Below are 112,121 nucleotides of genomic sequence, written 5' to 3'. Positions count from 1 at the left end.
ACATTGGAATAGATTTACATGTACAAATAATATTTTTTAAAAAAATTACAGAAATAATTTTTCCATAGCTATGGAATCTGACTTTGAGAATAATATCAGTGTTAAAAATATTGTAAGAGGATTTTATTTCCTTTAAAAATAATACTGAAAAAAATCACTTGCAGAAATAAAAACATTTGCTTGCACAATTTAGGCAAAAAAAAAAAGAGGAAATAACTGAGGTTTTTTTTCTGGCAAACAAAGTTTATTTCTTCTTTCATCTTGGCTTTCAAATACAGACAACGGGTTAAAATTAGTTTTGCATATAGAAGATGTAAATAAATGTGTGAAGTATAATAAACAAACAAAAGCATATCTGTGCATGTTGATGGGTGTAGAAACTCCCATCCCTTCATCAAGCCCTGTATATTTGAGAAGCTACCTTTCATGATCAATAATTTGTACTCTACTTAAAAAGATAGCTCCACTTCTGGTACAACCCTTACGTGCTTTTCTGTGCATTCTCACAAACACGCCTGCGTGTATCCATGCACATAGCCACAAATTACAATGCTTTTATGCATACAGAATCAAATGGTTCAAGGGAATTGGTGACAAGATGCAAGCCTTTCATATCTCTGCCATTATTTTGCTCATTTTAGTAATGAAAAGACATTGCTCTCTGAAGGCTGTTTGTCAGCAATGAATAGGCTGTCTCATTCCAGGTCACTGGACAACTATCTGCATCACAAATGCGCTTAGGAATAGAAGACTGGAAGGGACTATCCAGATCCTGATGGGCTGTTAAGTCCAGCTCTCCCCATCACAGTCAACCATGCATTAGAAATTTTGTCCAGAATAGCCTACAGTATGTGCTTTGTGCATACCTGGTCTACAAAACACCTATGAAACCCTATTACAGAACAAGGATTCTCTGGAAACAAAAACCTCACAAGGTATCACTAGGGAAGATGTAAAAAGTCTTGAAACTGCAAACTTCCCTTCCAAAGAAATTGCGTGCCTGAGAAATTGAGTAGCACTCTCCTTTATTTCCTTTACAAAACATTTGGCATGCACATAAATGACACAATTTAACTACCGTGATTTAAATACGCGGTGTTACACTGTGTTAGATCTCACCCTCATTAAAGTATCTCTCGCAGATAAATATCTATGAGAGAAAACCGGTATCATGATTGGCTTGTGTGACTCACACTGGTAAGACCGATGGAGTATGTAGTCATTGATGACTTGCAATACGACTGCTTTAACTCCTAAACCAGCACATACACAGAAGATGAAGGACCCAGGCTCATGAAGAGAGATGCTTCTTAAAGATGTCCTCAACCAGATTCACGTCCCCCTGCTTGTGCAGGTAACTTTGCCCTTGTATTCCAAGACAAACTGAGACCTGCCTGGTTTGCTTCAAGATGCTGAAACGAAAACCGTGACGGCTCAGGAACTGCTTCCAGGAAACACCAGCTCTGTAGGCAGTATAACTACATGAGACACCTCAAAGTAAGTTGTCCCTGTTTGTGAGTCACAGCCCTAAATGCTCTTTTCAGATACTGGTTGAGACCTCTTAGAGAAGAAAAGCCTGAAATACCTGTTCTGCAGATAAAAAGGTCTTTAGTCTCCAGCGTGGCCAATCCAGCAAATTCTACATGTAGTAATGTAAAACATATTTTAAACAAAAAATTAATTAGTGCTCCAGTAGACAGAAGCACTCAACATAAATTTATTCTGTCAAAGATTTCACCAACATGCATACATATTCTGATACATAAATTACACGAAAAGAAACACAACCCGAGTTTGAGACTTTTTGCAGTAGTTATCATTCAAATTAGATGTGTGCCTTTCACGCTAAACCCACTCGAGTCAAAGTCCACAGATCTAGAAGCTTTTTAGTTATTGTGCTATAACAAAATCTTGCCACATTCTAGGACTCTCAGCTAAAATGTAAATAAAAAATCAAATAGCAAACAAGAGATGCACGACTACATTTCCTGATTCATCAAGAATTAAAAATAAATGTTAGATAAAACTGCAGATCAATAATTTACTACACCGTTCCACTCTAAATGTGTTGGTTTTCTGGATGCAGAGGTCTAGTTGCACTTTATGTGTGTACTAAATGTGGAAAAAAATAGGTTAAACTGGAATTAAAGTATTAATGAAAAAACAAAACTGACTAAATTATAGAGGCACAAGCAGGTGATGGCACAGGAACAAACATTTTTGAGGTATATATTAGGCTATTGAGCTTTCTGGCTCTGAATTTATTGTACGGAAGTATGTATCAAATGAAGGCCGCTGACATAATCAATACTCTTGTGCTTCTCGTTTTTGTTCAGACGAGGTTTTAATAAAATTCACATGCAGTGTTATTAATATTTACCCATAACAATAATTACTTTTGTATTCTAAATCTTATTACTGTACACATTATAACTAATCCAAAGATGAAACAACAACATCTGCATGGCTTTAAAACAAAATATTATGTTTGACTTCAGGATCAGGGATTTTAAAAAAGGAACCTGATCAATCTAGGGAAGTCAGGGAGGAAGGAAGGAGTAAAAAACTTTTCCTTTGCTGTAGAGCTGTCAAAATGCTGGCTGAATATAGTAGCAGAATTAAATTGCAGTAACTCCCATAAATTCAGGAAAAAGGAATGCCCCATAAGATTGAAGCTAAACAACAGACTAAACTGCTTATGAGGCAAGTCTTATTTTAGTAATGATTTGATACTGTCAATAGACAATGAAAAAAATCAGCTGAGGCGGAAAGGAGTTGGATTTAGTCTGACTAATCTGTATGGCATCAGGAAGACTGCAGGATGAAATGTTAGTAGGAAATGAGTTAATGGAGAAGAAAGGAAGGACTGGATAAACCAACTGTAATAGCAATACACACCTGAGGAGAGATTAGAAGAAAAAGTAAACAGCAGTACTGAGCCAACGAGTATTAATATTTTCAGTAACTCATAGAGTTCCAGCCCTGTCAAGAACAAGTTCTGTTTAGGAAACCTTCTGTTTTCTTACTGAAAGAGTACAGCATTACATATTTTGAAGAGAAGCAAACCCAACCCTCTACCTGACTTACAATGGGTGACCTACGGATCACTTCATAGAATCACAGAATAGTTTGGGTTGGAAGGGACCTTAAAGATCATCCAGTTCCAACCCCCTGCCATGGGCAGGGACATTCCACCAGATCAGGCTCTCCAAAGCCCATCCAACCTGGCCTTGAACACCTCCAGGAATGGGACATCCACAACTTCCCTGGGCAACCTGTGCCAGTGCCTCACCACCCTCATGAAGAATTTCCAACAGGACGTGATGACAATTTGTACATCTTGCATTTCAGACTATTATTTTGCAACTAAGGTAATTTCACCGTACTCAAACTACAGCATCAAACGCAGCATCGCTACCACAGATAAAACTGAGCCAGATAAAACTAAATCAGTAATCTCTTGCAAAACCATCCTCACATGGGAAAAAACCACTTCTGAATTGCAAACGTTGTGCACTTTCCTTTCCCAACCCTTCATGCACGTCAGAGTTCAGGGGTTTCCCCACAGGTGCTGCACTCGATGGTCCCTGTGGGTCCCCTGCGACTCGGGACGCTCGATGATCAAGGAGGGAATGTGTCCCACACCTCCTCGACCACCCGGGTACCAGAAGATGACCATTCATTGATGAAAGGCCTGGCTAACCTTTAAGGAACCTCTGAACCCACCTCCTCGCGGGAGCTTTAGAGCCTCCAGCGGTTTAACCCCCGAGGTGCCGTAGCCCCGCGCCTCAGTCTCTCTCCCGCCCCGTGAGGGGGTCCCGGCCCCGCCCCCGCGCACGCGCGCTCCGCCCGCCCGGCAGGAGGAACCCGCGGGGCTGGGGGGGGGAGGGGGAGCGATTTCCCGGCAGGCCCCGCGCTGCTCCCCCCCCCCTCCCCTCCCCGCGCGGCCGCGGGTGGGCGGCGCGGCGGCTGTAATGGCGGCTGGCGGTGGCTCGGCGCTGCTCTGACACCCGGGCACCTCTCGGCGCGGCGCACCCCACCTCCCTCCCCACGCCCCGCGCCCGGCCCGCCCCCCCCCCCTCCTTCCCCCCTCCTCCCCGCCCCAGCCAGCTCCACTCACCCCCTCCCCGGCCCCCGCTTCAGGCCCCCGCCGCGGGACGAGGAGGAGGGCTCCCCGCAGACAATGGACGAGCACCCCGGTGTCGGTGGTGGGATGGCGGCCGCGCCGAGGCCGCAGCAGCCGCCGCCGCAAGCGGGCGGGAACGTGAGCCTCCAGTCGGCTGGGGGCTGCGCGGGGGCCGGGGCCGGCGGAGGAGGAGGGCAGCAGGCGCAGGGCCCCGCGGCCCCGGCGGGCCAGGAGGCGGCGGGCCCCGCCGAGCTGTCCCGGCCGCAGCACTACACCATCCCGGGGATCCTGCACTACATCCAGCACGAGTGGGCGCGCTTCGAGATGGAGCGCGCGCACTGGGAGGTGGAGCGGGCCGAACTGCAGGTATGCGGGGCCGGGGGGGAAAGGGGGGTGCCGGTGGGAGCCGGGTCGCCGCGGCGCGGGGACGGTACCTGGGCGAGGCCGGCGAAGGCGCGGCCCTTCACGGCCTGCGCCGGGCTCCTCTCCCTGGGGCAGCCATTTTGGTTTGTAGCAATGGCGCCCGCGCGCCCGGCCCGGCCCCGCGCGCCGCTGCCCTCGCGGTGGGGCTGCGCCAGCCGCCCTGACAGCTGCCGCCGCCCGGCCGCCCGCTTCGGGGACCCAGCGCCGCCCCCGGGCCCGGCCCCGCGCGGCTCCGGGACGGGGCGAGCCTGGGCGCCGTCCCCCGCTGTCCACTCGCTTTGGAGATTCCGCGGGTGAGGACCATGAGCAGTGAGGGGATGGTGGGTCTGCAGAATGTGGGTAAAAGTGCGAATTGCGTCCCGGGAACAAAAACTCGGGAACTCTTCAGCGCAGAGAGCAAGTGTGGGGAGTTCCGCTGTCGATCTCTTGCCGTTAATGTTTGCTTTCAGTAATAGAAAGGATGTCTCTACTAGTTACTTCTGTACGTGAGAATAAAACCATGCATGGAGTACTACGAGTTTATGTTCAGATTACAACGGGTTTCACATAGGAGTCATTATTCTTTTATAGGACAGAAATTTGTACGACAACAGGTAAAATCCTCCAAAATTGCTTCCAAACAGTTTTTTGTATGGGGTGAATATTTACTGTCTTGAAGCGGCATTCCTTCAAATTGCGCTCTAATTAAGGTTTTCAGTAGCGTGCTGCAGCAGCAGCCAACTTTGCATTTAGTTTTAGATTCCAGAACCAAGAACTGTACCTGAGCCTGGACAATTCTTTCAGGACTTAGCTCTATAATAAGCATGTAATCTGTACTACTTTTGTTACAACTATAATTAAGAAAGGATTTTTAAAAAAAGCACCAAGGGAAACAAATTAAGAAGTTTCACTGTTTCCTTCACTTACTGCAGGACTTGGAATCATAGAGTCATAGTATAGTTAGGGTTGGAAGGGACCTTAAAGATCATCTAGTTCCAACGCCCATCGAACCTGGCCTTGAACACCTCCAGGGATGGGGCAGCCACAGCTTCCCTTGGTTTGCCATTTTAAGCCTTGTGGAATGGCTGTTTTTTAAAATTCAGTTTGGTGGATATCAGTGGGCACTTTTTTAGCAGAGAAGAATTTTCTTAATGCCATCATTTAGCAAATAAAACTGTCTTGAAAAGTTTGTTCTGTATGCAGGCTTGTTACTTTAAAACTGAAGTACCGCATTCCGTACTCCAAAGTAAAGCTCAGTTTGAAGACTTTGAAAGCTCCATCTGACTGAAAAAGTGTGGCTATGAACTCACGTGGCCTGTGTCACTATGATGTTTTCTTGCCAAGCCTGCTGCTTTTGTTTGTACTTGCTGTTTATCATCCATGGCCATACTGTTTCAGCTGTTTATTTCTGAAGGTACTGTTTAAGTTCTGACCCTGCTTATTTATGTGTTGGTTCGCTTTACCTCCTGTGTGCGTCAGGTCATGGGACAGAGACAGCATAGTCACTGCACAGTGCATGTGTATGAGGGTGGGTTTTTTTATAATTTCAGAAGCCCAGGATAGAAAAAGGGGAGGGCATTACCTTTGGATTTTAAATGTCAGTGTGTACGGTGGCGAAGAGTGATGCAGGAGTGTGTTGAGAATATTTCTGGAAGAGAGGTGCTTACCAGGCCTATGTTGTTTTTGTTGTTCTACAGCTCAAGTTGTAGAGTTCCAGTATGTTTTGAGGCTAAAAAAGTCTTAATAATTTGGACCCCAAACAACAGTTCTATTCATTGAAACTGCCGTCTTATTAATCTGTGTGATGTTTCTAAGTTTCCTTTTAAAATTCAGTACTACAATGATAGCCTTTGTTTAGTGAGAGAATCTTTTCATTCTTTTGAGAAAGACAGTGATAAAGACACTCAAATTCTCCCTGTGTAAAAGAAGACGCATCAGATAAACCTCTTAGAAACTCTTAAGTAGAAGGTTGTATTTTGGTGTCTGTGAACTGTCCCCTTGAGACTATTTCACTTGGATACTGAAATGAAAACTGGACATGGTCTTTATATTATAAACTACATATTTGAGTCACACTGCTAGACAGGCTTTCATTTTTTTTCATAAATAGGTAAGAAGCGGCAGAAGTGCACTTAGGAGTCTTAAATGTCTGTATGCTTGTGATTCTCAGTCAGGAATCCTTCAGGAACCTCCTTGACCTGGTTCCTTCTACATGCAGGTAGTCTTTCCCTTCTTTCAATGTTACAGTAAACTCTCTAAACATTGTTTCTCAGTGCTGGTCCCTTCTAAGTTAACTTAACCGTATAAGTTCTAAGTTAACTGGATAATTTTGCAAATTATGCTTTCTAAGTAGTACGTGGAAAACCAAATGACTTAGCAATATGTCTGATCATATTTGGTTGTTCTGAATTTATGACTTTATTCTTCCAAAGAATAAGAAACTTTCCTATCTGCAGTATGAAATTAATGGGACTCCTAAGTGATTTCCCCACCCGCCCGCCTTTTTTTTTTCCTGGTTAGTTAAGTGATCAGAAGAATTGCTGGCCCGTGGTAAGAGTGCTCTCTGTGTATGGGGAGGCTGGTGCAGGGAGAGATGATCGGCAATGACAGTTCTGTTCTTTCTTGGATCTTCTAATGAACTTTTTGTTCTGTTGTTTTACCTGTCTACGGGACACATTTTTATAATTAATTTAAATTGCAAGATATTTGGTCATCTTGGGTTTTATACCACAGCCATAATGACTGACAAAGGATCTCAACTCTTTGGATTTGAAGAAGTCCTGTGCCGGTAGACATAAGTCTGCATTCACATCAGGCTTTGAATCTTAAATGTTAATAACTTTACACTATCTTTTCTAGCTGTCCAGGTGCATCGCTCTTCTGTCTGTGTGCACAGAGGAAACGGCATAATTGTTTGCCAAATCTGTGTGTGCATAAATCAGTGTCGAGTACAAAAATGTCAAATATCAGGAGCCTAGTCCTTGAACCATAGTGCACTTAATTTCCTTTCGCTTGTACTACTGGCTGCCACAGTAACTTTTTAGCACTTACTGCTGTGTGGAAAAGAAGTTGTCTGGCCTTGTGTAGCATATTGAGTGCTTGAAGGGAATAGGCTGGATCTGGTCTCTGTTCTGTGCACTAGGAGAATGAATTTTTCACTGTAATGGTGTTGTGTAATTTTAACTGTAACTTTGATCTGTCAATGTAATGACCTTGATGTTGGTAGCTGTTCTACTAAGATAAATTAAATCCATGTTTTCCAAGATGTTTATATGTTTTAGAGGAGTAACAGCAAGCCCATATTGTTGGCCGTTAGGTATTGGTTAGGAATAATTATTTCCTTTTAGGAGCTAAGTAGCTCTGCGTTCGTGAAAAAGAAACGTAGATGGAAAAAGCTTTTGGATGCAGTGTAGAAACTCATAGAGAATGAAGATGAAGTTGTGTCAAAAGGAGTATTACAGAAAAACTTGCAACGTTTGTGGGAAAGTCAATAGAGTTCCACTTTCTTTTGGGGCTTGCAGGCTGACAGCGCTTGGCTGGAGTGGATGTCTCAGTTGTACATTCTTTTTCATCAGGTTTTCTGAACTAGATAAAAATGAGATTGAGTACTTTCCAATACTTCAGAATTACAAAAGAACCTGTTGAGAAATAATTGCTACTTCCAAGTGTTTTAGTGTATAGGAAGAATAATTAACATAAATACTCAAAATATATAGAATTTCACTACTAACAGTATGCATCCTTTTAAGTAACTCAGATGTGCATAAAGGTTTATATGGTTGTTGGTCTGACTGCACGTAGCTGTTCTTATGTTCTCCTGACCGATAGGATAGCTTTGAAATGCTCTGTTTTGGTTGTCTGAAAATACCCTTAGTACTGTTTTGATACTAATTTGCTTAAATAAAAAATCCTGATTGATATCAGGGGCATTAATTGTGCTAGAACATGCAGAAGTTCCAGGTAGGAAAAGCAGATGCTGCAGTTGTGAAGTGTGTGGTGTATTGTAACCACATGCATTGTGTATTGATTGCATTCTAGACGGTTGAAATTGGAAAATATGCATAATTTACAAGCTGCTATTTCATTTGGTGTTAGTGGGTGTATCTCAGTATTTAATTTGAAATTAAGCTTGACTGACTGCTAAAGCCATCCTTAAAAAACCCAGCGGATACTTAATCAACACTGACTGAAAATAAGATGAAGTGGGTTGTAAAAAGGTGAACAACATTCATATTTGCAAAACTTATAAGGGCCAAGAGGTGTGTAGGTAATACGTGCATCTCAAACGTTCTGTTCATGCAGGGTGTTAAGATGCTTGCTGCAGCAGGGGTGAAGAAGTACCACTTCATACAAATGCATAATGCTTATTCACATAATAAATTGAGTATTTGTTACCTCTCTTTTATAATGAAACTTTTTTTTCAGTGTAAAATAGCATACATCTAGGAGTTAAAAACCAGAAACCTTTGTTCATTAGTCATTTTTCTAAGCTATTGGTCAAAACAGCTACACATTTTATGGAGTTCAGTCTGTTTTGCAATTTAAAGTACTAAATCAAGGGTTCTGTGTATATTGGGTAGAGGACAATTAGACATAATCAAGGATTTCCCTCCTGTGGCTTGCCATAAGCTGTTTAATCAACTGAGTTAGAGGCAGTTCTGATGGAACTTTAGGTGCCTCTTTACTGAAGTTTGAAAGTCTGTTCTTTTCTGTGTATATGGGAAAATCCTGCCGTCCTCCATAGGCTTCTTAATGAGACTTCCAAATTGAAAATGTGCAGAGCTGCTTCCTTTTTGTGGATGAATAACCTACACAGATAAGAACTGATTGTAAATTAAAAAGCAGCTGCTACATAGCAGAGTTTACCATAAAAGATACACACACAAAGTTAAAGTAAGGAGATGTCTTACATAGTTTAAGATAAATAGGAATGAGATTTTCTCCTTTGTAAAGAAAGTAGATACATGGTTAATATTTTGACTTCTTTTGCTATAAAGTTAGGGTACTGTCTGTGGCTCTAAAGGATTAGTGTTCATTTGGGGGGGGGGGGGGGGGGAAGTGTTTTCACTTTTCCATTTATGCCCATTCCTCCAATTTTATTTTTTTGAGCATTTTATTTAGGTCTTTAACGTTCCTATATAATGTCCTTGCAGTATTTACTTCGTAGAGGTAAAATGCAATAAAAGGATGTGGGACTTTGAGTTATAGAAAGATCCTTCAGAAGCTTACTAGAAAAAACCTGGGTGGGAAAGTAAGGCTTGGTATAGTAGTTGTTTAATTTTTTCTGGAATATTGTTCCTAAATAATTCCCCTCTATCAACACTCAGGATAAAAATGTTTGTACTGCGTAGTAATTACTCTTCCATAAACAATTCTTTAGAATAACTATCCTCTTACTTAGAAGCAGCAAACAGAACTCTTTTTATCAGTTACTCTGATAAGGTTTTCTTTTAGACACAGCTTAAATGTATGTGGCAGATAGGTTATTTAACACTTCTTAGTGAAGAATTTAGTGAAGAATTACTTTTTTTTAATACTGGACGTGTATTTTATCTCTTAGCTTCATTGTCATCACACCTATGCTTGTTTAATGGCTCTCTGAGAAACTTCACTTCAGGGAATTTTGGGGGGGGAGTGTAAAAATATCTTGTGGACACTGAAAGTAGGTTTTGAAATAGTGATGTATGTTCATCCTTTTGTCATCAAGCTGGGAGAAAGTGGTAATGATTCCTTTTTCCTAATTGAAAATTGGAAATAGGGAAGTTAGTTCGTCCACTGATTTAGCAAATCTTCTGGACAAAGGGATAACCTGCAAGAGCTTTGTTTGCTTATCTGATTGTTGTTTGTCACTCGAATGTTCTTGAATTATCCTAAGCAATGGCTCAGCAGGATATCTGGTTTAATGGTATCTTCTGTCTTCCTCTTTGCTACTCCAACAGTTATTAAGAGCTAATTATGAAGTTGGCTGTTCTTCAGGACTGGTCCTCAACCTGTAGCATGAATTTAAGCAGGTTTTTTTTAGCGCCACTATAGGATTTTTACAAAACCAACTGATTTAGAGGTAACCTGCTGTTAGCAATTAAGGGTAAAATAAATTTATCTGGGTTTTGGATAAACTCTGCTTAATGTCATTGAGAGATGGAGTGCATTCTTAGCCTTTTTGAAGGTTTTGTGCATGTTTTAAGTATATATATTTATGTTGAAAAAGCTTGCACATGTTGACTGTAACTTCCTGAAAAACTGTACTTTTCTCATTGGTGATTGAAGTGATCCTGAAATATGGAGCGTACCTGAGAAATTCCAGATGCCTGGAGTTCTTCCTGATTATCTCTTTGTTTTTGATGGGTCATTTGCTGTAAACCTTGCTCTATTTTCTTACCTTGCTTTCTCTTCACTCAGAATATGGTCACTCCTTAACTGTGAGCAAATTTGAGATTGATGATCCTATAGTACTTCTTCTAGATGGAAAAAAATTAACAGCACACCCCCCCCAGGCTTTACACCAGTGGACACATAGAGAATGCTTGATCCTAGTATTTAACTCAACACTGTGATTTATTTTTGTATTGAATTTTTTTTAATCTCAAAATACAATTTTCCAGGTGAAGACTACGATCTTTTTGTTGATACCGAGTTTACCAGCAGGCAGCTGCAGAACATTTGCTTCTTTTTCAGATACCATGGTATTTCAAAATAGAGAATAAGAACTGGTAACGTGTAGATGAGTTTAACTCTCCAACAAACTTGGCAGTTCAAGAGTTGTGAGACTGAAATTGCTTTCTTTGAGGATAAGGTGCTTTTAACTCCTGGACCCTGGGGTGTGGGAACAAAATCCTGGTATATACCTTGAGACCTTGGGAAAGGAAAAGATCCTGCTTGGATGAACAACACTCAGAAGTATTTAAGGAGAACATATAAAAATGTAAACGTATTTACATGACTTATTCATATTACCTATTTATATGACTAAGGTTTATACAGTTGAATTGGTAGAAGGCAGGACTACTGGCTGTGCTAACCCTGATGAAGTGGTGTAAATTAAAGAGGGCTGGCCCAGTTCTGTCAGGAAGCTAGATTAACATTTAGGAGGTGCAAAGTAAATATTCTTCCTTAATTTTGTGATGCCTTCCTTAAAACACTTTGCTTTATACACTTGTATTTTAGCTGTTGTACTTTTTCGGTTTTTCTAACTTTTATTTCATTAACTTGTGTTCAGTTTTGTTATTGTTGTCATTGCCTTAATGCTGCAGAGCTTTAGGCCTTGTAATACTGTATTCTTTTATGTATATATAGATGGCTGCTTATATTCTAGTTCTGACACTTGAGTAGTTTTTGCTTTCTTCTCCTTGGAAGTGTGTTACTGACCTGCAGCTGATGAACATTGACATGAGCGTCTGTTGCTAGGTCAGTTTAGGTCACTGTGTTCACAGTCTGCTGTGAATTATACTTTCCCCTTCTGCATTCCTAAATAATAAATAGATGTTCCTGATTCTGGAAAGGAAATGTACATTCTTGAGGATGTTTGCCATGCTGTGCTTTTCTGTCCCTTTCCACTCCATAGTAATAGTAAGGACCCACCACACTACAAAGTATACACCTTCACTCTGATTCCTGTGCTCTTGAACTACAACTACGAGTAATAATAAAGAAAATTATCTTAATATTCTTAGTTCTGTTTAGTATTCAGTGTCTAACAAATCTGTAATTGTGGCACTTAGTAATTAACTGTGTAACTTAACAATGTAACTCCGTCTTAATGGAATAATGCACCAGTGTAGTGATGCTGGCAGTGTACATATTTTAATCTTATCAAAGTCAAATACTGTGTTTTGGTGTTACCATCAGTGTATAATGAGTTTTACTGGTGGTAGTGGTGTCTTTCTTGGAAAGAGAACTTTTTTACTGGCTCAGATGTGTTCCAAAAATGCTCTGTAATTTAAAAGGCTGCACACAAATCTTTTGGATGGAAATGGACCCAGGAGTGTAGCTAATTTTTGGTTTTTAACAGGTGTCACTTGCAAGGTTCTTGTGTTTAAAAGAAATGTAGAAAATACAGATGATAGTGACAGAATGAGAAACTGCATATGAGGATGAACTTGTGCTGAAATAAATATGCTGATTTGCTTTTCCTCATGACTGCTGTGAGTTTCCTGTTAAAGAAATTCATAAAACCCCTGAATGATTTGTGGCTTTATAAGAGGGAGCTATAAATATAGAAATTGGGAAGTGATTTCTGTCTTGTGATCTGTGCAGAACTTGCAAGGTCAACATTGCAATATAATGTCCAATTCTTTAGTAGTAATTTTGAAAAGAATGCTGAAAACTTGACATGAAAGCAATTTGTGGGCTGCAAATCGCATCTTGGAGACTGATCCATGTAGAATTCAGTCTTGCTGGCTAATCAAAAAGAAGGCCAAGAGGTAGCTTTATTAGGTAACTTGCTGGGTTTTAAATGCATTCAGGTGCTTCTTAACTCAAAGTAGAAAGTTGTTTCGTTTAAGAGGTATGACAGAGCAGACTGGAACTTCACCTTAAAAAAAAAAAAAAAGAAAATTATCCCAATGAAAGAGTGTAGATAGTGTGACAGATGTGTGTGTGAAGTTGGGCAACTGCCTCTTTTTTTTTCGTAGAAGAGCGAAAGAATAACATTATGTTATTGTATAACATAATGTAAAGATCTTTGTACAATAAAAAAATATGAAATTATGAATAATTTGTACATGAAGACCCAGAAGAAATATAAATTGGTTTAAAATAAGCCATTTATTTAAATAGATTCAAAATAAACCACGTTACTCTGTAGTATAATCTACTGTTATTAAGTTTATAAGTTCTTTCCATAACTTTTCTTAAGGTATTGTACCTAAAAGAACCTGGGCCTTTGGAACAAGGCAACTAGGGAATCTATCTTTGTTGGTGGCTTGTTTTTTTAAATCTTAGCTCAGATATTTGATTCAGTACAAAGGTAACAATGAAATATGGCCTATCCAAATGTCAGATTGCTTTAACTGATCTTCTTTTCTTTTAAGTCAATTTTATTTGCATCATTCTTGGCTTGAAAACACACATTTTTTGGTGCCCCCACTCCAGGTGTCCTGTTAGGGAAGCTAGAAGACTGTTGTTTCCCCTCCTGGAAGACAGAGAACTTGCAGCTGTATTTTCAGTTGACTGCACTACTCTTCTATAAAACCGTCTCTAACACCTTGACTCTGAGTCACACATTAATCTCTCAACTATATGATTGACAATAAAAAGTGTCATATATTGCCTATATTCTCCAAGTTAAATTCCTGTAAAATGTGTGTGTGTGTATAACTAAAGACAGCCACACAAATGCATAGTTTGCTTATTTTTAGTATTGTCCCTTTTTTTAGTTCAGTTATGGAGAAAACTGCAGTATTAAGAAGGAATTTGATCAATGAGAAGAGTACTGTAGATTAATCTTGCATATTCACAATATTGAGTGGCTGTCTTCAATTAAAAGGAAGCCAGTGTTGTCTGTGTTGTAATAAGTGAAATGTACTCAGCATTGTTAGTTTGCTAAGAAAAGCTGCGATCTTTTCATTTATGGACTAAAATAATCAGATTACCAAGAGCCAGTGTCAGGGTGCAGTTCTTTAGTAGTTTGTGTTGTTAAGTATGTCTGTCCAGGGCTAGAAGCGGTTCTTGAAAAATTAAAATTGGAAGAAAATGTACAAGAACTTTTGCAGTGTAAATTCTAAGACAGTTGCAAAATGATCCTGACCTTTCTTTAGGAAGTTCTCTTAAAATTGTTCTGGTTGCACTGCATTTTTGTCTCTGTTTCACAATCAGTTTGTGCTGCGAGTTAGAACCATTACATAGTGTTGTATGTAAATTGCAGATGTGTTTATAGCACCTTTATACTATGGAATTGTTTGTATAGGAAGGGACCTTTAGAGGTCATCGAGTCCAACCCCCACTGCAGTGAGCAGGGACATCCTCACCTCAATCAAATTGCTCAGAGCCCTATCCAATGTGACCTTGAAAGTTTCCAGGAGTGGGACATTACCACCTCTCTGGGCAGCTTGTTCCAGTGTTTCACCAACCTCCCTGTAAAAATTTCTTCCTTGTATCTAGTCTAAATCTGCCCTCTTATAGTTTAAAACCATTACCCCTTGTCCTATCCCAACAGGCCCTGCTAAAAACTTTGTCCACATCTGTCTTGTAGGCTCCCTGTAAGTATTGGAAGGCCACAATAAAGTCTCACCAGAGCCTTCTCTTTTCCAGGCTGAACAATCCCAACTCTCTCAGCCTTTCTTTGTAGGTGAGGTTTTCTATTGCTCTGATCATTTTTCTGGCCCTCCTTTGGACCTGCTCCACCAGGTTGGTGTCTTCCTTGTGCTGAGGTCACCAGAACTGAGCGCTAGACTCACAGTGGGGTCTCACCTGAGCAAACTGGAGAGGCCGAATCACCTCCCTCAATCTGCTGGCTGTGCTTCTGATGTCACCGAGGAGACTGTTGGTCTTCTGGGCTGCAAGCGCAAATTGCCGGGTCATGTCCAGCTTCTCATCTACCAGTACCCCCAAGTCCTTCTTCACAGGGGTGCTCTATTATCTTAAGGAAACTGATTTGTTTGGGTGGATGCTCTCAAGCTCTGCTGTGCTAATCTTTTTTCTTTGTATATTCTTCTTGCTTTCTTTGGAAATGTGTGTAAGAAGCTTTCAGCAGCTATCCAGTTTGGACATTAAAGCTAACTTTGGTGTTCGTGCTGTTGTGAATATTGTGGCAGAGACCTGCTAGGTGGTTTGATAAAGAAAGACTGGGTGGACATGAATGTAGAATGTTTTCTGTGTTAAATTTTGGCAGTGACTAAACTACATATCGGTGAATTGAACAGCATAACTTGGGTTCTGACAGTTTTCTGTAGTTCGATTGAAAGTAACCGTATGTTGATATGTAAAACTACTTAACATCCTGGGTTAACTTTTATCTTTGAAAGGCACATGAACCCTAATATTCCTTTTTTGGTTTTTTTGAGAAACTGATGTGAAACTAAACTCCATAGCAAATCAGTTAAGAAAGTAGATATAGCATTCTTAGTTTTATTTTACATGCCTTGATCTTCGGAAAGTACATACTTTCTTGAGAAAGTATACATACGTTTTCAAACAGTCCTAATTGTAGATAGAATTTGTTTGTGTATATGTTAGATTTGTTTGCAGAGATTTCTTAAATTATTATTAGGTGCGTGACTGCCTCAGTCTTGGGAGCTTGTGTTCAAACATGTTTCATAGATTAATCAACCTGATAAAGGAATGCAGTTGAAGAATGCTGTCCAGACTCTTCATAGAGTAGTATATCTGAGTAGTAAGGGGCAAAAGCATTTCTCATGTTTTACTTGGCTATTTAGTTATCTTGAGTGATGGCATTCAATTTGATATTTGAATGGAAAGATTTTAATTTCTCAGTAGAATTATATTGATGTTGAAGATAGAATAACTTGGAAGTAAAAATGAGTGAGCATCTTTTGAGGTAAAGGGAACATTTATATCTGGTTAGATGGTCTAGTGCCTTCAGACATTCCTGTTAACGGTCAATTGATTAAAGAAATAATTATGGCTGTTTAATGGCTTTCAGCTAGAATTTGCTGGATCTTGGATCTGCTTAGATTGCCAGTGTTCTTGATCATTTGCATGGGAGGTGCAAAGGAAAATGTAAATTTGCTATTGGAGGAATCTTTAATGATGCTGAAATAAAATGCCTGCAGAAATTCAAGTGTGTGGGGAGAAGGAAAACTGGTGTATAGGGACAGTGGCTGATATCCTGACACATCAGCATGGATCATTTTATTAACTTTATTATCATCAACATACTGTAACAACAACCAGATTAACTTCACATTTCCTGCGGTTAATGTAATTATTCAGTCTTCTAGAACAGAATCTTCTTCCAGGAAGATGACAATTCCTTTAAAAAATCCTAGGCAGGAACTTACTTTCCTGAAGAATGGCCTCTGGGACTGAAATAGAAAAGAAAAATTCGTTTTTAAATTAAGCTGTGCTCAGTATTTTGTAAGTTTTTAATGGAAACAAAAATTTCGAAGCCTGTTGTATTAAAATGTTCTTTATGGAACAGTAGTGGTCAATGAATGATAAATTTGAAGTCACCTGTATTTGTTACTCAAAAAAATTACTTAGTTTTCAATTCTTAGTGTACATTTTAGTCTTTGTGGAGAATGCTTTTTGTGACAGTTTGAATCCATTGCTTTTAGTGGCTTCTAAGTGTTTTGAACTTGTAGTTTCAATTTACTGCTTTTTCTCCTGCTGCTGGCTTATGTGTACTGGATAGAAAACTATGGATATCTGGTTTATTTAGCTTCTGGACTAAGTAGAGGATGTCAGTCTTTAAAAACAAATCTGAGTTGTATGAGTTTTGTTATTGTAGTATTCCTAAATACTGCATTGGTTAGGAGAGTGGCTATAAAAATCCTAGCATAAGAAAAAATTATTCAATGAAACAATTCTAATAAGGAATACTGACAGAATGAAGATAGTCTTATACTGGCTTTATTTTGTGGCTTGGAAGTTTGACACAAGCATAGAATAGGAGGAAATTGAAGGCTGGATTTTCAGTAAGTTGTTCAAAGAAGCTGATGAGACTTGTCAGTATTTGGCCCTGTAGCATAAATACCCAAGCTTTTGAATTTGAATGACCGGGAGTGACGTTTCAGTGGTGGAAAAGAGGAAGCGCAGGTTCGGGGAAGGAGAGTTTTTCAAGCCTGATCTTTGCCATACCCATTGCAGGACTGAAGGGGACTTGTGGATGAGTAAATTCTCTTGTATCTGTCACTTGTATCATGAACATGCCAGTCTGCTCCTTCGAGCAAGCTGAGTTTTTGGTCTGCCATTCTTGTGCGATGGTCGCTTAAGGGTGTTGCTTTTCTAGTGGCTAGGGATTGCCTTTGAGAAGTGATCAGAAAGTGGTGATACGAGTCTTTCAAGAAAGTATCGGTTGAGGAGCAAGAAATGATGATCAGCTCAAATGGAAAAGATCTATAAAAGAGAACCTTCAGGAAACATCTTAACACCATTCCTCCTTTAAGTGCAGTAGCTATGACCTGATAGTTAACTGACTGCTTGAAGGGTTACACAGGGAATTATCATCTTTATTTGCTAATGTTCAAGTGTAAACTAGTATTAAGTAGTTGTTGAAATCTTTTTTCCTGCATCTGTAATCTGGACACGTTTTATGAAGTAAATGTTTTCTGTTAACATATGAGAGCTGATGTTACTAATTTTTCAAGTCTTCCAATTATTTTTTTATTCTGCAAGATCTTTAAAAGTGGCATCTTTGAAACGTGTATCATCCTGATATGACCAGTGAAGCCTTTCTCACTGCACAGCTTACTAGTGAGAGCTTCTTGCTTGAGACTTTGATTTACAAAGTTTTATTTTTTTATGGTAGTCAAGGTATCTTTCAGTCCTCAGTTGACAGTTTAAGGATTACTAGTAATTGTAATAATTGCATAGACATAACCAGTTTTGTGAGGATGTATTGAAACCCTTCCAAATGCTTAATGTTTTTACATTTATGATGGTTTAGATGTTTTCAATGAGATGAAGTTTTAGACTGTGTTTGTTGGAAACTGAAGGTGAAGGCTTCTCTTATGTTCACTTTGCCTTTTATGAATGGGAATTAGAACATTAGTAGCTACACAGGTGTGTCCACTCTTAAATTACTGTTATGAGTCAAATTTTCCACCTTCTCAGTATTTTTTGGTTTTCCAAAACAGTGTTCTCCTTCAACTTCAGCATAATAAGCATCTACAAATGAAGAATGTTAGTCTTTTTGTGTGATAATTATCTAGTGATTAAAACAAAATGCTTTTTAAAAAAACAAATCTTACTATTGTTTCGAGTTTTGCGATGTACCCTATTAGGATAAGTCACACGTCTGCGTATGGGGTGTATATATTCAAGCTGCTTTGGTGTATTGCATTTCTTTGAAAAATACTGCAGGCCTTTCCTTCCTTCCTTCTGTAAGTCTGAATGGACTTTAGAAAAACAATCCTCAGCATTGCATTGCAGCTGGCATTGCTTTACTTATATTTAAGGTTTTTTTAAACACACTTCCGGAGTCTGGGAGTTAACAACGTTTGCAACTGCAATGGAAAGAAAGTATACTTGCTTACTGAGTGTGTTCCTGTGTTGGTAAATCCATTAGAATTTGATTGTTTGAGTTGTACAAGAAAGTGTTAGTGTTTTGACAGGGTAAAGGGAGTCTTTTCATCAGTCTTACATGATTTACCATTCAGGTTTTATGCTGCTTTTTCCTTTAGTTTGTTTTGCTAGGTTTAAGGTGTTGGATGAGTATTTAAAATACTGCATATCATGACCTATTAATAAAACAAATGATTAAATTCTATATGTAGTTATTATATGACCTTTGAGTTGCATATGCAATTTTACCTGCCCCAAAACTGCAAAAACTTTGCTCCTTTTTCTTCAGTGGCTAAGAGAAATGTTTGATTAACCTAAAGATCAAGTCACGTCTTCTGTGCAATTGAGGTGATAAAATGCAGTTCTAAAGTTCTAATATGAATGCTGCTATTATGAGTACGCAGAGTAATAATTATTAAGTTTTAAGACCTTTCAAGCGTCTTTAAGAAGGGGGGAAAAAAATCCTCATTTTCTTACCAGAGTAAGAAATTTTGTTTAGTTTAGATGTATCAACTTTGTGAAATGCAGATTGTCAATAACTTTAAGTTATGTGGAAATTCTCTAGTAAACTCCTTTAAATCTGCTGTTGCACTTTGATAAAGTACTGTAATTTCATGCTAGGGATGTAGAGTGTCAGTGTAATCAGTGATTTACTTATTCCTGCTGTTGAAGGATAACTTCAGTTTGTTTGTCTTGGAGTTTGTTGGGTGCTTTGCACATGGTCAGACTTCCCATATAAAAGATAAAAACCTTTTTAGCTGTAAAATGTAGTGCGTTTGTCTGAAATGCAACACAGCATTAAAACAATATTCCGTTTACAAAGTCTAGAATATTAGATGTTAGAATTTTAATTTGTCCCCTTCTGTGTGTGCATTCTATAGTTATTTAACCTCAGACAATTTTTTTTTGTGGAATCCATGCTATTCAAGTAACTGTTCAGTAATTCTTTTTATGCTTGTATTCTGTCTTGCTTAGTTTCAGGCATTATTTTATGCATCCTTGCACAACCACAAAGTATCTGTCACTCTTAACTGCTTTTTAGAGCTCCTTGAATTCTCTTCCATAATAAAACTGGGCAAGTTCATGTGGTGGTGTCCTTATTTACAGCTGAGAGCCAGGGTGTAGAGGGAGACCAGAGTTATCAAGTGTCACTGAATTTTGTACAAAGGTAGTGGATCCCAGAGATCCATGAAAATGTCATGGTTATGAAAATGGACAGAGAAAGAATCTGCCCTGAAAAACCAAAACTCCTGGTTGAGCTTATTTAAAGAATCTGAAGCATAGCCCTGTTTGCGAAGGGAAATATTCTAATAGAATCTGTACACTACTGAATTCAACTGGAATTTTGTAAAACTATGGGAGGCCATATTTTTGCTTACAAAACTAGTTTTATATATGTTCTGTAAAGTAACGTGTTTTCTTCCTCTTAAGAAATGTTCTTGCTAATACACTTTCAACGATACATTTTGATTGAATTTTTAGTTCAAAAATGTTAGGGCTTGTCTCATATTTGACTTTCTTAGCCTCTCTGCTCTTGTTTTTGCAACGCTTGTGCTCTGGACATGCAGGTTATGATATCATGGTCAGTTTAGGCTGATCTGAGGCCATGTTGTAGCTGAAAGGAGCTGTTACTTCAGTATCCTGTTTGCTTCCCGTGTGCCAGCCTAAGTACTCCCATGGCTATGCAGAGTAGGATCAGGAAACTGATGTAATTCAGAGCTAAGTAAAACATAAATAAAATTATTTCCTCAGTAGACTTAACGTGTGGCAGCAGAAGCAGCTAAGTCAGCACAGCAGAGGGAACAGAAATAGGAGGAGGAGGAGGAGGATTATTCTGCTTAGTAACAGCCTGGAGACTTACAAATTGGTTTAAGACAATGGAAAGAATTCTGTCATAACTGGGAGGGATAGAAGGTGAGTACCAGTGTTCTCTGCCATTTTGTTTCCCAATTTTAGTGCCAGTCAGTCTTTAATCATCAGTATAGTTATAAATTATATTGAATCTAGCTCTCCTGAGAATTGTTTCAACGAAAGGAATATCTAAGGATTGAGCAAGTTGTATTATGTAGAGAGTGTGTCTTAAGTGTTTGTGTATGGAACCTAAGTTAGTACAACAGCCCCAAGGGAAACTGATCTGTTTACTTTATCTGATTTATCAAACCTGAGATTTACTGCTTTTCAAAAAAGTAGGTGTTGGGAAATTCTTTGTGAATTCTTAGGGCTTGTAGTCATGCAATACATCAAGTCATGATTCTGACACGCCTCATTTCTCAGTTAACGCTTAAGACGTTGATTAATGTAATTTATACAGCAAATCTGCAGTGATCTTATTCTTGATTTTGTACTGACGGTCTTGATGACTAAGTGTTCCTAAGTCTAAACTGATTTCCCACGTTTCTAAAGATCAAGCTCTTTAACTTCTGCATAGTTAACTGGTTAGGTTTTATAGCCATGTGACATTTACAATGGAGAGGAAAAAAAAATGCCGAAAATCAGTCAAATATGTATGCAAGCAATTACAGAAATTGATGCTAAAATAAATCTGCTAATATTGTCAAAAATGTCGAAACCCCAACTGCAAAGAGTGTTATGTGGTAACCTTTCTGTTCATCTTGTTAACCCTGTGAAGTTTGTTATAAATACTGTTGTATATGAAAGACTTCTTAGGGACTTCGTAGGGTATGTTTTTGGGGTTTTTTATTTTTATAAACATGATTTCTGTAGTATATTGATTTTCAAGATCACTTAACTCATTAACCTGTCTGGTTTAGAAGTGAGAGACCTAGGCAATCTCTAGAAAATACAGAGACTGGAATCTGCTTGGCCAAGTACTCCAGTATTTAGTTCTGGTTTTATTTTTGTAAAAAGTTTATGAGCATGCAGAAACTTTGAAGTGTGGTGTTGCACATATGTGCATGTAACATCACTTTTAAAAATACCTACTTTTATAACTGTTTTATGTGTACTTCTGTATTTATGTGTAAGGACACTTTTTGTTGTCTTGAAAAACTAGTGAAAATCGAGATAATAAGCTTGGCTTGTGAAATTGTCTGGTCATTAGGTACTAGGGGAGTGCAAATTATGTGTAATTGTAGTTTTCTCCAGGTTTTCTGTTAACTTGATACTGGAATTTAAGAAATACTGAAAGGCTGAGTCTAATCTAAGTGACATAATTGCAGTTGAGTGTAGTTGTGAGGTTTGCTCAACTGCCTCCATCCTTTCCCATTGAGAGCTCACTGTTTAAAATAGCTGGTTCTGCCTCTTGGTCTCTACCTTCTGCCTTGAAATATCTGCAATCATCACAAAGTGTATTTTTTATTTTTTCTCCATTACCATGGATGGTTTGATGCATTACTGTTTCTCCCCAAGTGGCAGTGGTTAGTTGAGAGTGCTTTCATGACTTTTAACTGAAATACTCATTAACTGCCTTTGTGTCACTTGGATTATACATTTTAATTGTTTAAAGTATTAGTTAGCTAATGTAAGGTAAAAGAATACATTTTAATCTGGTTTACTATTGAGCAGAAGGCCACAGGGTCTAAAATCATTGGTGATCTGTGAAGTTTTATGTAGTGGCAGCACTAAATCTTGAGAAAGGAGCAATGCAAGAATGTCATCCTCCTGGTTAGACTGTTTCAAGCTGTAATGACCGAGAGTAATGAAAATATGCAACCACTCCCTTTAAAAAAAAAATCTTCAAGGATAGATCAGGTAACAATTATAGGTCTAGTTTTTGTTTGGTTTTTTTTCTGTTGTGTCCCCTTTAGTAATGAAATTGTGTTGTTGATCTTAAGCTCTGTAGAGCAATGTGGTCCCTACTTTACTCTCCTCATTCAGTTTAAGAATTAAAGAAAATTTTATATTGAATCTTGCCTTGAATTAGCTATCAAATTAGGTCATAGTGAGGACAAATGAGTTTGTGATTTCTGGTAGTGATGGCCAACCCAGTGCTTTGTATTCACATCTGCAAATTCCCTTGTCTTCCCTAGCATTTCGCTTGTGAAATACAAGCCCTTTCACTTTGCAGTGAAGTTTTCCACTAGACCTCTTACACTAGTTGAGGTAGCTTGTATGTTCTATTGAATCTATTGTTGCCTACTTAATTAGGAGGCAAGAAGGAAGCTGCATTGCTTCTTTGTAAGTTTGGTGGGTAGTATGACTGATGCTTTTTAAAAAAATTGTAAATTCTGTATTTGAATTCATATATCCGTTTCTTAATCTGTTAATTAATACTTAATACTGGCATTAAAACCTAAATTGTTTAAAAGTACACTTTGTGCCTATTTTAATGTGACCTTGGGCTTAGAAGAAAATTTATACCAATTCATGCTACCAATGCTGTAATCACAAAGATGTATGCATTTATAAAATGTCTCAAACGATGGTTCTTTGTGCCTTCCTTTAGAGTTGTTATACTAACTTCATACCTTTATTTCAAGGCAAAACCCCCAGCACTTATGAACAGAAATATTCTAGAGCACAAATATTTCTGCTGTTAATGACTGAAATGGTTAATGCAAAACAGTTTCAGTTTTGGTTTGGGTTGGTTTTTTTGTTCTTTCTGAGCCAGATTTCATTATTTTGTTTTGGGAACAGAATGGAATAAAATCTGTTATTTTTTTGTGTGTGTGTTTTCAGGCTCGGATAGCGTTTTTACAAGGGGAAAGAAAGGGTCAAGAAAATTTGAAGAAAGATTTAGTGAGAAGAATAAAAATGTTAGAATATGCATTAAAACAAGAAAGGTAGGTATATAAGTTGTTCGGCTTTTATCTAACCTGGAAGACTTTACAGACTAAAAGGAGTTTTGTCATGTTATGTAAATTGTCTTTAGTAGATGATTCTACGGTTACTTTGTGTAAATTGTCTCTATGATTGGTCATCTTTACACTGTTTTCTGATAAACTTTAGTCTCCACTGTAATAAAAAAGGCATAATTTTCAGATTGTTTGGATGCATGTCTTAGATATAGAAAACTAAATTGGACACTTTCCCTTTTCCGAATAGTGGTATACTAAGTAAGAATAAGTGTTCCAAAAACGTTTATACCTTATTACTAACTTCTACGTGCTCTTCAGTGGTATTAAACTTGAAAGGATTGAAAATATTGTTCTCTTGATTCCCTACAATTATTTTGTATGTGTTGCATGATGAAAACTATATTTTGTGGCAGAACAGAGTCCTTTGAAAGTTACTATTACATTACGAAGTACTATTTTTCATGTGGTCAATGCTAGAATTTCCAGTCTCAGTAGTTGCATTTTCTGTAGCATTAATTTAAGACTTTGAAAATTTAATATTCCATTCAGTCCATGCAGGCTAATGTCCTTCAAAGAGACGTGTTCTTCTGTTCCATGGCTATTTAATTTGATGAGAATTAGTAATTTTGCAAAACCACTGTGAAAATATTTTCATGTGCCTATACTTCCAGTAATGGACTCCATTTAATTTTATCTTGCTTTTAAAAAGCAACTGAATCCAACAGTGTAAACATCTTGAGGTTCAGGCAACAAAATAGGTAGCCTTTATTTGTTTGTTTTTTTTTATTTAAGGGGAACATTTCTGCAAGAGTAAAATTAATATTTTGTAGCAAAGTATAGTGAGGCTTCGCCTGGACCCTTCTGATTGTTAAAGAGTGTGTCTAAATAAATTTTACATTATGTATTAGTACTATGAGTGAGTGACTAGTACAGAAATAACTTTGATTAGTTGGTTTCATATTCAAAGCTAATGTTTTGACAAAGCTACACACCATTGTGAGAAGTGTCCAGTATAAAGGTGTTTCAGAACACAGCATACGTCCATACAGAAAGCTGTATCCATACATGTGTTTTCTATTGAAGTATCAGTCAAAAAGGATTTATTTCTTCATTCAGCCCTGTTCTTTAAATGGAAAGTAACTCAAGGTTTCCAGTCAGTGTAAGACTGAAAGTTACATTGTTATATCCATTGTTATATACCAGTAAGGTGCCAGTCACTCTGGCTTCAAGGCAGATGAAAAGTGTGCTAAGTATTGCAATGTGTGTACTCTTCCTTTAAAGAACATTGAACATATCAAAGGACTAATATGCTGTTATGGCAGACCTATGTGTCTTAGATGTAATTAACTTTCTGAAGGTGAAGGAAAATGCCTTGGTTGTTTTGGCGATTTTTGCTGCAGATACACACCATAGAGCTGTGAGGATTGGTTATTTAATGGGGTAAGTCAGAGGTAGGTAGTTACAGCTGGAGTGTGAAGACATAAAATGCAGGATTTGAAGATGAATGGCATCAGTGAAACCTCATGCCTCCTTTTCTCTGAAATGCAGCTGCCATTATAGTTTAACTTCCCATGAAATTCCAAAATTTATCTGATTGGCAAAAAAATTTTACATCATTTGTACAGCAGAAGCATGCAGTTTGTTTTAGTTCTTGTGGCTAGTGGGTGCAAGCCAATGCTGCATGCTTCTGAAGAGGAAAAATCCTTGCTTAAGTCCCAGCCAGAGTTGTCATGAAGATTGCTAAAAATGGGAACTGAAACTCTAGGGTTGATTGGTGAATGTGTGGGAGGCAATGAGGAAGTTTTCTGTTGTTTTTTTTTTTCTGCAAGTGCCCAGTAGTTGGAGAATCTCTGATTGTGTAAGTATGATGGTTTGAGTAAGGAAATAGCCTCGCATGGGCAACAAACAGTAGGAACTAGAAGTCATTGTATGGCAAGAAAACGATTATATAATAGCCATCATGGAGACATGGTGGGATGACTTGCATAACTGGAGTGCTGCCATGGTTGGCTATAAACTCTTCAGGTGGGATAGGCAGTGAAGGAGAGGCGGTGGGGTGGCCCTCTGTGTTAGAGAGTGTTCTGATTGCCTTGAACTCAATGACGGTGTTGATAGAGTTGAGTGTCTACGGGTAAAAATAAGCGGAGCACCCAGTAGGGCAGATAGTGTGGTGGAAGCCTGCTATAGACCACCCAGCCAGGAAGAAGAGGCTGATGAGATATTCTACAAGCAACTCAGAGAAGCCTTGTGATCGCTAGCCCTTGTCCTTGTGAGAGATTTCAACTTACCAGATGTCTGCTGTAAGTATAATACAGCAGAAAGGAAAGAGTATAGGAGGTTCCTGGAGCATGTGGAAGTCTTCCTGATGCAGCTGGTGAGTGAGTTGACTAGGGAAGGTGCCCCATTGGACCTGATGTTTGTGAAAGGAGAAGGCCTTGTAGGAGGTGCGACGGTTGGAGGGCACCTGGGGCACAGTGACCATGAGATGATAGAATTCTCAGTTCTAGGAGAAGTAAGGAGGAAGGTGAACAGAACTGTCGCTTAGGACTTCTGGAGGTCAGACTTTGGACTGTTTAGAAGTCTGGTCTCAAGTTCCTTGAGAGGCAGTCCTAAAGGGTGAAGGAGCCCAAGAAGGTTGGATGCTCTTCAAGTAGGAAATTCTGGTGGCAGAAGAGCAGGCCCATCCATGTGTGCCAGAAAATGAGCTGGTGGGGAAGAAAACTGGTTTGGCTTAGCAGAGAGCTTTGGGTGGATCTTGGAAAAAAGAGGGAAGTATATATACTTTGGAAGAAGGGGCAGGCATCTCAGGAGGACTACAAGGATGAAGTGAGATCATGCAGAGAGAAAATCAGAAGGGCTAAAGCCCAGCTAGAACTTAAATAGCCCAATTCTGTGAAAGATAGTAAAAAATCTTTCTACAAATGTATTGGCAACAAAAAGAGGGTGAAGGACAATCATCCTTTAGTGGATGCAGGGGGAACAGTTGTGACAAAGGATGAGGGTAAGGCTGAGGTACTTTCATGCCTTCTTTGCCTCAGTCTTCAGCAGTAAGGTAGGATGTTCTCTGGGTACTCGGCCAGAAGGCAGGGAGGGAGAGCAGAACAAAGCACCAGTGATCCAAGAGGAAATGGTTAGAGACCTGCTCAGCCAATTAGACACTCAGAAGTCTACGGAGCCAGGGGGGATCCTGTGCTTAACCAAAAGGGTCATCAGGCACTGAAATAGGCTGCCCAGGGAGGTGATTGAGTCACTGTCCCTGGAGATATTTGAAAGATGGGTAGATGAAGGGCTAAGGGAGGTGGTTTAGTGGTAGACAGGTATGGTTGGACTTGATCTCAAAGGTCTTTTCCAGGCAGGCAATTCTGTGAAAGTAAGAGTAGGTGAACTGACTTGTCAGTAAACCTTCCAAGAATGATCTTATGAGTTTCTTTGTTGTTGCACTGAACTTCTTCTCTTGTTGCTAAATCCCTGATGCTGTCAAGAACTTTCATGCAGTGAATATCAAATTGTAGAGAGTCAGAAGTAAAATTTATTTCTTTATTCAGACAATGATAACTGTCAAGATTACTCAGAAACAGGATATGGAACATAATATTTGTGTGTAAGATTAGATTAAATGCAGTAGCAGTTACAAGATACAGATTGAATACTAGAAATATCTAAGTATGTGTGCAACAGGTGTGAAAATATCTTAGAGAAGTATAATGTTGTTTATTTTTTTAATCTCCTTAAATATTTTTGTAATATTTTTGTAATAAAATTTGGCCTTACTGTGTTATCAGATTTTTTTTGTTTGTAGCTAGTGGGTATTCCTTTGTGGTGCTTTGCAGACCCAGACAGACTGCTTTGCTCGTGTACTCTGAGCTGTTCTACTCCAAGCTTTGTTAGCATATTGCTTTGCTTAAATTAATAAAACTTGCTTAGCTCAAAAACCTGTGGCTGTATTTTGACTTCATGGGGTTTGAACTGAAGCGGGCTTATATCCTTGAAACTGAGTGGTGGGATGCAACAGCTAAATAGTACCAAGCAATTAAATCAACTTAGGTCATTCTTTCTCCTCCTTTTACTTTTTTACTCATGGAAACCTAGCTGTAGAAGAATAACAAATTAAACCTCGAAAAGATTCAAATGATGCCTTTTTTAGAATTCAATTACTATTTGGTGTGGGGAAGTAACAACGCTGACTTGCCAAAAGCACTGTACCTTTTCAGTGATTTTTAAGATACGGAATAATTACCCTTGTTTATGTGACAATATGGAGAGGAATGTGTCTACAAACATATAGTTCATTGAAATTTAGTAAGATTACTTTTGTACTCTAAAATTGAACATCAGATGTGATGTGAAAGACATCACTGATCTCATTACTTTCAGCAGTATTTTGCTTTATTTGTAATGGCTAGTCATTGCTGTAATCTTAGATCAAATACCTCATTATCTTCGCTAATGAACTATTAAAGTAGAATTTTAATTAATGTTTTGAAATTGTAGCTCCAAAATGGAACAACTGCTCCTAAATGATGTTTGCCATAGCTCTAAATTGAACAAATTTAGGTTGGCTTTTCAGTTACAAATGCTTTATTGGCTTCACTTATGAATTGAACAGAAACATTTTGGTTTTATGTAACATGACAATTTTTTTTTATCTGAAATGTACAGTATTTTAGGGCATATAAGTCATAGTATGTATGCTTTATCTGGAAAGCTTGGTGGAACACTGCCATATGACAATGTGGAACAAAGCTTTGTCTCAGTGTAAAGAGACCAACTAGGGTAGACAGCCTTATTAGTGCATGGATAAAATATGAACACATTTAACATAATTAAAAGAATTATGATTCTGTTTAATTGACAGTCAGATTCAGCTTACAGAAATATCTTCTCTTGGGGAACCTCACATTTTTCAGTTAAAATGTAATTGCTATGAAATGCAGGGCTTTAAAGGGTCAGTAGTGCCATCTACTGACAGTTTGTTATTGAGGCTGTCTGTAATTGCAGTTTTAGCAGAAACTTCTGTAATGTAAAGGAAAATCTATATAATCAAATGTCAGGCAGCATTTGATATTATCACTTAACTTCAGTCTGGAGAAACTTGCAGCAGTGGCTCAGCCATTTGAGAAGAAATTTTTTTGGAAATCCATAGGTTTGTCTAGTATGTGTTGCATTATGGATTTTTTCTTGTGAAGTTTCGTATTTTTAAGTAATTCTTAAAATTAGTGGCAGCTAAATATGGTTCAGTGATTGTTAAAACTTTTGGTCTAATGTTTAATTTAGAATTATGAAGACAGCTGTATTTTAAAGAGGCTTCTTCAAATGTGACTACTAAACTATTTGTAGAGATCTTATGCCTTGGTTGTGCTGCTGAACATCTAGAGTTCTTTTCCCTGAGATTCTGAGTATTTTTTGAGAGGATCTGTGATGGAAGTGTCAAATTGTGAAAGGTCTAAAATAAAGTTAGAGAAATCCATAATATAGGTGTAGGTACTTCATGTGATATTCCAGTAAACAGAGCTAAAGACATTTTTTGATAGGCAACTTGAGTAGACAGTAAGATTTGGAAGGCTTACGCCTACCTGCATGGCCATAGTATCACCCAAACCAATATTTTTTTAAAATGATGCAGAAAGGTGAGTTAGGACATCAGAGATCAGGAGATGGGAAGAAATGAGACGTATTTCCATAGGTGGACTGAACAGGAATCTGAATATAAGCCTCTAGTCAATGAGGACGAGAAAATCAGTAAGAGAATACACGTCATGAGGGAATCTAGCATGCTAATGTGGTTCTTCAGAGGGAAAGATCTCAATTATAAGCAAAGATAGAGCAGGAGAGAAATTGAAGCAGAAGTTGAAGGTGGCAAATAGGCAGGCATCCAAAATGTGAGCTTCATTTGTCATAGTGCAGTTGGTTAGTTGTGACAGTGCTACAACTGGAAAAATGGTTTTCTTGGTAGGTAACATACACAAAACCCCAACATTCTTAGAACGTACTGAACTCTCATCTCTTAAGTTATTTGATAATTGTGAATAATTGAAAGAAGGTTATTTTAAAGCTGTGTTCTTGGATTACTAGAAATAATTGTACGATGCAATAATTAGCACAGCACTTATTTGAATAAGTTATATTCTGTTAGTATGGTTGCTTTAAATGGGAATAGTAGAATGTTTTGAGTTGATTAACAAATTAGCATGCAATGCTTTTAACACCTGCATACTTTTTTTCAGGGCAAAATATCATAAATTAAAATATGGCACAGAATTGAACCAAGGTGACTTGAAAATGCCAACTTTTGAATCAGGTAACTTTTTTACAATAGCCCGTTTTAGTGTACGTTGCTCATATATCGTTCTAGGTTTGCTCTGTTGAATTTATTGCGGCTTTTGTTCTTCTTACTCTCCCTTAGTTGTGTTACAGAGAAGATACTTAGGCAAGGTTTGGTATTGGGTGGGTATTGTTTAATTTGGAAATAAAAATTAATTGACCTTTCCTTTTTTTAAAAGAGCCCTCAATGTCAAATAAAGTTACACAGTTCCTTATTTAGCTGCTGCTTCTAATTATTTCTTATAATACCCCTTCTGGAAGGATTTAATATTTTGTTGCCATTGTGCCATCCGTCCAAAAGAAAAGAGTAGGAGTAGAATAAACAGAAGAAATACAGTTGGATTTTGGTGTTTTTATGGGATACTAGTTTTTCAAGAATGGGGAAAAAAAATAACCAACTGTACTGCATTGACCTGGGAAAAAAGTTATTAAGCTTCTGGTTTTATCTTAAATCAAGATAAAAAGTCTTAAGAGAAAATTTAGTTATCCTTATTGCTATTCTGGAGTGCATCCGATTTTGCAATATAGGTATAAAGATGATCACAAGGTTTAATCTTTGGAATATTGCAGATAGAGGAAAGCATTTTTCATAACAACACTGGACTATTTGATAAGCAGAATTGCATGTGGCTTCTCTTGAAATGTAGGTCTTTGGGAAGATACAGTATTGACCTGTATAGGTGTCATGTGTCTTAAAATTGTGGTCTGCAGATTTTATTTTTTTCTATCTTTCTGTGTTTTGTTTGTTTTCTGCTTTAGAAGTACCACATTTTAGGTACCTTTATACTTGGTTGACACTAGAGATCATTACTGATATTTCTTGCTTGATGGGATTTTTTGTATGTGTTTAAAAGCAGTATAAGTTAAATGTTAAAATCCTTAAACTGTTGGTTTGTACCGTGTTTTCTAGTCTCTGCATTAGTAAAAGTACGGTGGGTCCAGATTTTAATTGCTGGTAGTAAACAGATGGAATTTGTGTTAAACTTGACCTGTTCAGTTTCTCCAGATGCATGTCACTGCTTCTCTTAATTGTATTTTCCCTGTTGCTTTTTAAGCATCTCTGCTTTGTGAAAGAGGTATAGCCTGTTTTCTTAGCAGCAACAATTCAGCAAGGTTTTGTTTTGTGTACAAGTTAAGTTTATTTTTCTAGTTTTTAACTGATTGTATTCCGTAAATTATTTGCTTGACGCTTCAGCAAAAATTAGGATAATTTTTTTTAATTAAAAAATGCTGCATAAGACTGCATTTAGTGTGAAGCTTTTTTCAAGATTTGTTTGTAGTTTCATTCATGTCTTATTAAAAATAAACTGATGTTGAAAACAAAGCAAACCCAAAAAACCCCAACAAAACCCCTCAACTATGACATTGTATGTTTCAGAAGAAACCAAAGATACTGAGGTTCCCGCAGTACCTCAAAATAGCCAATTGACCTGGAAGCAAGGCAGACAGTTACTAAGACAGTAAGTAGCATTGAGTGTTTGCATATTCAAACTTTTCTCTGCATTATAAGAAGCTGTAAGTATGCTTAATCTATGAAACAGTAATTGAGATGAGTAAGTAGTGGTCCATTTGTCAGGGCTTTATAGCTTTGAGCTTTAAGCTGTATAGAGTAAGATTTTCTATATGAGGTGGATAGCAATGAAACATATTTTCCATCACTTTAACTTTTAATGGTCATAACTGAATTGTTTCCTTTTCCCTCAAATATGCTTTCCCCTTTCTTCTCTTAATGCATCTAGGTATCTTCAGGAAGTAGGTTATACAGATACAATATTGGATGTACGCTCCCAGCGGGTAAGGTCTTTGCTTGGGCTCTCCAATTCAGAACCAAATGGTTCAGTAGAGACAAAGAACTTAGAACAGATCCTCAATGGGGGTGAATCCCCTTCATCAAAACAAAAGGGACAGGAGATTAAAAGGTAAGTGAAGAGATAAGAAATGCATAATGTTTAAGTATGTTTTACTTGCTTATTGATATATACTCGTCAGTTCATTGTGAACTTCCAACTCTAACATCTCTGAACCACCTGTGACTGTAGATGACTACAAAAGATGATGACCTTGACTGAAATTGATTATGCATAGGAACATACGTATCTGTATTACAAACATATATGTATATTGTATTAATATACAGGAAAATATATAGTGTATTGAAGCTGAATTAGTGTCATATAAAGAAAGATTTGTTGAGTGGTGCTTTTATAGTAAGGAACTGTGCAACTGTAGAAACTTCTTCATACAACCTTGTTTTGCTTTTTAAAGCTCTTAAGCTGTTAGGTAGCAATTGCATTTAATCTGATTGATTAAAATCTCTTTAAGTAAAACATTCTCTGTTAATGTTTTTATTTATGTAGGAATTCTGGTGATGTTCTTGAAACATTTAACTTCTTAGAAAACGCAGATGATAGTGATGAAGAAGAGGAGAATGACATGATTGAAGATATTGCAGAAGGAAAAGAGAAACACCGGATAAATAAGAAACACAAAGTAAAATAATTTGTTTTAAATGTATTTTATATAGATATGAAATCCCCTTTAAAAGGGAAATCTTTTTTTTTCCAATTGATTATAAATGTGGAGTGTTAAAATACTTGTACCTTCATTATGTGAATGGATTGTAAGCAGATGCATTATTGGTAAATTTGGTGGTTTAGTTAATGTATTACCTTGAAAACTTGAAAACAACCAATGAACTGGTTTGTAAATTTTAATTAGTTGCTGAAAGAGAACTGATTTGGCCATCTCTGCTTAGTTTTGAGTCCCTTTTATGAGGCAAATTTAGCAGAAAACAATATGCATCCTTTCTGAATTTTCGTGAAGATAGGGAGTGTTACTTTACTAATAGGTAAATATCCAAGCACATATGAAGTCGTTAAACTCAGTTTTTTGCCTCTTGACAAAGCATGTCTTTTATAGTAAGAAGTAGTAGTTCTCTTTCTAAAAATTCTTTCTGCAAAATTTCTAAGAATATTGTGCATGTCATAGAAACGTAGCATATGAAAATTTTCTCTAACTGCAGATTGAAAGACAGTGTTTCACTGATATCTTGATTTAGGGGGTTTGCTTGTTTTGTGGAAGGTGAAGGTGTGTAGTAGAAGTAGTAAAAAAGCACCATATTTCTCAAGCTTATGCTTATAGCAAATAGAACCTGAAAGCAAAAAGGAAAAAAGGTTTCTGGACCAGTAGAAAAAACAGGTTCTTAGTAAAAGTGCTCTGCAGAGCTATTGATATTACAGGAAAAGCAAGAAGCTGTTCCAATTGATCTGCTTTAAATAAAAAATGAAGATTAGGTTTTATGGGAAATACGAATATGTGTGGGTACTCAGTGAAAGTAATCCATGTGATTTCTTAGCTAAATATTTGAGTAGAAAAAACTGTTCATTATTTAAATGCTGAAAGATGTTTTATCTGCTTGCAGATTGGTAATGAAGGTTTAGCTGCTGACCTTACAGATGACCCTGACACTGAGGAAGCTTTGAAAGAATTTGATTTTTTAGTGACAGCTGAAGATGGTGAAGGAGCTGGAGAAGCTCGAAGTTCAGGAGATGGAACAGAGTGGGGTAAGATGCTAATAAAAGCATGTTGGAATAAAGGAATACTTGTTCATGATAGTATATAAGAGTTGCAGTATGTACTAAGATGGTGTGGATGTGTGGGACGATTGTGGTGATCAAATGCTGATGCTTTGATAGTAGTGTATTGGATGCTGAAATAGAAAGAGAGAAAGAGAGATGTGCTGTTGTAGTTGCCTTGAGTACAATTATAATTACGTTTGTTTCAGGGTTTGGTTTTGACTTCAAAACTAAGAGGAGAATAATTTTCCTTCTCGCCTGAAAAAGGCTAGGATTCTGAATGTTTTATACCTAAATTAAATTTGCTTTCAAATTTAGATTATGTTTTTCGGTTTGTTTCTGACTAGGACCTTGAAACTTTTTGTGTTCAAGGGAAATGGATTTCTTTTGGTGTATTTGTAAAAATGAGCAATTAGTATATGTAAGTTTTCTGGCTGAGATTTTTAGATATTGCTAATGTGGCTTTTGTTAGTAGAATTTAAAAAAAATTATACTTGCCCAACCTTTTATTAATTTATTTTAATTTTGGAGTAGATAATAAATGTAAGTAGGTTACTATTTTGATGTGAAACAAAATATGCTAAGTCAGAAACGCCTGGAAGCTTCAAGTTTCAAAAGAAGAGAATGAAAGGAGAGGATTTGGATAGGAAAAAAGAATAGTGAACCAGGTAATTCACATCTGCCTTGAAATGGGAAATTTGCCATCTTAGTTTCTGAACTGAGGCACAAGCGATTTTTGTAGTTACATACTGTTAAGCTTTTCATTGCAAGGCCAAAAAGTGCAACAAGGTCATCTCGTTTGACCATTTTGTCATTGAGACAATGAATTTGTCATACTTAGATAAAAACCTCAGTGAGCAAAGAGGCTATAGGGGTCTACAGAAATCAAAATACTGGCATATCTTCCAGGACAATCATCCAGTCTTGATTTTGAAGGTAGTAAGGATTAGAAAGCATTCCTTCCTGGAAATTGTTATCAAAGGGTTAGTCACCTTTATTTTGAATCTCAGCCATATTTCTAGTTGGAAGATGAAACCGGGTGAACAGTTACTTTTAGGTTTTGTAATGCCTGTCTTTTTTTAGAAGCATTTTAGTTGCTTGGTGGTGGTCTTCTTTGAAGGCAGTGTTATTTGATTAGTTTCTTGGTCATCTTTTGGTTTAGCCAAACAGGCAAATCTCTTGGTGTAACATGTCTCATAGGCCCCGAAGCCAAGATTTTGACTCATTTTGAAGCATCCCTTCAAACGTATACTGGTGCAGAAAGTTCTGGTTCCAGCATCAGTCTTACCACTGTTGTGTACAGAAGGAAAGAGAGCTTGATACTATAATTTATGGAGTGAAAGATTTATTCATTTTTTCACAGCAGACTGCTGAAACTTACTGAACTAGCTTGTGTGCTGAAGTTCCAAGTCACTGCTTTCCAAGATTGCTTTCCAGCAGTATATCTGTTGTCTTCTTGGATAGTTACCTGAAATGGGGGGATTCTGATTTATTTGCAGTGCTGACTTTGCAAGTTAAATTTTTACAAACTTGTTTTCAAGTAGTTCAGTTACTGTCCCAAACTTAAAAATGAAATATAATAGAAATCTAAAATCTATTTTAAAAATCAAATTGACTCGCTACACTTTTCGGAGGACATTTTGAATGTCTTTTATTACTGTTTATGCGAACCCATAAAGAAAGTGAGACAGAGCATTTTAGGTGTTTGTAAACACTTGTGAGAGCTTTTTTGTGACAACTGGCTTAAAGGCAGTAATCCTAGTGTTACCAAAACAGTTGTGTCTGAGGCAAGGAAGTGGGGAGAAGGAAATAAACACAAACCTACTTTAATCTTAAAGAGTAGTGTCTGAAGACAATGTCTGTAAGTTTTTTGTGTATTTTGTACTATTTAAATGAATCGGGAGACATACTCCCAACTGTAGTAGCAATGCATTTTTTTATAGCATGTCAATATTTTAGTACAGCTATTCTTTCCTTAAATGGATATTTGAGGGTACAGTCTATCAGATCTTTCAGTTAAGTGTCAGTTTTTTAGAAATTATTTTGATATCTATGAAACTATTATTACTTGAAATCTACAGGTCTATTTATTGATTTTTTTTTTATGGGGAACTTAATTTAATGAATATTTGCTCTTACTTTCTAAACAGTTGCATCAACTATCAACTTTATTTCAGTTACAATTCATGTATTTGTCTTATCTTTGTAATGTAAATAGTTGCTCTGTTCTGTTTTCTCCGCTTTTTTAATTTTCATTTTTAGTTTTCTTGTCACTGGCATCCTTCTATCGCTTGCTACTCTTGCAAAGATTTAGAATTCCTGAAAAAATGTAAATGTTTACATGTGTATTTCTTTAATGCTTTTATTTAGTATCTGGAAACCAAATTTCTGATATTTGGGCTCTAAACCTATTGCCTTATCAATTCTTAATTGTCAACGTATTATCTTATAGGTATAACTTCAGATATGCTAAAATATTTCATCACCAAATGCAATAGTTCAGTTAGGTTTTTGCTGTTGGAGGCTTCTGATAATCTGCCACTGAATGTGGAAGTTTGAGTTGCTTTTTTTCCCCCTTCACATAATTAAACGTTTTATATATACATTCTTTTTGTAAGTGCCTCACTCAGTTTTTGAGTCTTAAATCAGCCATTTTAATTTGAAGTGTCCTATCATGCAACATGTTTTACTTAGGAACAGGTTTTCTTTCAAAATAGTGAAAAACAAGTGAATTCACACAGTGGTAAATAATTAATTAATATATGCAGCCCTTTCAAAAACGAATGTGCAATTTTAGATTAAAAATTTATATACGCCTTGTGGTAATACAGTATCAGCAAGACACATATAGAACTTCTCTTTGCTTAAGCAAACAGGAATAAATATATATTTGTTATATATTACAGATATTACTCATTGTGTAATCTTTTTATTCTGCTTATGATTTCAATGACTTGGCTATGTGTTCATCACTAATTTTCTCTTGCCCATAAAGCACAAGTTGTGTTTACAGATGGACCATGAGTCAGAGAATGACTGACTGTGTACAGAATTCTGAGTGACAGAGTATAACTGGAATTCAGAGTTGTTTGGGTCACCTTTTAAAATAAAAAGGTGACCCAATTTAAAAAAAATAAAAATCCTTTCTCCACTAAATGGTATTGGCTAGTGGACATCCTGGATTCTCTGCACTGTTGTGATGCCAGCTTAGTGTGGGTTATAAACACTGCAGGGAATTTGAGGAAGTTCGCTACTGGACGGGAATTAGAGAGTTATAGTTACATAGCTCTATTCTGAAATAACCAAGTACATCTAGGCATACCTAAGAGAAACACTGCTGGCTTTCCCTAAAAATCTTCATTGAAATTAATTTCACAGCCTTTCTGGTTAATTGGAGTTAGTGTTTCATCTTCTTTTCTGTTTGTGACCTATATTTCAGCAGACAAGAGCATCGTTTTTTGAGTATTTCTGTTTGCAGGCTCATGTTTTTCCTGTTTTCTGTTGACTGAATGAGCCCATTTCCTTCAGCTTCTTTATCTTTATATCTAAATGCCCTGTTTGTTTTGCAACCTACAAATATTTTCTAAACTTCCAGTGTAGAACACAGACTGGACATGCCACTTCAATTTGTTACCTCCATTGCTGAACTATGTGGCCCTGGTTTAGTGTACTACACCTTTTAAAACATTACAGAACGGCAGTTTTGTTGTGGAATTTTTTCATTTTAAAACAGCATTATGTTGCTGTTACATATGTTTGAATTCCTAAACCCTTCTCTGTAATGCTGCCACCTAACAATTTCCTTTTTATTGATGGTTCTTTGTGTATACCTATATGTATTTTTTTTTAATTTACTGTTAAGTGAATTTTCTTTTATTGGGTTGTTAGGCTTTTTTTTTATGTTTTTCCTAATTTCCTTCCTCTTTTGTTTGGGCATATCCTCTGACTTATCTTTCTGTGCCTCTTGTATTTCCTGGCTAATCACTATTCTTCTCTGTCAGTGTTTTGGCCCTGCGATCATAAAGGCTGAGGTCTTTGTATATGCCGTTTGGTAGCTGTAACTGTAGCTTGGTGTAGGATGTCATTGTTCTGTTCCCCTCTGCACAGTTCTTTGTGGACAACTCTGAGGATTTTGCTGCTGTGCTCCCTACTTCAATCCTTCTCTACCCTTGCATTTTCTGTATTCCACCTCTTTGATCAAGATTGTTTGTTATTATTTGACCTTATTTGAATGATAGCCTTTTGGTAGATACATCGGTATCCTAGGGTATTTTCTTATTCCTTGTCATGTTTTGTTGTGAAACATGTACTTGGAATAACTCTTACTGGTTTACGTTTTAAATGCATGTTTCTTTGTCTCTGCTGTGTATGACTCTTGTGCACTTCTGTTACTGTAATGGCTATAACTTCAATAGTTTGGTGTTTTATGAAAACAGATATTGTAGGTATGATTGGAAGTTGGGAACTAAGGAACTTAATTTTATTTTATGTCTAAAGAATTTGTGAGCATAAGCTTAACTGGCACACAAACCCAGTTTGGTTGCTGCCAAGTTGTCTTTTATCAAAAGCCCTGCAAATTTTACTTGTACCTTGTCTTGGGAATGAGTTTATCCTTCTACTAATTCTGTTTCCAGAAATATTTGCAATGGATAGTTTAGAAAAGTGAAGACTTGACTGTTCTTGGAGAATAATCGAGTCTGCAGTATTTGTCGAACAGAAAAAGAAGTAATCTGAAACTACTGCAGAATGTTGTATTTCTGCTAATTGTAGTTTAATTGCTGGAATACAATAGGATGTCAATTTATTCACCTATGCAAATTACTTTTCTTCATCTTCATGTAGAAAGCTTTATTTATAGACTTGTTTCTCTGGTTATATGTAGGATCAAGGTTTCTTTCTTGTGCATGTAGAATGAGTGTGAGAGGATGCATGATGGTCTTCATGAATAAACTGGCACTGACTTAGCTTGCGTTTTCATGAGTGATATGGCATGAATACTTTTGTTTGCTTATTCAACACTGGCTGAATAATTTCTTAACACTGTCTTTCTAAAGATGCAGTAATAATTTTTGAACACCAATGAATATTTGTGTATTTTGAACTATCTAACATAAAAGTTACTTCTGAAGCTTAATTTGTTTGCTCCTTAGTAACAAATTAACATACAGTTTTCAAATATGTAACTGATATTATGCGGTGCCCTGGGAAACTGTGATAAATGAGGCTTTGTCTTTTGTAAATTTAAAACTGAGACTGCACCTTTAAAACAAAGATTTATTAAGAACTTTTATTAACGCTCTTATACAGCTATTATAGTAAATCGCCAACAGCTTGCATTGCCAATTGCTGATTATTTTTCTTTTAATAATATGCTGCATGTAGACAAAGATGACCTGTCCCCAACTGCTGAGGTTTGGGATGTAGACCAGGGCCTAATAAGTAAACTGAAGGAACAGTACAAGAAGGAACGAAAGGGGAAGAAAGGGGTAAAGAGTAAGTGCAGATTCTGAATCTTGTAATGCAACGCTTTTTTGCTTATCTATCTAGAAGACATTTTTTCTCACAAGTTCTGTTTTTGTTTTTGTTTTTCATTAAGCATCATTTTCTGTAACGGGGGCAACCAACTTTAACTTTCTACCTGCTGAATGTGAATATGTCAAAACTCTTTGGCAGCTATTTCCTACATGGGAAATGTTGAAAACGCACAAAAATTTAAGGCTGAATAGGTAAAGAGAGCTTAATGCTTTGAAATGTAAGTGTAAAAATAAAAAACAACTTGCATTTTGAGGATATTCCTACTCTGAAAAGTTTCCTGAAAGACTTTATCTGCTTCATAAAGTGTAACATTACAGTACTGTTGTGGGTGAGGTTTTGGGTTTTGTATTTTTTTTTTTAACATGAGCTTGAATCAAGCTATAGTTGCTGTTTATGGGCTTGTAAGTATTTTTATAGTCTAAGGCGATCAGAATTAAAAAATGCCTGTAGTGTAAATACCAACATTTTTGTGGATTTGTTTAGGGTATAATCTTTATTTTATGACACCCTTCACTTTTCTGTGCACTTACCACATTTTTGTTGATGCCTCTTTACTCTTTAAGAGTTTTCAGACCTATTTGAACTGCATAAGTTAAACTGATCTTCAGTATTGAAGTGTCTCGTGAAAATGCTTTTGTAACTTGTGTGATCAGTGATATGAGGGTCTTGGTGGACACTCTAGAGTGGACTTCTCTCTCTCTAGAGAAGCTCCCTTTATTGCAGTGGTTTTATTTTGAAGCTATAACAGTTTCTGGTGATGTAAAAAATTTTTTTCCTCGATTTGAAAAATTGTGCAAACTACTAACTAAATTAAGTGATACTAAAATATAACACTTCATGAATAATTCTGTAATTGTGAAATTACTTTGTAACATCTAACAAATTAAAATTCAGTGCATGTCGTTTGCTTTTTCTTTAGTTTTGCATGACTTGTACATACACACATACAAATGTAGAGTCTTGGAAGTAAAGATTTTTACGTTGTCTCTTGTTTGAGTAGAACTTAGAGTAGTAGTCTAGGTGCTAATGGATATCCTCATTTAACCTGTAAATCAGTAGCTGACGATATGTGAAGTATTTTTTTAGGATTAGAAATTTCCTTTTAATACTAAAATTGATTTCTATTATTTGAATTTTTCTTTTTAAATTTCACATTTTAAAGTTTGGGAATTATTTAGAGGATTTTTATATTTCTTTTAAACATTGTGGCTTTAGCTTATCACCTATACTAAGTTCTTGAAAATTTCCTTTTGTTTTGATTATAATCTTTTTGCACCCACCACACCTTTCACTTCCTGGCTTGTGCAAGGTGAGCAGCTATAAAACAGGGACAAGTGGTGTTCTGAGATATTAAATTCTGCGAAAAACTCTTCTCAAGCCTCCAAATTTGTTGGTGGTATTTTGGCTTGTCTAGAAGGGATTTCCCTTTCCTGCCTTCATTGCTTCTTTGGCTGCTATGCAATCAAGAATGTGTCATCTTTTTGGTTTTCTGTCTGTAAATCTTAAAATTTCCAGAAGGGGAACATAATTCCCATCCATCAAAAACAACTAGTTTGTCAAAAACTGCTATTTTAATGGTCTGCATTGCTGATTAAATTGATTGCAACCATAATTTAAAGTAAATAATTATTCTATCTGAAATGTCCAGCTGCAAAATTTAACTTTGCAACATTATTATCAAAACATTCCTTTGTCAGCTTTCCTGCAGTTGCTGCAAATGGTATGCAAATGGACATTAAGTTTTGTACCATAAGTGGTGTGACATGCTGGCCATGTTATTATTTGATGTACATTGTCTTTTGACAGTATGTGTTCCACTGTCAAAATTTAAAGGATTCTGTTCTTCATCTAAAGTAATTTTGAAGTGTGTCTATTTTCACATAAGAGAATATTTAGGACACAACTATGTGTCAACTCTGTGAGGTCATGAAAGTCGCTGTTTAGCATTTCGGGTCTTAAGTTCAAATTCTCTTAGGAAACCCTGGGCTTATATATGTATTTACGCACATACACACACATACTGGCCTCTAAATCACTGAGCTAATTGGATGAGATATATCTATGTGTATTTAAGGTTGGATAGGATTGTTAAATCCTGTTTGATTAGTAGACTTTTTTTCTCAGCTTTTTTAGCCTTCCATGACTGAAAATAGTGTCAAAGTCCTTTGTTCCTGCTTCTGATGTCTGGTCATTCATGAACTTCATTCTGAATATTCATTTCTTGCTTTGCTGCTCAGTGAATTGTGAGACTTTATCCAGAATTTATTTTGAGCAAAATTTAGATTCATGGCAGTATATGTATCATCGTAAAATACAAATTAACATTCACTGACTAGCACCTCTTGCAGTACTTTGAGGAGAGCTTAACAGGGCAGACATCCCAACAGGTTCAGTTGTTGGATATGCATCTGGTAACTACCATAATCTGCATTTAGACCGTTGTCTTCATAACGGGGTGGTCATAGCTGTGGCCCAGATATAGTAACTTTCATTCTAAATGTATAGATAAATAAGTAAACAAAAGTGGGTTTGATTCTATTATGGTAATTCTTTAGTTTGTATTCATATGTTTCCATTTGGGTTTAACACTTATAATTTAGGTAATTTTCTGTCAGCATGTACGTTTTCATAATGTAATACTCATTCCTTTTTCTTGTTTTTTTTTTCTTCCGATCATGATAGTCACCATATTATTTATAAATATTACTTTCTTACAAAAGTATCTTTGAACAAACAAGGAGAAACAAAAAGCACAACCAGATTTAAAAAATGCCCCACACTTTAATTGTCTTAATAATATCAGCTGTAAAATAACTCAGAATTTGTTTATTCAGGAGTTCTGATATTTTAAAAAAAAAAAAACAAAAAACAACAAATACAATTCAACCACAACCTGTTCTGGACTTTGTTGTGCTAAAAAGATATCACGGGCTTGGTTTCATCTCTATAAAACCAGTAATATGCTGAATTTAAGGCCAGTTTCTTGCCTAAGTTTGACAAGTTTTGGCAGATAAATTGGGCTGACTTTCAGATAGTCTGTCACATTTTCGGGACATACTAGTTGAGATGATACATAGCTCATCTTGTACTATTGGGTCAGAGTAACATGCTCTTAACAGTTTGAAAAATAATTCTCACAACTTGTATGTGTACACCACTGTTAATATGAAGATCATTTTACTAATTTTTTTTTCCTTGGTTTCCTTGGAACTTTAATCATTTTTTATTTTCTTGCTTTTTCCCCCCTTAGTCCTATGAAGCGGCATCTGTCCTAATCACTTCGCTAGCCTTGATTACAGGGAATTAAGTGTAGTAGTTGTTAGGCATGAAAACAGATTTGGATTTTACCATCTTCGTGAGCATCACCTCTTGATGTAGAAGGATCCCTGTGCCATGTTCAGACTAGGGTTTTTACATCTAGCAGTAGAAGTCTGCTGATGGCTTCTCAGACTACAACTCTTCAGCATTGAATATTCAATTACCTTTTTTACTTTTGATCTGTGAAGGAAGGTAAACTGGAAGGGGGTTGTAGATGTTTTGCTTTTGTTCATAACAGGTTTGTTAACTGATTTTTTTCGCTAGTCTTTTCTTGAGGGTGAAACATGATTGTCCAGTTCATGCCTTGAATGTAGCCGCTTACGCAGAGACGGCACATTTTTATCCTTACAAATCAATTTGTGACATTTACAATACTTGAGCAATTCTGTGGAGTTACACTTGCACTTAGTTGAAAGCATGGATCTGCAGTCTTCTGTGGTGGTGGCATAATCTTGATGTTTTTCAGCATTTGAAATGCAGAAATGTTATTTGGAACAGCAGCTGCTCTTTTGTAAACTTCAAGAAGTTTCTCTTTATTGTATGTTGGATTAAGGGCTGTTCTGAGCTGTTCTGAGCTTATGCCTGAAGGACAAGAATTGACTAAACATACTGGAAAACATTAAATAACAAGGCTGACAGTCCCCTAATTGTTGACGTGAAGTGAGGCCACCAGGTTGAGGGAGGTGATTCTGCCCCTCTAGTCTGCTCAGGTAGGATAGGATTGTTTAAACTCCCACCTGGAGTCCTGTGTCCAGGAGTCCTCAGCACAGGGAAGACAAGGACTTGATTGGGGGGGTGGCCACAAAAATTATCAGAAGGGTGGAACACCTCTCCCATGAAGAAAGGCTGAGAGAGTTGGGATTGTTCAGCCTGGAGAAGAGAAGGCTCTGGGGAGACTACTGTGGCCTTCCAATACTTAAAGGGGACCTACAGGAAAGATGGGGACAAAGTGTTTAGCAGGGCCTGTTGGGATAGTTTTAAACTGTAATGGTTTTAAACTGTAAGAGGGCAGATTTAGACTAGATATAAGGAAGAAATTATTTACACTGAGGTTGATGAAACGCTGGAACAGGTTGCCCAGAGAGGTGGTAGGCGTCCTGTCTCTGGAAACATCTAAGGCCAAGTTGGATGGGGCTCTGAGCAGTCGGAGTTGAGGATGTCAACTAAGAGGGGTGTTAGAGTGGGTGACCTTTAAAGGTCCCTTGCCAACCCAAACCTTTCTGTGACTCTGTGACATATGACAGGCATATGATGAGCCAGATGACTGGCTGGTTCAAGGTAGCAGAGGATGGGACTACTTCTACTTAATTGTGAATGTCTTCTGATACAAACTTCTCAGGCCCATGTGTTGGGTTTGAAAACACCTCAAAAAGATATTTTGTGTTTGAATGTAAGAGTTCATAAGCAGGTTTTTTTGTATTTTCCATAGTATTGGTATTAATTAAAAAAATTTAAATAAACTGTTCTTGTTTGCTAGTGTCTACATCATGAATTTAATGCACGTATAATTTGGTATGCTTTGTTTCTAGAGGCATGCTTATATAATAAGGGTAATATACATCTAAAGTTTCATATAGTGATGGAAACATCTTGCTCTTGTGCTTAATAAACACAATTATGATTCGAAACCATTCAAAAGCAGGGAAAGTTAATTGTTTGTTGCACCCCATTATGAGTTGTCTGTACTTTTTCCCTCATTTTCAAGCTTATTTATTTGCACTCTGTTTTTCAGTGTTAAACTGTGTAGTATAGTTGGAGTTGTGTAATATTATTAGCAAATGCTTAATTAATGTGTGTTTTGTTTAATAATGAATGCTCTTTTAATATTTGGCTTGATTTCTCAGTAGGGCTTTAAGATGACTTTTTTTCTCTCCTACAGGAAATTGTAGAACAGATTTACAGAACATACGGGACTTTTTTTTGATTTAGTGAATTAAAACTGTTTGCATGTAGTTTTCAGCTTTGATGTATTAACTCCTTTTTATTTCCAAAAGATGGATTTTATTAATGTAAAAGCCCAAAGCATTATATTTGTTTTAAGGAGATCCCATCAATAATTATTCTTGTATAATTAGTTTAATGGATTTTTAGACTTCAGTCAAGTCAAGCGGTAGCAATCAAATGAATCTTTGCTGCTGACGTTAATTTACAGGAGTCAACAGGACAAAACTTCACGACATGATAGCTGATCTGGGCGATGATGAGATACCCCACATCCCTTCAGGAATCATTAATCAATCTAGGTCACCCTCTTCTAGAATGACTGATCATGAAGGTGCAAGAGCAGAGGAAGGTACAAAAAATTCAGCTACTTATTGTATTTCAGGAGATTTCTTTTAGAAAACACACGCTGTAATTTACTGTCCCCTCTATGAAGCTTAATGCAATTGCAGATTGCCACATTCAATTTGCAATTCTTCCCAAAGGATTTTACGAGAATGTGGCTTGAGTTTCTGTGGCTTATTGTAACTTACAATTATTTCAGAAGTATTTTTAAACAATTTCATGTACAGCAGCGTGTTCTGAAATGATTCACTATCAAATCCCTGTTCACAGACAACCACACCACCACAAAACCATTAGTGAAACCTTTTAAAAATAGGGGTTTATTGATTGATGGGTGAAAAAAGGTAAGTATTAACATTTGATACACAGTTGACATTTTAAAATGAAATGCAAACGTGGTTAATTTATAAGACTAATTTGTCCCTTTTTCTCAAGCTTCATGTTCTTTTAAGAAATTCGCTTGGTCTATATACTAAGTGTACAAAGACACTGTTTATTTTTTTATGAGGTGTTGGTTTCAATTTCAGGATTATCTTAGGCAGTGGAAGATAGTGGCAAAGTATTACCTAAATAGTCCCAAATCTTGTATTCGGCTTTTTTGGGGGTTTTGTTTTAAATGGATAATTTTCCTTGTATTAACTTCGAGATTAGAATATTATTATGTAAATTCTGTTGTTTAATCATGTTCATTCAGAATACTCAGCTGAACTTGGATTTGATTCCTTTATAATGGTCTTTGACCCACAAGCCCTGGCATTATATCACCTATATGAGAACTGGAAAGCATTTACGTTACTACTGGTGCTGATATTCAGTTGATTTTTCTAGTCTTCCTTTACCCCTACACCACAAACACCTGTCATCAGGCAAGCAGAAAAATAGAAATTTTGCAGGGAATTTTTTTAATTGCTCTTCTGAACTATTAATTTACAGAATTGTGTTCTCACCTTCTCTTTTATTGCCTTCCTTTTCATCTGTGTTTATATTTATGACCTAAAGATGAACGAGCATCAAATTTACCTGTAGAGTGCAATTGAAAACCCTACTGGTGAAGTTCCACTTGCTAAAACTTATTTGGGGGGTTACATTTAGGTTTAGGTTGCATTTTAGCCACATTAAAGTACTAAGGGCATGTGAACTTTCAGTTCCTTCAGTCTGTCTTAAGCTGTTTTTCTTAGGCTGTACATGTGCATAAGAACACAGGTGTTCATTCTTAAGGACAGGCTATATATCTCTTGTCTCTTTTGGAGACTTTACATGTAAAATAGTACTGGACAAAACAATGTTGCAGAATAAATAGGTACTAAATTTGATAGGGACTGACTTTTGGCTGGTTCCCGTATCACAAACACTGTGCTACACTTCAAATGGAGATTATCCTCGCTGTTTTCAAATAAACTTTGCCTTAGAGGTTATATTTTCATGCTGTTCAATGTCATATTTGTATGCCTTCAGCTTATCAGTGTAGTTTGGGCTCCATTCATTAAAAGCAGTAGTATGAATATCTCTGCCGTCATATCTGCTGATTGTGGTTTCTACAATAGCTTTTAAACTTGATTATTAGAGTGCAAATTTTGCTGTTTGATCAGTTCTAGGCCGACTACTACATGGCTTTTTAACTTTTTCTGTACCATATGGTGCGAAGCTGCAAACGAACAAGCCTTGTGTTGTCTTTGAATTCTTTCTAGGTCTGCCTTGTTAACAGAAGGCCAGTTACTTCATTATCATAGAATGTGGATTTGCTCAAATTATTTATTCAGCTGTGTTTTAAAAGCTATGTTTTTTTGCAGACAGCTTTAGGCTTTCTTGCTGGAACACACTAGCCTATAGAGATGTGTGTTACCAAGCCAATGTTGTGGTTTTATGTAAGGCTTGTTTCTGAAGGTGTGGGCTTGGTTTATTTATTGTGGGTGGCATTTTTAATTGTTTTGGGTTTTGTTTTTTTTACTCAAGTGCCTGATTAAATATGAGAAAATTGTTATTCCTTAAGTATACTTGATAGTTTTGGCCATAAGAAGTTGGAGTTTCCATTTCACCATATTGCATGACTTGCAGAAACAATCAAGTGCAGCATCGTTCTCCATCCACTGGATTGTGCAGAGAATTATTATTATTTTCTTTTTTCTCTAGCTTGTGGGGGTGTCAATCTGTAGATTGACAGAAAAATAGCAGTAATAGATATTTGTGCAGGTACTGCCTGCTGCTTTTGTGGTACCACGTATCAACTTCCTGAAAAACAAGATTAAGGTGTCCCTGTTTCATTGTAGACAACGCAAGCTTGTATGAACGTGAAAATTTGGTTAGAGATTAAAGCAGTTTCAGTCTATGCTAATATTACTACTTCTGAATTATGTATGATGTCAAGAACTTGAGGGTAAGAAGTGCTAGTTAGAATTGACCAAGCAAATATTTAATTACTGCAATTTTTTCACCTACAAAGAACTTGTATTATCACTTAAATTTTTACTTGGTACATGTTTGCAAGGTCAGTTAAACTGAGGGTATTATGCTGGGAGGATAGGGTTGTATGTACGTGTTTGAAAAGTACTGGGATTTTTTTTTAAAGATTAAAAAACATTCAGTAAATAGTTCAGCTATCATTTTGATATATCTATTGATGCGCTGGTTTTGATATGCGGAGTTGTGGGTCTCTTTAGTAGCTATAACATCACATCTTTCATGGTATTACTTTTATTTTTATTAAAACAGCTTGCAACTTTTTTTTTAATGTCTTATTTTAAAATAGTAAAATCTGCAGATAAACTAAAATGTAGTTACACAGTATATACATATAGGCAACTTTATTGAGGAATGTCCGAAATTTCAAAAGCATTAATTTTGAAGCTTTACTTGCATCAGAGGTGAATAAACTTCATTTAACCTCGTTAAGTTTATACATTTAGACTCTTAATGTGGTAGTGCTTCATTTTTAGTATAAAGCATATGAAAGCTGATCTGTTAAGGACAGATGATGCCAACTTCAATGAGAATTAGTAGGACAGGTTCAGAAGCTTATTTAAACCTAGTAGGCCTGTCCTAAAGGTCAGATAGGAGTCACAGAATCACAACTGGGATGTGAAATACTCAAGTTTAAAATGAGCGTATTGCGTCCTTTCCCCAGTGATCAGCAGCTCTGTTCTATAGTGGCTTGGGACGTTTTGCTTGTAAATAGATAACTTGCATTTGAGAGGCTGGTACCTTGTCAAGGCAGTGGATGCAATGCAGTTTTGGAAATTCCAGATAAAAGTATTGGAGTCTTTCTGTGGGAGACAAAAAGAAAAGGAAAAAAAAAAACCCACACAAACACCATACTAACCAAACAGTGATGACAGAAAACAACAACAAAAACCCTGGAAAAAAAACTTTTTCTTTTGTAGCTTTTAGAATTTTTGTCTCCCACTCTTTTTCTGTCAGAAGAGAATGAGGAAGAACTTGGTCTCTGAAGTATTTGAGAGGCTAATTATTATTCATATGGGGATTTAACAATTTAACTTCACCCAGAGAATGTTTTTGATGTTTTTTTTATTTCTTGCTTCATATAAAGTATTTTGTGTCTCCTTTAATACTCAGCTCAGGCACTTCCAATAAGAAATCAATCCTTAGAAATTCTGATCTCATTTAATAAACATGAATGAGTGGATACCCTCTCACCTCTCTCAAAGAAACCCTGAAACCAATAGTAAAGTAAATAAGTGGAAACATGGGAAATAATTAGGCGTTTTCTAGGGATACGGCTTTTCTGGATTATGAATGGTTTGGAATAGACTGTCAAACTGAAGGTTTTAGTAGAAGTATTACAGGAAATGAAAGCTTATTCATAGCAGGGCATGGTAAGTTATTTTGGGCTGTTAATTAGCATTCTGATGAATCAATACTTCTGTATGGATTCCGAGTGTTCTAGAAAGAGGTGTTTATGCATAGTGAGAATACTATTATGCAATTGTAGGTAAGGCGGTCTTCATTCTTACATGGATGATATTCTTAGACAACACAGTTGTATTTGAGAATCTATGCTAATAAGATTACATTTTTTAACAGTACAGTAGTTCTCAAGCATTATAACTTGTTTTATTCCTGAGAAGTGATTTTTGTAATCTGTCTGGGCTGGCTTCTCTTTGCCTAACCGTAGCAATGATGCCTGATGTTTCTAAATTGACAGCTGGTCTTAGTTTTTTTCAGCTGGAGTGGAACATAACTAGGTTAGCATTCAGGTAATGGCAATGCAAGATAATAAAAGATGCATGTTCAAAACAGGAATGTGTTGATTATTATTCCACTTGTTTGGAACTATCTTTGTAAGACAAACCCCAGAATATGTATGTTTTTCAGATTGGGAAACTTTATGTTCTCTTACTCTCAAGGTTTTTTTGAGAAACAAGAGGTGGTGTTAAAGTGAGACCGTAACTCTGTATTCCAAATCAGTGAAATCCAGAATTCAAGCAAGTTTAATTTTTAAAGATGTCAAATAGGATATAACATATTTTGCAGACATTTGCACTTAGTTGAAGTTTACCCATAGCTAAAGTTTAAATACTCTACCTAACAATTTTTACAATTTTTTGCACAAAAAGCAATAGTGATAAGTAAAAGCAGCTTCTAAAATATGCTAATGTATTAAAATGTTTAAGCCTTCATTCCTGTTCCTTGCTTCTAAATTGATATTTGTGAGCAGAATATGTACTGAGTTGTTGAAGACTGTAAAAAAAAAAGGATAGGGGTAAATATTTGAAACTTCACTAGTCAGATGTGAATTCAGAATGAAAGATTATATATAATTTGTCTTCATTCTAAATGAAAATTAGCAGAGATTTTTAATTTGAGGAAGACACAGCTAGCTAAGATAAATATCAGTTGAGTGTATTTTAAATTAGAATCCAGAATTATGTTGAGAAAGTAAGAGAGGGAATTTGTGAATAACAGATGTTTTCATTTTTGTAATCATCTGAAAAATTAAAAGTAGAAGCTGTGTTTTCTAGGCAGCCTTTAGCCTGACTAGTTAAAAACACACTGCAAGTGGATATACTTGACTAGTATAAAGCTGAGACCTATTTGCAGGTGGCTAGAAGGCGGATAGTATCATGTATGAATGAAATATTTAGCTGAGAATTTGGAGACTGGGACTTACATTTGATATTGCAATGTAATGTAATGTCAGTCAAGTCACTTGTCAGTAGTGTTGAACATCACTGTAAAGTAGGTTGAAATAAAATCACAAAGCATGATATAAGAATCGTGTATTCAATGTGTGTGTGTTTACACGTGTGCGTGTCGTCATGCTCTTTATAGCTGGGGCAGTATGTAGAACAAGTTCAGTTTTAAACTTTGCTTTTAAGTAATGAATAATGCAGTTTTTCATCAGTTTGAATTATTATGTTGAGACTTAAAGAAACTCTTTTGTTCTTTGTAGCTGAGCCAATAACGTTTCCACCTGGAGGAGGCAAGTCGTTTATTATGGGTTCTGATGATGTGTTGTTAAGTGTACTGGGCCTTGGAGACCTTGCAGACTTGACAGTAACAAATGATGCAGACTATAGTTATGATGTAAGTGCAATTTTTTTTTAATTCTTTATACAGTTTAATTTAATCAATAGTAGTTGGGTTCCCTCTTCTGCACACTGAATGTTACAGATGCAGAGAACGAAATATTCATTGGCAAAGATTATTGCTTGGGAGGAGGAGGGGAGCACCTTGTGAATGGGCTAAGTAACGTGGGTAGTGACGATCAGGTGAGGTGACATCTTCTACTTAGGTAACTTAATTCAAATTTTGTCACTGGGGGAATGTACTATGGTGTTACGGATTGTCTTAACATGAATTTGCTTAAAATGACAGTTTTACATTGATATGTAGTATTGAGAAGACATGGCATAAAACAAATATTATTAACTTATTTTTCTGGTCTCCCTTTTGTGTTCATGTAGTGTTAAGTGCATAGACTCTCTGTTAGTATGTAGTAGTATATTTTAGAAGTAAGCTTTTAGGGTGTACTTTTATTATAGTGCAGAGTGTTCTGATATTCCTTTGACCATATTCATTAATCTACTACCAGTGGTGTTATGTTAATTTTTCATTGACTAGTAACATTTGATGACTAGTTAGGGAAGTGTTCAGGTAAGTCTTATGTCTTGTATTGTATTTAATATGCCTTGTGGTCTTAGGCTGGGAGGGGTTGTTATTGTCATTGGTAAAGGTACCTCTCTGTTTCCATAACACTTTTTTTTGAAGTTCCAGAATTATTTTTATCTTTTTATTTAAGAAGGGAATCTCTGCAAATGGATCTGGAGAGACTCAAATTTCAACTATATTAGTATTCCATCACAATGTTCCTTCAGTTTCAAAATGGCTTGATAGTTCTTAATTTCTGAAGTTGTTTCTGCGTAGCTCTGGGTCTGCAGTGTAATGGGAGCATGTTTTAGCTGTACCTGTAGTAGACTACTTTTAGGAGACCTTAAACTTATACCCCTGTGAGGGGGTTAGGTGTTAAGTCCTAAGAGTTTTGCCTATAGCTGAAAATTTTTCTGTATGGGAATGAATTAGTGCATAATTTGTCTGCAAGACTTGTCATCCAAGCAATAGATACAATAATGTGACACAATCATCTCAAGTCATGTCTTTTGATATATACTTCATCTCTTTTGATATATACTTCTATGTCTGTGCCTCTGTGTGTAGTTGTTTGTATGCTGATGGAGTAATGTCGTTACCAAATCAAATGCTCCTATTTGCATGTTCTCGGTTTCTGTGGCTGTATAGGATGATGGTGGTTTTCTGCTGTAGGACTGGCTGCTGGAAAATTCTTGTTTATTAGAGCATTTAAATGTGGAAATCTCCACTCAGTCACGACATTGTCAAGAAACAAATAACATTAAAAATCTGTGACTACAGTTTTTATTACTTTTTTCACTTTCTCATTCCTCTGTTTGCTGTAGGTGGGTAGTTCATTGAGATAGAGAAATATACATTTCCTTAGTGTGCTGTAAGGATTCTGCTGACTTCAGGAGAAAGCAAGAACTTCCTTCCTTGATCTCATCTTTCTTTAGTTTTGTTTTTCTTGTGGGGGAGGAAGTGTGAGATTTTTTTTGTTTTGGTTCTTTTTTTCAGGGGAAGAGTTATTTATTTTCGGAGGGATTTGAGGGAGAAGTATTTGGGGGTTTGGGGTATTTTTGTTAGTTGGGGTTTGTGTTTGTGTGTTGGGTTTTCACTTGGTTTGGGGTTTTTTGTTTTATTGTTTAAGTTAGCTGTAGTTCCTTTAAGTTTGATTTGCTAGTTGTTTATAAAGCAGAATGAATAGGTTGCCTGTGCTCCCATACAGACAAACAAAAGGAAGACAGAAAGGGTTTTTTGGGGGGGTTAGACTGAGCAGATATTAATTATAAAGTTTTTTTCAACTCTAATTGCTCCTCTAATCTGTTTAGCAATTTTTAATAGTGTATGACTTGTATGTTTTTTATCTTGCTCTAAATTTGAGGAGGTTTTGTGGTAAAGGTTTTTTAGGATATGTGAAGTGTTTTGTTTCTTGACCTAGACGGTTTTCATTTGCATGTGGGTAGGTGGGTGGTTTCAGGCAGGGGGACAGCTCTTAGTTTTGGTAGATGCTGCTTTTCTAAGCATCTACTCTGTGGCTGTTTGCTGACAGGAGGCTGGGCTCAAGGAGTCAGCTGATCCCTCTTGGTCCTGTTTAGTAAAGTCACCCTTTTCCCCTGAAGTTTGGTGGAAGGAGCTTAAATAAAGCTGTGTGGTTCTATAGTCTATCTTCCCATGACTGACTTTATCTCTTGGCATTTACAGTAGAACATTAAGACTCAATGGGTCAGTGTGTCCATGCCTTTTGTTTTGAGAGGCTTTTGAGATGCTTTTGAGATATTACGCTTTAGAAGATTGATATGTGGTGTCACGTTTCACTTCTTTTTTCATTATACTTCTAGCCTGTTTTGTATCTCACATTTATCCCTTGTAATCAGCAAATCCCTTTTCCAGGTCCTTGACTGTGTTTTTCTGAGGTGTACTTTTTTTTTTCGTTAGAGGTTGCAAGAATCTTTTTTTAGAGATATGTCAGTTGTTCTCTTACTCCTGCAGTAAGGATGTCAAGATTCAGTGGATGGCAGAAAAGAAATAAAAGAAAAAGGCTTGTATATAACTAGATTTCTCGGAAAGTGTAGTTAGTGTCTCCTAAAGAACTGAGGTATTCAAATCTGTTTTCAAAAAATAAGACTTTAAAGCTATACTTGAGATAGGAAGTGTACCTTGTTTTTCATAGTTTCTGTAAATTTTGTGGTGTACGTTTTAGCATAACTACTGTTTCACTTGGCAGATGGCTGAATGCTACACAGCTTTTCGCTCACTGCCCTCCTCTGCCCCCCACCATGGGATGGGAGAGAGAATTGGGGAAAAGTAAAACTCCTGGACTCAGATAAAGGCAGTTTAAAAGGGCAGAATAGGAAGAGAATGATAACAATTAGAATGATATAGGAATATCTGAAAAAGTCATTTACAATAGTTACCATCCACTGACTGATGCCCAGCAGTCTCTGGGTTGTGGTGCTTCCTGGCCAAGTCCTTGCAGTTTTATTTTTTAATGTGACATCATATAATATGAAATAACCCTTTGGCCAGTTTTAGTCATTATCCTGGCTCTGCCCCCTCCCGGCTTCTTGTACACCCCTAGCCTTCTCACTGGTAGGGCTTGAGAAGCTGAAAAGTCTTTCACTGAGTATGACACTGCTTAGGAATAAGTAAAGCATCAGTGTGTTATCAGCTAAATGTAAAACACAGCAGTATACCAGCTGCTAGGAAGAGAATTAACTCTGTTTCAGCTGAAACCAGGACAGCTACTGAGAACAAAATTAACATTGCAACACCCATTTTAACAGAAAAAGATATAATGAACTCTGTTCCTCTTTTTGAAAAATAAGGACCGCTGTCTACCATCCTGGTTTTCTTGACTTTTTAAATTTCTTCATCACATCTGTAATGGAAATCAGTGTGGTGTGGATGTACATCACACTCAGAATCTAGGTCTTCTGTCTAATCTGGGACATAACACGTGCTAAAATCAGACAATTGCTATTTGACAAGTTTGGCTTCAATTTCTCTAAGCCCCATATCACCACCAGTGCATGAGGCTACCATCAAGCCAGATGGTTGAATGCGTTACATAATGAGGCTTAAGAATATTGAGAGAGTTTGTTTGCTAGAAAAATACCCTTTTTCCCCCCCCCCCCGCTTTCCTTTTCTTATCTGTGTTAGATTCAAGGAGGTGAATAAATATGCAGTTTGGGCTGAAATCTATCAACTTTAGTGCAGAATTCCACTGTGTTCCCTGAAGCAAAACATTAGTCTTTTTATGAAGCTAGAATGTAATATGAAGTGTAGTGCTGAATAACTCAAATCGCAGTAAAAATATTGCGGTATTCAGTATACTACAAAGCAGGAATGTTGGAAACAAAATAGTTTATGAAATGTATTTGTTGGATGGTTTTAAAAACAATTTAAAATCCAGTTTACACCTGGTATAACAAGTACTGTTGTCTGAATTTGGTGTAGTTTGCACTTAGACCAGAAATTTATATGAATATAAGGGAGAACAATCAATTTTACTGTCTGAACCTTTTTATTTATTTTGATTGGATAGAATCAAATTTAGTTTGAGTGAGTAGGGGTAGTTCAGTCCAGGATATAGATTTGGTCCAAGAATACTTACTGCAGTGTATGTTACATTATGATCTGATTTTTATTTTCAGTCCTAACAGATATAAGGTATTAAGATTTTAATCTCTTAATAACATTTTTGAAAAATCATAGAACGGTTTGGGTGGGAAGGGGTTTCCAAAGGTCACCCAATCCAACCCCCCTGCAGCGAGCAGGAACATCTTCAGTGACATCTGGTTGCTCAGAGCCCCGTCCAACCTAATCTTTAATGTTTCTAGGGGTGGGGCATCCAGTGGTTCACCACTGTCATCATAAAAAATTTCTTCCTTATATGTTGTCTAAATCTGCCTTCTTTTAGTTTAAAACCGTTACTCCTTATCCTAGTGCAATAGGCCTAACTAAAATATCTTGGCATACTGACAGATTCTAGCCTACAGTTGAGAAACATGCTTTAACAATTAAATGGTGAGCAGGTAGTGTGTAAGGCAGATGATAGGATTAGTTTCCATTCCTTCTTAGTTTGCTAATTTGCTATAACTGAAGTCAGTTTTCTAATCTCCATTTATAGTTGTAAATGCATAATTGCTCCTTATGATGTAGTCTTCTAAGGGTCTGCTCTTTACGTAATGTAAGTTGTATTCAAAGCTCTAAGTTAGTCTCTTGCAGTCACTAAAAACGTTTGAGGTTTTCTGGCAACTCTTCTGAGTTACGTGTAATTAATGTTAAGCAGTTTTAATTTTTGTATTTTAGCCTAACAGTCTATAGGTTAAGAGTATGAGTTTGATGTTCACAATATAAATATAAAATATGCCTTTTTTTGCATAGTAACTAAGTTGTTGTCTCATGAATATATTTAAAACTCATTGAAGATTTAAAAAAATACTTGTTGTATTTAAAATCGTGATAAATGCATATCAGAATTTGGATTACCTATTTCTGTGTACATACCTTTTATGTGTAGAAGTATTCAAGTATTATGTGTATCTTCTGTCATTCTGTCAGATTACTCACCTGAGAAAGATCACTCACTTGGGACCTGAAGCTTACTTCTGTTGTGTTTAAGTGATAAATGAGCTTTTGACAGTTGTAATCTCTTCCTGGGGTGCAGAGGACATAAGCAATGGAACTTTTATCTTTCTTCAGGGAAGAATTTGCATAAAAGCATTAAAACCATTTTTTTAAAGTCAAGGGTTCATGTCTATGTATTCATCATTGTACTCCATTCCACTCTGGGTCAAAAGAAACTATTTTAATAGAGAAAACTGCAGACTACCTTTCATGCCAGAGAGGGAGTTCTAGATGTATATAGACAGATAAACAGATAAATTCTAACTTAATATTGAATATGTATTAACTGAATGAAAAAAAAAATGTGTTTAGGTACAATACAGGGAGATGTATGTATTTTGTTTCTTTAAACCCAAGATAAAATTACTGCTTTTTTTTTATTTTTAAGCTGCCAGCTAATAAAGATGCCTTCCGAAAGACGTGGAACCCTAAGTATACGCTACGCAGTCATTTTGATGGAGTGCGGGCGTTAGCTTTTCATCCTGTAGAGCCTGTGCTGGTTACAGCCTCTGAGGACCATACTCTAAAACTTTGGAATTTGCAGAAAACGGTTCCTGCCAAAAAGCAAGTATATGGGTTTTTACAAAACATCAGTTGTGTTTTAAGTGTCTTCACAATTGATTAAACTTGTGTTTTCAGAGTTTTTCAGTAGAGATTTCTTGTAGTGTAATAACTCTTCCTTTCTCTTTCAGGAGTGCCTCTTTAGATGTAGAACCCATCTACACGTTTAGGGCCCACATGTAAGTGTGTGGCACAATGCCTGATTAATGTATTGTCTTGTGGATTTGTAAGACACTTCAGTTTAAAAGCCACAGATGTGTTTGTGGTTTTGCATCATGTAGACAAGGTCTGTTGTACTTTGTAAAGCAAGTAAATACTGAGTCCCTGCTATGAATTGCACAGTTGATAAGACAATGGCAAGTGTGGTTAGTTGCAATGAAAAGGAGAGACTATAGAAGATGATAATGACATGACCTGTGTGATGCCCATGTCTTGGACTGTGGATTTTATGTAAAATAAGTGAAAAAGATAAATAGCATTTATTAGTCCTACCAATGATCGTCAGATACGGATCTGAGAAATTATAAGTACAGACGCAATTATCAGGACCAAAAAAACCCTGTTGAATATGGATTCGATGAGTGAAAAATAATGACATCAAGCAAGTGACCAGGAGGATTCTGAATTTTTTTAGGGGCTTGAATAAGGATAGAGAGAAAATTTCATTGCCAGTATAAGCAGAAATAGTTGATAGGGTGTGGTTATTACTTCATGCATCTGCCTCTTAAGGCTAGGGGAGCCTGGAAATCAGTAAGATAACTGTTGTAATCAAAAAGTTGATTAATACCAGAGTAAAATTCTGATAGCTACAGTCAGTTCTCTTGCAGTGTTAACTCAGGATTTCTCCTTTCCCATCTCAGGTTTGCCAGTTTTGTGTGCAGATGGTGATTCGTTACATACCATAACAAATATTCTCATTTCTGATTGTGATCCAGCCAAAGATCTTGGGAAAGCAGATTGCACAAACTGGTCTGAAATAAGGAAGGGTCTTTGTTTTGGCAAATGATGACAATAAGCTAATTTGAATTGAACAATATTAGTAAAACTTGCAGGTTGTGCCTGGGACTTGTTAAACTCCTAGTGATTTTTCAACATGCATTAACTACTTCACTGCGTGAGTTTTATTTGCTGATTTTGAATTCTGCTTCTTTCCAGTAAGAAGGCAAGACAAAAATGCACAGTCCATAGCTAGTTACAGTAGTTTGAGCGTACTTTGCTTTTATAACTAAGGATCCAGTCTCCAACCCAGGTAGCAGGTAGGCTTCACAAGAGCTTTTTAAGCATGGAAGTAGATAACACTTCCTGTGCTGGCCTTGACAAAAGAAAAAAAAATAAAATTAGGATTTTCTATTAGGAACTGTACACATACTGTCGTCACACTCCTCCTTCCCTTAAGTCGTTTACTTGATTGAATGTAATGTATTATTCTTGTGCTTACTAGCTAAAGCATAAAGCTTTTTTCCCTAGGGCTGAGTGACTAATGTGTCCTCATGTTTAGTCGGAGGTGTTCTTTTAGTGGTAGAGAATCACTGGCTGAGTGAATTCTCCTTCAGATCTCTTTCTCTGTCTAAATTTGGGCTTTTATTTGGGCTTTTGTTAACTGAATACCAGAAGGAAGGGTTTGGGGAGGTTTTCGTACAGAACTGATCCCCACCTTGTGACTTCTACTGAGGCTGGTAACAAGGTAATTTTACTGCTTTTCCTCTCAGACAGGCGTTGCATAGGATTCCTTTTCAGCCCATCTACATTCTTTACATTGCCAAATATGTAGATGGGTTTAACCAATAAGTCTTTTTTCACTTCACACTTCAGGTATGTAGTTCTAGTTTGCTCATCTGCACTTAAACAAAGAGTGAACTCCTTTTATCTCAGATGAGCCTGGCATTTAATTTTGGGGATATAGTTTTACCATACAGTTAAACCTGACTTAGTACTGTGTCCAGAGCATCCTTGGGCTACAGCTTGTGCTCACAGCAAACAGGCTGAAATCAAACCAGTAAAAATCTAACCTTGGTCAAAAAGTACTCTTTGTGGGATCATTTTTCTGAACTACTTTACTGGGGAATATGTCAGTTCCTAAAACAAATGAGAAAATAGTTGAGTGATAGGCTACAACCAGCTCTTTTAGCACAGCTAGCTATTAGGTTGGCACAGTTGCACTGTAAAAACTCACTGTAGGTGTAGTTACTGTTGCTTCTGACAAATAGAGTGATGGTCTTTGAATTGTTTGAATTTGGGTAGTTCTAGTTAATTTGTTAGGAATATTTTAATACAAGCTGGTATCACTTTGAGACTTAAAAAAGGCTTTAAGATAATTGTTTCTTTGGAGTTTTAAGTAGTTAAAAAGATTCCATCTTATTTATTTTTTTTAAAGTAGATAGACAAATTTTCTCTTCTGTCCTGTAGGCAGTATCTTTTTCTCTCTTTCCCAATAGTGGACCTGTATTGTCGTTGGCCATTAGTTCCAATGGAGAACAGTGTTTCAGTGGTGGTATTGATGCAACCATCCAGTGGTGGAACATGCCTAGCCCTAACGTGGATCCATACGATACCTATGGTAAATATCCCTTAAAAGATAACTTATGACCATTGTCTTCAACATGAATTTTCTGCATCATGATAATCTGTTTTCTAGAGCTTTTGTGAAATGCAACTGCCATTTATTGACTAAGTTGTGGGGTTTTTTACTTTTTGTATGTTGTAAAAATTATTTATTCTCACTTGCGTTGGTAACGTACTTTGTATAGAACTGTAATAGGAATTCTGGCAATTTCTGCGTTTTAAAGGGTAAAGAAAAAAATCAGAACTCTTATTTTTTTTAAGAAGCGTGCTTATCACTTAGAGCAAAAATTCTGAATTTTTGAATGATTATTTCTTCTGCTAGGAAATACTCAGAAAACAAAGATAAATGTAGTCACAATCTATGTCCCATGTTTTTGATTTCGTCTCAGTTTCCATATCTGATGTCTCTAAAATTAAAGGAGCTGATAAGTTCTTGAAAAACTGCATCGCTAAGGGTGCAGCTTCATGGTTGACTGAAGCTCAGATGGGACAGGGTCAAGATTTCTTCTTTCCCTTGTGCCAATGTAATGAGTAAACTGCTACAACGCTCTGGCTGCATAATCTGTGGCAGGGAGATGGGAGGGGTGGGAAGCAGTGCTCTTGCACCAATTTAGGAAAATTGGTACACCCTGCCCCTTAACATCAATACGCAGCTCAAATTGTGCCTCTCTGCTAAAACTTTGATATAGTCAAACTACTGAAAAAGCTCCAGTTTGTTAGTGCAGGTAGGATTGTTGGTATAATTTTCACGAGCCTCAGACAGAACTATTTTTATGCAAGTGGCAGTTATTTTTAAAAGAAGGCTCTAATGGGATGTTTTTCCTCACTAAAGCTTGTTAGCAGGGTTTTGTGTTGCAAGATGAACTTGGTTTTAATTCTCTGAAAAACTAAATTTTAGTGATTCTTCTGGCTTAATTCTTTTCCATTTATCTTTTTCTGCCACTTCTCTACTCAAAACTTGGTAGAGAATAGATTAAAAACCCCTCTATAAAAGAATACTGCAGAGTATCAAGGAGGAGAAAATAATATGTTTACCTGTTTTGTGTCAGAAATTGTCTTATTAGGGTGCTTGAGAGTTTTGGGGCATGCTACTGTTAGCGGAGTAGGCTGAGTTAAAACAACGTTAGGTATCAACATTTAAGAGACAACTGATCTGTTAGGCATTTTTGAACCTAGTGCAGGACTGTGACCAAGCATCTTTAATGTGGTGAATTGGAAGGAAGAAGCAAATGCCTCAGAAGAGGTGGTAACAAGCATATGTGATTCTGGAAAATGGCACAAAGTTGAAGGATGAGGGGTTTTGTGTTTGTTTTGTTGTAGTTGGTTGGTTGTTTTGGTTTTCTTTTTTTTTTTTTGGTGTGCATGTTTTTTGGGGGGTTTTGGATTTGGGTGTTTTTTTTAAGAAACCTGGCAGTGGTTGTTGAAAACTTCCTCCTGTGTAATATCCTAGCTGTTGCTTAAGTAGGAAGGGCTGAGGCTATATATGACAATTTTGTGTGGAATTTAATTTATATTAAAGAAGAAATACTTATTAATGTTTTGTCACTAAAAGGTTTAATTTATGAACTTTTGTGTGTTTTTTTTTCCAGAGCCAAACGTTCTAGCTGGCACATTAGTTGCTCACACAGATGCAGTCTGGGGTCTTTCTTACAGCGGTGTAAAGAATCACTTACTGTCTTGTTCAGCAGATGGCACTATTAGATTATGGAACCCACCAGAAAAAATGCCCTGTATTTGCACTTACAATGGAGAGAAAGGTAAGGTTTTTTTGAAGTGGTTTTGAAAATCTGTTTGAGGCAGCTTTGAGCTCATCGTGCGGCAGGCTGAGAAGGTTGGACTTGCTTAGCCTAGAGAACAGAAGGCTCCCGGGAGACCTTAAAACACCCTTCCAGTACTTAGGAAAGCTGGGGATGGGTTCTTTATCAGTGTAGTAATAGGATGAGGGATAATGGTTTTAAGCTGAAAGAGAGTATGGCAGGGGGTTTGGAACTGTGTGATCTTTAAGGTCCCTTCCAGCCTAAACCATTCTGTGATTATCTTCACTTATCAAAACTAGATAACAGGACTAAAGGACAGAGATCTTTTAATAAAGTAATCCTGTTGCTGTAGCATTACTCTAAAGAAAGAAGCTAATTTCTTCCTTAAAGTGTGAGTATAAAACAAAGTAAGTGTTTGGAGCGTCAAGAATTATGAAATGTTTTCGTTCTTTTTAAATACATTTTTTTTCCTTTCCAGAGCATGGAATACCTACATCAGTTGACTTTATAGGATGTGACCCTGCTCATATGGTGGCATCTTTTAACACTGGCAGCACCATCATCTATGATTTAGAAACATCCCAGTCAGTGGTAATGCTTTCATCACAAATAGAATCTGGTAAGTAAAGCTCTTAAATATCCATCTTGGATGAGGTACCCTTATCCAAGTTTTATTATACAGTGGATTAAGTGAAAAGGTTTTGCTCCTCTCCTGCATCATGTGGTATGAAAGTTGGTTAGGCGCTTAAACACGCAAGGAAGAGACAGGATGGATAAGATTGTGGATTAGTAGCATTTGAAAGCAGTTATAGTGAAAGGAACAGGTTTTGTTCTCTAAGCTTAAGTTTCTTAAGATTCAGTTGTCTGAGTTGCATATTCAAGCACTTATATATACACTTTACATGGAAGATATTAAGATAAGTAAAGAAGTTAATTAGGCTGAGAATTAGTTCAGTGTAGAATTCTGCACAGATTGTGATTAAACACTCTCCTTTGGAACTTCTAATATTAGGAATTCTGTTGCTACAAATAAGGTACTACAAAGATGTAGCTCTTTCAGAACTGTTATGTATCCGATGAAACTCCAGATGGAGGAGCCACCTTTTCTTGAAACTATGAAAATGTTCTGTAAGGAGAACCTCCAGTTGCCGTTCACTTATTTAATGAAATGAGAATTTCCTTCTCCGCTTCCAGTAGTCCAGTTGACTTAGTGATTATACTTACTGTATTAAGTAGATTATATAAAGTCTTCAACACAGGCTACAAATCTCTGCAAAAGCTTTTTTCTTGGTAGCTCGTGCAAAAACTGGCATCAATGGTGAGAAAGAACATTAATTGGAGAAATACCTTTTCTAGTTTGAAGAGAGATTCTTAGATGGAATCAGCAAGAACTAAGCACAGAACTTTAAGGAACAAGCCTTAAAACACCGGCACGTCAGGTTAAGAAATTTTTTTGTAGAGAGAACTCGAAATACTTCTAAAGCGATTCTAAACTCTGTTGTTTCTCCAAGTTGAAGTAAGATGGAAATCTAGTAGTTTATGTTGACTTCAGTTATTTAGATTTCACAGGTTTTTTCTTCTGAGCAAAGTCCTTTTTTTGATCTGCAGGTTTAAGAGATCTGTCCTAAACATGTATTGTAGATGTAGTTTGTTTCTACTTGGCAAGTGCTGCCCTGCAGTACTTGCTTGGATTGTTTACTAGCTCTTTCAAGAGATTTTCATGTGTTTAACCCTTTAATCTTATAGTACGTTGACTAGAGACTGCCTGGCTTAGCCCCATCCTGTAAAGCAAGAAGCTAGTATTTATATTTAAGGAGATTCATTAATGCTCTTCCTAGAATTTTATACAGTATTAGTTAATATATTAAGCTAAGTTGTAATGGCTAAAATATTTTCATTTTAATTTTAATCCCTTCTTTAAAGCAGGTCATATTTTTATTTTTCTTTTATTTTCAGGTGTACAATCAAATAATCATATTAACAAGGTAGTAAGTCATCCCACACTTCCTGTAACTATTACAGCACATGAAGATAGACACATCAAATTTTTTGACAACAAAACGGGTAAGGATAAAAAGAGAGCCTCACTTGTCTCTGTAAATATGTTTAAAGTAAATCTGAATGCACGTAGGGAGAATCACTTTGTAGAAAACTTACTAGTGATGCAGTTTCACACAGGAGAACTTTCGGTATTTATAAGATTAAACCTATTCAGTACCTTTTCTATGCAATAGTGATACCCATTGCAATTGTGACTTCAGCCGTCAGAAAATACTCTCAAAACAAGTAGAGATAGTTGTGAGGGACAAGAAGGCCCTATTAAGTTAGCACTTTGCTAATTTATGAAATGTCTGCCGTTTTCTTCCTGTTTTCAGAATTTTCATGCTTTTAACTCTAAGCATGTATCAGTAATGTTTTTCAGTTCTCAGTAATAAAGAACATTGCTTAGTACCCATTAAGACAGGAAAACAACCCTAAATTCATGTAGTAATGGTATTCTGTGTTATGGTTAAGATGCTGATAAAGTTTATAAAAGGATCTGGAAGAAGGAGGGGAAAGAAGGGTGTAGGGAAAAACTGCACTGTCTGATGTGACAAGAAGGTTGGAATAATTATAAGAATGAACATAAACGTCCCATTTGTCAAATTATTGGTCACTTCTTGAGTATTGCCCTGCCAAAGTTGGAAGGGAAAAAAGGTAATCAGCATAAGCTGACTTTAAGCAAGTATATGTGCCAAACCCCTGTTTAAAGTGTTTGATTCAGGTAGGGTGGGAGTTGGTGTTCTTGGTTTTTTTTGTTTTTAAAAGTGAAAATCTAAGATATATTTGCCATGAGTGTATGTATTCGAGTTGTGGTCATTAAATGCTTTGCAATGATTGTTTTGAAATTAAAATTTATTGCTTTAAAGAAGTGAAGCTGTAGAATAAGGAAGAAAATGTTGCATGAGCAAATAAGTGGATCAAAGGCAGGAAGCAGAAGGTAGAAGTATGATAAATGGTCACTTTGTGAAATAGAAAATTACCAGTTCCTGAAGGGATCAGCAATAGTTCAACATAATATGAATTGTCTGGACAGGGGGTAGTATGTTGACAGTTTGCTGACATTCGTTAATTCAGGGTATTAAAACTAAAAGCTGATGAGGAAGAACTGAATATCAGACTTGAGAGCAGGCAAAATAAATTCCATGTGGATAAACGTGAAACAGTGCATGTAAGGGAAAAATAAACTTTATAATATAAAATAACAGTCACTGGGCTGACTATTCTTACTCAAAGTAAAACTTTGGAGTTAGAAGAAGCTGGATGAAAATATCAGTTTAGTGCTTAGCAGTCAGAACAGCAAAATGAGTTCTAGGAGGACTGAAAGGAATAAATAAAAAAATTGTTAATACCTTTGCTTGAATTTTTGATGTATCTGCGTGCATACTTTGTGTTACTCCACTCTGCCTTATCTCAAAAGGGACATAGCCAAATGAAAATGTTTCAGAATTGTTAAAAAGATCATCAGAGACCTTCAGTAGCTTTAGCTTCTTCAGGAAGAATCTTGGAAACTAAAGAGACTGAGATTCTTCAGGAATCGCTTAGGGATATAGTTTAGTAGTAGTCAGGTGCGGTTGGACTTGATGATCTCAAAGGTCTTTTACAACCTAGCGATTCTGTGATTCAGGAAGATGGGAATGGGGCAAAAATAATATACCACCTTCGTGTTGGTTGTGGTCTTACAGGGGTTTATTTGCTCTCTTTTTCAATACATGAATTAAGGTTCAGTTGATAACCCTCGACAGGCAACAGGTTCAAAACAGAAGGAGGTGATTGTACTTTATAAAGTACAGTTAAATGTTTTGGAACTCCTTTCAAAGAGCATCATGAGATACTAAATGATGTTATTGAGAATGAAGGACACTGAAAAGAGATGCAATAAGAGTAGCTGAATGCAGAGGTAGTACCTCTGGTTTGTGCTGTGTTTTAACTGTTAGTTGTTAGGAGCTGAGAGTATTCTGGGCAAGTATCACTTAGAGTTGCTTTGTTTTTATTTTGTTCCCTGATTTATCACCCATAGACTCCTAGCAAAGACAGAGAAAGATGGACCTTTGGTATGACTTAGTAATTCTCTTTTTCACAAAGCTTTGTCAACACTTTGTCCTACTTGGGTAGGTATTGGGACATCTAAGGGACTTAAAATTCAGGTTCTCACACAGTCAGTTTAGGATTGGTCTTCATTCTCATTGCTACCAGTGAAGATGCCAGATGGATAAAACGTGCTTATAATGGGAATGCCTTTCTGAGAGTTTTGTGCCGTTTACCTTTATGCTTATACAATAGAATTTTCTGATAGAATTGTATCATCCAGATATTATTGGAATCTAAATAAAACTGTTATTCTAGATGGCACTGAACAGGAAGGTTATTTTTAAAAGAAACAATACTTCACAGGGAATTCACTGTTTGTTTTCCTTTAGGTAAAATGATCCATTCTATGGTTGCTCACTTGGATGCTGTCACAAGTCTAGCTGTAGATCCTAATGGAATCTATTTAATGTCTGGAAGTAAGGATTCTTTTGATCTTCTATATGCTTTATAAATTTTGCATCTATGATGCACCAAGGTGTTTGACAAATCTAACTCTGTCTTTTGTCCTTTTTTTTACTTCTTAAACAGGCCATGATTGTTCCATTAGGTTGTGGAATTTGGACAGCAAGACATGTGTGCAAGAAATAACAGCTCATAGGAAAAAGCTGGATGAATCAATTTATGATGTAGCATTTCATCCATCAAAAGCATATATTGCCAGTGCAGGAGCTGATGCCCTTGCCAAAGTATTTGTGTGACATAGCAGAACAAACCTGCATCATAACAGCAGGTCTGTTTGGACAAAAAAGAGGGAATGCGTCACTGCCATCAATTATAAGGTTACCAATAAGACACTACATCTGATCTGCCTGGGTGAAGGCTCTTATTGTCGGGCAAGTATAGGTTGGTGAAAAGTCACCACGTCTTGAACAATGTCAGGCTCATTCATTTAACTGTAATTACTGTATTTGGGGGGTAGGGAGAAATACAAAAAAAGAAAACCAGTATTTGTAGCCTTGACTGGATATGAACTGAGCGTATGTCTGTTCTTTAGGTGTCTTTAAGCAAACGTGGAGTCTGATCTTACAAAAGACACTTATTTTGGACTCTGTGTGCTGCCTTAGGGTTAGGAATGTGGTGCTCTTGTGGGGGGAAGTGAGCTCCAAGAGTAGCTTTCTTTTCATCTCTTAGTAATCTTCTGTTTATCAGTTGAATGCCACAGATTCCCCTTTTAAACTTTTATTTTGCTTTAAAGAAAAGGAAATTTAACTTAAAATATTTTAGCATTAGTTGCACAAAATGTTTGGATAAAATTCTAGTTTTTATAAGTCTTTTTATATATTTAGCCTGTCACAACAGTGCTCAAGATTGTATTGATAATGTTTTTCTGCATTATAGAACCCTAAAACACAGAGATCTCACTGACCCGCTGCCGTGTAACCACACTCTTCCCTTCTTTTGCCTAATACAGCTCAGCTAAGTCCTTGTATAAGGATGCTAATTCATCATCATCGCATAACTGTCTTCATAAATAAAGGACTGTAAAATGTGTTCAAATGAAACACAGAGGGGTTAACACCCCCGAATGAACTCTTTAAAAAAAAAAATTTAATCTTGGCATCCTATCACTATGTGATATTTTGTACATCTTACTGTATTTACGAGTTTATTTATCAAGGATTACCCATCTTGCTAATGGCCTATTGTTATTTATTTCACTTTTTGTTGGTCTTTATATCCTTTTATGTAGTGTGTTAAAGGGCCCTGTATATCTATTATGGCACACTCTGAACAGTCTAAAATAGATGAGAAAACGGACATTTGATAATTCTAAAGTTGCAAACCAAGAATTTCTTTTTCTTCTGGTTAAGTACCTGAAGTGGAGTTGATTCCAAAAAAAAAATCTTGTTTCAGAACTTTTGGAGTGAAAAATATTTTTATTTGTGTTTCAAATAGAGTACAAAAGTAGTTGTTTCAAGATTCATAAATCTGCTGTGTTTTGACTAGTTATTCCCTGCTTTTATTTTATTTTCAGATGTGCTTCAGTTTATGGTGTAACTAAAGATTTTGTTTGTGTAATGCATGATTAATACAATAAAGTATTTTTTCTAGTCTTCCACAAAACTTTTCTGATCAGTTTGCGAGTTTTGATGAGTTTTGTAAGGTTTCTGTTTTACAAACTATGAATCAGCAAATTTTTAAGATTGTACCACATAGCAAAACTACAGCTGTTGAAAAATAATGTATATAAAATGCATATAATAAATATTAAATGGTGTACCTGTATGTTACTGTTGGCTACATTATTTTGTGTTGCACAGTTTGAAAGTGTCATTCTACAAATTACTAAATTAGGTCTAAACTTTAGCAAAATGACCATTTGTTTATTATGCTTATAAGCTGCTTTGCTTTTGGAAAATTGTAAGATTTGTCTGGATGTCAACCAACTGTTTCATTTCAAGCAGCAGTACCCACGTATAAGAACATGTTTCCACAATACTTTAAAAGCTTTTGCAAGAACAAATTGAGAATTGCTAGTGTATTCCGAGTGTCTTTACAAGGTGATAATCACACTGTTTTCACTATCGCTGTATATGAAGTGATTCTCAAGTGATTTAAGTGCCAGAAGGATGTTGGTTTTGTTCCAAACTGCCACTGAATCATTGTGTTGAATTAAAAAAAAAACAAATAATCATTTTTAAATGCTTAAAACTTGCTCATATGTCATGTGTTACCTGTTAACCTTTGGTCACTTCTTTACAAGTCCTCCAGTAAAGGTGATGCACAAAGGGGGCAATTGTTTTGCAAAAGGCTAAGTTACAGGTCAACTTTTAACTAATCTGTGATGGGTCACTCTCCTTGAAAGCTTATCAGCAGAACCAGAATACCACGATGTGAATCTTGGATTTTCATGTAAAAGTGGTGTGCTTAGATATGAGCTGAAACATGTTCCTATAAGTGGTTGTAACTGTATTGTTCCATGTAAGTTTCCAGTTTTGCAATGAGAATGTATCTCATGCCATCTCATGTCAAGCAAATTAGATTAAAAAAAAAAAAGAAAGGAAAAAAAGGTGCTCATGGTAGGCAGAATGCTGCAGTTATGTTCCGAAAATTGATTTTGTTTTAGTAATAATGTTATGTTGTTTGAAATGTTATAGTAAATTATAATTGTATAGAAATTGGAGAATTTTGTCCTTTATCTTGAAGACTGAGGTGAGGCCTTTCAGTAACTGCTTGTAGGACACTAAGACTTTACTTTCAAAGTAACATTCAGCTGATTTGCACTTTTTGTTTCTTCCAGTCTAAAGCATTCAACTAATCAACAGACAAGAGAGTATTTGAATTTTATTGGAAGTAATTTCATAATCGCCTTTTCTGAAGCCAAACATTGTTTCTGGCAGCTTTTCCAGACTGCTGCATTTTAATGCTTAAATGAAATGTGATTGTTTAATAAACATTGCCATGCATAACATTTACTTTTTTTTAATTGTATTAAACTTGAAATGGTAAAACCAAAAATATTTGCTTAGTTTCCTTAATTGAAATTTTAACGGTCATCTTAGTTCACCAATGCATAGTGGATCAAATGCTGTAGTGAGGTTTCACTTACTGAGTATTGACTATAATCTCTAATACAGTCTTAGTTTGTTTACTGTGGGGTATAACACGCTGAACCTTTCGTCTGTTGTTTTATGAACAGAAGAGTTGTAGTACTGGTGATAGGGGGGAAATTATAGTGCTGAAATAAATGTTTTAATTTAGCAAAACCATTTTGACTTACAGGAGGACTGATTTACTTCTCTTTTCTAAGTAAGACCGAAAGGACTTGCACTCAGAACCTAAATGAAAATCTGTCTAAATGTGTTTAATAATATCTCTAGCATTTAGAGTATGATTGATGTAATGGATTTACTCCACATTTTGTTTTTTTAGAGTAGGGACTGTTTGAAGCAGATGAGTGGTGACTGTACTCCAGTATCTTATCTACATAAATACCAAAAATATGTGGAAAAGAATGTAACAAGTCCTTATCAAGAGCCTTCCCTAATTTAGAAATCCTGAGGAAGAATTTATTTACCAGGAGATAATTAGTAGATTTTCCTAGTGGGTAAACTGTGGGCTTGAGCATACGTCATCAGAGGTGGTCCATTTCTCCTGTTCTATGTTTATTGATTTATTTTAAAACTGATAGCACACTGTCCTGGCATACTCTTTATTATTGTGTTTCCCTAGCACTTCTCTCAAATCATTAAAAAGCTTCTTAGTCACACAGTGCTGACTGCTCTTCCTTCTAGTTATCTTATCACATAAAAGGCATCTCCAAAAAAATCCATCTCAGTTGAGCAAGTGGTACTTTTGCAGGGAGTCTAAACACACAGGTAAGGGGTGATCTACATAAATCCTGCTGGGAAAATGAGTGTAACCTTTTTCCTTCCAGAAGGTGCATGATACGAAAACATGACTGACTACCTTGGAGTTTTGTTTGGTTTCACTATGGAGTGTGTGTGTCTGTATATGTGTTTATGTTCTTTTTTAAAGAACTTTTTAAGAAGAACAAAATTTGTGAAACTAGAAGGCTCTGGATTTGTTTTTAAATGCTACATCTGAGGTAAGCTTGAATGAAGGCATCATCCTTGAGTTATCTGCAAACTAAATGCCGTATATTAATAGATTATAGAAAATAGAATTTAAGCTGCAAACCATTACAAATGTCATAAAAATACATTGCTTTGTTTTCTAATTTCAACAGAGAACCAAATTTGACTGACTCAATAGTGGGAAAGCACGTGCTTTCTTTTTAGTCTCTTTAGTCTCCTACATTGATATCTTAATGGCCACCACAAGAGAATTCATCTAGACTTTCTGAAAATGCGTGTATGGCAACAGAATACTTACATTTTTTGATATTTACAGAGTTTAAGGAAGTTTATTTAGCTCAGAGATCCCTAGAAATGAAGGTTGTAAGGCTTTTTTTTTTTTCTTCCCCAGCAATCCCTGAACCTGTGATTTCTGTTCTGTAAAAGTCTGTGCTGAAGATGGTAAGCTGGAAGTTGTTCATGTGTACTTTCACAGCAGCTGTAGTTTAATTTCTTTAGATGCACATCAGATTGAATACATGTCAATGAGGCAAGATTTTTTTTTTATCTAGAACCTTATTAGGAGACCGTTAATTTTCTAATGATTAATTCCCATGTATCTTGAATTTGGTTTTGATAATATTTCCTCCTAGAAGGCTGTGTTTGGTGTTCAGCTGATTTGGTCTAGTTCTCCTGAAGCAAAATAACTGGGGAGGCCAACCAGTGGCTAACCCTTAGTCGTCCTAATGCACCTACAGCATCTAGGAGCAGTGCTGGGGCATTTAATCTAGCAGGGGGTTTATTACTTTGGCTGTATGTAATGTTATAAGGTAATATTGCCAGAGCAATGCTAAATGTCTAGCATGTCATTATAACTGGAGGAGAGAGAACTAATTACTACAAGCACGTGGCTCCACTTTGTTTTGTGTTGGGACCCTAAGCTACCGGCTCTTAGCTATTGACCTTTAACAAACAGCAAATAGCAACTTTAACTGTTTAATTAATCTTCCGACATAAACAACATACATAGTTGTTTTCAGTTATGTGGGGGACATCTATACTGTTCTGTTGCTTCAGTCTTAAGAGTGCTTAGCGACTTTCGATGTTCTCATTTTAAATTGATTCGAATTAGTTTATTACAGAATTAAAATCTGAACTAAAGGATCGTTGCTATGAATTTATATGTATTTGTATAACTGAGACTAGAGGTAGGAATATAATCATAGAATTGTTTACTTTGGAAAAGACCTGTAAGATCAAGTCCAACCATTCACATGTCTGGTTAAAGGCCGATTCTTATTTAAATCACGTAGTATTGGGAGTTGTATCTGGTTTACCTAAATGCAAAATATTGCCCTGTTCTTCACAAACAGTGTTAATATTTCGGTGGTTTTTCAAATAGAAATAAAGGTAATGTTAGCTTAATTATTATGTGGCTTGTATAATTTGTTCATTTCTGTCAGAAAAGGTATGAGGTGAGATTTATAACCTCTTAAAGTGAAAAGCTCCATTCTGCTTCAGAGGGTATTATAGGCCTTAGCATGAATGTCTTACTTGGTGATCAAGGAGCATTTGGTTTTAGGATATCTTTGATTTGGATGTATTGGAGACCCTTTGACCTGAAGGGAGAATACCACCACCACAAGAGAATGATTTGCTGTTCTAGCTTCAGGTTCCTTTCTGACAAAAAATAATAGCATCAGTTATGTGTCCAAATGTTTTTAATCAGTTTTCAGTGTAGCTTGAAGAGGAGCCTTTTCCAGCTGAATGCTTTTGATAATATTTATAAGGATTTTTAATTCTGTTCAGTCTTATGCATTTATCAGTGATAGCTGACTTGCTCACTTCTCCCATCTGCTTCTATCTAACTCTCAGCTCTTCCTGAAAGCTCAAGAGGCTTTGGGAAATCTGTAGGAGGAAAGAGTATCTTGTATGAACATGAGGTCATGAATCCATGCTCACCTGGCTGTGCCACCTTGAGAAAGCAGGAATGGCTGCACAGTGGGGCTGCCGAGTCCAGCGAGTAAAGTCCTTGCTGAGGTATTTGCTACTGCCATACTAAGCCAGATGGTTCTGTTTTCTTTCTGAACTGCTAGTTTTCGCCAGAACTAGTAGTTCAACCTGACAAAGTTGTGCCCCTCACCTCATTTGGAATATTTAGATAGGAGGAAGCTGTTGTCTTCCCATCTTCCTTTTCTGAACTAGTAGTATAATAGTAAAATACCCAAGAGTGTCAGAAAACTCTGGAAATTATGTGACTGTGAATTTGGCTTTGATTAAAAAAGACAATTTTAATGGTATAGTTTGTTTGATTTGAAACTTAGAAATTGGTCTTCCATCTAATTAAAGTCATTTCCCTAGACCGTGCTGGTCTTTTCTGTTTTTTTCAACTTATTGTTGACTCTAACTTGTGTTCACTGGCAGAGAATTGTTTATCGTATTTGTAATCTGATCACATACACCAGGGCAGAAAAATAGTTGTTATCCCTTTGCTTACATTCTGCTGTATTCTGATTATTGTTAAGTAGTAAAGCCCATATCTGACCCCAGCGAAGGTTGGAAAAGTTAAGTTATCATTTGTTAGCAAAAAAAAAGCTATGCAGGATTCTCACGCTGGTGTCTGAGGAACTGGTCCAGTAGCTGTAGGTTCAGTTATACCCTGAGGCTGAGGGTGTATTCAAACCAACAGCACTTGGCTTCTAAGAGAGTGCCCTCAGCGTGAAGTTAGGTTTCTTGGCAGCCGGGGAGCAATGCTACCTGCTCCTTTTGGCCGTAGTAAACAAACGGGCCCAAGCATTGCTCTTTCCCTTCATTATCCTGGGATGGCTGGAGTTCAGCTGACCCTGCCAGTGTTTGCAGACTCCTCCAGTTGTGAGAAGTAAAGAAAAATAAGTACGCAGTATTTGTTTGTGCATAGATACAGATAAATGTAAATAGATTTTAGAGTAATAAAACAATAAATACCCTTTGGGTAATGAAAATGGCTTATGATCAAGGATACTTCACTAACCAAACCTGATTGTTTGAAAGGAAAGTCAGTTTTGATCCTAATGAGATTAAATTTAGAGTGGGCAATGTGCTTCAAAGCAGAGAAGATTAAGCCCTTGCAGAGACTGCAAATTTTCAGGACCTATTCTTCCTTCAGCTGAAGCCAAAGGCAAAATTTCTGTTGAAGCCAAAGTGGGCAAAGGAATGTGTACTGCAGTTAATAGGCATTTATAACTGGAAGGCTACTCAAATTATAAGCTGTTCACTAGAAGTTTCCATGTATTTGGTGTGTGTATTTGGCTGGCAGTTGGTCACAAGCTGTTCAGATACGTTCTGCTTCAGCTTCTCAAGCAAACCCTTTATGTTTACTCTCCCAGATCCAAACGAAAGCCAGTCAGTAAGATTTTATTTTTGATTGATTGATTTTATTAGGCTGTGGATTTAAGCCTCCAGTTTGTAGGTGGTTTGTTAAAGGTACAAGTTGACCTTCATTGACAGTGTGCCCAGGCCTTCTACGGCATTTGTGTGCAGCGGAGAAATTTTCTGATTTTCATTGCTATGATGCTTTCTGGAGCTGATTTACCCTTCACCCTAATGAAAGGAAGGAAAATGCTGTGCAAACTAGAATCTTTGTATCTAAAAGCAGTCACCTTGATAGAGCTTGGTAGTGATATAGAGAGTTGCCCCATTAGAAATACGGCTGAAAATCAAGACATAAAAAGTTGTCACTGCTTTTCTGCTTCAGAACAGGGGAAAAGCAGAATGCTTTATTTTTATGGTATGGTGCCATGCTTGGTAGAAGACCCATGTGACAACACTAATATGAATGCTGAATAGAAATAATTAAATAACCACTGTTACTAAGTTTGTTTATGGCACGAAAAACTGTTCAGATTAAACTATTCTACTCCATATATGCTAAATCCCTCCCATTCTTCCTCCTCTCTTTCCACCTCAAAACTTCCTCTAAGTTGTAGAGAAGTAGAGTCATTGGCTTTTGATACAAATGGTTTTTGGCTGTTTACTATGTAGCTTTTTATTGACATTGATTTTGAAAGGCGAAGTAAACAGTTCTTGTTTTCTCTTAAGAATGTAGAGATGGTCTTACTTTTGGTTTTTTCTTATTCCTTGCTGATTAATAGTTTCACAAGCAGTGATAAAGGTTGATTTCTAAGACCTGCTCTTCTGGCCCTTTGCTTGAGGATGTGATTTTTGCTACCAGGTCACAGGTCTGACAGTATGAAGACTTCTATGCAGTTTACTGACCTTCGGTCCTGGGCCATATACCTGCTTTTCCTCTATAGTGCGCTTGTCAGGCAGGTGTGCATCTAGAACGCGTCCTCTATTAAAAGGTGGATGTGCAAGCTGATTCGTGGTCAGAGAGGATCCAAGTGCCTAAGATTTGTGTGAAGTGGAATCAGAACCGGAATCAGAGACCCTGGCCTGGATATGGAGGCATTTTCTGCAAAGCCTGGTGCCATGCCAGCACCTTGGGGTAAAAATTCCCAATAAATGACCTGCAAGTTCACTGGGAGTTGCTTTGTACAGACACAGTCTTTATATTTCTGTGCTGAAGTAGCCTGCAGGAAAAAGTAAGCATGAAAATTTGTTGGATGTCCTCTGTGTGTATAATCCCTGACTTGGAGTCTCATCCTGGAGATAAGCATTTCTAGCATTTCCTTCAAGGACTGAGAAGGGCGTCCTGCTGATGGGAAAGGAAGTTGCATTCTGCTTTCAGTTATAAAATATCCTAAGAGTGGCCTTCACCCAGGAAATTGAGACTCGTGGTTTGGTGCCTTCCCAGCAGTGAATGATTTCAGCAGTGAGGTGTATGTTCTAACCAATGCATGGCTGTAGGTTGCAGCCCTTGTTAGAAGTTATCATGGTACAAAAAGTAACTTTGTTTTCTTTAGGACAGCAAATTAATAGAATTTTGTGAATTCAGGTTGCTCTGGGAGTTCCACTGAGAAGGATGTGTTGGACTGTGGTAACTACTACTTTACGCAAAATTCAGAAACAGCTCTGGGAGTTGCCGCAGGTACCTGAACTGCTACGCTTAGACTTTTCTACTTTTTTCTGAGTGAAGGAATGATAATTCCATTTTATGTGCAATGGTATGTCATCAGCAGTGGTCTTGCAAATCTGAGCCCCCCTGAGGCTTATGAGTACTTTTCAGGGAAGCGGTGCAGAGATTCACAGACTTATTTGGATTGCAAGAGACCTTTTGGAGATCTCTTAGTCCAGTCCCTTTCCATGCTTTTCATCGTACAGGTTTTCACCAGTCTCGCTAGATAACAGAATGGATCCCCTGCAGGCCGTATTGATTGGCAGTCCCAATACCTGCAGCAATGGTCCCAGATGGAGCGTGTCCAGCTGATGTTAGCTGCAGCTCTGTTCACATTCCCTCTACTGCTTGGTCCTGCAGCATAAAACTGAATCCTCGTACTGTGTCTTTACCTACTTCCTTACCCAAAACAGGACTTCAAATCATGCTTGCTACCCTCCTACCATGTTGGTTTTCCTCCAGACTTACACTTTACCTCCTGCACAGGCCACTGACTCAGTATCTCACCAGGTCCCAATCCTTTTATTTGTATCCCATCAACATTTTTTTCCCAGGTCACAGTTGTGGTCACAGATTCTGCTTCCATAGAAACTCTGCATATTTAAAAAATTATTTTCTGTACCAACCACTTTTTTCTTCTTTGTAATTGGGCTGTGTAAAGGCTGCGAATGAGGAAAAGGGCCAACTCTGTGGCAGGGTGCCTCTACATGGCTGACTGTGGGGAGCACATGAAATAGTGAGTCCTGAGAGCCTGGCGAGAGCCCCTGTTGATGTTCACGGGCTTTGTGGAGCTCACTGTGCACCAGGGGAAAAGCCTGTTGGGATCTGCTGGACTGCTTGCTGCTAGGCACTCAGGGCTCCCCATGGAGAGTTGTCCATGAGAGTTATCCTAGACCCACAACTAATATGTTGTTGTCATTCCTGTGAAACAAAATATTTGGACACTTGGTTCTGCAGGTTGCTGTGCCCCAGACCTGCTTTTTCCTTGATGAGTGAATGGCACGAGCAAAGCTGCCTCTTCCTCTGCAACAGTGAAAACGAAATGGGAAAGTAAACATAATTCTACTAGCTGGTGTGCAATTTATATTCAGATTCATCTAGCATCATACTTAGTATGAACAATGACTACAACTTTTATGTTAATTCAAATTAAAATATTTTTTTAAAGAGTATCCTTGCTATTAGAGGATGATTTAGGATTCTTTTTCTTTTGCAAACTGGGATTTAAGATAATGCAGGCAGTTAGGAAGCAGCATATGCAATTCACTCAAGCTCTACTACATGAGGTTCATCATAAAAAGACTTACACTGCAGGATATTGAAACAGGTAGCTGCAGTCCTGGTTTTCTTGCAATATATATTTCTATAAAAAGTTTATGAACTAAATGAATTAAACTTTTGCACAAAGTTGGTATTGCATATGAATTTATACAGCAAGAGCTGAATACTCTTATCTATAAACATATAACAAAATTAAGGTTAACAATTAATAGAAAAATACAAGGCATCTTTGCCATTCGTGTTTAGTGTAATATATAGCCTGTCATAAGTTATTAAAAAATGCACAACAAAAGCCTGATGAATACAATCCCTTCTGTGCTCACTCCGTAACTACTATGAATTTTACAATCAACAGCAGGATGGGATGAAAAAAAGGGAAACCCTAGACTGATAGGGAAAGTGCCGTTTTGTTTTCTACTACATATATTATTTGCAGAACCCTTTATTTTCTAAAGAATACTTGAAATCTGTTATTCATTCGGGGAACCTGGAATAACTCAGCAATATAGTGCATTATCTTAACCATACGTATGTAGATATGGAAATATCAACACAGTACCAGGTATGTAACTAAATTAAAGCCTTTTAAAAAAAGAAAAATATTCTTTCATCATCAGAGAACTTTGCACATCTTGATAGATGTTTTTACGAGCATTAGAAATTGTTATTCTCTGAGCTACTGACTCCCACTTATGTGACTGCCTACTTTCATCTTTTCTAAAAAGGTAATCTGATATAAATCAGTTGTTAGTTTTCAAGGTTTGAGGTACCTTTGGATTTGAATGCTTTAAGTTCCCAGTTTTGTTTTCTAATTTAATCTCTTTGCCCAATATTTCTGTCTCTAAGCCAAAACCAACCTTGTAAAATCAAGACGGTACGAGGCAGGAGATGGGAAAAAATCCAGTTATCAGCTGTATTAGGAATACCACTGTTGACTTCCGTGGTGCAGGAAGCAGTACTATTGGCTAATATATTAGCATCCAGATCCTCAAAAAGAACTGCTGTGTCTTAAATACCTTTCAAAATCTGTGCCGAAAGAACATAGATCCACAGAGATCTGTAGGTTAAATGTCTTTTGATGTAAACTTCACCAACCAGATAGCGTTATCGTTCACAACAGCGAAACCTCGAGTAGTAAAAATACTGTTTAGCTACAATCTGCTGTACTTTTTCTTAAACTGCCTGGCAATAATGGATTTTGCAGAACTGAAACACTGGAAGTATTTCACACTATCAGGAAGACCTCCTTGAAAAGATACAGAATGGTAAGCTACAGAAGGCTTATAAATGATAGTACCGTGTATTTAAAATTATGCTATTTTTAGTGTAAGTAGACATCTAGCAAGTGACAGGAAACGTGTCAGAGCTGTATTGTTTCCTCTGCTGATATCTGATAGCCTTAAGTGCATGATATACATAGCTTTAAACTTGGGGATGCTATATATGTATTGAAAATAATAGCTGGCCAAATCCTGCATTCCAGTATTAAGTACAACTTCTAACAATCAATCTCACAAGAATCCTTGACTGATTACAGAAGCAAAAAGTAGCCCTTCTCCCCTGGCATTATGATAGTATATATAAGAACAAAACATCTGTAGTTTAGAGGGACATTTCAGTTTCATGACTTTGAGTTTCAAAATAGTAATACCCAACAGCAGATTTTTGCTTTATTGTTTAGAGTCCAAAAAATCTTTACAGATGCCTCTGATAACATCAGGAACCATCTGCTCCAATCCTGTGAACTCTCTAGTGAAGAAAGTATGAGATTCTCTTGGTTCAGAAGCCATGTCTTTCAGATCATCCAGAGGTGCCCACGCAACACCGATGGAGAAGATTGTTATTCCTATAATGTAATAGCACAGTAAGGGGAAAAAAATAGTTAAGACCATTTTGTCTATGAATACAAGAAAAACAGTCATTTCTACATCCATGACTTAATCTGGAATCTGGATTGGAAAACCATGTTTCAATACCTGCAGTCTGCCAAAGATGATTAGATTTTGCCACTAAATCTCAGGAATTGAAAGATTTGTCTCAGTAAGAATCCTGAAGGAAATATGGGATATCTTAATAGCAAGTATCTGAGTTGTCTTTACAGGGACACACATGAATGTAGCAGTTGTGTGAGCCTTGGAACACAAGTAACGCTGTAAAATTATTTTGAAAATGGATTTGGATACTATGTGTTTGCTTAGTGCTTTCAAGCATCAGCAGCCCAATAAGCTTTTTTTGCCGAAACTATTTAATTCTTTCTTAAAAAATGGAGTGCAAGAGTACTGCCACAGTAGATGGCATCATTGGTTGGAGCTTCACTATGTGGCTCTTTATTTTTAATCTACTAATTTCTCTCCTGTTCAGGAAAATACGAGTGGGTATGCATTTTTAACTAAGCTGCCACAAGTGTATCCACTTATATTTGGCTCCATGGTGCTGATTGTTCATCGTAATGGAAAATAGTTCCTTAGAGCTCACATTTTCATGAAATGAAAACAAGCATGGGTACTCGATTCATTCACGGGGTCTGTATTTGCAAACTACGTTTAAAATCTTGATATTTACCATGCAGCATAAACAGAATGAATGGACTTCTATTGCCTTTAAAGATATGTCATTTACCTGCTTTTTGTGCAGCAGCAGCAGGTCCTCTAACATCATCATACGACTGACCATCAGTCAAAACAACAAGGAAATTTTTGTTAGGTCCATCCGTCACTGGCCCAAACACATTTCTGGTGGTGAAAGAAATGGCATCGCCGGTAGCAGTGCCACCACTCATGTAGCGAATGTTTCGCATTGCTGAGAGGACCTTTTCTTTTGTGGTGTAGTCTGTGAAGCTGAACTCGGTACGCTGGTCGTATGTGAACTGCACAACTGCAATCTTGGAACCGATGTCAGAGATCTCAAAAGCCTTTGCAACATTGCTGATGAATTCAAGCACAAGGCGGAAATTGCTGTCTCCAACGCTGCTGGAGCCGTCTATCAAGAAACCAATGTTGACGGAGTTGTAGCATGTCTTGCTACACAACATCTGCTCGTGTGAGCATAACTTTTGGACAAGAGGTTTCACGTATTTGGTAGTACCAAACCAGGTGGGCATTTGGTAAGAGAAGAAGCCATTGTTTCGACAGACAGCCTGTTGGAAAACAAAAAGTCAACAAGTGACTACTGACACAGTGGGTGTATGGATAATAACTAAAACATCTATGTGATTTTCTTTCAAAGGCAGGTTAGAAATGGAGCCTGATGGTGGGAGTTTGGGGTGGGTTGTTTTTTTGGTGGTTTGCGTGGTTTTGCTCTTTTTGAGGACAAACATCTGCAGTTCAAGTCAGTGAAAGCTAGAATACAGCTTATTTATTTTTTCCCAATAATAAAGTCAAACTTGCCTCTCAACCTCACATATTTAAAATTTATTCATAAGAACCGTAACAAATGGAAATTATGGGTTTTTTTCCTGAAAGTGTACTAAATCACTCTACTGAATACCCAAAGTATTTAAAGTTCTGTATTTTTGCTTATCACTGAAAATTAGCCTCTGTTTTCCCTTTGAACTTGGTAAGCCCTTAATTTTTTAAATCTATTATGTCATAAACACAGATGTACAGTTGGATAGAAACATAGCTCCAGACAACTAAAGGGAAAATTTATTTTTCTTTGGCTTCCATAAGACAAAAGTAAAGTAAAGTAGAAGGTAATTGAGGAAGGAGTTAAATTTAAAATGAGCTCTAGAAGGTGATAACTAATCTGTCTAACATGAAAATGCAGAAGGGGAGGACAGGCCTCAGTCACCTGAGGTCAGGTCTTTCTGTGCTTGTGAATAAGTGGGAGGTGGACCTGCCAGCAACACCACTGGGATCAGCAGCCTGTCCTGTGCCTAAATGCAGCAGAGTCGTAGTGCTTCATTTTGTTCATGAGCTTTGAAATTAGGCATCTAAAACCACCCTGTAGACAAGGAGAGTAAGTAAAGATCTAGCGATTAGAAAGCTCATGTGAAAGCAGATGGTCTGTGTTTAAATTCCTACTCCAACTCAAAGAGCGAGAGCCAGAACTTTTAATCCAAGATGAATGGCTCGCATATGATCTTGTCAGGATGTGGGGTTTTTTTTTATTTTTCTGTCCTGTCTGATGCAAGCACGTAAATAATCATCCATAGAGCAGGTACTGAAAGATACTCCTCTGTGACTGCCATATCAGGATGGGAGACACTGTAGCTGCATTTTGATGCCTAAGACACATTTAACCATATCCTGGATAGAGAATTCTCTACTCTGAAAATCTTACAAACTCCATGAGCTACAACTTGGCCATAACACTGAACTGGGACAGTGATAGCACTTTGGTACCCTTTATGTAGATCTTTTAGCAGGATAAAATAACAGTACTGTTTTATGTTTCCTAGTGCTAAATTCTTTTAAATCACTTATTAGCAGGAATACTTTTATTGGCTTTTTGAAGAGAGATATAGGTATTAAGAGTTAGTTCATGAGGATTTTAGCATGAAGCAAATTCTCTAGAATCACACCCATGACTGAAAAAGGTATAATGATATTCTCTCTTACTTTGTCAACAAAGCCAATGTCTTGTACCATTCCCAGCTCCTCAGTTGTGGGCTTTGCTACAGATACAATGAATACATTGACTCCAAATTCTCTGGCCACTATGCCGGCTTCTTCTATGTCATCTGAGGGCCAGCCATCTATGAACACTACAATGATCTTGGGAATTCCTTTGCGTGCTCCATTTTCCAAGGAGAAAAATTTCTGAGCAGTGTGTTTCAAAGCTTTCCCTAGTTTTGAACAGAAAAAGAATATTAAGAACAAAAGTGATTATATTTCACTACCAGCTCCCTGTATGAAATTTTGCTGGATTTCTGTTATGATTACAGGTCTCACCCAGTGTAAAAGTGAAAGTGTCCTAGGAAATTTGATAATAATGAAGCTTGAGTAACCTATAAATTAAAAAAAAAAAAAACCTAATCCAACCTCAGAAAACCCAAACCCAATCCATTACCACAAAAAAAAACCCTGCACATAAAGCTGGGGAGAAGAAATTACTGACATTTCTTCACACACAGGTCTAGTTTTGTACTAGGAAGCAGAAACATTAATGCCTGTCAAATGGATTGGAAGCTGAAGAGCTACCCAAATTTAGCTTGTGAACTGCAATGTATTTAGAACACTCAGTTTCCTCATTTGGCAAATATCTATTCACACTCACTACTTATTCCAACTTTATTCTAGCTCTTTAACTAGCCGCTCAAGAATGAAATGCTAAGCCATTTACATATGAATTTGTCTCAAGATATCACTCTCTTAACAGTGGAAAGTTGATTACTGTTTAAATACAGGAAGTGATAATTGCACTTCAACAATGACTTCTGGAAACAAAACGCAAGATGTGGCAATGTTCAAGTGGAAAATTGTTGAACCTAGCTGAGATAAACGTGGCATTTAAAACATGTTCTTACCTAAGTGAGTGATAAGAACTTCAGTATAAGCACACAAACATATATGAATACATATATATAAAAATATGTAAAGAAGTAATTTCTATTTGTGTAGAAATACGAACTCACCTGTATTAGAATTGCCTCCTCTGAACCCTAATTCCTTTATGGCAAACAAAACTTCTTTTGCAGCAGTGAAGTTTTTCAGATAGAATTCAATTTTTGGATGTTCACTGTGGAAAAATGTAAGAGTAATCAAGTATGTAGTTCACTTCTCATACCACCATGGCATTAGTAAGCCAAATTATGCTTTGAATAATTTTATTCTTGGTAACATATATTATTCTCTATGTTTTTAATCACTAAAGTAAAAGCATGTTCCCCTCTTAATTATCTTCACAATCCTTAGCAAAAGGAATTACTTACCCAGGGTGGTAAATTAAGAACAGATTTTAGCTATACTAAGTTTCCAGATTTCACTTTTGATTTACAGTGGAAACCAAAATTAAATTAAGTTGCTTTTGCCATATGAAGAGTAGAAATACAAACACCTGCAGGGCAAAGACCTGCTTCTATGTATAAATGGCCAGATCCTGCATCAGGATCACTAGAATGAACCCCTGTGTCAAGCAGAGTTGCTCTGCCAAGCTCAATTTCATCGCAGAATAACTGTGAAAATGATGCATTTTGAAATATAAAGATTATTGCTTGTAAGATTCCTAATAAAGAGGAATTGAATATTCAAGGTGCTAATGTGATTACTCAGTTTCTCCGCAAATTGTTCCTCACTTTCTAGTAGTTAAACCCAGGGCAGCAAGAGTGGGGTTCATTTCCCCTAGATTTTGATGTCTACAGTGGGCAGAAAATGGATTTTTCAGGGTGGAATCCATCACATCCTAACGGAGGCACCTGAAGCACTTCAGAAGGTTTGTGCCATGAATGTGGTCATTCTTTCTAGTGACTAAAAAGCAAGCCTAGGTCATTAAATCGTATGCAGACATCTACTCTGCAGTTGTGTAAAGGCAGGAGACAGGAACACTCCTAAAGGATGAAAGATGCAATAGAGGAACTCATGTTAACCTAAAAGATGCTTAGTCTTTGTGGAATAAGAGTTAAAGGCTTTCTTGTGCTTCCTTTATTCCAGAAGCAATAGCCGAAATGCTTAAGCCTCAGAAAACGTCTACTGCTGAACACTAGCAAACTGAATTGTGGCTCAAAAAAACCCTTTCACCGATGTTGCAGTGGATATTGCAGTGGATATTGCAGTGGATTTCAGACTGTTTTGAAGCCTTCAAACATACATAATACTATGAATAGCCTTAAAATAAAACAGTGACCATTATTATCCGTAGTATCCTATATGTTGGGAAGAACAGCATTTTATCATGTATATGTATACAGCCGTTTGTGACAGTTCTCTCTACAATTCTTAAAAGAGCCATCTGTCCTTTGCAGAGCACTTTCTGCTGTTTTACTAAGATGAGCTACAAAACTGTCAGCAGCAGAGGGGCTGTGGAAAGTCCAACTGCTCTCTCTATCCAAATACCAATTATCACAGAAGATGATTAAATTGTTCACGTCTCACATGGATATCTCAGTGTAGTACAGAGCAAACAGTGCTAGAGCTGGAAAGAGTTTGCTTTCTCTTGCCATTCATCTGCCATTATTGAGTGAATACTTTTCTGCAAAATAGGGAGCGATATATTAATTGACTTCTCTTATTAATCACTCAGTTATGTTTTGTATAGATCTGTTCCTACCTGGCCTGTACGACTCCAACATGGGGCCCTTCTGTTCCAATTCCCAACATCACAGCTACTTTTCCAACAAAGTTTTTCTGCAAATTAAATCTACGTTGGCCTATGTTGTAACTTCCGTCAATGAGAAATGCAATATCAGCTTTACAGTCTGTGAAGATCAAGAATAATTAGATTTACTTAACACCAGGTAAACACTATGGTTTTGCCTTACAAAAGTTAAATCTGTGGGTTCCTACCTTTGTTTCCAGCCTTTTTATCAAGTGGTTTCTTAGGTCTTTTACCTTCAGTGAAGGAAACAACATGGATCATTTAGGAACAACAAGATCAACAGCCAGAACTGAATGAGAAAAAGCTGCAGACTCCACAAATTACATTGCAAACTATGTGCAGTAAGAACTGTCAATCACCTTAATTATTAAACTTGCACTACTACTCTTTTGCTCCTTAGAGAGTATTCTTTTTCAAATAAAATAGTTTAAACTTCCTTTCTACGCCTGCCTAGCTGATTACTGAAGGATAGGAAGCAGGTTGTTGCTGTAGCTCACCGCCCCAAGCGCTACCATTTCTTGGTTAGCAATCCTGCTGTACTGTGTGCAATTTTAATGGTTTGGAAGCAAACTATGGCTCCAACTGTAAAGCAAATGGTCTATTGACAAACAAGATCCAAGTCCAGTATTTATGTACTGCTAACCTTCATAAAAACTGATCTAACGTTTTACTGGCAGCATCTTCTCTAGACAAATTCACGTAACATCTAAACTTCTGCTGTGTAAGTACTGTCTTCTCGGTCACTTAACAGGAATGAATATTACATGGGCTTATGAAACTTTTCTTTGCTTTCTGTTATTCATATTACTTTTCTAAATTCCTTCCAGTTTTTCTAAAATTACACTAACGGTACTGAAGTCAGAATCGACCTCCTCAGTTACAAATGACTTCTCTTTCTGCTGATGAAATATACGCTGCAAAAACAGATATTGTATATATTTTCTTCCTTAAGAACAAACAAATCCTACAAAATGCTGTATTTTAATCAGGGATTCATGCACTGTAGCGCATCTTATCACAGGAGACTTCCCTTGTTACAGAGATCCTGTACCTGTAGAAGGACGTGCTGTTGATACTGTTCGCCCGACTGCTTCAAGCGCCGTGTTCTTGATACCTATTAAAATATTGGAAGAATAAATTTACTGTATTTCAGTGTACTTAGATGACATTACAAATGCTTGAAGAGCACTATTATTTCCAAAAATATTTTTTCATTTTTTCATTATTTTCTGCCATTAGGCTCTCTTAGAGCAGGATGCGAGCCTAGACAGATCTTTGGTGCAATGCAGTATTGCATGCCTTGTTTTACTGGTAAAAAGCTTCTCCTTTGAGCTTCTGCATTTGCAACAACAGCAGTTGTTGAGTAATTACAGAGCATCCAATTGAAGAATCATGTAATGGTTTGGGTTGGAAAAGGCCTTAAAGATCAGCCAGTTCCAACTGTCAAACATTAGTTCTAGCAGATACATTCAGGACTTCATCTGGAGAAGTGGATTTCACACGTGACCTCACCAAAAGCATGTGTAATTCCAAGTTCTTAGCTCTTAGTTCACAATGGGTTCTGTACAGGGATTACTAACGTCTTAGAGACAGTAGGCTTTTTACCTATGGTAAATGATAAGCGCACATTAGAGAGGTCTGTTTCCCAAACACTGAAAGAATACACCGGAAAACATATTCCTTTTAATACTTTTGAAACCCCAACAACATACGTAACCAGGAGGCTTTTCATGAGGGTGGTTTAACCTCACCCAAGTGGCAGGGCAGGATAACCCATTTGCAATCAGGCGCAGTATCTCAATTACCACGGCAAAAACTTCTAAAAGGCTACATCACACTGTGGGTTGATGACCATGTCACATCTAAGTCTGTTTTTGGAAGGTCAGTGTTCCGTATGCATGGAACATTGCACAAGTTCTCTGAAGGTGCCAGCAAGTGCTATTGCCTGCACAAAGGCAGGTGAGGTTAGAGAAGGGATAAAACTATATGGCTGGAAGCAGTAGGTAGACAGGACTGCAATAGGGGGATCAAAGCACTGACTTAGATCAGCTTAAACAGTCATGGGACTGCACTGTCAACTGCCTGTTGTCATGTCATTATATTCTAAATAACCGTGACCCATTTTAACATGTTGGCTTCTGCTATATTATGGAATATTCCAGTCTAGCTGGAATAGTATTTTTAGGAAATCGTGGAAAAATTAGGATAAAAAAATGAGTTAAAAGAAAAAACTTCTTTTACCGCACTTCAGATAGTAATCACATCTTTTTAATGCATACGGGAGCACTGAAGAAGTTTCCTAGAGTTCTGTTACTATTTTAAATACAGTTTGCAAAATAATAAGTGTGATCCACTTACGAGTCACTGAGAAAGATGAAGTCCATCTAGCGAGCACCTGAGACTGGATCCCATTGGCATTTACAGCAGGGTAGTTTTCCTGTCCTGGGAGAGTCTGCACTCTTACAGCTCCTCCGGCATTAGTGATCACCCCCCTGAGATACAAAAAGAATTGTTATAAATCACACATTTTAAGTACAAGGCAATATAGTTATACCATTATCAGTACATTAGACACCAGCCTCCTCAAAAAGACGCGGTATAGGCAGGCGGTATAGTTCAGGCTAAACCAAGCTATAACTTGCTGAAAAGACTTCTAAAAGAAATTACTCTGCAGAACCACACAGACTTAGGGGGGAAAAAAAAAAAAAAAAAAAAAAGGTCAGGAAATTCCAGAATTCTGGCAGTATTCACACTGATGCAGAGGCATGACATTTCAGGGACATATCAATTCCTGAAGAAAAGAGCTCCAGCAAAATATATTTGAGCTCATTATGCCTCCTGAATATTTATGACTAAACCAAAATTGAGTATGCTTAGCTCCAAAATGACCAAAGTGAAGAAAACTGGAAAGAAAACTTGCTGCTTCTAGTAGTAAGAGATAAATAGGATATCTTGTTATGCAACTACAGACTGAAGTCAGAAATGGTAAGCATTACTGATAGCAGCCATCAGATTACTGGTGATTGTAAAAACAGAGCCAAAACCACCTTATTCTTATTTACCTGCAGTAAACATTAACTGTGAAATCTGAAATTAATGAAATACGTGCAAGTTTGCAACTCAAACCATGTAAGGTTCTAGACTGTTTTCAGTCTGAATTTGGAAATAGAATCATAAAATCATAGAATAGTTTGGGTTGGAATGGATCTTAAAGATCATCTAGTTCCAACCCTTCTGCCATGGGCAGGGACATCGCACTAGATCAGGCTGCCCAAGGCCCCATCCAACCTGGCCGCGAACATCTCCAGGGATGGGGCAGCCACAGCTTCCCTGGGCAACCTGAGCCAGTGCCTCATCACTCTCATGGTGAAGAAATTCTTCTTAATGTCTAGTCTAAATGCTTCTTTCCAATTTGTACCTGTTCCCCTGGTCCTATCCCCAAAAGACTTTATGAACAGCCCCTTTCCTGCTTTCCTGTAGGCCCCTTTCAGGTACTGGAAGGTCGCTATAAGATCTCCTCCGAGCCTTCTCTTCTCCAGGCTAAACAAGCCCAACTCTCAGCCTGTCTTTGTAGGGAAGGTGCTCCAGCCCTCTGATCATCTTTGTAGCCCTCCTCTGGACCAGTTCCAAAATGCTCCATATCCTTATGTTGAGAATTCCAGAACTAGACACAGTATTCCAGATGAGGTCTCACAAGAGAGGAACAGAGGGGCAGAATGACTTCCCTCAACCTGCTGGCCACGCTTCTTTTAATGTGGCCCAGGGTGCAGTTGGCCTTCTGAGCTGTGAGCGCACATTGTTGGCTCATGTCAAGCTTCTCCTCGACCAGTACCCCCAAGCCCTTCTCTGCAGGGCTCACAATCACATCATTCACCATCGTGTACTGAAAACATGTATTGCCCTGACCCAGGTGTAGGACCTTACACTTGGCCTTGTTGAACGTTATGAGGTTCTCACAGCCCCACTTCTCCAGTCTGTCCAGGTCCCTCTGGATGACATCCCCTCCTTCCAATGTGGCAACTACACCACTCAGCTTGGTGTCATCTGCAAACTTGCTGAGGGTGCACTCAATCTTACTGTCAATATCATTGATAAAGATATTGAACAGCACTGGTCCCAGTACAGACCCCTGAAGGACACCACTCATCACAGATCTCCATCTGGACTTTGAGCCATCGACCACTAATAGTATATCAACAATAGATGCAATTCAAACGTTTAATTTTCACTGACAATTATGTAGAGTAACATACCAAATTGCAGGTTCAGAATTTGAAATATTTAGGTAATAGTTAACAAGTTGTAGCTATCTTCTTTAGTTTAATCGTAGTGCAGTACATCCCTACTATACAGTTATAATAGATTAATAATTATTATAATTAAAACCTCCAGAACAAATACCAAGAAGCTTACTGATTAAAATGTCTTATAAAGTCATATTCAGTATTGTAAAACTATTATAGCTATTAATGCCTTACTGGAAGGGTCAGTTCAGAAACACAGAGGTGACAAGAAAACTTGTAGCAAAAGTCTATGGAGGAAGTATTCTGAAACCAAGAAGAGATTTGAACCTAAAATACCCAGGTCCTAGACAAAATTTTAAGAGGTCATAGTCTAGTTCTTAAAGAAAGTCAGTGTCATTTTTCACTTGTTGAGTTTGATTTCATCATTCAACAAACGGATTTTGAGATTGCCTACCAGATCTCTCATGCCATCCGAGACAAATGAAAGAATAGGTAGTTTGAAACTCTTGCTGTTGCTTATGAGCTGAGGATTTTGTGAATAGCCAGCAGGACAACAGATGTATGCATTCAGGAAACTGCAGGATCAAAAGCAGCCCATAGAAAGAGTCACTGTTTTTGCAGGCAGAGAGGCTGTTGTGACTGTTTGCATTTGGATACCTCAAGTGACAATGAGAGGCATGAGAATTGCTTAGATCTCTCTCTATATGTGCTACTGAAAGAAACATTATTTTTTAAAGGGCAAGATTAAATGCTGAGCTTCTCTAAGAGGGAGTAAAAGCTTGATGGTTTTTGTAGTACTTGTGCAGGTACAAAGCTGTGGGTGGGTGACAGCCATTTCAAGACTATTTAAACACAGTAATGTGCACGTTTGTGGTCACTCTTCTTCATCATTTTCACTTATTTTTTATAGCAAGAATACATGCTTATATGTGCTCAAGTAGAATAAAGCACATTGTCAGTCCGCATTTGTATTCTGAATGATACTGGCAAATTCCTTTCTGCAATCATTTATGATTAAATTCACAAGAAAGATTCATCCTCAGTAGATTTGCAGTGGTATTTAAGCAGTGAAGAAATGCCTATGCATTTCCTCAGTATGATTTATGTCATTACAGTCTGCTTTGATTTTCACCACTCTTCTTTGCTTCTGAGAGATTGACTTGCATGCCATGGCTGTTTTCATTAAACTGGAACTTGGCAGATTTTCCAGGAAAAGCTTTCACTTCCTTGCTCACTACATTTCATGCTACTGCCAGCACTGCTTCATAGCAACTTTATGTAAAGCTGTCAGTCCTTTCTCTTCCACTTACCTAGCTTAACTGCTAATAAGAAAAAAAAAAACCAATAATAATTTACACCTAAATGTTACTTTTCACTCAAAAATGCACGCAAATTATTTGAATTTTCACCTTGTGAAAAATATTTTTCCTCTGGGTAAGTTTCCTATTGCTTCTTAGGATTTGTAATAGACATGACAGATGTGGCCAGAGACAGCACTTTTTGCAGCATGCTTATAAACTGTTGACTTGCTTAAAAATGTTGGAAATGAAGCCAAGACAATTTCCTAAAATGGGCTTAGTTCTAAATGTCAGGTAAGGACATCTTGTTTAAAGATAACAGAACACTGTCCATGAAACAGACAAATATTTTCCCTTATTGTATAGTAACGTTACAAGAGTGAAGAGGAATAGATTTGAACAGTGGCTAAATGTTCTACACAAAGGAATGTACAAAAGCCCAAGGGGCAGCAGGACAGCAACTGGACTGTTAAAAGAACTACACATTAGGCAGACTTCTGTCTTACAGTCCAGAAGCAAAATGTCTGCCCAAAACCTCATCTTTTCTGGGTAGAAGAATAAAAGATTTTTTTGTCAGGGAAAGAAAGGAGAACCTCCTACCAGGCTGACACTATGCTAATCATGATGCTGATCGTATATATGCCTACAGGTAGTCTAGCTGCTTTTTCAGCAGAAGAGAGAGAGCAAAAAGATGAAGGTCTGCCATGGTACCCAACAAAGTAATTTTGGCCTTAAAATTCCAGTTCCAAATAGATTGCTGTCTGTGATAGCAGCTGGCATTTCCTATAAGGTCCTTGGATGAAAATAGTATCCTCATGGACTTAAGACAGCCCAATTCCCCAGATTCTCATCTTCCCTTCCTATCAGCAGCTACATCAAACTCCTTCCACATCATCTGCCTTTCTCCATCACTCCAAGGAGCATGAAATGCAGTCTCCTACTGTTGCCTGTCTGCCTTTGATACCAATATAGAGCTGTCTGGGGTTTCCTGCCAGCATCCTCTGGCCCCTAGGCTGTGCTCTTTCTGTCTCCTCTGCACCCCACTGCTTTTGGCCGAAAGAAAGGCTCAGCAGCAGAAGCAGGCACTATACCAAAGTTTCCCAGGGGACGTACAGCTGCTCAGAAATCCCTCTGGCCAGACAAAGATTTTGTCAATATTCCTCTAGCAAACAGTAGGGTAGCTCAGGGGCCCTCATCTGTGTTTGTGGTCACTTTGTGGCCAGCTTGGTGATAACATTATATGCTTTTGTTACTCTTGAGCTCTGAGACCTCAATCTTTAAACAGAAATGGTTGGCACTGCGTGACTCATTAGGAAGGCTATGGAAAAATTTACACACCTATTTAGCATCTAAATACTACCAAATCGGACTAAGTCTCCATTCAGTGCAACTGGCACTAGAACTGCACAAGCTGAGAACCTAGTCCTTCATTCGACCTTCTGATTATTAATCCAATTAATCACTCAGTGGTAGATTTAACTCATTTCTTCATGCCTGCATAGTGTCAGCCTGGTAGGAGGTTCTCCATTCTTCCCCTGACAAATAAATCTTTTATTCTTCTGCCCAGAAAAAGAACAATATTAAACGCATAGTCAGTTACCTGAGAATAATTACACAAAGAGAAAAAGCCAAATATAACAAACTGAAACAGGCAGAAAGCTTATTCATCTGTAGTATACAGAACTATTCGTAGTTGAATTCTCCTAAATTCTTCACATGCATTGTATAGTATTTTGTGTTAATAATTGCCTCACAGTAATGGAACTACTCATAGTAATAAACATTATTTGGTTTATATAAAATTAAGGAATCGGGCCTCATTTTGGACCCAGCACACAAACTGGAGTGTATGTAGAGGGGGGGAACTGACCCATGCTTACACTATCATTTCAAAAGAAGGAAAGACTGATGCTCCTTGAAACAGTGGATAGTTGTCCGACTGTGCTTCATATAACATAACAGCAACAGCCATTGTAGCTGCACAGGTCTGATGCTCAACAATGCTTAAGGTATAGAGCTACGTGGCACTCGCCATGCAGTGTAACATCAGGCACACCTAGTTGTAAGCTACATGTGCTTCAGTTATTCAGAAGAGATATCTTAAGTTATCCTGATGTAACTTGATACTTTCATAACAGCAAATTATGGCAATTAGCTATTAGCAATATGTTCTTGGAGTTACTTTGACACCAATATGGAGCTTAGCAATTGTAACACAGAGCAAGGAGCAGCAATTTTTTTGGTATGTTATTGTTGGATATTGAAGCCTGCATGGAAATTAGCTGAGAATTAAAATAGCTATCGCACCTCCTCCCATCCAGTAATACTTTTTATACCAGGACCAGGAACAGTATTTATGGCTGCTACTAGTTGCAGCAAAACCAATGAACCATTCTCACAAATTCTGTTCTGAGTTGGAAAGGCTGGCAGGACTAACAGTGCTTATCTTAAAGGCAGCTTTCAAAAACCAGCAGTTCTCACGAATGGAAGATTTTTTCACCTATAGTCAGTCTGCTTTTGTCAAAATACTGTATTACTGTTTATCATATTCAGAAGACTCAAATATTGTCAATGTACATCTTTACTGTAAGAGAGATAATAACAGTGGGCTTATTTTAATCACTTCATTGCTGTTAGAGCCCTCTTTGTTCTCACAGTGTTGGAGAACACAGATTGTTAGGTGCAGGTTTTACAAATGGGTGCACATTTCACAAGATGTATAATTTAGATTGACATTGACTACAGAAAAATCTATTTTTCCATGCTCCTGTGCTTAGAGCTGATAACAATAGTACACGTAGTTTAATGTACAGGCTCTAATGAAGTCCTAAGTGGTGTATAAATGCCTGTGCTTTATTTTCTTAGGAGACTATGCAGATCCTGAAAATAAATATGCTTCTTCTATTTCTTGTACCTCCTCCCCTTGTAAATGTGTTGCTCTGGTGCTCATCTAAAAATTATATTAAAAAGTCCAGATCACATAACATTTTTTCAGTATTCTAGTATTTCAGTGTTCCGCTTTTCAGCATTACTCTACTTTTACTAGGTCCTGATTATTTAAGTTAAGAGATTCCACTGAGGTACAAGTCTGGAGTAAAATAGATCTTGAGCCTCGCTGCATGGTGCTGGCTCTTTTCCTGCAGCTGGCAGAGCATCAGCTCCCAGTGCAGGGGGACTGTGCCCCACTAACTTTCTTGATGGGACTTCTCTAACCACCTAACAATAGCCAGCTGGCATGGGAGGTTTAAGATCACTAGTTAGTTGAACTGGTTAGGAACTTCCACAACATTTCAAAACACTGAAGTATTAAGTGCCTTTGGAAAAAAGATCTTGATAGCAAAAGTTTTTTTGTCTTTGAGTAAAGGAATCTTTGGCAACCAGTAAAGAAAATTTTAAAAATAAATGCCTACATCACTAAATACAAACATTGTCTTAGAAAAAGAAATAGGAAGAAATCTCAGTTTTCCTGTTTTTTCTTAAAACAAAAAAAACCAAACAACCCAACATTTGTTCTAAACACTTTCACAAAATTTTGTATGTAATTAAACTAGGAAGAAGTGATGAACTGAATTTTAATTTTTTTTTTTTTTTTTTTTTAGAAAAACCCAAAACACTCACGTAGACATTTAAAGGACACTGAATGGAGACATTCATTCTTTTCACAGAAGGATTGAAAGGAAGCCTGTTCTAGCAATAACACACACAGGGAGACATGTAATTATCTTTGAAACCAACTCTTAAGCTTTAGAAACAAATACACACAGACCCCCACAATACCTCCCAAGTTTTCTAGCTGCTGCTACCTTAGGTCTTATTCTCCTTTCAGGCATATAAGAGATTCCAGACATTTTCTACTCAAACCCCCTACTTAAATCCAGTTGGCTGTAGTTTGTGTTGGAGTTCAAATACTATAAAAATACACTGAATTTTTGAAACGGACAGGGTTTTAATTGACATTTTAAATAAGTTTCTGGATAGCATCGATAGCCCCCTAAATATAATTAAAAAATGCTTAGTATGTATTTTTAAGGCATTTAAAGTATCAAACAATAAATGTTAACTAAAGAAAATTATTTTCCTTCTTTGTATTCTAGTATTTCTCTGCAAAACTGCTGCTTGTTTCCTTTAAATAAAAAAATTACTCTGCTAGCAGACTTCAACATCACATCAATACGTTCCGAAATAGTTTTCTTATTCCTGAAGAACAGAAAAAAAATGAAGCTGTTCTTCCACTTTTTAAGTGCTTGGTTTCACTTAAGCTTTTAAGAGTAGTTTTAGCCCTTCTACAAAGGCAGCAGTAGTCTTACCTGGAACATACAAATATAATAAGAAAATGGGATTTTTTTTTTGTTTAAGTGTAGTTTGTGTATTATATGAATGTACCTAGAAGCTAAACAAAATTAGTTTTAAGATGTTCAGTGATGCTTGAAGGGATTTTGCATTACTTCCGTGGTAATCCACAAATGCTAATTTTCATTCATAGGAACTGGACATTAAAAGAGTTCTCTAATGTAGTACAATACATCAATGCAATGATTTGTGTTAAGAGTACCTCTTGTAACCAAAATGATTTGGATCATATGCATGATGTAGTCTCAATTTAATTACATTGATATTATTTAATTACAGATTTATGAGAATATAAAAAGGAAAAATTTGGGCCGGAAGATCCAGTCTATACTTTTGCTTCACGATAGGATCAAATATAGTTATCTAGCTTTCTAGACAGCTGGATATTTATCTGGTTTTGGAAGCTGCAATGTATATCACAGTTTCTATAACATCCCAGGCTATCTAGTTTCTCTCCTTATTGTCTTCATGTCAAATCCAAATTTCTGTTGCCGAAATGTCAATCCTATCTTTGGGGTCATAAACCTTACGAAGTTTTAAATCTACTTTGTGGTAGGCAGAATGTTGTGAAAAGGTCTAAGCAAACAAGCATTGTGTTGTACAGCCAGTTAATAGGTGAAGCTAAAGAAACTCCTTTAATAACCTAAAGCTTTTTCAAATTATTAAAAAATCAAAGTCTAAAACTCCCTGTAGACTGACAGTCTGGCTTCCACAGGCACCTGAAATAAGTATCTCACTGTTTCTAAACTGTTTTGTCCAACATTTCCTTAGCAAAAACTGATCCAAGAGAGAATTTACCCTGCGAAGCAGCAATGAAATCTTTGTCCTTCCTAAAAACACGAAGGATCAGATAACCTAAATAAGTTACCTGCCAGCCTGTTTCCCTGCCTCTGGGGAATCATTGTTGCTTTTCTAATGACATCTATTTAACATGGATTATCTGGATACTTCTCTTAATCTTTAGTTTTCAATTTGATACAGGAGTGAATTAATTTAGATACTGGTCTAATTAAAAGGTCATTAAGTAGACTAACACCCAGCAAGCAAATGTCAGTAAAGAGATACTGTAAAAAAAAAATAAAAAATCCCATAACATTGATTAAAAGTAATAGTCTGTGGACCATTTTCAGCCAAATCACCAGTAGGTTTGTCTGCACAGGAGCTTAAACTGACTTTAACAATTTCAGAAAAAATGTCACATGAAGAAAAGTCAAAAAAGTGAATCTGTTTTTATTCTCCAATTAGTTACTATTTACACTGTATCCTTCCGTGTCTACCAGCAACACTAGCAGTCTTATGGTGGAAGTCCATCTACTGCTATACCTTTTCAGAGAAAGCTAATAAAACTGTTTTCATGAGCACAAACACAACTCTGATAATGGCTGGGCAGCTTGCAAGTTCTTCTCTTCTTTGTTCTCTCTTCTCCTAATGACACTCCTATGTCTTATAGTCCAGAAAGATCTTTATTATGATGGTGTCAAAAGGCTTAAAATTTCAAGTGTGGCAAGACAGTATAAACTTGCTTAACACATTAATCAGCGATTATCTGACTTACCTGTGTATGGCAGCTCCACAAACACTGGAAAGAGAGGCATAAACTCCACTACCAAAGACATAAAATTGCCATAGAGGACAGTTTGCTGGACAAAGAACATCTTCTGTCTCCTTTCTAAGGTCAAGTCCTCTTGTAAAGCACGTGATAGCAGTGGAAGCTAAAGAAATAAAAAGAAGAACCTGTGACCTGAAAATCTTAATGGTGTGTTGTTTGGTTTGGTTTTTTTTAAATGTCTCTGTAGTTCCCAAGTTTAAAGAAACATGTGAATTTGAAATTAAGTACATTGTCTCATCTTATGCTCCAGTGCATCTGTAAAGACATCTTTGGAGCTTACATATGTACAGTTACGACAAGGAAGAACACACTTTATTTATAGGAACGGAATAGCAGGAAAAGGCAGAAAGTGTAAAAAAATAAGCAAACAACAGTAAAACAATAAAATAGTACCCAAGGAATATTACAGTGCAGAAAGCAATTCACATCTGTAAGTTTACTGCAGAGACAGAAGGGCAAGGGGAAGACCTTTGAGGGCAGGTGGAACACAGAAGTGGGTGGCACTCTACAAGGAAGAGATTAAATGACTTCAATGTTCCCATGGCAATCTCCAGCTATGAGAAATCTATGAATTACTTGGGAAACTCAACCTTCTCTCCAGTAGCATTCATAAAGCAGGTTGACAGCAGCATTTCCCTTAGCCTCTGTAGTTTTATACATTTGCCTTAAGAACAAAAGTCTGAGAACCCAAGCAGAATCTCCATGTTTATACCCAGAAGCTCCATATTTTCATTGTCAGAAGTGCCATATTATTGGTGCTATGCTAAAACAGCAAGGCAAATAGACTTCTTTGAGTCCCTTAATCTTTTAATTAAAGTTCTGCAAGTATGTTAGCTAAATAAGCATCACTAGCAATATCTGCTCCTGCAGTACCGCTTGTGCCATGCACCCTGCAACTTTTTCCAGCCTCTACAAGCGCAAGCAGCCAAAGTTAGTTTTCATTCCTGACATTTCTTATGTATTTTGCTTGACTGAATTCCTTGGCAGGCTATTTATACAAATACAATAATTAGAAATGGCTAGTTAACAAACCCCTTATCTCTTGGAGATCTGTATTTCCCCTCACTACCAGGTACTTATTAATTGCATTCATATGTCAGACTAACATTTTCCGTAGCACAGAAGATCAGGAAAACGAACAATTTTTCTGTTTTCCCTGGCTATGAAAACACAGAAGTCTGTGGTAGCCCAGCCATGTGATTTTTATACACTGCCAGCACAACGACTGTCAATTATCCTGCCTACAACATGACAGAGCTTCTGAGGGAAGGGAGCAAGTTGCTGCTGTGTGAACTGAAGAGCTGATATACTGTAGCTAAGGGCTTTAGTAGTTCATACCTCAGCGGGATCAGCACAGTGGTAAAGACACGCACTTTGAAGCACGTAGTGCTTGTTAATAAAAAAGCTGCAATTTCATTTTGGTTCTCTATGAGCTACATGTAATTCTTTAACTAAGACTAACATCAGGAATGTTAGAAACAGTATCAAAATCAGAAGTCCAAGTTAAGACTTAAATTAAGACTTAAAATATCAGCCCTGCAGCATATTTTGCACCTTCTTGTTAATGCATCAACAGCTATCCAATCCGTAAAACTAAAATAGTCCATTGCAAATAGGAAAATGCATTAATCAGGTCTGAATACTAGAAAATATACAATTAGTATGTAAGCTGGCAAAAACTATCATTCTCTCAAATTCTATATACGATATTACTATTAAAATTGAAGAAGACTGTTGTTTTTGTAAGTCTATTCAAGACATTTCACCATAGCAAAATCTGCCAGAAAGCTATATATATAAAATAAACTTAGGTAAAACCCATATGTTTTAATCACTGTAATTTAAGAAGGCAAGAGCAGTAGCAGTTTAGGCATTTCTCCGGATACTTATGTAATCCAATACTCTAAATCCATGTATTTTTGGAAGAAGGAAAGATAAGCTGGTAACGTACAGGAAAGGACACAGTCCAAGACTCCTACCCATTCTGGACTCTAAGGAGGACTAGACACCTACGTTATGTGATATAAAATTAGGCCTTCAGAACAGTAATAAAATGACCATCATCCCACTCTGTCAAGACACACACTCTTGTGTCCCACAGAAGCACACTACATCAGGGTACACTATAAAAACAAAATACAAAGAAAATAAACTGTATTTCTTCATGATTTAAGCCATATTTAAAGGTGTGGATGAATGTCTTCCATCACTGGCAACCTAAAAAAAGAAGAAAAAAGGCAAAGGCTTACTTCTCTCCTAAAATGTCCATCCAATAAGCATGCCTTCAATAATTTCATCAGTTTCCACCTCTTTGGCGCCTCATCCCATGTACTGCTAATTTGCCACCCTGAATAGCTGTTTGTTATGCTCACCTATAAAAGTTATCACTTAATTTTTGACAGGAATTACTAATTTAAGGCCCTAGAAAAATAAGTTCTGTAGCCCAAACCTGAGCTTTCCTAACCTTGAAGTTTCCATGCATTGCTTTGAAAAAGCAGAGTTTACGTAAAGGAGGAAAAAAAAGCCAACTCTATGTACATTACTATAAAAAAAAAAAAAAAAAAAAGAGATTCCCAAGAGAAAGGTAGCTTTATGGGTCATAGAATATGGAAGTACATCCTTATTATGCTACTTAAACCTTTTTGTAATTAGCATTGTTTCTTGGCAAAACAGATTTGAAGTCCTTTTTTTATCTTGAGGATTCAAACAAGCCTGTTTTTTATATCTTATGAAAGGATTATTCCCACAAGCCTTATCCATACTAGAAAGAACTAGTAGAAATACACCTGCTTACATTCCGGAAAAAAATGTTCACAGACTGCATGCTAGTCTGTGTAACCTTAAGTATGTAATACTGGTCCAGACAAGGACAATGAGACTTTAAAAGTCTGGTCAGGGCTGTATTATTAATTTTAATCTGATACTTGCCCTTTTCTGATCAACTTAAGGTCACTACTCGCCATCACATGCCAATGTTCACCCATCCATACAGTCTCACATATAGTAACCAGAACTGCTTAACTCTGCAGCATTTTTATGCATTGAGGGGAGTATGAGGAAAGGTACAAGATCCTTTAAGATCTTGCTAAATAGTTATAAGCCTAAATAGAGTAGATTTGGGGAGAAACCAATATCCTTTCATTACTTCCTGCAAGCTTATAGTTAAATAACCAAGTGTTGCTGAATTTAGGCTGAAAATAAAGGTAAGAGACAATATCTTACAGTAGCAGCTCAAGTTTACAAACACATCCTGATACCAATATTCTGTTTTGTCAGTATTCCCTTAATGTTATTCTGGCTGATTCCAGATACCTTCATATTACTGTGACTTCTTCTCCAACTGTGGGAGGAAGCATTACAGAAAACTTTTCACTGGCACTTCATCTGTAATGCACCTGTAAAATAAAAAGGAAAAGAACTGGGGCTGGAGCAGAATTTCATCACACACCCCACACCCCCCCGACATTTTTTTAGCTATAGTACTCCTGTGACACACAGCTATTATCAGTTTCACATGAAAGAATTTTCCAAATGCTCGACTGAACTCAGAGCCTGCTTCCTAATGACTGAAATCCTGATTCAGAAAAGTTTGAGCTCACTCACCTTCTGCAGCTCAGGCTTGTGTCTGGAAGCACATCCTTCCCAAGGCTCCTGCCCTCTCTTGATGGAAGGCTCCAGTGGAAGGGGCAGACACGTTGCTTCTCTCCTTCTGGTGTGTTAGTTCTTCAACTGCTTCCAACAGCTCCCGGTTCCCGTGGATTGATTGACTCTAGCTCCAGGAGAGCCCGCTCCCCGGCAGCAGGGATGCAGTCCAACAGGGCAGAGGGCAACAGGCAGCCCTTGCCCCGCTACGTGCCTCAAGTACATTACGTTGCTTTCCAGGTCAAAATAACGGCAGAGCAGGCTTTAAAACCTTTTAATCGACTCCACGGTCAAAAGTCTTAAACTGCCAAGCACTGAGCACCTTCTGAACACACAAACACACTCACTCTCGCTACCAACGCTTCCCTCGACGGGAACGCTTTGCCACCACCGCTCTTCTTCAGCCAGGAGGGAGTTTCACGCCCCGTTTGGAAGCGTCCCGACACAAAGCCCCTCCGCAACCTACCCTCAGAGCAGCTCCCCCTCTCCCACCGGGGCCTCCAACGCATCCCGGCGGAGACAGCCCGAGGGAAGCCTCCCGGGGGGGAAGAGAGCAGCCAACTCACCCGAGCCGTCGCTCCCACTCACGGCACTGGAGAGCAGAAAAGCGCCTGCGAATGGACAGGGGAGCGGGTCGGGGGGATGCCCGGCTCCCGCCCCGAGCCGCTCCCCGCGGTACACACCGAGCACCCACCAAGAAGGAGGACGAGCCACATGGCTGCGGGGTACGCTGCGGGGTACACTCCGGGAGAGGAGCAGGGGAGCAGAGCAGCGAGCCCGAGCACCTCCGGGGAGCCGGGAGGAGAGCAGCCAGCCCCAGCACCTCCAGGGAGCCACACAGCCCCGGCAGCCGCCGCGCCCGCTTTAAACCCCTGCCGGGGCGCATGGGCGCTGGGGCGGGAGGGAAGGAGGGAGGATGGGAGCGGGATGGGCGGCCCCGCTGCTGGGCAGGGCCGGCAGGTGCTGCTGCCCCTCCTTCCACCTGGGCCGCTCGACCTCCTCCCCGGTACCGCCGCGGAGTATCATCCTTACCGGGAGCAGAAGGACCTTCCCGTGCCCTTCCTAATGCGTTTGCCTTTCCAAGCCCTCCCTGCGTGCCTAACTCCCGTCTACCTACAGCTCTTGAGCACTTATGCCGGTTCTATTTATTATTATTGTCATTGGATGACTTTTCCCAGGTATCTTTATTCCAGCTCTCCTAAGAAATGTGAATGAGCCACCCGTGGCTTCACGGGAACACCCGGCCCTTCGAAAAGGAACGAAGGGGTTAAGCTGGGTCCGTAGCTCGCCCCGCGGGGCCCTGTGGAGAGAGAACCGGGGGATTTAAGTCTAGTTTAATCTTCCGGAGAGGTGGGAGCACCCAAACCGGCATTGATGCATAGTTTGCATTTGGTCTAAAACATTAGCGTGACTATTAAAGGTACCTATATTCAAGCAATGCTTAAAGAAAAAAACTTAACCAAACCATATCCTCTTCCTTCAAAAAAACCCAAAAAACAAAAAACCAAAAGACAAACCCCCCCAAACCAAAAAAAAACCAAAAAACCCCAAACAAAAAAAAAACCAAAACCCCAAGCCAAAAGCAAACTAAGCCAGCAAACCAAGCCAATCAAACAAAAAGCTCCACTTCAGAGCCTTCTTCGTTCTCGCAGTTTAATACGTATATGCATATGCAGCTTAAAGTGTGTGTGAGTGCATTGCAATGAACGCCTTCGACTCGTGCTCCTCGCTGGCTGACAGCACCCACTGCTTAACTTCTGCTCGGGCGGCTGTTCCCAGGAGTAAACTTTCAAATATAAACACACTTTCAGAATGATTAGGAATTAGCCTGTTAACGGATTTGCCGGGGCAGAAAATTAAATGCAGGCATTACAGTCAGCTGCGGGAGGAGCGGGTACCCGTTTCTGGGAGGCAGCCCCTCACTTTTTTTCTCTTTTCTTCCTTTTTTTCTCTCTTCTTCCTTTTTTTTCTCTCTTCTTCCTTCCCCCTCCCCCCCATAAAAACGCATATCGTGAAATATATCTTCACACAACTGAAAATAAATACACCTGAAAATTCTGCCATCCGCTCAGACATGCCTCCCACAGCAAAACACGAAGCAGGACGGACTCAGTAATTCGTAACTCTTTTTTGGAGTTTAATTCGAACAATGAGCAGAAGCAGTGACAACGTGATCCGCCTCCCCCCCCAGCTTTGATGGTCCCAACACATTTTTATGCTTCCCACACAGGATAAAGGTGGCAATGCTTCCCGCGCGACAGGGTCTTCTCCTACGGGAATATCTCAAATGCAAAATTATTCGAGGCAGAGGGTGAAGATGTCAGGGACTTCTGCTGGCGTTTCTCTCCGCTTCTCCGAGAGCTCGTTAAGGATCTCCAGCAGACTCCCTTCTCAACTAGAGACTGCCCCGAGGGCGTCATTCATCCTTCACCTTCGGTGATCAATTAAAGAGGTGGCAGTGGCCGCTAAAGCCTCAAACCCTGCGGTCGCCTCTCCCTCAGGTGTTCCCCACAGAAGCAGAGGGTACTCTGGTCCTTCAGAAATGGTTCACACTCTGCTGCAGCCCTCGATTCACTGTTTTCTCAGAGCTGAGGTAGTTAAGAGACAACGGGGTTTGCGTTATTTTATTTTATTTTATTTTAATTTTTAGATAAAACATTCTGAGAAGCCGAGGAGCTTATTAGGTCGCCGGTTACCATCACGGAACCGAAGAAAGGCGGGACACGAGCTGCTGGCGCCGCGCGCGGGTCTTCCCGCCTTTTTTCAGTTCGATGGTGGTAATCGATGGTGGTGCTCCCAGAGGGAAGGAGCCGAGAGCTCCCTGTTGCAGCCACCCCTCTGCTGCCCCCCTGCCAGCCGGGCCTCAGGGGAAAAGGGAGCAGAAAAGGGGAGCTTAAGCCCAGACAAGGGGAGCAAGAGGGCATTGGTTTGTCCTGGGTTCGTGCCGAATGTTGTGTGGTGGCGAGAGAAAACTACTGTCCAGGGAACTGCTTTCACACGGGTTAATGTGTTTCGTCGCAGAAAAAAAAAATGTCCAGGGAATGCCTTCCTCAGGAGAGGCAGGAGGAATAGGGAGAGGCATTCCATTTATTCTGGGGAATATGGGAAATGCCTGAACAGAGGGACACTGGCTTCCCTTCCCATACAGCCCCACAGAAATCTCTTTGTCCTTTGTGTGAAAAAACGCTTTGTGCACAGATCAAAAAGCACAGAAGAAGGTACTAATTAAACTTTCAGCCCACTCGGTGCGTGCTCCGAGCCTTGCAGTTCATTCACTGGAAAAATACGCTCACCCATCCTCACTGCAGTCCTCCTTTCCCTCCTCTTGACATTTCCCTTTTCTGCAATTCCCTTATCTTCGGAGGGTTTGTGTTTCTGTCTTGCCCCGGCATTCCTTTCAGACCCACAATGCTCTTCTATACATTTTTTTCCCCAAAGGCTACTTAATTAATAGTCCAAACAATTTGGCATTGACTTTTGTTCATCACTGTCTGGTTTATGTTTAAGAGATACCGAGTAGTGCTTGAATTTTTTTTTATGTGAAACTGTGCTGTCTTGGAAAAGCCATTAAGGTGTTCCTACGAGTGCCAATATGAGACAGGTAAAGTAGCACCAGACTGCAGAATACGTGCGTTACATGGGCAGCCATCTGTAGCAAGGCTCTTTGGTGTCTTTGTAGAGACAGGGGATTTGAAGGGATGTGAGAGGGACATGGCAAACATTACAGTGCCCATGTGAGCAGCCCTTTTTCTGACACTCTTGCGCTCAGTTTGTTAATTCACACCATCAGCCTTCATGAAAACTTTTGTTTTCATTTCGTTCTTGAACTATTGGCTTGTTAGTAAATCTAACAGAAGCATACCTACTTAGGAAAAACACCTAGAATAAATAAAAACATTTAAGTCTGAAGAAGCAAGTAGATGAATGGTGGAAGCAACACCTAAAGCAAACACCACGTAACACCAGACTTTTGGATGCCCCTTGAGCCCGATGGACACACCACAGCATGGGGCAGAGGGAGTGTTTGTTTATGTATACACACATATATACACACGTACATACTGTGTTCAGCAGCACCAGAGCACGGGCTGGAGCACTGGAGCTCTGCCACAGCTCCTGTGCCACTGTTGGAATGCTCCTTGGCAGCCCGTTGGCCCCATCGCCTGCCAGGCTCCCAGCCAGGGCTCAGTGCAGGGGTTACTCCAGCGCACGGACTACGTTGCCGCCTTCTTTTGGAGGTAGAGGTCAGTCACACATGTGGACAGGCTTTGCATTGTGGCAGCTGGCCGAGACCTGCTGGGACACCTCAGCAGGGTCTGCAGAGGAAGCAGGCACCTCACCTGGCATTTTGTGGCCTGGAGTCCTCTCTGGGAAGGCTTTGTTGCAGAGAGCTTTTAACCATGGCAGCGCTAAGCCATCCTCCAACACACCAGCCTGGTAGTTGGAGCCCTGAGGAGGACAGGTAGCTACGTACAGGTCTCTCCTCAATCACAACTGCTAGCAAACAGTTCTTGGTGGGCAGTGGACTCTTCTCTATCTGCAGGTTTTGGGTTTTAGATTAGCGATTTATTTTCCACAGTAAGTGAAGAGTTCTGTGATGAATGACCACATGTGAGTCTGTCTCCTCTCCTATCAGGGCTTTCCCCAGGAAGGGGCAGAGGACCAGTCACCTCTCATCCGTGAATTGTACTGAGCTTGCCTCTGCCTCCTCCTCTTGTGTGCTTTCCAGAGTAAGCTGGAGACTGGTTCTTATGATGAACTCTGATGAGACTATCTCTTTTAAGATAAAATTAAAAGCATGTTTGTTACTGTGGATTCTATTACTGTATTAATTTAAATAGTTATCTTACATGATTCACTAACATGAGGATTAAAATGAAACCTGGGGACAAAATAATAAAGGTAATACCAAACAGATTAAATATTCTTCACACATGAATTTTAAAGACACACATAAACCAGTTATTTCATAAATGGTTAATGACTTTGGAGTCATGCTTGGATGCTTATCTTGGGATGTCATGAAGACCTTCGTTAGCCAAGAGTTGTATTTTCATTAGCATTTTGAAAACCTTTTTCTGTGGGCAAACATTGAGGACTCCTACATAATTACTAAAGACAAGGATGGGACCCCACTGCCTTCTGCTGCCCATTTTCTCTCCTGTTTCACTTTGGGCAGCAGGGACATTGTGTACAGAAGCAAACTGGGGATCTTCAGAATGAAACCCAAGGTGTGATTTCTGGAAGCCAATGATGACTTCTGACTGTTTCAAAGACTGTTTCTGCAGCTAGCACCTGTATTTTGAGGGCTCACCCTTCTGTTCAGTCAAGAGGCCAGAGGGACTGCTTCCTATTTCAGGGGCATGCATTTCTTGGAGAAATGTGTAGCTTTGGGTAAGCAAGGTGTATTTTCCTGCTTTACGTAAACATTATGTTAATCCTGAATGGGAAGTGCCCAGCCAGAGCCCACTTGTAGTCATATGGCTGTTGTTGAATTGTTGTGTGGCTTCTGTTATTCCTGGCTCTGCAGTTGGTGAACATGCTGTTCCTTCCACTTCCTTCTGTAATGATCATCTGCATATTTTGAGGATAATCCAGGGCACCACACACACAGAGTAGCCATTCTTAAAAACATGAATTCTTTGTCTTTCCCTCATGTGCACACAATATTTGCAAGGCTTTGTAAATGGAAAAGACATATTCTGATTAACTTTATAAAATGAAGATACAGTGAATTCAGTTTATCCAATTGAACCCTTTATATTTGGAGTAGAATGGAACGAATCCCTGGGTTGGAATTTCAATTGATATCTTTGCTGTGGTACAGGAAGAAAAAATAAATGAATGAGAAATGCTCGTAAAAGTGCATGACATGCAAAGACCCTCTGAAACATACATTTATTGTCATTCCAGAAAAGTACACGTTGCCAAAACTAGGCAGTGCCTGGTCATTTTGACAAGCAGAAATGTGCCACTGATGGATTGCCCAAAATCAGGATAATGCAAAGCTAGTTGTAATTATTTCATATTTCACTGAGATTTTGAATGTCATAAATTAATGAGACTCTAACCTAGCTATATTCTATTCATTGAAAGAAAAAAAACATATTTGGGCTATTATTTAACCAGCTGGTTGAAGAGAGACACATCAATTTCTAGAACAGTCATTAAAACACCTCTTATTAAAATTTTTCGTTGAGAATATTTTATTCAGAATTTTAGTAATAGCTAAGTAAATAGATGTTTTTAAAATATTTTATCCATCAATATGTGTTTATATTTTGCCAGTTAAAAAAACCCTAACAATTTGTGTTGTTTAATCACGAGTTTTTACACTTGGAATTTGATTTATACTCTAAAATTCAGCTCCTCTGGCATCTCAGCTGGAACTCATATAAGCTAGTGGTAGACTTGGCCTATGCTATATGACCAGCCTTTCCTATGGCATATTAACATGGTTATTTTGCCTTTTGTGAGGCAGCTCTTTGTCTGAGCCGTTTCAATATACGCATTGGTATGAGAGATGAGTCTGTTTTCTTCTGAAAGAACCAAAGTTTGAGAGGAGAAAGCAAACAGTATATTGGCCTCTAGCTCTACCAGTGCTGGTCAGTTAAGAGAGATTTATTATATGGGGAGCGTTCAGCACAGTGTTGAATAATTAATTTCTTTAAAACTTGTTTGAGTGCATGGTAGTTTTGAGCCACCAGGAATTCCTGTTAGTCCTTTCTGTTTTAATTTATTCTATTCCCTTCTTTTAACAATGTATTCTGTCATGGTAAATAGGTCATAAAAACTTATTCAGATCATGAAATCAATAGAGAGGAAATATTTTCCCCTCCAAAACATCAGAGACTAGAAGATAGAAAAAAAAACAACAGTTCTTTTATTTTAAAAAGGCATGCTGGATGGTGAATACAGATTTTTCACTATGGTGCAAATTTTTTCCTATCAGCTATTGATAGTTTGAAAGACATGCAAAATAGAAGAAGCAGTGCAGAAATTAGTGGCCATGTATTTTTTTCCCACGGAGAGAATTTTAAAAAAGCAGTGTTGCCATAACCCTTTGCACTAGAAATTTAAGATACTTTATTCGCATATAGACGGTGCATTTTTGTAGGATAGGATCCCTCTGAACTGCTAAGTTTAGAAGTGTTTGGAAAAATATTAAGAGTAACACTAGTTATGATAGAATACTTGGAACTGTTTAGGATGACAATGTTTACCTTGATGTCTCCAGGACTTACACCCTGTAAAGGATTTAAAAGCCTTAAACTCGTACTCTTTGTTCTCAGATTTTTGTTTTAATTCCTTCTGGTTTAACTGATATTTATTTCCCTTCTTTTGACACTGTTGTCTATGTTGGCTCTTAAAATCTTACTCAGATCATGATATCAAAAGACAGGAAGTATTTTCTTGTATCTTCCAGCTTGGCAGGGGGACCGGTTAATTCTCAGAATGTGAGTGTGGTGTGGGATTTGAAGTTCTTATTTTCTTACCTCAAGTATTATCAGCATTCACTGTCCCCAAATTACACTTTTATTTGTATATATCATGACTTTTGCTACTGTGATGCATGTAATTTCTTTCTGTAGTAACAGCTTTGACACAAATTGATTATTGTTAGAGAAGTAAACAGTAGATGTTTTATTCATATCTGAACTGAAGTTTGAGGCATTTTATTTCAGTTTCATAACAAATTAATTCTTTTGTTTTATTCTTTTTTTCACATCAAAGCTTTAATTAAAAATTAAATGGAATTTTGAATTTAAAATATATCCAGTTTTATTTTTAGAGTATCAATAAACCCTCCTCCTTTTCTGAAATGAAACATCTGACTTTGACATACGCTAATACTATTATTAGTAAGATAGAAAATCTGAATGTTTTCACCAGATTGAATATTTCTTTGTAGAATGTCTTCCTGCGATTCTGTTTCTTGAATAATTCTCCATTCATAAAAAGTGCAGTTCCTTAGCTATTTTTGCAGTTTTAGGCATGGCAGTCTCACTTTTTTGCCCCCATGGATTTAGATTTTATTAGCAGCAGTTGATCTCACTGTAATGAAGTGACCACATTATGGCTTTATCAAATTTCTTCTGAAGAACGGTACTTCATGTTCAGATTTTCTGTTTATGTCACACAATGTTGAACAAAGAGCTGATAGATACCTTGGAAGTTGATTTATTGCAAGCACTTCTTGCTGAGAAAGTTTATTTTTATTTTTTGTAAATATGCATCTCCTTAAATTTTACAGAAGACTATTTTATCTTTTATTTTTTATTAAATTAACATCAATTTCTTAAATTAAAATTAAGAATGTCTCCAGAAAATGATACTTAATGTACTTTTTAAACACTTCTGATCCAAATGCCAACAATTTCTTAAAAGAACATTAGTAGGAGGTCCATTCTTCAGTTTTATAAACATTTTTTCTCCTCAGTAAGGGCCAGAAGACCTGGGATAAGGCCAATGTAGACCAAAAACAAACTGGCTGATAGATGTGCAGAACTTAAGGCCAATATAAATGCATCTATGAAATGTACGTGTATGAAAAATCTAGGGAAAACAGATTGAAGACCACCAACAAACAGATCACACATGAATATTTCTTTTATGTACCTGAAAGAGAATCTTTGCAAAGGTGTTTAGAAAATCTTGTTTGTAGACTACTATTTGCTGTATAGCAGGAGAGAAACCAGTGGTTTATTGCCACTGTCCAATCTGAGAGATGTAAAAAATAACCTATTATGGCGTTGAGAAACATTATTTTTAAAAAAACCAAATATTCGTAAGTGAAGCAGTTGTTAGAACACAAGAAATATATATCCAAATTTTTGATGGTAGTTTGTAATACCTCTCTGAAGAAATGTTTAATCATTTAGCAAATACTATAAACATTTGCTAGGCTAAACTTATTAAATATGTGTAAACTATCAGTATGAATGCTGTACTTCATCAGAAGATTTTAATAATGCATTAGGTGCTTGAAAGATATTGTGAATGTAAGAAAAATCTTCCTGTAGGCAGAAAATGGAAGGGTTGTTGGTAAAAGACCCGAGGTCTGTAGCCCATAGTCATGTTCACGTGAGTCGTTCTGAAGTCTATGACAGTAAGCACTGTTCTGCCTTAGCAAGGGTTGCAGTTTTGCACTGTTTATTAGGATTAATTTTGTACTCCAGCTTTCAAAGGGAAATGTCACACTAATGCCAGCATTTATTGGTATCCAGCAAAATCTAGAGACAATGAGTCCTTGCTCTTTTGAAATCAAACACTCTGTGAAGTAATTCTTTCCCCAGAAAGGGATTTGATCGCATTGTCACATCTGGCATATGCAAAACCACATCTAACCTTTTTTTTACTCTTATTTGCAGGAGAAAAAAAAAGCCTATATTAAAAAAAAAATCCAAACAAACAATCTCCTCTCGCGACTCCCGCTACAAAAAAATATATTGTGCTGCAGCTCTCCCTCGCTTGCTGAGTTCCCTGTTGTGTCCTCTATTTTTGCAGATAACGCTTTCTTTTAATTTTGAATAATAATTAAGTATTAGGTATGTTTTTTTCCCATAATGACCGACTACTAGCTTATTTAAAATTCTCTAATTTTAAGTATTTTATTTGTAGTCTTGCAATTCAACTGCCATATGAACTTCAAAACACTGGGACAATTTAGTGGGGACATATGTAATACTGATTTAATTAAAACAATTTTCTTATTAGGAAACACAATGAAAAGAAATAATTCACAGGTTTCTGAAGAACATAGAATGTATAAATATATAGTGTGTTTTGTAATACAAATTCTGCCACATACATACAATGATATATCATACAAATAGCCCCCCTAATGATGTCAGGCCATGTTAGATGTGATACACGCGGATGTCATTGACTAGTAGAAAATGTAATGATTAAGATGGGAGTTCTGGCTGCTGTTCTCTGAGGAATACTCATTACCACCTTATTTTGGACTGCAAGCTTATCTGATAATTTAGAAGTTAATAACTTTTGGCTTTCTCTGCAGATAATACAGAAGACAATGTCATAGAAGGAGTCTCATTCAGATGTGCTTCACTGAAAACAAAGGGAACCAAGGAAGCCTAGCCTTCCCTTAGCTTGCGAACCACTTGCTAGCATGTCTAACATCCAACAGAGGTAAGAAGATAGTTTAGGACATGGCAATCCTGCAATATCAGACATGAAAGATTACATCCGCAAACTGCTGTTCCAGCAGAAGTTTGTAGGGATAGACCTCATCTACAATGCTAATATCTTTGAAAATTCTTTCCCCCTAAAATTTTCAGTGCTAACATTTTCACTGCATGCTATTTGCTCTGTTGTGATATGCTCTGTCTGATATTGCTTTGGCAACAAAATGTCATCTGGAGTTTGGAAAAAGAAGCAGTGAACTGTTGGCAATGATGGTGCAAGCAAGAGAGTAAAGCACAGAAAAAGCAAGAGGCAGAGAACGAGGTGTTGAAAAAAAGATGAAAAGTGGGATACAGAAGCAGAGAAAAGGCAAGGAGAAGAGAACTGGCTGGACAGGCTGTATTTGTTGTTTCTTTTGCCTACTTACCATTTGAAGCACTGATCTTATTCTACTCTCCTCCAATGCTTTGAGGATTTTGTCTAACCAGGAGTTACAAGAAGGAGCAGGCAGACATGGTGAATATTTATTAACTTAACAGGAGTATAATATTGTTAACAAGACAAAAGCCCTTTTGGTACATGACAAAGAATCACGACTAAATAAAACCCCAAATCCTCTCTGGCTGCAATGTAAATCCCAGATCAGTCTCAGAGAGTGAGAGTTCTGAAAGAACTAAAACCAATCTAAAACTAAAGATTAAAATAGCTAATATTCATGTCCTGTTTATGTACAGAAGCACCACCAGAACTACTTGTTCTTACAGATTGTTTTTGTGGTCAGTCCTTCAAACAGGCAGCCAGGGGGCAAATGACTATTGAAAAATCTATGGAAGAGCTGAAACAAAAGCCAGTCTGAGGATGTAGGCTTTTCTCTTGCTGCTCTCTGAGCTATGAAACTTCCTCTCTTTATTCAAGGAACTCCTCATGATACCTAGTTCCCAGAAGCCCGGAGAAGAGAGTTACTTCTGGGAAAGCAGAACAGGACTCATCTTAAAAAAAAAAAAAAAAAGAAGAAAAAAAGAGATCTTAGGAAAAAGTTTTATCTCACTCCTTCCAGTGTTTATTCAGTGTTTATTGCACAAATGCATAGACACCTCTTCTCTGTGGATGGGAATGCACCTCAAGTACAGCTCTACTCCCCCATTTTTCAGAACAGTGTCCCTCTTCATTACGGCTGGAAAGTGGCTTCTTTTCTGGTGTGCACATATTTTTACTCTTATCTGGAATGTAATACTATTTCTTCTCTGTAACTGAAGTACCATCACTGAGTGACACCGTCATTAGAAAAGTGGTCTAGAAGGTGCTGGAAATAAGCGTTTCTGCTATGGATACCTGCCACAAGGTTTATTAGCAGAGATTTCTCTTGTGAATGTCTCTGACACCCTGTGATGTGGTTTGATAGTCTTTCAGCAGACTCCTGGTTCAGTGAATTACACCAAGAGGACAGAGAAAGTGAGGAAAACATTTTATGTTGCAAGAGATTTAGTCTGTGTGTATATTTAGCTGCAGGGACACAAAAATAAAGGAAAACAAAAGTATTTGAATGATTTTAAAACATTTTTTAACTTCACTTTCTCTCACGGTTATGACAGAAAGACCTGTATTCTCTGTGCTGCTTATATCATACACGCAATTGTTAAAAAGAGAGGTAGTTTCACAATGCTCAGCCTTTAGGGGCAAAGCCAGATTAAAGGGTTCTCAGTGTTCCTCCCAGCCCCACGCTGTTGGAAACCTGTTATCCTGTACTGCACGCCCGTGTGCACAGTGTCTTGTGAGGCCACCCTGACATGATCCAAAATGATCCAAGTTAAAAATAAGTCTCCAAAAGGGTTATTTTCAGCAATCCGGTTTACCCTGTGCTCCCACAAGCAGTTGTTGTGGCATAGCTGGAAGGGGGAAGCTGCAGCGGAAGAGCAGGACCACGCAGACGGAGGTGGGAAGGAGCAGCTGATTCAAGCATCTTTTGACCTGGTGCAGCAGCCCCAACTGCAGGATGGACTCTGCTGTCATCAACACCTTTGCAGCTATGGGTTTGATCCTCTTCTTACTGAAATTAATAGGCTTCTTTCTGCTGGTGTTAACCAGGTGCATGAAGGGGATGGTCTCCTCCTCACCTCAACTCATTGAAACTGCAAAGGTCTTTTGTTGTCGCATTTTTTTCTCTGAGAATATTTTGTGATATCTCTCTTAATTTGTAGCTCTGTGACTATCTTACATGAAACACTCTTTTCCATATTTGCATATTGGACTGTGTCGATTGCATGTTCATGGGAAAAATTAGAAATCTGCAGTCAAAAGTTAGCAGCTGAGGATGTTCTTCCACAAACCAACACAAAAGTAACTTCCGATTTAGGTGTATAACTAAAGCAGATGTCTTTAAAAATTAATGGAAGTTTTTGGATGTGTTTAAGATATTTGACATCTCAACTGAGTGGGTTTTCAATGACAACAATTTTTTTCCTGTTTCTGAGTCACAAAATTGACTAGATAAAAAGATTTTATAAAATTATGTTTTAAAATATTTGTTAATTTACAATTTTTAGGTTTTAAAAATAGAGCTTTTGGGCATATTCGTTCAGTCACTTAAATTAACCAAATCTGTATTTTGAAATGCTTATTCTCTTGAGCTAGGACTCATGTACCACATGTCACAAGTGTCACATGACGGAGTATTTTTATAATATTAAAATTGGAAATATTTATGTATAGTTCATTGGCTAAGAATAGAAGGTTTGTGCAGGTGTATGAGAACAGGAAACAATAATTCATCCAGTTTGAGTGGGCCCTTAACATGCAATGCCTGCCCTTCAACCTGATGAACTGGACAGATTTAGAAACCATTTTATGAATCAAGAGCTTTGAACTCAAAGAAAAGGAAGCATAGGGAGATATATCTCATTTGATTACAAGTATTAAAAACTATGTAGTCTCTTAATTTTATCTGCTCACTTAGTATGAAAATACTGCTTGTATTAATCTTGTTATAAATTAATAACTGCTATAACTTCCAGCTCTTCTCTGTCTCATAGTCTTGTGATTACAAGGTCTGGCTACACCTTGTCTTCTGGACCTGAACTGTATTAATTCTCAAGCTTCAATTCATAAAACTCTCCTGAATTATTTTGATACCGCCAACCTTCTTCATCTATCCTCTGCCCTTTATCAGCTATTGTAGATCATCATAGCTGTTCACAGGCACATCCAGCACTTGGATCCAAGATGATGAAAGTTCCTCCTTCTGATCACATCAGCTGTCTTCTACATGTTGACCTGTTTCATATTTTTTGCACTGCAGCCTCTTCTCCGTGGAGAGAGAAATTCCCCTGTCTCTCCACATTGGCGTCAAGTTGCTCATGTCTGCTCTGTCAGATCTGCAACAGCTGTATCCTCCTGATGATATGTATAGATCAGACAGAAACTGATCCTGGGAATTAAAAAACAGTAACTCTTGTGTTTAATATGTCCTGATCTACATGTGGATGAATTTTCAGCCCTCTGACCACCTGTCATTCCCATCAAGTATTATGGGAGTTAACAAGCCTTACAGGATTTGGCCCCGGAATAACGGGAGCAATTTGTAAAATGGGTTGTCTGATATGAAGTTCCCCATACAAGTTTTACTTGTCTGCAAAGTTGTGCACAGAAAGGTTGAGTTGCTGAGAGAAAACTTGATCCTTATGCTGTGAAACTGACTGGGTATCAGTATGAGTGTCAAAATAATTTCAGCAGTGATTCCATTGCATGTCAGCAATGTTTAATCCGAAAATTATTTTAAAGCTTGTACTAAAAGTAAATTCAAACAAAAAACTGCTGCTAAAACTATTAAAGTTGCAGTTGATGTGTTCTGTTATACTTGGAAGAACGTTAACTTCCATTCCAGTAAAAATGGGATTCATTTTACTGTTTTGTCATTGTTGGTATGAGGATACATACAGCTTCACTGGTGAGAGAGTTTGCCGCTTTTCTTAGAGCAGATGCTATTTCATGGAGGGAGTAGAGTTATATTTCCCTAGACTTTTAAGCATACATTAATAGAAGGAAGATTTTTTTTTTTAAGGAGGATAATGGGCCAAAAGTGGAAAGTTAAACTTCTTACAAGTATTGTTGAAGAAAGAGGTTTATGAAGTTGCCATTTTGATGAGGCCATTATAGTGCCAGTAATCTCTGCAAAAATAATCTGTTGACAGGGACTCACAAAAGTAAATAGAAATAATCCAACAATCAGTTATAAAATACAGCTTCCAAACCCACATTTTTAACACTCATCTATTCATTCAAAACAGCAGCAGAGGCTACGCTTGTCTGAGACAGATTCCGATACTGAGAGGTACTTGGAAAAAAATAGAATTCAGCTTTTAAAATTAGGAATAGAAAATTTCACAAATGGAATGCTAGTCATCAGTAATGGCGTTTGAGTTCCAAGTTGATTTACTGCAACAGTAGGAGATGATACTGAATATCAGTTTGATTATTATTTTTTTTTTATAACAAATGATTGT

The 112,121-nt window shown here is 37.6% G+C and overlaps 2 protein-coding genes and 1 long non-coding RNA gene across 7 annotated transcripts; 1 reads left to right on the top strand and 2 right to left on the bottom strand.

Annotated features, from left to right (window-relative positions):
• The first annotated feature begins 4,121 nt into the window (after positions 1-4,121).
• STRN3 (striatin 3) lies at positions 4,122-68,485 on the top strand. Of its 5 annotated transcripts, none has more exons than XM_054067382.1 (18): positions 4,122-4,492; positions 23,348-23,451; positions 29,691-29,764; positions 31,169-31,247; positions 31,527-31,706; positions 32,145-32,277; positions 33,209-33,350; positions 38,745-38,855; positions 44,368-44,508; positions 49,909-50,042; positions 55,606-55,781; positions 55,910-55,957; positions 58,214-58,335; positions 59,930-60,097; positions 60,576-60,716; positions 62,054-62,161; positions 64,558-64,644; positions 64,757-68,485. In XM_054067382.1, the coding sequence occupies exons 1-18, from the start codon at positions 4,184-4,186 to the stop codon at positions 64,924-64,926; spliced, it is 2,427 nt and encodes an 808-aa protein (XP_053923357.1). In that variant the 5' UTR covers positions 4,122-4,183; the 3' UTR covers positions 64,927-68,485. The 5 variants fall into 5 exon arrangements, with proteins under 5 accessions (XP_053923357.1, XP_053923356.1, XP_053923358.1 ...); XM_054067381.1 differs by having other exon boundaries at positions 31,166-31,247; positions 64,757-68,479; XM_054067383.1 differs by lacking the exon at positions 38,745-38,855 and having other exon boundaries at positions 4,123-4,492; positions 31,166-31,247; positions 64,757-68,477.
• A 4,360-nt stretch (positions 68,486-72,845) lies between these two features.
• COCH (cochlin) lies at positions 72,846-98,230 on the bottom strand. The gene is made up of 11 exons (XM_054068748.1): positions 98,171-98,230; positions 98,043-98,087; positions 93,781-93,937; positions 84,692-84,825; positions 83,385-83,447; positions 82,522-82,566; positions 82,286-82,433; positions 80,655-80,758; positions 79,639-79,865; positions 77,699-78,215; positions 72,846-76,925 (listed from the first exon to the last, which is right to left on the bottom strand). Exons 1-11 carry the CDS (start codon positions 98,190-98,192, stop codon positions 76,750-76,752), a joined length of 1,638 nt encoding a protein of 545 aa, XP_053924723.1. The 5' UTR covers positions 98,193-98,230; the 3' UTR covers positions 72,846-76,749.
• On the bottom strand, positions 93,944-98,031 carry LOC128852367 (uncharacterized). The gene is made up of 3 exons (XR_008450165.1): positions 97,438-98,031; positions 97,147-97,229; positions 93,944-96,051 (listed from the first exon to the last, which is right to left on the bottom strand). It is a non-coding gene; the product is annotated as an uncharacterized LOC128852367 (long non-coding RNA).
• Positions 98,231-112,121: the final 13,891 nt, after the last annotated feature.

This window comes from Cuculus canorus, chromosome 5, assembly GCF_017976375.1.
Source record: "Cuculus canorus isolate bCucCan1 chromosome 5, bCucCan1.pri, whole genome shotgun sequence".
In the NCBI taxonomy this organism is placed as follows: domain Eukaryota; kingdom Metazoa; phylum Chordata; class Aves; order Cuculiformes; family Cuculidae; genus Cuculus; species Cuculus canorus.
The sequence above is the reverse complement of the archived record's forward strand: the minus strand, read 5'-3'. Positions and strand labels throughout refer to the sequence as shown.

What these genes read in the sequence shown, in the direction of transcription:
- STRN3 (XM_054067381.1), top strand. Translation starts at nt 4,184, where the DNA reads ATGGACGAGCACCCCGGTGTCGGTGGTGGGATGGCGGCCGCGCCGAGG. An exon ending in AAAACGGTTCCTGCCAAAAA is followed by an intron (nt 55,782 to 55,909) that starts GCAAGTATATGG and finishes TTTCTCTTTCAG; the next exon opens with GAGTGCCTCTTTAGATGTAG. An exon ending in TACACGTTTAGGGCCCACAT is followed by an intron (nt 55,958 to 58,213) that starts GTAAGTGTGTGG and finishes CTTTCCCAATAG; the next exon opens with TGGACCTGTATTGTCGTTGG.
- COCH (XM_054068748.1), bottom strand. Translation starts at nt 98,192, where the DNA reads ATGTGGCTCGTCCTCCTTCTTG. An exon ending in GTTGGAGTCGTACAGGCCAG is followed by an intron (nt 80,759 to 82,285) that starts GTAGGAACAGAT and finishes ATTTTTCCACAG; the next exon opens with TGAACATCCAAAAATTGAAT. An exon ending in ACATTGGCTTTGTTGACAAA is followed by an intron (nt 78,216 to 79,638) that starts GTAAGAGAGAAT and finishes GTTTTCCAACAG; the next exon opens with GCTGTCTGTCGAAACAATGG.